Source organism: Camellia sinensis, unplaced genomic scaffold (genome assembly GCF_055761805.1).
Source record: "Camellia sinensis isolate YWXY unplaced genomic scaffold, ASM5576180v1 Unanchor13, whole genome shotgun sequence".
Classification (NCBI taxonomy): Eukaryota; Viridiplantae; Streptophyta; class Magnoliopsida; order Ericales; family Theaceae; genus Camellia; species Camellia sinensis.
The window spans coordinates 748850-893028 of record NW_028129009.1 but is presented as its reverse complement, the minus strand read 5'-3'; the positions used below and the strand labels follow the sequence as shown (position 1 = coordinate 893028).

The 144179-nt window shown below is 36.4% G+C and overlaps 7 protein-coding genes and 1 pseudogene across 12 annotated transcripts in view; 6 read left to right on the top strand and 2 right to left on the bottom strand.

The window, feature by feature from the left end:
- The window catches only part of LOC145814838 (putative 3,4-dihydroxy-2-butanone kinase), a 21403-nt gene extending 19715 nt beyond the window's left edge, over positions 1 to 1688 (top strand). The window contains exon 21 of the mRNA XM_082911827.1: positions 1275 to 1688. Within this exon, the coding sequence (XP_082767953.1) occupies positions 1275 to 1400 (126 nt within the window). The 3' untranslated portion in view covers positions 1401 to 1688. The remainder of the gene's footprint in view (positions 1 to 1274) is intronic.
- Positions 1689 to 20997: 19309 nt separating this feature from the next.
- LOC114280803 (uncharacterized) lies at positions 20998 to 24463 on the top strand. The gene is made up of 5 exons (XM_028223188.2): positions 20998 to 21224; positions 21434 to 21531; positions 21676 to 21775; positions 22627 to 22809; positions 24023 to 24463. Exons 1-5 carry the CDS (start codon positions 21168 to 21170, stop codon positions 24143 to 24145), a joined length of 561 nt encoding a protein of 186 aa, XP_028078989.2. The 5' UTR covers positions 20998 to 21167; the 3' UTR covers positions 24146 to 24463.
- Positions 24464 to 25425: 962 nt separating this feature from the next.
- Positions 25426 to 33660, bottom strand: LOC114280802 (uncharacterized). Its single transcript, XM_028223187.2, has 7 exons — positions 32698 to 33660; positions 30077 to 30115; positions 29911 to 29981; positions 27090 to 27154; positions 26909 to 26998; positions 26702 to 26794; positions 25426 to 26107 (listed from the first exon to the last, which is right to left on the bottom strand). The coding sequence occupies exons 1-7, from the start codon at positions 33120 to 33122 to the stop codon at positions 25703 to 25705; spliced, it is 1188 nt and encodes a 395-aa protein (XP_028078988.2). The 5' UTR covers positions 33123 to 33660; the 3' UTR covers positions 25426 to 25702.
- Positions 33661 to 65282: 31622 nt separating this feature from the next.
- Positions 65283 to 86969, top strand: LOC145814839 (annexin D5-like). Of its 4 annotated transcripts, none has more exons than XM_082911829.1 (7): positions 65364 to 65504; positions 82713 to 82823; positions 84474 to 84619; positions 84763 to 84981; positions 85644 to 85859; positions 85941 to 86030; positions 86511 to 86969. In XM_082911829.1, exons 1-7 carry the CDS (start codon positions 65429 to 65431, stop codon positions 86712 to 86714), a joined length of 1062 nt encoding a protein of 353 aa, XP_082767955.1. In that variant the 5' UTR covers positions 65364 to 65428; the 3' UTR covers positions 86715 to 86969. The 4 variants fall into 4 exon arrangements, with proteins under 4 accessions (XP_082767957.1, XP_082767955.1, XP_082767956.1 ...); XM_082911830.1 differs by lacking the exons at positions 65364 to 65504; positions 82713 to 82823 and adding exons at positions 77242 to 77473; positions 77649 to 77810; XM_082911831.1 differs by lacking the exon at positions 82713 to 82823 and having other exon boundaries at positions 65283 to 65504.
- Positions 74426 to 77292, bottom strand: LOC145814837 (uncharacterized). 2 transcript variants are annotated; one of them, XM_082911825.1, is made up of 3 exons: positions 77224 to 77292; positions 75289 to 76902; positions 74426 to 75200 (listed from the first exon to the last, which is right to left on the bottom strand). In XM_082911825.1, the coding sequence occupies exons 2-3, from the start codon at positions 76896 to 76898 to the stop codon at positions 74612 to 74614; spliced, it is 2199 nt and encodes a 732-aa protein (XP_082767951.1). In that variant the 5' UTR covers positions 76899 to 76902; positions 77224 to 77292; the 3' UTR covers positions 74426 to 74611. The 2 variants fall into 2 exon arrangements, with proteins under 2 accessions (XP_082767951.1, XP_082767952.1); XM_082911826.1 differs by lacking the exon at positions 77224 to 77292 and having other exon boundaries at positions 75289 to 76999.
- Positions 86970 to 96419: 9450 nt separating the features above from the next.
- LOC114280801 (annexin D5) lies at positions 96420 to 101400 on the top strand. Of its 2 annotated transcripts, none has more exons than XM_082911824.1 (6): positions 96420 to 96597; positions 99050 to 99195; positions 99468 to 99557; positions 100168 to 100383; positions 100466 to 100555; positions 100973 to 101400. In XM_082911824.1, the coding sequence occupies exons 1-6, from the start codon at positions 96522 to 96524 to the stop codon at positions 101174 to 101176; spliced, it is 822 nt and encodes a 273-aa protein (XP_082767950.1). In that variant the 5' UTR covers positions 96420 to 96521; the 3' UTR covers positions 101177 to 101400. The 2 variants fall into 2 exon arrangements, with proteins under 2 accessions (XP_082767950.1, XP_028078986.2); XM_028223185.2 differs by having other exon boundaries at positions 99339 to 99557.
- Positions 101401 to 122348: 20948 nt separating this feature from the next.
- On the top strand, positions 122349 to 124851 carry LOC114305501 (NAC transcription factor 29 pseudogene; annotated as a pseudogene).
- Positions 124852 to 127895: 3044 nt separating this feature from the next.
- On the top strand, positions 127896 to 138169 carry LOC145814836 (protein THYLAKOID ASSEMBLY 8-like, chloroplastic). The gene is made up of 3 exons (XM_082911823.1): positions 127896 to 128456; positions 129392 to 129782; positions 137673 to 138169. The coding sequence occupies exons 1-2, from the start codon at positions 128025 to 128027 to the stop codon at positions 129779 to 129781; spliced, it is 822 nt and encodes a 273-aa protein (XP_082767949.1). The 5' UTR covers positions 127896 to 128024; the 3' UTR covers position 129782; positions 137673 to 138169.
- Positions 138170 to 144179: the final 6010 nt, after the last annotated feature.

The window sequence follows — 144179 nt, the reverse complement described above, 5'->3', positions numbered from 1 at the left end:
GTTTCTACAAGGATCCAGCAAGACTCCGTAAACTGTCACAACATTGTCTGCTACAACGGTCCAACATGACCCCATAAACTGTCTTCTACATCGGTCTGACACCGCCATCCAGTGTCCTCTACACCGTTATGACACCACCATACAGTGTCCTCTACAACGTTATGACACCCCCATACAGTGTCCTCTACAACGTTATGACACCACCATCCAGTGTCTTCACCAATGGTCTGACACGACCATACAGTGTCTCCTATCCTCTTTTATTTTTATGTATTTTCTTGTTTTGTTACTCTCTCCAAACTCAAGTTGGTTAGTTCCTATCCCCCTTGAGTTTGCGGGGGTTGTTAAAATCTACCTACTCCACTAAACCTTCACCCACTTAAACCTACTCCACTAAACCTAACCCACTACACCACTACCACCTCACCTACTCCACTAAACCTAACCCACTACATCACTACCACCTCCACTTCACCTACTCCTTACCTACTACACACTCACCCTCTTCTATATATAGGAATCATGAATCATTGTAATGTACATCAATATATATCAATCAATAATACAATTCTCTCTATTTCTCTATACATAATTAATTCTCTCTATTTCTCTTTATACATTAAATTTCTACATGTTGTATAGTATCTCTTAGGAACTTTTATATGCTCTCCGTTGTATATCATTATCATTCAATCCTTTAAAGAAAAATTATCAAGACACATCTATTACTTGAGGGAAATCAGCAGGTTGAGTTCAGAAATTCTCTAGTCTCAAAGACCGTCCCTCTGAATTTGTTGTGTGAAGTCCACTATAAGTAAATCGATAAACACTACATTTCACTGCATTGATTGACAAGTGTAGAAACAGTGAATCACTTTTACGGCCTTTCTTATCCTTCTATGCATCATTATTGAATCATGTGCAATTTAACTTAAATACAATTGCTCCTTTTAGGCACTTGATTTTGATTATTGTTAAAATTGTATTGGTTGTTTCTGCCCACCAATGAATCTTGCAGTGATCAATATTTCTCGTAACAAACATGAAAAAGAAATAAGGAAACATGTATGCAGGAAGAATTATCATGGACCGGAAATCTCAGCTATATGCATTATTAGCTTTGTCAGTTTAATGCTGATCGGTTTGTACCTCGTGCAGTGCATTGCAGATTTTTGTTTGTCTATTAAACTAATTTTTCTGAATAATGTCATTGTTCAAAGTTAATGCACTTGTTTACATGTTATACATGGAGGTCTGATCAGTTGGCTTTGTAGGCTGGGCGTTCGGCATATGTCTCTGGAGATATTCTTGCGTCAGTTCCAGACCCGGGTGCCATGGCTGCAGCTTCGTGGTATAGAGCGGCAGCCTTAGCTGTGAAGGACAAGTACCAGTCTTCATAAGCATATATATGGGCTCCAAACTACCAACCAAGTAAAAACATGTTCATAACATATACCTTTCTAACCATTCTAGAGCTTTCCGCTTATGCGCTATGCACAATGCTGAGAGAGTGAGGTTCATCAATACATGTCGAAATTTCATTTTAGTGGAGTGCAACACATCTAAAAATCTATGCGCTTTCTGTCGTCGTAATTTTTGTTATAAATTTGATTCTTGAGGACTTGTGTTGAATCATATGCGGATAAAAATCATGGTGATACAATATAGTCGAGAGTAATGTTTATTTATTTCTCAAATCTTTTTTTTTTGGAGTAAATAGTTATAGAGGATTATGCTCCTTTGCACATAGTCCTTTTTTTTACTCCTCTTTTGCATTGGTGCACATCTCTATGTGAGGGGTTATGGATATAGTATTGGGGTCACCCTGTTGCATTAGTGGACCTCAACCCAATAATAGTATGGCATGAAAAAATATTAGATAGTATTGGACATCATTTACATGGTATTTTTGATAAATGAAAAATTACAAAACATGAGACCTTGGCTTTATTGGGTTTTTTTTTTTTTTAAAAAAAACTCTTTTACCCAAAAAATTGGTTGTTAAACGGTGTCAAAATCACAAAAGATTGACACTAGGGAGAGAATTTGCACCATTACTAATATTAGAGAGATTTAAAATTTTTCAATAACATAATCGGAATTGGATCTTAGTTGAGTCTTAAATGAATTAGTAAAAGTATTTTAGGGATTTAAAATCCCATTGAGCATAGACTAAGATGAGATTATATCCAATTACCTTTTGACGTACAACTTCCATTGACAAAAATCTCTAGTTTGATTTTGGTAGCGTAAAGTATCATCTTGTCAATTGGCTCGATTTTAGAAGTTAGTGTGCTTGTTTGGTAGAGTTTTTTTTCAATTTATTTTAGCTTTTAGCTTAATTTAAATTATTTTATTGTGTTTGGTATATCTTAATAATATAGATTATAATTTTTTGTAAGTCAAAAATTAACTTTTTCTTGAAGTGGCTATGGGGGTGTTTCAGAGATTCAACTTAAGTGGTAAGCTGGGAAGGGAGGGACAAAATTACTTAAAACCCCCTCATCAACTTCAACTACTACCAAAAATCCACATATAAAAGAGCTATACTGAACACTGTTCACTTCTTCAGAGAGAGAACTTGAGAGGTGATTTTCGGCATGATTTTCGGCGGCAATTTCCAATGCCGTGAACCAGAACTAGCTCTCTTTCTCTCTCTCTTACGATCTCTTCTTTCACTCATTTACGAACCAATCATAACTCTACTTTCATCAAAAACCCTAATTTCCCAAACCCAATTCAATTATCGTTCAACAGATACACCCATTCTAATCACCCAATCAATGACCAAGAAGAAGAATCAAAGAATGATGGAACCATAAATGAGTTCTTGTCTCGATTCGTGTGGATAATGCGTGGTAAACTCTCTGAAATCTACACTGACTGTGACAAAAAGACAATTGATGGAATGCTTTTAATCATTGTTGGGAAGGCTGTATCAGAAATGGAAAAGGGTGGCTTGAACAAATGCTTGGATCAGTTGTGGCAACCCCATCCCATGATGATTTCAGTGAGGATCTTTAGAAAACAGTTTGGGAGATTAGCAATGAGGTATTGGATGACATGAACAAGGTTAGGAAGAAGGTGAAAATGAAAAGGTTTCTTCAATTTGAGGAAGTTAAGGAAATGTGTAGATTTGCAGGTGAAGTGGGTATTCGTGGGGGTTGACCTTCCGCTATCTCGATCTTAATCCCTCATCGTGATCGATCTGTGCCTTCATCGTCGTGTCTCATCTCCCATCGCGATCGATGGAGAAGTGATCTCGGTAAAGCTCTTTTTTCGGTGAACCAGAGCGCTCTCTCTCTCTCTCACCGGCGTTGTTCCGTGTCTGCGATGGAACGACGGCAAGGGATGAGAGGAGAAAAATGGGTTGCCGGAGCATTTGCCTTTGTTGGAGAACAACGGCGGCTAGGGTTTTTAGTGTTTCTCTAATAATAATAATAATAATAATAATAATAATAATAAAGCATTTTAAGCCATTAATGAAATAAATTTTATAGTAATTGATACTAATTAATAATTTTAGTATTAATTGATACTAATTAAGCCATTAATTGATAATAAATAAAAATGAATATAAAAAAATAATATGTTATGAAATCACAACATTAATATAAATACATGAATATAATTAATGTGTAAGAAGAGAAGAACAAAAAAGAAAATAAAATAAAATGAAGAAAAAGAAGAAAAAAAAATTAAGAGAATAAAAGAAAAATAAAGAAATAACTTGCACAATTTATTTCACAATTAATATTGATATAAATTGCACAATTGCACAATTTATTTCAATTAATATTGATATAAATTTATTTCAATTAAATAACTTCTATTAAAAGAATAACAATTGCTATATTATTAATTGTAATGAAAAAAAAATTAATAAAAACATAATCACAATTTTTTTAAAAAAAATTAAAATTGAAGAAAAAATGAAGAATGTACCAAATTAAGTACTAATTATATCAACTTTCATTAATGAAATAATTTTTTCAAAATTTAAAGCGAAGAAAATGACAAAATTACAATTTTTTTGTTCATAAGGGCAAAAATGACAATTATACAGTAAACAACTATTTTACAGCTTATTTACCAAACACTACTCTGCTGCTTAAATTCATAATCCTATGGCTGCATCAAACAAGTTACCAACTTATGTCATAATCTATAATCACTTTTCTCCATCTCTATCAAAAGGGCTAGTGTTGGTTAAAAAAAATTATTTTTAATTGATTTGGTAAATTAATTTCTCATCAAAAAGTTTAATTCAATCGTTTTAAAAAGCTATTAAAAAGTAAGAAAAAAAATAGGAATGTACCAAACAAAAACATTTTTAAGTAATAGTTTTTTTGTAATTTTATTTTCAGTCAATAAATAAGGTTCTCAGCTAAGCTGCAATTGAAATTAAAACCAGTATCGGAGTAATTTTCCATCAATGAAGGTTTTGGGCGAAAGGATCAGAATGCCTTTTTAAATGGGCTCTGGTCCAAAACCGAAGACCCAATTGGTTTATAAATTATGAAAAACAAAATGAGAGCTAGTTTTTTTTTTTTATATATATTTTATAATTTGTTATTAAAAATTTATTTTAATAGACGACAGGATAATATCCCTGTGTGATTTTAGTTTTAAATTGAAAATTAATTTGACACAATTAAATATTAAAATATTTTTTCAATTTTTAGGAATTGCTTTTGCCTTAAAAAAATGTGAAAAAAAATTAAGATAACGTTTGGTTTACTTTTCAAAACTCAATGTTGTTTTTAAATCATAATTTGGGTTAAAAATTATAACCAAATAAAATTTTTAAACACACTCAAAATTACTTTCAAAACTCATATCTTCTCTTTTCTTTTTTATTTTATTTTATTATTATTAAAGAGTGGTGCTATTAGCACTACATGAATTATTTTAGACCCCTCATTTCTTTGGACCTCCATTTATAAATTTTGAAACCCTTAAAATTTATTTTCCTTCTCCAAGCAATATCAAAATTATCCTTGTGAAAATATTTCACACATTGAATGCACACCCCCCACACCCTAAAGAAATCCTACTTCCAAAAAAATCCTAAAATGCCCACAAAGAAGAAAAAGAAGAGGCAATGTGATTACTGTTTCTACTGCCTCATCCACTATTGTCACAGTTGGTATGCTCTCTCTCTCTCTCTCTCTATATATATATATTTATATATATATATACACACATATAATTTCTTAGTTTTCTCATAATAATTTCTTTTCTTGTAGAAAAAAAAATTATAATAATTGGTTTAGTTTTTTTAGTAAAACAGGTCTAAACCTAATGTTCGGTTACCGGTTCTCGAACAAATAAATAATATTCGGGCCTGTGTTCCCGAATTTTGATCATATGTTTGGGAGTTCAGTAAAAAAAAAAATAATGAACATATTTTATTATTTTTGTCATTTTTTTCAAGAAATTTACCCTTACAAGACTAATCTTCTCTAAGTTAAGAAGAACATCAAAGTTATGAACCTCCTCTAAGCTTTTATTGTTATGCTCCTCTCGTCTTATAGAGTTGTAGTTGCTAGATAAACTTTCACTCTTTGTCATTGCCGAAGAAGTGTATGTAATCAAATGGTTGTCACCGTTATCGTCAAAATATTGCCGCCAAAGGGTTTTCAAGGTTTTGAGGATGGGTAGGTTTTGAAGGTGGGATTTGGGAAAGATGGATGAGGGGTGATGGAGGTGGGTGCTCTCATAAATCTTAATTCATGATGTAGTAGGTGTGGGGATATATTTTCTGAGTACCAACACGTGGCTAAGGTGACGCCGACGTGTCAACTGAAGTGCCACGTGTCCAGATCATGACGCCGAGGTGATCTTGGTTAAGCCGAGGTTATCTCCGAGGATATCGGAGTCTGAGAAAAGCAGATAAGGGACAAGAGTCCTAGAATAAAGAAGAGACTTAGCCAAGATAAGGATAAAACTCTTAGAGAGTTTATCTTTATCTCTGAAGGAGTCCAAAGTAAGTACTGAACAGGAATCCATAGAAGTCAAGCTTCTATTGAGATTAGGATTGAGGTAACTATAAAAGAGAGGCACCCCCGTGGGTCTAAGGTACGCAATTTTATGCTTTTGATACTCAAGCTTGTGAGTTTAGCACTTGATTTATCTTTGAGAGATATACTGACTTGATCGTCGGAGTGCCCCTGGGTGGACGAACCACTGTCGGAATCTTCTCTTTCTGTTGCAGGTCAGCCAGGTGTCATCTATTCTGTCGGTGCTCTCCAGCTGGTTACTAAGCAGGCAGTGTGGTCAGAAAATCACTCACACAATTTGGCGCCGTCTGTGGGAAAGAAAGTAGAATAGATGGCCAGTAACGGACAGAAGGAAAAGATTGGGGACGACACTCCTACTGAGAGTGGGCGACCTATTGACCTTGATGGCGAAGGAGAAAGGTCAAACGCAGAAACTCATGAACAAACTCATGGAGTAAAAGACGTCGGCCAGACTGGCGATGCACCAAAGAAACCTGATCAAAACAGGTATTACAACGAAAACGACCTCCAAATTTGGAAGGATAGGTGCCTACGGAGGGACGAAGAGGTAAAAGAGATGACAAACAAATTGGCAGACCTGCAGTCGGTCGTCAATTTCATGATGCAAAATAACGTCATGCAGCCACCGTTCCCGCTGTAGGACACGCTGATTCCAGCGGCCAATACCCAGAAGGGAGGACAGAAAACAATCCCCGTAGCCTCTCAGCACAACAGAAACGAGAGATACTCTCACCGACCTTCTAGGGAGGACGGACGAAGAGAATCAAGAAGAGAAGAATCACAGAGGACACATCGCACAAAGGAGGCAGACCCCAAAGGACATCGGCATGTTCAGGGACAGCCACTGTGCTTCGACACAACTCATGGAGAAGGATCGAAAAGGGCTCACCACGAGGCCGAGAGTAGTATACCAAAAGGACTGAAGTCGAAAGATAGCCGAGCTCCTGGGCGGAGCAAAGAAGACTTAAGAGATTACCTCAAGAGGAAGCAACAGAATGCCGAAGCCGAGGTAACCTCTCTAGATAATCCGAGGACACCATTCTCGGTGGAATTTGACAGGTTTGAGGCGCCGAAGAGATTCAGTATGCCGAGGTTTCAAATATACGATGGTAAGTCAGACCCCAACTTCCACGTTGGACTTTATTTGAACTTAATGGCATTGTATAGTGGGAACGAGCCGTTGCTCTGCAAAGTGTTCCCCTCATCCTTCGGGGATTGCGTCAGATTGGTTCCACAAACTACCGAAGGGAAGCGTGAAGACTTGGGAAGGCCTAGCCGAGATGTTTGTGGCCAGGTTTATGACAAACAAGCTACAGCCATTAAGGGTGGACGCATTGATGGCTCTAAAGATCAGCAAGGATGAAGGCCTTAGGGCCTATGCAAAAAGATACTATGAGGTGTTCAATCGAATACCCGAATGTAATCAAGAGGTGGCAGTCATATCTTTCAAGAACGGCTTGAAAGACAACTGTCCACTACGAAAGTCTTTGGCAAAGACATTGCCAAAAAGTATGAAGAAGCTCATGGCGAGAATCGAGAAGTATGCCAGAGCCGAAGAATACACGTCGGGAACTAGGGAAATAAAACAAGAGAAAGAAAACGGCTCGCCGAAGCGAGGCCGAGGTAACAATGGAACGAGCAGGCAAGAGACAGATCTGAGAGCCACACAAGCAGTAACAACTGTGTTTCGAATCCCAATTCCCAAAGTCCTTGATCAAATTCGAAACCAGCCCTATTTCAGAACGCCAGAAAGGACTTCAAGAGAGTTCATAGGAAGAAACATTGGTAGGCATTGTGCCTACCACAATGAAAATGGGCATACAACTCAGGGTTGTAGAGCCCTGAAAACATATTTGGAAGACCTGGTGAGACAAGGACATCTGAGAGACCTTGTCGATGAGACCAGGACAAGGGAAGAACAGGCAAGGTTGCCTTAGGCACCAGCAGCCCAACCTCCCCCAGCATAACAGCCACAGGCAGGAGGACCTCGGATAATCAACGTAATCCACTCGAAGGTCAACGAAAACGAAATCCGAGGAGAGACCCAGAAAGTGAAGCACCTACAACATGTTTACCAAGTCGGGGAGAAAAGACATCGGGCAGAAGAGTGCCAGGGACCAATGATAACCTTTACTGAAGCCGACCTAGAGATGGTCCAGCATCTGCATAATGATGCCTTGGTAGTATCCCTCCAGGTTGGGGAGTGCCAAGTGAAATGCATCCTGATTGATCAAGGCAGCTCTTGCGACATCATGTACGTCCGATGTTACAAGGAGCTTGGCCTTCACCCAGATAATATGGAACAATCCAATGGCCCAATGGTCGGGTTCAATGGAACGCTGACATGGCCACTGGGAACAGTAAGCTTGGAGGTGCAGGCTGGCACCAAGAAGATCAAGACAGAATTCACCATCATCGACACACCCTCCCCTTACAACATCATCTTGGGAAGGCCATGGTTGCATGCAATGGGGGCAGTTCCCTCAACATTGCATCAACTATTGCGATTCCCAACAGAGCATGGGATAGAGGAAGTCAGAGGCGATCAGCTGTAGGCGAAGAATTGCTCCATGGCAGCAATGAAATCTACCTGCAGCGTACGAGAGCCAGAAAAGACAGAAATTGAATATGAGGACGTGGAAGTCCTAGAAGACGTCGGCAAGGAGCCAGCCGAGAAGAGCAAAGAGGCACTGAAGAAATTCCTCGTCCAGGATGGGGATGAAGAACGCTTCTTTCTTCTTGGTTCGAGCTTAGCCGAAGAAGAGGAAAAAAAGTTGGAAACTTTTTTGAGAGCAAATATTGAGGTGTTTGCTTGGACACTTTACAAAATGCCTGGCATTGACCCCGAGGTCACTTGCCACAACTGAATGTTGACAGGTCGGCCAAACCTGTAATTCAACTAGCCAGAAGACCGACGTTGATGCACGTCGAAGTAGTAGAGGAAGAAGTAGACAGACTTCTGGAGGCCAGGGCCATTAGAGAAGTACACTACCCAACACGGCTATCCAATACAGTGGTGATAAAGAAGAAGAGCGGTAAATGGAGGGTCTGCGTAGACTTCACCAGCCTCAACAAAGCCTGTCCCAAAGACAGCTTTCCTCTACCCAAGATTGACCAGCTAGTAGATGCCACTTCAGGGCATGGAAGAATGAGCTTCCTAGATGCCTACAAGGGGTACCACCAGATAGCCATGTACCCCCAGACGAAGAGAAGACAGCGTTCATCACCCCAAAAGGCCCGTACTGTTACAGAGTAATGCCTTTCGGGTTGAAAAACGCAGGAACAACTTACCAAAGGCTGGTAACCAAAATGTTCAAACACCTGATCGGCCAAACAGTAGAAGTCTACATCGACAACATGGTCGTTAAGACCAAGGAGCCCGAAGGTCATCTCGCCGATCTAAAAACAGTCTTTGAAATCCTTAAAACATATCGGCTCCGACTCAATGCATCGAAGTGTGCATTTGGAGTTGGATCTGGTAAGTTTTTAGGATACCTGGTGACTAGAAGGGGGCATCGAGGCCAGCCCAGATCAAATCAAGGCCATTCTATAGTTGAAAAGCCCGACGTCGGCAAAACAGGTGCAGATGCTAACTGGAAGGGCCGCAACCCTAAGCAGATTCATCAGCAGAAGCTCAGATAAGTGCAGACCTTTCTTCAACTTGGTGAAGAAGGCCACAAACTTCTTGTGAACAGAAGAATGCGAAGCCACTTTAGCCGACCTGAAGAAGTACTTGACCACAGCTCCAGTTCTTTCAAATCCAGAACCTGGGGAGGAGCTGTTTCTGTACTTAGCCGTTTCAGAACATACGATAAGTGTAACGTCCTCAAAATAATACGTAAAACCCATTACTTTAGACATGCATTGACATAAAAGAAACCAACCATCTTTCCATTAATTAGAGTAGTTCTTACAAAAGTATTACATGTTAACAACAAAAGCAAGTGCCCTACGGGCTTACAGCTTTCCAAGTTAACACTTGGTTACAAAAAGAAGAGTGCTAACTCAATACATATAAAGCCCTTGGCTTGAATTTACATGTAATACATCAAAAGAAAGCAAACAACAAAAGCAATCTGTCCGCCTCTAGCCTCCCAAGCTATGTCCTTGGAGGTGGCATGCTACCTGTACCTGAAAACGATGTCCCATAAAGGGTGAGCCACAGCCCAGCAGAAATACACTAAACCAGCTATGAACAATGACTAAAAGATTAGCAGTTGATAGATGGTCAACACCGATACACTCGCTTATATCACATTTCAGTTTCATGACATTTAAGTCCATGTTACACTTCATTTCTCATTTCTTTTTCAACCTTGAGTTTGAAAACAAGGCTCAACACTTAGTCAAATAACTTAATGAGAATAAGACTCATCTTAAAAACACTTTCGAAATTCATGATGGATACACATTTTTATGCTGTATCAATAACACATAAACTACTCCCATACTATACGAACGATACACATTTTGGTGTTGTATCACATAACATAGAAACAATTCTATACTTCACAATTGATAACGATATACATTTTAGTTCTATATCAAATCAATTTAAACACTTCCATAATCAACACTTGATACACATTGTAGTGCTGTATCAATGTCACACACAACCCGACTTAGAGGTCCATCCCCTATCTTCCCCTAAACCGTTGAGTACATCCCTTATCTCCTCCCACACACACAATGTATATAAACATAGATCATATACATAAACAATCAATACATAAAGTCGATGTATTATTCCAACCGCTATATTCGATAGCATACTCAATTGATTAGTTTTAGTTTGCCTAATCATCATGCATTGTCTACAACAATCAAGGCTATCCTCCACTGATAGCCCAAAGCAGTTATTTCTAAACAGGAAATAAATGCACCAAATGGATATATTATCAACATTCAACCTGGGTGGGCGATTAAATGAATCCAACTACACCCGTTAATCCCATAATCTTTTCAATTTGAATACTCTCAATTCAATTCTTCATTTCTCAAAATTAATTATACAAATTAATTTATCCAACTAATTAGGGCATTTTCCCATAATTAACATAACAACCCCAAGGTTCCACTTTTATCCATAGTTTATCATCTATATCATTTCTCTATGCCAAACATGCATATAGGTTTAATTATAAATAAAACCTCATCTTTTGTAAAATTACACAAAGACCCAAACTTTCTCAAAATTACCCAACAACCCCCAACATATCAAAATGCTAAAATTCAAAGACAAAGCTCATAAAGAGGAGTAGGGTATCCCTACCTCGAAGTTAGAGCTTTAACGGAGAAGGAGAAGAAAGTGAAAATGCTCCAAACACCACGATTCTCGGATCAAAACGAAACGCTTGACGATCAACACACTTTTTACAAAGGCCGGAGGATAGGGAGACACTCTAACTAGATCAAACCCTAGAGAGAAGGGAGATCCTAGAGAGAGGAGCTCTCAAAAGTGTTTTTAGAAAGTTAGAGAGAGAGAGAGAGAATGTAAAAAGTGATTTTAAAACGCCCAGCTGCCAACTGATATACGACACTCCCGCTCGAGCGTCAAGAACAGAAAACTGATTCCGCTCGAGCGCAAGAATTCTCGCTCGAGCGCCAAGACACAAAGACAAACACGCCTGCTCAAGTGCAAAAGACCAGCTCGCTCGAGCGTAGATTTTCATCTCCCAGAACTTTCACCAACGAGGTACTACCTGCTCGAGCGCAAACAAGCCCGCTCGAGCGCAACCTGCTCGAGCGCAAGAAACCCGCTTGAGCGTAGAAAACACACCTGCAGAAGTTTTGCAGGGACTCAGAATGCTGGAAGGGTGTAAACCCCGCTCGAGCGCAAGATGACCTGCTCGAGCGGACCACTCAAAAAGTGAGCAACAACAATGGGAGCCAAAGCTCTACCAACCTATAACAACCAAGCCCAACACATCCTAAAACTCAAACAAATGGATTTAAAGGACGACAACAAGATAGATACAACTACCAATTCCACGGAACCGAGTCCAGAATACAACTGAACAGTAAAGGGACAACCGGGATCGCTATAATAAGTGCAGTACTAATCCGAGAAGAAAAAGAGGAGCAAAGGGCTGTTTACTATGTAAGCAAAACCCTAACCGATGCAGAAACGAGGTATCTACCCTTAGAGAAATTGGCACTAGCTTTAGTAATGGCTTCAAAGAAGTTGAACCATTACTTCCAGGTCCATAAAATTGTGGTGCTAACAGAACACCCCTTGAAGTCCTTACTGCAATAAGGAGACCTGACAGGAAGAATAGCCAGATGGGCAGTCACCCTAGGCCAGTATGACCTGGAGTACAGGCCAAGCACAGCAATCAAAGGCCAGGTTCTGGCTGACTTCGTGGCTGAGTTCACACCAGAATCCATCGAACATCGGGCTCCGTTGAGCTAGGATGAGCGATGTCCAACCGAGCAAGGAGAAGCATAGCCAAAGGCAAAAGAACAAAGGAAAGAGGACAAACTCAGACCCTGCAGCATTTACATCGGCTACTCCTTTCGACTGTTTGTTGATGGGAGTTCAAACCGACAAGGAGCGAGGGCAGGAGTAGTATTAATATCCCCATATGGGCAGGTACTAGAACAGTCAATTCGTTTGGGGTTCAAGGCCTCAAACAATGAAGCAGAGTACGAAACACTCATTGCAAGACTAAAGTTGGCAGCAACAGTGCAAGCAGATGAGGTAATAGTTTTTTGTGATTCACAACTGATAGTTAACTAGACAATAGGCGAGTTTGCAGCCCGAGATGAACGAATGTCGGCCTACGCAAAGGAAGTCATCAGACTGTCAGCCTTATTTCAGAACTGCCGACTACTTCAGGTAAGCCGAGATGATAACAGCCACGCCGATGCGTTGGCCAACCTAGCTAGTGCAGTATAACCTGAAAAAGCAAGGACAATAATGATTGATTACCTGTCGGGCCCGAGCATTGAACCAGTAACAACGGAGCATGAAGCAATGTGCGTAGACATGGGACCAAGTTGGATGGACGCAATTATTGCGTTCCTAAAGGAAGGAAAGCTACCAGATGATCGCAAGGAAGCACACAAGATCAGATTGAAGTCGGCAAGATTCAGTCTGACAGCAGAAGGACATCTCTACAGAAGGTCCTTCACTGGACCCCTTTTAAGGTGCGTACACCCTTTGCAGGTTAAAGATTTTTTATATGAAATCCATGAAAGAATTTGTGGAAGCCACGCTGGGGGTAGATCACTAGCTCACAGGGCCATTACCCAGGGGTATTGGTGGCCTTACATGTAAAAAGATGCAGAAGCCTACGTGAAGAAGTGTGAACAATGCCAAAGGTTTGCACCTTTGATACACCAGCCAGCTGCTGACCTGAACCCTGTATCCAGTCCTTGGCCATTTGCCCAATGAGGCATGGATCTCATTGAGCAATTACCCCAAGCAACTGAACAAAGAAAGTACTTGCTGGTAGCAACAGATTACTTCACAAAATGGATAGAAGCAGAACCTCTTGCCAAGATCCGAGATTTGGATGTCAAGAACTTCATATGGAGAAACATCATCACTAGATTTGGGATTCCGAGAGCAATTGTTGCAAACAATGGAACTCAATTTGACAGCAAGCTAATTAAGAACTTCTGTACAAAGTTCAAGATCAAGAACTACTTTTCGACCCCAAGCTTTCCACAAAGCAATGGACAAGCAGAAGCATCAAACAAAGTAATTTTGGATGGAACAAAGAAGAGGCTACAGGCAACAAAAGGCAAGTGGGTTGACGAATTACCCAATGTACTCTGGGCATATCGGACTACACCGAGAAGATTAACAGGAGAATCCCCCTTCGCCATGGCTTATGGCACAGAAGTAGTCATTCCGCTAGAGATCGGCATCCCAGGAATCAGAACCCAGGGAGTAGAAAACGGAACTAATGATGTACTCTTAGCCCGAGATCTGGATCTTTTAGAAGAAAGAAGAGAGAAAGCTGCAATCCAGCTTGCAGCATACCAGCAGCAACTTGCAAAAGCTTATAACAAGAAGGTCAATCCAAGAGAGTTTCAAGTCGGCGACCTAGTCCTGAGGAAAGTCGTTGGCAATAAGAAGGATCCCAGAGAGGGTAAGCTTGGCCCAAATTGGGAAGGACCCTACAGAATCATCTCAGTACTGGGTAATGGGGATATCGGCTTGAAGATAATGAGGGCAAATAGTTGCCAAGACCTTGGAACACTTGTAATTTGAAATTTTTCTATCATTAGAATTTCTTTGTTCCTTTGCCATTTGCCGAAGTAAATAAATAAAGATTCAGTTCTCTTTTCAAGATACTTGACATTGTCTCTAGAACACATGCATAATGAGAACCCAAGTAGAACTCAGGTTCACATTAGGGGGCAGAGAGAAGAAGAATATGTTTAACACTTGTTTAAATTTGTGGACAATTTACTAGTTAAGTTAAACCGAAATCATTGTTTAACACTTGTTGAAATTTGTGGACAATTTACAAGTTGAAGTTAAGCCGAAGTCATTGTTTAACACTTGTTGAAATTTGTGGACAATTTACAAGTTAAGTTAAACCGAAATCATTTGTTTAACACTTGTTGAAATTTGTGGATAATTTACAAGTTAAGTTAAACCGAAATCATTGTTTAACACTTGTTGAAATTTATGGACAATTTACAAGTTAAGTTAAACCGAAATCATTTGTTTAACACTTGTTGAAATTTGTGGACAATTTACAAGTTGAAGTTAAGCCGAAGTCATTGTTTAACACTTGTTGAAATTTGTGGACAATTTACAAGTTGAAGTTAAACCAGTATGATGCTCAACACTTGTTAAAAGTTTACAAGTTAAGATTAAAACCAAGAAGTTTGTCTATCCGAGGCGTGTCACCCCGAAAAAGATTGTATAAAGAAGGAAGAGTATGTGAAAGACATACAGAATATTCTAAGTATAGAATCACACAAAAGCAGTCAAAAGAAGACAGTGGTACATGCAAAAGTTTTATTAGCATTCAACAAAGAGAAAGAACATCGGCCATACGGAGGGCTTACATTGTTTCAAAAATAAAGAAAAACAAAGTACAAAAGAAAAGGACATGGAAATTAAGACTCCTCAGCATCTGCAACAGACTCGGTTTGGACCTCGGAAGGCTGCTAAGAAGCCACCTCGACCGCCTTTTCTACCTCAAGCTCGGTATCAATTTCTTGCAAAGTTTCCTCAAGACTCTTCTCGGCAATGGTCACATCGGCTGATGTCTTCACGGAAGTTGCATCTTTGCGAACCTCCTCATCCTCCTCATCTTGAGTCAAGTCCAGGACTTGCTCATTCTGAGGAGGAGACTTGGCCCTAACAGCATCTTTGGACTTCCTTACCAAAACTTCCTCATCGGCCTCATCCTTAGAATCAGATTCATCACCAGACTGAACAGGAGTTGGAGTTGGGGCTGAAGGGAATGGAAGAGGAATGAGGTCGGCATTTCTGAAGGGCGAGTCCTCAGGGACATTAAGCTTCTTTAGAAGAGACATCCAACCAAGGGTGAAACCCTTGTTGCATGCCTGCTTCACTTGAAGTTCATAAGCCTCCGTGACATCGGCCATGCCTTGAACGTATGCCTTTTCGTCGGCGTCCTTAATTTCAGCCTCTTTGGCGGCCAAGGCTTCTTGAAGCTCTTTTTCTGCTTGGGCCATCTTCTCCTCGGCCTCTTTTCTTTGGGCCTCAAAGACCTTCCTGATGGCCTCGGCAGATTCAGCCTTTTCCTTGGCATCAGTTTGAGCTTTGATGGCGGCCTCAGCTTGGTCTTCCAGTTTCTTCATTTTTGACTGTAAACCTTTATTGGTCTTTTGAAGAGAAGAGAACTCCCTCTTCATCTCGGCCAACTTCTCCCTATTTTCAAAAGACTAAATTGAAAAGGAATGAGCATGCTGAATGGCCTGAAAGTTAACAAAACGAAAGTTATTAGAAAATTTCTAAGTATGAAAAAGAAGGAAAAAAGTGTCAGATGAAAGACACTTACTTGGACAGAACGCTGAAGCATCAAGGCATAGTTCTCGTACTCGCTGAACCCGGCGTTTCGCTCCAGATCGCCTGGTAGAAGCAGAGCAGTACTAAGCGCAATGCCGACATTGATATCCTCGGCGCTATCATTGGCCATGACTGGCTTATCTTCCAAGGTTATTTCAGGGGCCCAAGGGGCAGCAGGCCTCTTAGACCCCGAAGTCGTTGCAGAAGATGATCTCGGCTTCTTCGATTTTGGCAATTCGGATGGTTGGACCTCAGAGCACCTCTTCCCAGCAGAGGGTTGAGATTTGTCACTCTTAGCCAACTTGGATATTGGCAAAGCATCCTCAGACTCAACTTGAGTAACTTTAGCCTTTGGCTGAGCTTTTTTTATTCTTTTCGGCTTCGGTGGAGGAAGGGTTTGAGTTGGTTGTGCATCAACATCAGAAGGGATGGTGGCCAACAAATCTTTTGCAATTGGTTTTGGGCGACCCATCTCGGCAGTAGAAACTGTTCGGCGTCGACGGCGACGTTGGGATATTGGAATCAAGTATGGAGCTGAAGTTGACGGTTGCTCGGCTGGATCAGAGGTTGACCCATTGGTCTGTCCGAGATGTGGATGCGGTCTGTGGCGTTGTGGTAGAGGGTGGAGAAAGGCTTTTCTTCTTCCTCCTAAGAACGTCGGGCAAAGCTGACTTGTACGTTGGAATAAAATTAAGAAGCAGAGGCGCCGTTCGTTTATGAACTGGCAGGTCCAAGAGTCTCTTCAAATCCTTGCTGGGGACGAAGGATTGACAAAAGTTCTTTGGTGGCTTAGGAATAGCTACAAGAAAAGCAAACACTAAGGGTGTGTTTGGTAACGTTTACGTTTTCAGTTTATATTTACAAAAATTTTATAAACTGGTTTTTGTTTATTTTTTGTTTATTTTTTGAAAAACATAAACTACAAACGCGTTTGGTAATTGACAAAATGTTTAAAAAAAATTTAAAATATAAAAAAGAGTGAGAAATGACGAGTGGTGGCAAGTGGCGGCGGAAGACGGTGGTGGAAAGTGGTGACAATGGGTGGTGGGTAGATGGCGGTGGGTGGTGGCAGTGGGTGACGGTGGTGGTGGTGGTGGTGGGCGGGCGGGTGGGTGGATGGGTGATGGTGGCGGGTGGTAGCGGTGGTGGTGGTGGTGGCGGGTAGTGGGTAGTGGTGGCAGGTGGGTGGTGGTGGCGGGTGGTGGTGATGGTGAGTGAATGGGTGACGGTGGCGGGTGGTGGATGGTAGCGAGTGGGTGGTGGTGGCAAGTGGGTGGTGGTAGGTGGTGGCGGGTGGTGATGATGGGTGGGTGGGTGGGTGACGGTCGCGGGTGGTGGATGGTAGTGGCAGGTGGGTGACGGATGGCGGATGGCGGGTGGTAGTGGGTGGTGATGGTGGATGGGTGGGTGACGGTGGTGGTGGTGGTGGCGGCGGGTGGTGGATGGTGGCGGGTGGTGGCAAGTGTGTGGTGACAAGTGGGTGGCGGATGGCGGGTGGTGGTGGGTGGTGGCGGGTAAGTGGCGGATGGTGGGTGAGTGGGTGGGTGACGGTGGCAGGTGGTAGGTGGTAACGAGTGGGTAGTGGTGGTGGTGGTGGCGGGTGGTGGTGGCAGATGGATGGGTAGTGGGTGATGGTGGTGGTGGTGGTGGTAGTGGGTGGTGGGTGGTGGTGGCGGGTGAGTGGCAGGTGACTGGTGGTGGTGGGTGGCTGGTGGTGGTGGTGGTAGGTGCGTGGTGAGTGGTGGTGGCAAGTAGGTGGAGGTGGCAGGCGGTGGATGGTAATGGCAAGTGGTGGGTGGTGGCGGGTGGATGGCAGGTAGGTGGTGGGTAGTGGTGGTGGTGGTGGTGGTGGTGGTGGTGGGGGTGAGTGGTGGGTGGTGGTGACGGAAGACGGTGGTGGAAAATGGTAGCGGGTGGTGGCTAGTGTTGGGTGGTAAAAAAAAAAAAAAAACTGAAAACTCAAAATGGAAACACATTTTTTGTGTTTTCATTTTTTGGCCAAATTTATAAACTGAGACCACTGATTTATAAATCAAAAATTTTACCAAACAAGTTTTTATTTGAGTTTTTAAAATTTTTGTAAATATAAACAGAAAACTGAAAACGTAAGTGTTACCAAACGGCACCTAAGAAATAGATAAAGTACGCAAGACTTTAAAAAAAAATATAGGTATGAATGCAGGGCTCTTACCATTACCCTCTACAAAGACTGATGGAAGGAGAGGGAAGAGATGGAGGTCTTCATCTGGAGCGAACTCCCAGTTCCCCGAAGTAATGAAATAATCATCCCCAGCTCCCTTGTTGGAGTCAGGGAGGTCGGCGACAATTTTGTATTCAGTGGACCTCGGCTTGAGGTAGTAAACGTAGTCGGTGTCTTTTTTGAGGCCACACATAGTGTAGTAATACTGGATATCGACTAATGTGATCCTAGCGTTCTCTTGTTTTGCTAAGGCTATGATACCATTGATGGTTCGATAGGAGTTGATGGAAAGTTGCATTGGGTTCAACTTATAATAATGAAGTATTTCACGAAAAAGGATGTTGAGTGGGAACCGAAGTCCACACTCAATGAAGGCTACCACAGGGAAGGGCATGGAATGATCAGTAGGCATGATGGAGTCATTATCCCCAGCCAACCTCAGATGGACGTCGGCTGGGATTTCAAACTCTTGTCTAAAGAATTCCAGTTTAGATGGGGTGTTTACTCTATGTTTCCACATGCCCATGATGTCGGCTTAAGTGGAGATATCAGATTTCAGGAAGAAGTATTTTTGGAAGGTTTAAAGGACCTCGGCTAAAAACCTAAAAGTACACTTTGATAAAGGTTTGTATGGATCTAAAGGAAGTTCGTTTCAGTTTTTTCCTAAATTATGGGTTCTACAGACAAATCCCAAAACCTAAGTCTATGGAATCGAAGACTGAAGGCACGAATCTGGAAAAGACACAAAAAACAGAAACAAGAACGGAGTTTCAGAATCAAGAACAGAGATGGTCTATCAAGAGCATAAAGAATACAAGAAGTATAGGGCCAGGATCAGTGGCAAAAATACAGGGAAGTGGTGAAACAGTGCGTGTGTTCAAGATATGGGCAAGGGCCAAATCATGGAATAAACGCATTCAGATTCACAAATTGAACATTCGAATGAAGTAGTAATAACAACAAGTTCCAGAAAAACAAATTAAGAAACTGGAATAAGAAGGAATAAGTGTATTACCAGAGGAAGAACGAAGCTGGTGTTGAGTATTTCCGAGGACAGAAGACGGCGGCGGACGGGAGAATCAGCACAAACTTAGTCGAAAAAAATGAACGACGATGGTTGCAGAGCTTTGGAAAGCTTGAGCAATGGAGGATTTCGAAGGGTAAAACAAGAAAGAGAGAGAAAAAGCTTCAGACGAGAAAGAGTAAAGTGAAAAGATAAGGGAAAGAAAAAGTTTTGATTAAACTTGAAACGGCGGCAAAAAGGAAATCAATGACTCTAGAAAAACGAATCCGTCAGGCGGCGCATACAAGCACAAAAACGATCTACAGGCGCGTCCGGAATACGATCCAGTAAGAAGAAGACGCGTGGCTGAAACAGTTGAGTTGTTTGTGCACGACAGCTCACAAACAAAGAAGGGCACTTAGAAGTCTTGATCTTTAAAGAAGGCATGTCAGCCTTTAAATGATGATCTCGGCTAGAGCTGTTACGTCGACAAACTGAAAGGAAGCACAGATATAGGTTCCATCACCTCAGAATGCCGAGGTAATAGAATCTAGGGGGCAGTTGTGGGGATATATTTTCTGAGTACCAACATGTGGCTAAGGTGACGCCGACGTGTCAGTTGAGGTGCCACGTGTCCAGATCATGACGCCGAGGTGATCTTGGTTAAGCCGAGGTTATCTCCGAAGATATCGAAGTCCGAGAAAAGCGGATAAGAGACAAGAGTCCTAGAATAAAGAAGAGACTTAGCCAAGATAAGGATAAAGCTCTTAGAGAGTTTATCTTTATCTCTGAAGGAGTCTAAAGTAAGTACTGAACATGAATCCATAGAAGTTAGACTTCTATTGAGATTAGGATTGAGGTAACTATAAAAGAGAGGCACCCCGTGGGTCTAAGGTACGCAATTTTATGCTTTTGATACTCAAGCTTGTGAGTTTAGCACTTGATTTATCTTTGAGAGATATACTGACTTCATCGTCGGAGTGTCCCCGGGTGGACGAACCACTGCCGGAATCTTCTCTTTCTGTTGCAGGTCAGCCAGGTGCGATCTATTCTGCCGGTGCTCTCCAGCTGGTTACTAAGCGGGTAGTGTGGTCAGAAAATCACTCACACAGTATGTATGTAGATTTAATTGTAAGATGAGGTGTCCCAAAATTAATGATATATTTTGTAGTAATTTTATTTGATGTTATTATTGTAATAAAAAAAAGCTAAAAATTAGAGGTTCAGAATAATTTATGAGGTCCTAGCACTGTTATTATTATTAATCAATAAATTAATATATATTTTTTTCTCATCTCTCCTCTTACATTCTATATATTAATAAAAAAAAATTACAAATCATCTCAAAAATTATTTTCAAAATCCATAACTAAATAAATTTTTTCTTTTCAAATCAGGATTTAAAAATTCAAAATACAATTTCAAATTTAAATCATAATTTTAAAACTAAAACAAACTAACTTAATTTTTTTTTTCTTCCATAAACCATATTTTGAAAAAAAAAAAAAAAAAACTGATTTAAAAATTCAAAATACAATTTCAAATTTAAATCATAATTTTAAGAATAATGCTTGGGACCCCCTTTTGGGGGTCACCCCCTCACCCCCTTTTGCCACGTGGCAGGGGGTGATTGGAGGAGCGGGAAAAAAAAGAAAAAGAAAAAGAAAAGGTAACCAATGAGAGAGAGAGAGGGGGTCAAAGGGGGTGGGGAAAAAAGGGAGATGAATCATTACTCTAATTTTAAAACTAAAACAAACGAACTTAATTTTTTTTTTTTCTTCCATAAACCATATTTTGAAAAAAAAAAAAAAAAAAAAAAAAAAAAAAAACTGCAAAAACAACAGGAAATTTGCAAGGAAGGAAGAAAGAAGGAAAGGGGCGTTTTGAGTTAGCAGCAGCAGCGTAGTCCACAAAAATCTATCCTAAATTCCACTCTCTTCTATGGCTCCGGTTGCTCCCAGATCTGGCGACGCCATTTTTGCCAATGTTGAGCGCGTGGTACCATAACTCTCTCTCTCTCTCTCTCTGTTTGTTTCCCGGGAATTATACGAAAATGAAAATAAACGATATTCTTTCCGGTCCATTTGTATTTTTTAACATGGCCGTTCTCGAATTTTTCTTTCTTGCTATTTTCCTAGGAAACGAATCCGCCATATGTATCTATTTGAAAACGTTGACTAGGTCATGTCAAATTTGATTGATTACAGAACGCCGAGCTCTTCACCCTAACCTATGGAGCCATCGTGCGTCAACTCCTTACGGATCTGGAGGAGGTTGAGGAAGTCAACAAACAGCTTGATCAAATGTATATATATCTCTCTCTCTATATATATATTTATATAAACCACTATTGACATTCCTGTTAGAATTTTTAGTTGATTTTGTTTGTTTGAAGATCGTTTGAATAATAGTTTGATAATGTGCAATTGGATGCCTAATTCTTTTGCAGGGGTTATAATATTGGAATTCGATTAATTGATGAGTTCTTGGCAAAATCCAATGTCTCCAGATGCGTTGACTTCAAGGAAACAGCTGAAGTAATCGCAAAGGTCCATTATTATCCCCCATTGTTGTTTCCTACCCAATAATATATATATATATATATAATTGTTACTACTGTTGTCTGCTTTAATATTGACATGGTAGATTAGTTAGAAATGGGAAACAGTATATCACTTTTGCTTCTAAATTGTGAAACAGAGTCCATTGTATACACTAGTTTTAGGTTTTCTGTTAGCTCTTTAAATCAGAAAAAACTTTTTAAAAAAATAAAATAAAATCGTACAATGGTAATCTACGTGTTTCTGTTAAGTAGGTAGAAGAGCGAGGTGGCAATGACTAATTTACCTTTCAGAATGTGGCCTTGTAGTTTGTGCTCTCTAGTTTAGGTTTGGTTTTGTGTTGTGAGATGCTGTTTTGTTTGGATTAGTCTCTTGGGCTGTGAGGGTTTCATCTTCTTTTCTAGGCTAGGTCTTTTGGATTGCTTACCCTTGAGGGTTTTGCCGGTTCACCTTCATGGGAAGTGTTTTCAGTTTCATTTATGTATTTTATTTTGGGTAATAGACCCTTTCTTACCAAAAAGGGGTGAGTGGATAATAGGAATTTTGTAGTTCTTTTGAAAAGGATTCAATATGAAGATTCTGCTGTGTGGAGATGTGAGAAAGCATGGTGATTAATAAAAGAGGAGTCAGAGACAACTTGAGATGGTTACCTTGAGGATTGAACTAAATAAGTAAAGATAAATTTGTTATAAAGATACTAGATAAATAGAAAAAATAAAAAGATGTTATGATATACTTCAGACTTGTCATATCATTTCATCTTACCGTCATAGTATTTTTGGTGTCTATCTTCAAATATTTGGTTTTTTCATTCATTAGCTAGCAATACTTGCAAACAGGTTGGTTTCAAAATGTTCTTGGGGGTCACTGCATCAGTGACCAATGTGGATGCTGATGGAACCTGTTGCAGTCTTATTTTGGAGGATAACCCACTAGTAGACTTTGTTGAGCTTCCTGATACATGCCAAGGTCTATATTATTGCAACATCTTAAGTGGAATTATTAGAGGAGCACTGGAGATGGTAAGCTTTTCCCTTGTATCAAACTATTTCAGATCTCCCATTTCTAGTTTCTTTATGTTATGACATTTTTTTCTTTTGCTTTGGATGATTGACCTGATTTTAGTTTTCTGCACATTGCATCTTTTGAATTTTGCATTTTTTTATGTGAAATATTTATAAATTTTCTTACGGCGCAGTGGCTTGTGCTAGGATAGGATTCCTATGTACTTGCGGCAGTGACTACATCGCCTGTGATGAAGTTGCTTAACTCACTACAGGAACATGATTGCTCAAACATGACTTAGGAAAACCATATGTCCCGTCTTTGACTACAATATTATTACATATAATGAAATGTCAATGGAGGGCAGGAATAACATGATTGTTATCTATTTTTCTTTTTTCATGGTATTAAAGGCATTGTCATCTTTTATCTGTAAGAAGCACCATTTCACGCCTTGCTTCCTCGAACTGCCTTATTTTCTTTTAATGCATGTCTTTTTTTCTTTTTTCATGGTATTAAAGGCATTGTCATCTTTTATCTGTAAGAAGCACCATTTCACGCCTTGCTTCCTCGAACTGCCTTATTTTCTTTTAATGCATGTCTTTTGTCATTTTGAAATTTAATTGTTATTAAAATTAATTCTTAAGGATTCCATCATTCCCTGTAGTTTTTGCAATTCTGGTTTCTAGAAATCTTGTCTAGTCCTGTTTCTATTTCCCAGAAGACAACATTTTGACTATGATATTGGTTTTTTTGTGAAATTGTCAAGGGATGGAAGATAAAAATTGATTGCTTTGAGAGTGCTTGAGCTCTTTAGAATGTTTTCTTTCATATTAAGACATCTCAAATGCTCATTGCACAAATTACCAATGACGATGTCAAAAACAGGTATAAGAAGGGAAGACAATTTCATGTTGTGGACATCTCAGAGAAAACAATAGAATGAGAGAGAGCTAGGACCATGAAAGGAAGCATAAATAACAAAAATAAAAGAAAAAGGAGAAGAAAGAAAAAATAAATAAAGACCAAAAAAGGGCAGATATAATGAAGGGAAGCGGAAATACTTTTAATTACACAAACGATGTTAATAAAATTGAATCTAAAAAGAAAGGGCATCGAGGCCTTCTGCTATCTTTGGTGAGTATTGCATGTCCAATGCTCGATTGGGTCAAGAACGGATCATTGCTCTTTATAAAGATGCTCAGTACTGATTTTGTTCCCCATGCTCAGGTGTCAATGAAAACTGAAGTCACGTGGCTCCGTGATATGCTTAGAGGGGATGATGCATTTGAGTTGCAGGTCAAACTTTTGAAGCTAGTTCCTGAGGAGTATCCATACAAAGATGATGAGTAAACATGCTAGGCTACGCAGACTCTCATATATTGTATATAAAATTTATGGTTTTCATGTCATCCCTATTACCTCTAACAACAGATTTTCATCTGCTGTTTTTATTTTAGAATTTACAATTGCTTTATCTTAAAACTCTTATGGGAATTTTGATTAGATTTTGGAGATTTCACATCTGTTTTTTGTAATTTCTGAAAATACTTAACAGGAAGTGCATCCTGTCGAAAGTTATTTCTTGGAAACTTTCACCAATTTTTATTATATGCTCAGACTCAGAGCATGAATTTAGAATTTGTGGAAGCCACAGCATTTGATAGCTTATTCTATGCATAAACTGAAATTGTTATGATGAACTTTCTTATTCTTCCATGTGTTATGTCAACTGGAGGTTCAAGCCCAAGTGGTTACAATAATATTTCCTTTTTATACATTATCCTGAATGCCATTGTTGATTGATAATGTAAAGCAACACTAACAAATACAAGTTTTGTATAGTGGTCTCTAGTCATGGCCTGCTGTATTTTTGAATATGAGCCTGATAATAGAAACTCATCTTTATTTTACCCCCTATTTTGATATATGCCCGACACTCCAAAAATCATCTAGCAGGTCTAGAACATTATGTGTTCATTTTCTCATCCAATAATAATTTATATTTTGTCCAGCCGGCCTTTATTTTAGGGCCATATATCTAGTCCGCTGGCTTAACTCACTCGGGTGTGTCATCCATGCATGTACCCCTTTTTTTTTTTTTTGGAGAAACAACAAAACAAAGATATATTAAGTTGAAAAGTTGTTTACAGAACGAGCTAGAGTATTAGTGACTATATTTATATGAATTCTTGAAAATAAATTAATATTCATGGACACTTGGACAAGGGGGTGTGATGTGTTTGATGCTTTTTATCTGGTACTTCTTATATATTTGTATTTAACATTATTATTATATAAATTTATTATTGTACAATTACTATAAAAAAAAATTATAATGTCTTTTTGAGACTGTTTGTTATGTATAATACCATTTCATCTTACATAATATATTAAAAATAAAAAATAAAAGATAAATGATAAAAATAAAAGATAAATGATAATGTTTTCTTGAGTTCGTGTACTCTTAAATTTGATATTTGTAAAGTTTGACCTCTAACCCGAATCCATGTAAACACAAGGCAAGAATACTGGTAGGCTTCAAAGTTGTAGTCAAACCTCATAAAACCTAAATGAATACAATGAAGGATAGCCACAATAGCAGGTACCCCAAGCAGCAACTTGAGCAAAGGTAAAAAAGACTGATCAGATTAAGAAGAGAGAAAATTTGGAAAATAATACACTTACACACAGAATCATCATACAAATATAGATGGTGCTGCGTCGTGTCAAAGTTTCAGCAAAAAATTATCATACTTTATTCATACAGATACAAGTCGCTAGCAAAGCTTCAAAAAGTGGTCATTAGCCCAAAATTGAACTTGCTAATGCTACCCCAATTGGTGGTTGGCGTCTCTCTCTCTCTCTCTCCCCACATGAGCACAGTCGAGCACGACTCAGCCAATAACCTTAATAGACTCTACAATTCAACCAATCAATAATGGTTTCCACGATCATTTCTCGTTCGGGTTCAAATAGTAGATCATGCAAGCATCCTTGAAGCAGTTTGATGGTTTTGTCAGTTGAGGAGGCTTCTTCATATAGTTTTTTAGAAGCCTCCGGGTCAGTAATCGTGTCAGTGGTACCATGGAGAACTAGAAATGGCACTTTCAATCTTCTCAGATTCTGCTGCAAGTATGTCGTGATTCGGAGAATCTCATAACCAGTCCTTATCCTGATGGATCCGGTATAAACCAGTGGATCCGAATACTTTGCCACCAGTGCTTCTGGATCCCGACAAACCACCATTCCCTGCTTGTTTGCAGCTCTTAATTGCAATCTTGGAAACAACCAGGAGAAAACTGGGGCAAGTACCTGCATCATGCCATCATTCATCAAGGACGTGATTAGGAGAGATATTCAAGTAAGGGTCGTCATTTGGCCTCAAGGCTCAAAGTACAACCTACACCTGCCTGGCCCAAGCCCGTACCCTAAGCATTTTGAGCTTGCCTGAATAATGCTTGGATTGGAGCTGGGCTGGGCTGGGCCTACGTGTTGAGGCCGAACTTGTGAGAGATAGTTTGCTGGTCTGGCCTCGGAGCTTGGTAGAAAATATAAAAGTATAAGAAAAAATATGAAAGAAATAAATAAAAGCCTGAAGGATGTCCCAATCTTGCCCTATTGGGCTAGACCCATGGCCTGTCCGCTAGCCCACTTGATGCAAGCCCATTTGGACAAGCCTTAGGCCTAAAGTTTTTGCCCCGGCTTGGCCTAACCGGAACAAGCTTGCTGGGCTTAACCCACAGGCAGGCTTGGGCCCCAATTTTGTGGGCTGGTCCGGCCCAGCCTGATGCCGACTCTCATATTCAAGACTACTTAGTTTTTTGGATTCATAATTTCAAAAGCCATAACAAATGATAAGGAAAATGGGAAATATGATTAAAAGAAAAAATAAAAAGTTACTCTTACTGTAAAAATTGGATGGGATGGTTGAACTCCTACTGCAGGGGAAGTGAGCACAACACCAGCAATGCAGGCTTCAATATTTGGGTCCAGTACTGCCTACAATTATTTATGTGAAACAATACAAACTTAAAACATTCCTAGACTCACAAGCTTATATATATATATATATATCAATATCAAAAATCAACAAACATGTCAAACCAACCTCACCTTAAGGATTATGGCTCCACCAGTGGAATGCCCAAAGCAAAAACATGGAAGTCCAGGATTTTCAGCTACAACTTTTCCAATAAATGATTTCTACGTGCACGAAAGCAGACGAATTAATGATACATCCCATTTTAAATGTAATCTTATATATGCATCTTTTAAAGGGAGTCTCAACGCATACCATGTCCGCAACAGCTTCATCAAGAGAGTGAACATATGCATGCAGCCCATCACTTCCACCGTGTCCTAAAACAAGATGAGTTTGAATCAATTATTGAAAATATTGAAGTACATAAACAGAATAACACGTGAGAAAGAGAACAATAAGAAGAAGAAACTAGAACTGAGATTTGCTCAAGCAAATAACCCAGTCAATGATGTCCTATATTTCAACACACCCCCTCCCCGAAAAAAAAAAAAAAAATGAAAGAACTGAACAAAGCCAAGAGAAAAGAAAAGGTTAATGTTCATCATGCACGCGCACACGTGCGCACGCAAGAGCAAATTGAACACCACATATCAATTTCAAAAACTGCACTAAAAAGGGGGTTAAATGATGAAGAAACTGATATGCCATTTAGCTTATTCTATGAGCATAGTAACTATCATGGAAAGTATAGTTCTCTGATTATGTTTTAATTCAAATATGAATTGTCAGCCCTTCTATGACCTAATTTACAGAGACCATGTGAGCTTACTTAACCACAAGCCTTTTTCCAGTGGCCAGCGTTAGAATTAACCTATAAACAAGTTCGGTCTAAAATTTTGACAGCATATAAAAAATTCAACTCCATAAAGAATCAATAGAATGCTTTAATTTGGCATGAAGCAGGGGGGAAAAAAGTTTATAGAAAAGCACACTAGCACTAGATTTATGTTACTGCACTCTCTCAAGGCTTCAAATTTCCTTAACTAGCATGCCTCAAATGCAAAGACTCAAATAATAAGCTTACTTAATAACTGGAGCTTCACAATTTACTTTTTCGCACCAATGGCATCCAAATTGGTTTACACTCATCCCTGCAACATCCAAATATAGATATGCATAGTTGAAGAATCGTGTTCTCTAGACTTCAAAACATAAATTAAGAATAATAAGGCTACTTCTTTTGAATGATTACCAAAAGGATGCATGGAAAGAGTGGATGCTATGTTTGAAAAAGAGGAAAAATGAGCTTGAAACTTCATGCTCGTTACTCCTGACAGATCAAGTATTTCAGCCTCAGAAAATAACATGGGGGTGTTTGGCAAGTTGGGTTTGGGCTTTTTTTTGGCTAAAATCTACAAAAAATAGCCAATAAGACAAAATATCACATCAAACCCATAATCATTTCACTTTTTCTCTCACAAACATCACATCCAACTACAAAATAATCCCACCCTCTTCCCAAACACAACTAAAATAGTCAACTTCCCAAACGAGGGTCATAGCATTTATACCATTGAACACTAATCATTTTAGTTTTTGTGCCCTAGTGTGGAATTTGACAATTCTATCCAAGAGGAAACACTGTTCTGAAATAGAAGATGATGAATGCGTGCACAACTAATAATATTATTCCCACTGGCCTTTACTAACTGTGTTTTTTTTTATCACCACCTACTCCGATACTCGTGATTGGTTTCTAATTTAGTATTATAATCATTAAGAAAATAGCAAAGATGGATGATGTCTCACTTACCATTTACCTGGTGATATAAAATGATGAAAAATAGTGGACTTGTCTTACCTCAACATGTTAGCTAAAGCAAGTGCACCAGGTATGCAGGGAACAAATACTCTCAAATTCAATGGCTAGAAGAAATGTTCAAGATCCTAACTCAAGAGACAGAGGTCTTGAGTTTGAGAAATTACCCTTAAGACCATCCTAAGGGATTTATCTCAATGATTACCTGGTGTATATGGGACGGGTAAAATGTACTGTTCATTCCTAGGAGTCAGGAAGGTGGAAAGAGAAAACCTCTCTCTCTCAAAATTATTTTTTCTTCAGTAATATGATCTCTCTTAATATCTATTTACAAGAAAGAATTGAACCACCCAAAATTATTGTGGTTGCACTTGCACACAAACAACGTCAAAAAACGTGAAGAGTGTTTTATCTTTTCTGGTCCTTAAGATTCAAAAGTCTGCTGCTGCTCCTTTATGCTGGGAGAATAGGGAAGCCATTGACCACACATTTCAAACTTAATTCTCACAACATTCATGCCGAACTTGAAAACAAAGGTTCATTAATTCCATTAAAACAGAAAAGAAGGGAATTAAACAATTTCCAAATACAGGCATCATCAAGTAATGACTTGAAACGATTTGTGGCATGCCACAAGGTAATGAGATTATGAATGAGATTGCAGTCATCGTGAAACTGATGCACACAATTTAGGCTCACTCACTAATATCTTATGACAGATTCACCAGCTCCAAGGAGTATCAGAGGGGGACTATTCAATCCTTGCGGAAGGAAAATAAAAATCCATCAAACTCAAAGTTGAATCATCTGTCAAATGTTTTCCCACAGCTAGAAGTTGCTAGCTGCAGGTGTGAAACCAAGGAATACTGACAACTAAGGCCCCGTTCAATTGTCAGGAAAAGAAAGTAAACTATAGGAAAATCACCTTTTCCATAACTTTTTCCATGTTCAGTTAGCAAGAAAGTTATCTTTAACTTTCCCACTAGGATAAGTTTTCCCTCAAAACATGTCCCGCAAAAACACAAGATTTTGCAGGAGTCTCAGCAATACACTTTTCTTTTCCCGACAAATGAATACACATGGAAAACAAATTTCATATTCCCTCGCTTCACTACACTTTTCCTGGGAACAACTTTCTCACACAAAATTCCTGACAACTGAATGAAGCCTAAAAGAAAACCTCAGGAAAACAAAAGAGGTGGACTATCTGGTAAGAATGAAAAACAATTGCAAAATCATGATCTATATCATATTTTTGGCAAAGGCACTTAAAGGTCAACAACAGTCTGCCAAGTGAAATGATTTTGAGCTTACCAGTCCAATCCATTGCGTAGACCTTGAATCCATTTGCATTCAGCTCCTTTGCGAACTCACCATACCTGTCACTGTTATAAAAGTTGCATATGTCTTAACCAATGATACAAGTTACAGAACCAACTAAAGTTCATTATATATCCAAGAGGAAAGGAAGATTACACACCCGTGTTCATTCAGGCCGTGCAAAACAACCACAAGTCCCCTGCACAGGACAGATTGATTATCGTCATCAACTTTTTTAATCTAGTGGTTCAAACAGTAAAGTGCAGTAAATATCAAGGCCTGTACAAAACAAAAAACGTCCGTTCAAGCTTTACAAGAAATAATTTATAGATACTTTATTTTCATGCATTCCATACTTGCAAGATACCACTGTGAATGATGAACTAACCCATTTACTTAATAATCCAATTCTGTTATTATTTTTATGTTTCTATTTTCTTTTCGTAAGTAGATGACCCAACTCATTTAAATTGTTACAAAATAAAAAGAAGAAATAAACTGTTACAAAATGGAAAAAGAAACATATTTGGTACTGAATTAAAAATATGCTTTACAGAAAAGTGATTTTTCTTAAAAACAGCCCACTTTCCAACATTGTTAGAAATTAGTTTTCAGGTTTTCATTTTGACTTATTAATTAATAAACAAAAAATAAATAAAGAGTGACACGTCCCCCAAATTTTGGTTTATCAGGAATTTGAAGTGAGACAGGTTAGGCGATGTCATGAGAAGCTTAGGCTTAGTTGCAGCATCTTTGTTCATAACAAAAACTAACCATTCACTTGATCTAAGCATAATCCATTTGAACAGTGGCCTAAGTTCCCACCCCGGTTGGTTACCTCTCCTATCTTATTTGTACAATTCAAGTCAAAAGATAATTCACCAAGCTGCTAACCCTACATCTTTAAATTCTGAAACCTCTTACACCAAAGCATGACAAAATCTAGGGTTGCATTGTAATAAGTATCAGAGTAAATGGCTTTAGGGCATGGATCATCTGTCCCGCTCTTTATACTATTGTCTGTCTCATACTCTTTTAACCACTTATTTTGATGATATGACAATATGTAAGGGATATGAGACAGATGATCCAAATTATGTACTCTTTGTCTTCAGTGTTATTAATTAATTTCAGAAAACATAATATGCTGGAATCTAAATTTTGGAAATGGATAATCCAAAATATAGAATCATGGACCATACTTTCAAATTTCAAATTTCCTCAAAGATGTTTATGAATAGTTCTTTCATCTTCTTCCTAGCAAGAGGCCATATAATGATTGTTAAAAGCCATACTTTTGGTATCCCCACAAGTCAGATTCTTTTTTTCATAACACTGACTAGCTAAAATTGTGTGCCAACTGAAGAGACTGACAACAACAAAACTAAAGCACTTCCAACATTATCACATTGCAAGAGTAAGAAGCTTTCTCTCTCTCTCTCTTAGTGGCATGAAATCAAAGAGCAGGGTAACAAAACAAAGAAGTCATTTTCATCAAAGAGATACTTGGGTCGTGGAATCCTTGGGCTGCAGACCTGGTACAGGGAATTACACCAGTGATAAAAAGCATACAACAATAATATTCTATTTAGATATGATTGAGAGAATCATATAAATATTATATAGTTTTTAATGGTAGGCCACAAACAAAACAGATGGTGCTGAAGTTGATGTGTGAGAACATCAATTACTATTACTATGAAGCCTCATTGAACTGTAGCATTCAAATTTACAGTCTCCATGAAAACAAGAAGAATAAGCAGGTGGATTTTCTGGCCATTCCTATTACCAGACTGAACGGATTGAAATGTCCCAGCAATGCCATTACCAAATCAGTATACAACAAATGCATATGCATTTGATATGAACGTTTCTGAAGCTTTGTCACACTTATTTATTTTATTTTATTATTTGGTAAGAATGCCCATAAATTGTTAACTTCTCACACTTTTTTTTCAAAACAATAATTTGGTTAATTTTAAACTCTGCATATCGTAAATAACTACTAAATGGTTTTTTAAATTCAACCCATCTTTCTCACTCGTCAAACAGCACAAAAATTTAGATGTAAAATTGGAAACGCATTGGGTTTACAACCACCACTAGCATATATCTAAACCAAATCAAAATAAACTAAACCTATTAATCCCATTCATACTAAAACTAGTATGAATGAATATAACTAAATCATTAAACAAAGAAAAAAATTCAACAGACCCACAAAATAAAAACATCAAATTTTTGTTGAAAAATCCAAACCCAATTCCATCAAGTATGATTATCTCAGCCATGAGATCATCAACAAGAAGCTTCATCACGAAGCAATGAAACCAGAAGCTTGCAGATTGATCAACAAGTCGGAAGTAACTCCATGGAAGCTTCATGGAAGCTCCATGGTCAAAATCTTAACAAAGAAGAAAATGAGAAAAATGTGAGAATAGAGTTGGAAATAGCTCACCACCATCAGGTATTCACACCTGAGGATTTGCCTATAAATAGATTACATTAGTTGTTGTATTTAAGTCAATTCAATGAGATAGAAAAATAAGAGATACTATATGTGTCTACAATAATTCAAGAAATAAAATAGTTTGTTCTTCCATTCTCAAAGGATCCCATTCCCATATCTCACCAAGTGAAATTTAATTTTTCCATCAATTTTAATCCTTGTAACAGAAATTGAAAGATACAAAACTCTCAAGAAATTGCACTGAGAAATTGAAACAAGAATAAAATAAAGCAAAATTCAGCTAATTTGAAAGAAAAATATTAGTACTCTACCTGATTTGTTTAGAAACAAGGGTCCACGATTGAGTAAACATGGTCTCCCCTCTGGATGTAACGAACAGAGAAAATTCCCTAAGCGAGTTTTCATGATTGGCCTGCATCACCCTCCGAATCGCGAGCGCTCTCCTGGCAGCCACGTCCTGGTCGACCACGGAGCTGCTCTTCCACGGAACATTGGGCGGCACTCGCAGCAGCACCGGCGGCAACTTCCTCTGATCCTGTTTGTCATCCTGCAACAATGCAGCGGTTGAAACGGAACGCTTTCGACCACGGAATGGTAAGAGGAAGAGCATGACGATCGCATTGATCAGAATTAACAAACTATTCACAACTCGCATCGAAAACAACGCATTCACTCGTCCGCTAGCTCCCGATGTAAGCATTACAGCCGCTACTGCTGCTGAATCGCCTTTTTCCATCGTTCTTCTTTGATTGATTCCCTTTGATTGATTCCCAAAATCCAATTGTCTATTTCGATTTTCTCACAAAATTATTCAATTCAATTTACGAAATTCACAAATAGCAATGGAGGAGCTTGTTGAATTCAATTCGATTGCATGTAATGGCTGGCTGGTAGAGAGAGAGATAGTTTTTGAATGAATTAGCGGAGGATTGACGCAATTTCTTCTTCCAAACTTTTTTTTCCTTTTTTCTCTCTTCTGTGATTTTCCTATCCTTTCTCTCGCTCTCGCTCTCTCCGCGAAGAAAATTGGAACACGTGTCAAATTTGTTGGGTTGAGATTCATTTTCCAAATATGCGGCTACCCGTTTATTGCTCCTTTCCTTTTCTTTTTCTTTTTTTTTTTATGTTGTTTAAGGTGGTCAATTCACAACCTCTTTTATGATTACACGTGTCATGTCGTAATAGGCAATTCAACGACTTCTTTACTATTCTGTTAACACGTGTAAAGGATGATTTATGGATTTATGGATTTATGATAGACAAAAGGCTTGTTTTGATAACATTATTAAAATCAGTTTTTTTATTTTTTTAGTTTTTTTTATTTATTATCATATCTCTTCTTTATTTTTTTTAACTTTTTTAAAAAATAAATAAATTAATTTAAAACTTTTAATTTACTTCTTAAAACAAGTCAAAGATCCCCTTCATACTTAAAAAATCAAACAATCAACAAATTTTTAACTTATAAAAAAAGAATTTATAAAACTGGCTTCAGATTAAGGTATATTCTTACGAATTTTCGACTCATGAAAAAAGAATCTACATTTAGGTGAAGTTATTCCATAGGTCTAAAATTTCATTTAATCAGCATTCTCCGCCAATGGAAACAATACATGGAGCCTAGAGGACAAAGTCCCTCGCTAATATATAGAGTAATTTTAGAAACTTTGTTAGTAATTATCACACTCTTTAAAGTTTCATTAATTGAGTACATTACATTAGTATGATGATGTAGTATACCCGATTTATTGAATAATTTTTTCACATTTAGAAATGAGATATCTTTCCTTTGAGTTTTTTGCCTTACAAATTTATAAAATGGCTTCTCTTAGAATTTTTTTGATTTTGGAGTATCTCCATTCAAACTTTTTAAAATTTTGTGTGCCAAATTTCTTTAAAGGCTTAGGTAGCAAATTGGTGTATATCAGTTTAACATAGAAACTATTCATCTAATATGTCAAATCTATTATTTTATTATTTTTAAAAATAAAATTATTTTATTGAGTAGACTCAACATCTAACATCAATATGAAACATAAAAAATTTGGCATGTTAAGTTCATGCCAAATGTCAAACTTAACATTTAACATATTGGGTGGACTTTATTCTTTACGTTAAAATTAAAATATTGGGCCCTTTTGTGAAACTAGCTAAAAGTTAGTTTTTAACTTTTAATTCATTTTAGTCACATCATTACTCACATTTTTTACATATAAAAAATTAAAAAAAAAAATCAACTTCTCAAATAATCCCATTGTTGTGTCACATAAGAATTGACAATTCAATTTGAGTTGCTCTCAGCCTTCAAAATTTTGAAAATGGGCCTGAGGTTAAGGCATTGATACTGTCTCGGCCCAGGCCCAGGCCCACATATAAATTGATCGCAGCGAGCCAACTTTACACCTATTGGCTTTAATATTGAGACAAATTCCTGACCGTGAAATGTCAGCGGAGGTCCACGTGAATATGTCTCTTAATTTAGGTTTGGTTTAGGATGTGAGTTATTTTTTAAAATTTTAATTATTTTAGTTTAGATTAAAAAGTTTGTAATAGGTTTTGTTATCCAAAAGACAATTTAAGAGGGGGATAAATTAAGTTTTTACAAATAATAATTATAACACCTTAATAAAAATTATGACTAGTACAAAAGATAAAAATAAAAATAATTAAAACAAGTATTCTAGCAATTATATTAGTTAATGAATTTAGAACAGTAAAAATGTGAGATATAGTTATAAAGTTAAGCAGAATAAAAAGATAAGGGAGAGAGAGAGAACAAACAGATTTATATGGGTTAGACTTCAACCAAGTCTACATTCACTCCTCAAGCTTCACTTTAGATTTTTCAGTATACTCTAGCTTCACAGGGTGTTAGCAACCTTTTCACAGATGGAACAATCCTCCACAGATTTTACATAGACTTTCTAAGCCAAGAATACTGAGTGTACTATACTCTTACAAGGTTGAAAAGAAGGTGTTTTTGCTTTCATAGAAAGCTACAATAATTATTTCTTAAATATAGATATATAAAATGAAACTCTGGTTTTTTTATAAATCTCACACAAAAAAAGATGAGCTTAATGCTATAAGGCTCAGTGTATAATTTCAGAGAGAAAGATGTAAACAAAATTGAAGAACACTTCTCAGAGAATTTTTCAGAGAATAGATGAGAGTGATTATAGATCAAAGAATAATTTTTGGTTTCTGCTTCTTGTTTGTAGTTGCTGTCACTTGTTTACATCAGATGTTTTGATATATATAATAAAATTTATAACCGTTGTATTCATTTGAATATAAATCATTCCATCATTGCTAATTTGAACTTGTGGGAGACAAGGCTTGGTTTGGAACAACTTTAATTGGAATACTAGCCGTTGTAGTTCAGTGCTGTTAAGAGCAGAATTCGAAACGAAGCAAAACTGGGCAAAAATAGCCTGGCCGGTCGTCTGGTTGGATGACCGGCCAAATGTCCACCCGGACGTCCGGAGCTTTGACTTTTCTGAACCTTTGAACTGCTACTGTGCTAGACTGTTTGAACCTTTGTTTTGGGCTGTTTGAACATCTGTTTTGGACTGTTTAAACCTCTGTTTTTAGTTTGTTTGAATTCCTGATTTAAGCAAATATTAAATACATTCTAACAACATTTAGGATAAAAGCTTATGTGAGAAATAATGGGACAAAATAAATTTTGATTCTATTTTTCTCTTTCAAACAAATTAAAACATAATAAAATAAATCATCAAAATAAATGTTGATTCTATTTTTCTCTTTCAAATAAATCATCAAAATAAATTTTGATTCTATTTTTCTCTTCCAAATAAATTAAAACATAATTAAACAAATTATCAAAATAAATAAGTCTAACAGGTTTTTTGGTTTTTTAAACTTTTGTGAGAGAAAAAATAAAATAATTATGATTGGATGTGTCGTTTTATCTTATTAACTTTTTAGTCTATTTTGTATTTTTATAACTAAAATAGCCAAAAAATCAAAAAGTTTGATAGACTAAACGAAGGATTAATGATAATATTCCACAGGTCCTATTTATAAAGTTGAAAACTCATTTAATTCTAAAATAAAATACTTGCATCAATTAATTTTATATATTTTAAATTATTATTATTATTATTATTATTATTATTATTATTTTTTAAATTTAAGGATGCTACACACATCTCATCATCGTCGAAGCTTTGTTAGACAGTTATCGACAACTTGTTGGAATGTTCAACATTGCTGGAAAGTCGCTAGAAATTCGTCGATCTATCGCTGAAATGTTTTGAATGTCACCAAAAATCACCTAAATGTCCATAACATTGCTGGACTTAAAAAATATTACCAGATACTCACTGAGATTTTCAAAACATTTTTGAAAAAAAATTATAAATAGAGAAATTAAAACAAAAAAAAAACATAGCAAAATTTGTTAATATTGACAAACTAAATTTAAAATTAAAAAAAAAAAGCCACAACAAAAAACAACAATAATGGGAAAAAAGCACAAGTTTTTTAATTTTGTAGGGTTTAAGCAAATAATGTCTTATATTGATCAAACTGAAAAGTTTGTTTTGAAATTTTTAAAGTATGATTCTGTGGGGATATATTTTCTGAGTACCAACACGTGGCAAGGTGACGCCGATGTGTCAGCCAAGGTGCCACGTGTCCTGGTCGTGACGCGCGAGGTGATTTCGGCAAGGCCGAGGTTATCTCCGAAAATATCGGAATCCAAGATAAGTGGATAAGGGATAAGAGTCCTAGAATGAAAAGGGAACTCAACCTAGATGAGGGACAAGAGTCCTAGAATGAGAGAAAACTTCAGTTTGTATTAAGATAAGACTCTTAAATAGTTTATCCTAATCTTACTGGGAGTCCAAGATTAGCAGTAATCCTGAGTCCATAGAAGTTAGGCTTCTATTGGGACTAGGTTTATGTTGGCTATAAAAGAGAGGCACCCCCATGGGTCTAAGGTATGTTTTTTAGGCTCAAGCTTGTGAGTTGAATAATTGATTATCTTTGAGAGATATACTGACTTGATCGTCGGAGTGCCCCCGGGTGGACGACCCACCGCGGGATTCTTATATTTCTGTTGCAGGTCAGTCAGGTATCATCTATTCTGCCAGTGCTCTCCAGTTGAATTACTGAGTTGGCAGTGTGGTCGGAAAATTTTCCATACAATTTGGCGCCGTCTGTGGGAAAGAAAGAAGAATAGATGGCCAATAAAAGAAAAAAGAATAGATGGCCAATGACGGACAGAAGGATCAGACTGGAGACAACGCTCCTGTTGGGAATGGGAGATCTATCAACCTCGACGTTGAAGGGGACAACAGCAACACAGAAACTTATGACCAGAGTCATGGAGTGAAAGACACTGGCCAGGAAGGTGACGCACCAAAGACAACAGATCGAAGCGGATACTACAACGAAGATGACCTCTAGGTATGGAAGGATAGATACCTGCAGAGGAACGAAGACCCTTCTAGAAGGGATGCAAAGACAGGGGGCATGAGCGCTCCCAAGGAGATAACATTCAAGTATAGAAGAACTCATCCTGAGTGAGCAGATCTTGGATTCCAGATCTTGGATCCCGGATCCGAGAAGACATGATCTCAGCCTAGACAAGTAGGCCCGAGAAGACGAGAGCTCAACCTAAGTGAGCAGATCCCGAATTCCAGATCCCGGATCCTAGAAGACATGATCTCGGCCTAGATGAGTAGGTCCGAGAAGAGAAGAGCTCAACCTGAGTGAGCAGATCCAAGATTCTAGCAGACAAGATCTCGGCACTTAAGCCGAAAAGAGAAGAGCTCAGTGAGCAAATCTCAGATCCTAGAAGATAAAAAAGAAAACACACAAGGTTGGACTGCAGTTAGCCAGGTTGAAGACCTTTTATAAGGTTCGCAAAGAAGTATGTGGAAGCCATGCAGAGGGCAGATAGAAGAAGAATATGTTTACCACTTGTTGAAATTTGTAGCAATTTACAAGTTGGTTAAACCGAGATGATGTTTACCACTTGTTGAAATTTATAGCAATTTACAAGTTGGTTAAACCGAGATGATGTTTACCACTTGTTGAAATTTGTAGCAATTTACAAGTTGGTTAAACCGATATGATGTTTACCACTTGTTGAAATTTGTAGCAATTTGCAGGTTGGTTAAACCGATATGATGTTTACCACTTGTTGAAATTTGTAGCAATTTACAAATTGGTTAAACCGAGATGATATTTAACACTTGTTGAAATTCTGTGTGAATTTACAAGTTGAAGTTAAACCGAGGTCATATTTAACACTTGTTAAAATTCTGTGTGAATTTACAAGTTGAAGTTAAACTGATGTGATATTTAACACTTGTTGAAATTCTGTGTGAATTTACAAGTTGAAGTTAAACCGAGATGATATTTAACACTTGTTGAAATTCTGTGTGAATTTACAAGTTGAAGTTAAACCGAGATCATATTTAACACTTGTTGAAATTCTGTGTGAATTTACAAGTTGAAGTTAAACCGATGTCATATTTAACACTTATTGAAATTCTGTGTGAATTTACAAGTTGAAGTTAAACCAAGATGATGTTTAACACTTGTTGAAATTCTGTGTGAATTTACAAGTTGAAGTTAAACCGATGTGATATTTAAACACTTGTTGAAATTCTGTGTGAATTTACAAGTTGAAGTTAAACCGAGATAATGTTTAACACTTATTGAAATTCTGTGTGAATTTACAAGTTGAAGTTAAACCGAGGTCATGTTTAACACTTGTTGAAATTCTGTGTGAATTTACAAGTTGAAGTTAAATCGAGGTCGTATCGGAAGAAGATTGGTTTAAACCCTTGTTGAAATTCTGTGTGAATTTACAAGTTATAGTTAAACCGAGATTATGATAAAAGAAGATGGTTTAATACTTGTTGAAATTTTGAGAAAAATTTACAAGCTGAAGTTAAACCGAGGTTATGATAAAGGAAGATGGTTTAACACTTATTGAAATTTTGAGAAAAATTTACAAGCTGAAGTTAAGCCGAGGTTATGATAAAGGATGATGATTAAACACTTGTTGAAATTTTTGAGAAAAATTTACAAGTTAAAGTCAAGTTCAAACAATATCTGCGTACTTGCCGAGACTACCAGGTTGTCAAAACTTGAAATATGGAAAACTGAAGTCTTGATAGAAGATATTGAGAAAGTGACAAGTCCTAAGCAACACTTGTGAAAATATTTGTTACAATATTTTCAAGTGTTAGGACAAGGCTGAGATGAGCAAGATTAGAAGTTGTGACAGAGGTATTTTACCCGAAGAGATTGCACAGTCAAGGTGTACTTTGAAGACATGCAAATTATTCTTAGTATAGAATCATACAAGAGCAGAAAAAAGAAGACATACATTCAAAGAAGAAATCAGATAAATGCATTTAAAGAAGAAAGAAGGCACTTCGGCCTGAATATTGAAAAATAAATTATTTAGACTACAAAAATGGTACGTCAGTCGGATTAAAAGCATACAAAGACGGACAAAGTACAAAGTACAAGGTACAAGGTACAAGGAGTAAAAGAAGGAAACAAAACTACTCGGCATCAATGGCAGGATATAGAAGACAGTTGGGAAGACTTCTCAGCAGCCTTCTCGGCCTCGAGCTCAGCATCGATCTCCCGAAGAGTTTGATCAAGGCTCTTCTCGGCGATTGGCACCTCGGAGTTTGAAGGCAAGGATTGAAAGCAAGAATCTGGAAAAAGACACAGAAAACAGAAACAAGAATGTAATTCGTAATCAAGAATGGTGATTGTACGGGGAGCAAATATTCCGGCAAGCCCGTACTCCTTTCTTCCGAGCTCCGTCGATGTCCGATCACCTGCGAGCAAGTAACGGTGAGCTACCCGGCGGTGTGTGGCCGGAAAAACCCTCCGACGATCAAGTTAGCACACACCTTAGGATGGATAGAGAGAAGGGAGAGAGTGTTTAAGTGTAAGAATCCCTTACAGAGATGTTCGTGTGTCGCGTATGGGGGGCGCAGACGTGCTTATATACCTTCTGAGCCCCATATCCACTCCCAGTCATCTCCTGACACGTGGCTCTGTTATCCCATCTATCAGCATAAACCATGTCATTCATCACCTAACCTCAACTGCCTGTCATCACAGCTGGAGCTCGGTAGCCGAGCTGCCCTATCCGTTGTTGTGCCATGCCGTGCTCCATACCCTAGCACTTCACTGGCCAAGACTGAGGAGGACCGGGCTAGGCGGCATCTCGGCAAAGCCTAGCCCGAGGTGCCTCCACTGGCCAAGACTGAGGAGGACCGGGCTAGGCGGCATCTCGGCAAAGCCTAGCCCGAGGTGCCTCCTGGGGTCGGCCTTTCTGCCGGTCAGATAACTTCCTCGGATGTCCGCGCCTTCCCGAGCGCCGGTCACTCGGCCTATCTGGCTTCGGCCATCCTCGGACCGAGCATCATGGTCCGACCGAGCACTGCCTTGCCGAGCAGTTTCTGTCCGGTCCGGGGTGGCACACAGCCCGAACTCTGCCCGGCCCAAGTTCTGGCAGCCCTTCTCTGGGCGAACAGTCGATCATCTCGGCCCAATGCACTGTTGGGCTTTCAACCTGCTCGGTCGATATCTCGGCCCAACTCCAGATCATAAATCACCCTCCCAATTGCCCCTTAATTCCGTCCGCGAAAGCGTGACTGGGATTACTCACTTCGACCGAGATAACATTTCTCCGGTCTTCAAGACGCCGAACCTCGTCCAGGCTAGTTAACATAATTGTCTGCAAACTTGCCCGGTTATATTCCCCGGCTGACATCTTTTCTCCAAAAGTAGCTCGGCTGGCTCTTCGATTCTTCAACCCGTCGCTTCAGTCCTGACGTCACCATAAATAGGGACACGTGGCGGGCTGCCATTGGTCATCGAGGAGCCCACCCGCCGTCTGTGTCAGAATTTGAATTTGGGCGGTCTCATGCTTACATATACACGACCCCCACCATTTCATTTCTTCCTACTGCTGCTTCCATTTCAGACGATTCTGAAGCTCAAGCCTTCTCCTCAAACTCGACTGCCATTATTCGTGTTCAAGGGACACGACCCTGTCCTTCACTAGTAAGTCATTCCACCCTCATTTTGTTGCTATTTTCCTTCATATTGCACACATTAGGGCACAAAAACGTAGTCCTTAGGGCATAGGCCATAGAAAACGTCTCAAACCTCCTACTGTTCTTGGTGTTCTTCGTCTTCCTGAAGAACACTGAAGAACTGGGGCGAATCGGGCTCTCGGTCTTATTTTGATCCAAAAAACCAATCAAACCGGGCAAACAACATGTTTGTCGCAACCCCGGCACAAACCGAGATACCAAAAGGACTTTGTCGCTCAACCGGGCTAACATCTGGTCTGCTTGGGCGACCGGGCTCCTTAGATAGAGTAGACAACCGAGGTGGTTTGGCACTCTTAATGACCGAGCTAAAATCCAGCTCCTTTTGCGCGACCGCGCTCACACTTAAACTTGCCATCCTTTTCCTGCAGAGTCCAAGGGGACCACTGTCGTTCCTGAGTCTCTCAGAACCGAGCAGCAACCAATTATCACAGTGCCAAACCACTCAACCGGGCTATACCAAGCCGGCCAGAAATGAGGAAATTCCGCTTCCTAGTGGATACTCCGGCTGCGCTGGCTGCGTTCAGGGAGGAGTACGGCGTCCCGGCCGATGTCCATTTGGATCTCGCAGAAGAGGAGACCACGCCTCGGGGTAGGGAGGAGTGCCCCTTCACCGTGCTGTCCATTGTCGAGGGGGGCCTCCGTTTCCCGCTCAACCCTCTTATAACCGAGTTCCTCCGCCGCACCGGGCTGGCACCCACACAGGTGTCGACTAACACTTATAGAATAATCAACGGCGTTCACGAATTGAACAATCGGCTAGGCATCAACTTAGGTCTAGCCGAGATATTGAGGCAATACACAATGGGCCACACCGGTGACGGCCTAGCTTACTACTTGAAAATAAGACCGGGCAAGGAAAAAATCGTAACCGGCACCCCAGATAAAGATATGCACGACGACGATTTTTTCTGGGTGTCCGGCAATTACAAAACAGCCGAGGTGCCGGGCTGGTTTATAAACAAAGGCTTCGGTTCTTCATGTAAGCCGCTCAAACTTGCCCGGTTAGTCTAACTCTTTACTTTGCCACTAACCGGTTTTCCTGTTTCCTTTGCAGCAATCCAAGCCTTACAAGCCAACTACCAATTTCCAAACGTTGAGGCAATTTGGACCGTGCTTCGGTATCCCCACCGAGATTGCAACGACTTACTTGGCTACACCCCGACTTACAGATATTCTGCTCCGCGCCGGAGTAGAGTAACTGACTTCCTCAGAGCTCCTTCGCCACCTCCAGATCCAACCCTACCCGACGTCCCGTTAATCCGGTTAACAGACGAGCAAGAAATGGCCAAAAGATCTCGGATCAAAAACCTTCTGACTGCGACCTCAGCCGAGATACCAAGTGTCGTCGCTCGCTCCCCGGCTGCCGGTCAATCGAGCGCCGCCGTGGTTGCTCTTGCTTCTCCAGCTGCCGTGCAATCAGGCCAAGAAACACGCCGGGCGGGCAAAAGACCAAGGGCCGATCCTTCTGCCGAGCTCATCACCGAGCTGGCAACCGAGCAACCGGTCGACAGGGTCAGCTCCATCCCGGCATGGCGGCCACAGCTGAAGCACCGGGGAAAAGAGATCCCGGCAAATGCTTCGATCAAGGGAGACAATGAGCACTTACTCGCCTTCGATCTCTCCAAGGCTTTGCTGCTTCCCAGCGATGTGGTTGGAAGTGACCATGTCCCTGACACCCGGCTGGTCAAATCCGCCGTGAAGTCCATGACCAGGGTAAGAAGTTCAATCTGTTTCAATTTTCGTAAGTGTTTGCACGGTTTCTTCTCTAATCAAATTCTAATTATGTAGGCCATCCAAAAGCAGCACCTGGTCATGGAGCGCATCCACAGACTCCGACAGAAGGCCAACGACACAGTCAGCCAGGTGGAGAGCCTTCAGGCCGAGCTAGGCCGGGCTAAGTCATCCCTTGAGATGGCCAACGCCGACAATAACAGACTGCTCGGTCAGCTGGAGGCGGCCGACAAAAAACAAAATGAGCTCCAGACCGAGGTGGACGCCTTGAAGAAGTCGAAGAAGAGGGCTTGCCGGGCTGCCAACAACGCCGGTTTTAACGAGGCCGAGCAAAATTACAAGAAGCAGGTCTTTGCAACACAAGACATCTACTTCAAGGCCGGTTGGAAGTCAGTCTGCGAACACCTCGGCCAGGGCTCTGACACCGACGTGTTTGCCAACCCTCCTCCAGCTTCACTACCGGTCTACCTCGTGCCTTATGCAAACGACGTCTTCAGCGCTTTGCAGGCTGAGGCCGAGGAAGGACTTGAAGAGGGAGGCGGCGAGACAGATTCCAAGGCGGAGGAGGCCGAGGTGCAGGAGCAGCCCGGCAATGAGGAGCCCGGCGCCCAAGAAGCAAGTCCAGCCATCAACCTGGATGCCGGCGAGGATGAATTCACCAACCTATCCCCATTGGTTTAGTTTTCTTTTTTGTATTTTTGCCTTCAACGCTTTTTGATGTAACCGGGCTATGTCCCCACCTTTTGTATTCATCTTCTTATCAATGAAAAAGCCAAATTTTGCCAAGTGTTTGCGCGGTTGCAATCAATTCCGTTTTTAGCAGGGCATCTCGGTGTAAGTCATTGTTTGAACAAGACACCTCGTCGACCGGGATTACTACCTCGGTTGAAGTACAAGCAGAACAAAACAAATGCATAAACCGAAATAACCATCGCGGTAGGTGGTAACAGTTTGAACAAATCATCAACTCTTCCAACCGGAGTGCATCATCTCGGTTGGGAGTCCGAAGTTGGACAAAACACCAACTCTTCCAATCCGGAGTACATCATCTCGGTTGGGAGTCCGAAGTTGGACAAAACACCAACTCTTCCAACCGGAGTACATCATCTCGGTTGGGAGTCCGAAGTTGGACAAAACACCAACTCTTCCAACCGGAGTACATCATCTCGGTTGGGAGTCCAAAGTTGGACAAAACACCAACTCTTCCAACCGGAGTACATCATCTCGGTTGGGAGTCCGAAGTTGGACAAAACACCAACTCTTCCAACCGGAGTGCATCATCTCGGTTGATAATCCGAAGTTGGACAAAACACCAACTCTTCCAACCGGAGTACATCATCTCGGTTGGGAGTCCGAAGTTGGACAAAACACCAACTCTTCCAACCGGAGTGCATCATCTCGGTTGATAATCCGAAGTTGGACAAAACACCAACTCTTCCAACTGGAGTACATCATCTCGGTTGGGAATCCAAAGTTGGACAAGACACCAACTCTTCCAACCGGAGTACATCATCTCGGTCCGTAACATTAAAACAACAATCCAAGTGCTAAAGCAAAATTACTTCTATAAATTGACAAAAAGAATTACATGCTGTGGTGCAAGCCAAAAAATTTCTTTGCACAAGAAAAGAAAGCAGAAGCTTAAAAATAATACAGTTTCAAGTTGGCCGCATTCCATGGCCGGGGTATTGCTCTTCCCTCTAAATCCTCCAAGTGGTAAGCCCCCTTGCCCGCCAGACAAGTGATCTTGTAGGGTCCTTCCCAATTTGCCCCTAGTTTGCCTTCTCCTGGCACCAGGGTGTTGCCCATAATCTTCCTCAAAACCCAATCTCCAACTTTGAACGGTCTGGGGTGCACTGTCTTGTTATACTTCTTGGAGAGCTCTTGTTGGTAGGCGGCCACATGGATGAGGGCTTTCTCCCGGCGCTCTTCCGCTAGGTCCAGCTCCAAGGCAATAGCCTCGGCATTTAGCTCGGGCTCAAAACTCTCGGTTCTGAGGGTGGGCATTTCAACTTCCAAGGGTATGACCGCCTCCATGCCGTAAGCCAAAGCAAATGGAGTTTCCCCGGTTAAACGTCGCGGGGTTGTTCGGTATGCCAAAAGGACGCTGGGTAATTCCTCAGCCCATTTGCCCTTGGCCTTTTCCAGCCGTTTCTTCAACCCATCCATTATAGTCTTGTTCGATGCTTCGGCTTGACCATTGGACTGCGGGTAAGCCGGGGTGGAGTTGTAGAATTCTATCTTCAAATCTTCACAAAATCCTCTGAATAGGCGACCGTCAAACTGGGTGCCGTTGTCAGAGATCAAAATCTTGGGGACGCCAAACCGCGTGACCACGTTCTGCCAGACAAATCGCTTCACGTCTTTCTATTTGATGGTTGCCAAGGGCTCAGCTTCAACCCACTTTGTGAAGTAATCTGTGGCCGCGATGAAGAATTTCCGGTTGCCCGGTGCTGTTGGCAGTGGTCCCACTATATCTAGCCCCCACATGGCGAAAGGCCAAGGATTGGTGAGGAGAAGAAGTTCCCTGGCAGGCTGGTGGATCTGATGGGTGAATTTCTGGCATTTTTCGCACTTGCGGACATACTTTTGTGCGTCGGCCTGCATGCACGGCCACCAGTATCCCTGCGAAATAGCTCGGTAGGCCAAGGACCTGCCCCCTACGTGGCTGCCACAAATGCCCTCGTGAATTTCGTACAAGAAGGCCTCCACACTATTCGGGTGCACGCATTTTAAATAAGGCCCAGTGAAGGACTTCTTATACAACGCGCCCGATGGAGAGAGCCAAAACCGCTCTGATTTCACCCGGATTTTGTGTGCTGCTTTCTTGTCCGTTGGAAGAGTTCGGTCTTTGAGGAATAAGATCAAGGGGTCCATCCAGGAAGGACCTAGCCCGGCGCAGAGTACATCCGTCTGCCCGGCGTCTTCAATGCTCGGCCGCGGAAGAAAGTCTATCAACAGGGGGTTTGGAGACGTACTATCTACCATGGAAGCGAGGCTGGCTAGTTCATCAGCTCGGCTATTTTCTTCCCGGCCAATCTGTTGGACTCTGATTGCCTCAAACTGCTTGATGTGTTCCCTGACCAGAGCTTGGTACTTCGCCATCCTGTCATCCTTTGCTTCATAAATCCCAGAAACTTGGTTAACCACAAGCTGGGAATCACTGTACACAAGGAGCTCGGCAGCCTTCATTTGAATTGCGCTCTTGAGCCCGGCGAGAAGTGCCTCGTACTCAGCCTCGTTGTTAGACGCCGGGAAGCCAAGCGTGATAGAATGTTCAATGGTTAGGCCATCCGGGGATATAAGAACAATACCTAGGCCGGCACCATGGCGGTTGGATGCTCCATCAACAAAAAGCTTCCACATGTCCCCCACAAAAAGCTTCCAGCAGTCAGATGGGTCCTGAGAGTTGCGAAGGGCAATGGGATCACAACTGCTCGGCTGTGCGGTGTTGAGTTCGGTGTTGACCGGTTCGAATTCAGTGCCCCTTGGTGATTCGACACCGGACTCAACAAGTTGTTCTGTAATGCTCAAGTCCGTGGGCGAATCATCAGGTTACGGTGTGAAGCCGGCCGCAGGTTCTGAGCTGTGTGGAGCCATTCCTTCCCCCCTTGATGATTCGGCATCGGACTCAGTAAGTTGGTTCGGAATACCCAAGTCCGTAGGCGAATCATCAAGTTCTGAGCGGTGTGGCTCAATTTTTTCCCCCCTTGGTGATGCGGTACCGGACAGAGTGGATGGGTTGGTGATACACAACTCCGTCATCGCATCACCGGGTGGTATGACCGTGCGAGCTGAGGGAACTTCGATGGTGTGCGCTAACTCCGCGGCGCTACCTCCTTCAACTGGTTGTTCCTCGGTTGGCATTGCGTGCATCTTATCATCTGCCTCGGCAATATCGACCGGGCATACCGGATGAGTGCCAGGTGAGAATTCGGCGACAAAATCTGCCAAGGTTTGGGCTTTGATTGCGGTGCGCGGCTGGAACTTCACATCGAACTGTCCCAACTCGACCGCCCATTTTAGAATTCGGCCTGAAAAGTCCGCACGTTCAAACAAAGCCTTGAGGGGAAACTCGGTCAATACGATGATGGTATGGGCGTGAAAATAATGCGCCAATTTTCTTGAAGCCATCATCAAGGCCAGGGCAAGCTTCTCCAATGGCAAGTACCTTGATTCTGCCGGTAACAAAGTTTTGCTGACATAAAAAATTGGGAGGTGCTTGATTCCTTCAGCCCGGACTAACACCGCACTTACTGCGTGCTGGGAGACGGCAAGGTAAAGGTAGAGTTCCTCACCCGGCTCTGGTGTAACCAACAGCGGCGGAGAAGACAAATAATCCTTGAGCTCGGCCAAAGCTCGGTCACACTCGTCATCCCATGAGAACTTTGACTTCAATGCTTGAAAGAAAGGGCGGCAGCTATCTGACGACCGGCTTATAAATCGATTAAGCGCGGCGGCCATCCCGGCCAGATGCTGCACGTCCTTAGCCGAGCTGGGCTGCTTCAACTCTTGCATGGCTCTGATCTGAGTAGGGTCTGCTTCGATGCCTCGGTTCGTGACTAAGAATCCCAAAAATTTTCCGGATCCCACGCCAAAGGCACACTTTGAGGCGTTCAAGCGCAGCTTGTGCTTCTTCAGAATGACAAACATCTCGGCTAAGTCGGACAAATGGTTTGCCTCATGTCGGCTCTTTACCACCATATCATCGATGTAAGCCTCCATTGTCCGGCCGAGCAAAGGAGCAAACATTTTGGTCACCATCCTCTGAAAGGTTGCCCCGGCATTTTTCAAACCAAAGGGCATAACTCGATAACAGAAGAGTCCCCTTGGAGTCGTGAAAGAGGTGATCTCTCGGTCAGGCCCATGCATGGCGATCTGGTGATAGCCGCGGTACGCATCCAAGAAACTGAGCCTATTGTGTCCAGCCGTCAAGTCCACCAGCTGGTTAATGCGCGGCAAAGGGAAGCTGTCTTTGGGACAAGCTCGGTTGACTGTCTTGTAGTCGACACAAACTCGCCACTTCCCATTCTTCTTAGGCACCACTACTGTGTTGGAGATCCACCGGGGATAATGCACTTCTTGGATTGCTCGTGCCTCAAGCAGGTTCTTGACCTCCTCGGCAACTACCTCGGCGTGATGCAACGCCGATCTCCTTGTTCGCTAGATGACTGGCTTTGCTCCAAGGAAGACATTGAGGTGATGGCAGATAAAATTCGGGTCGAGGCCAGGCATGTCGTAAGGCGACCATGCAAAGACTTCGATATTCGCCATCAAAAACTCAATCATCTCGGTCCTCTCTATGGCCGTGAGACTTGAGCCCAGCAAGAGGAACTTGTCCGGCTGCTCGGTATCAATCCGCACTTCAACCAATTCCTCAACAGCCTTATCTTCGGCCTTGGTGCCTACATCATCCAAGACACCCTGGTCCTCCGGTCCCTCAATCATTTGAACGAATCCTTTGGCAACCCGGCTTCCGTTGACCGCCACGAAGCACTGTTTGGACATGACCTGATCGCCCCAAATCTCCTCGATTGCCCCCATAGCCGAGGGGAATCTCATTACTTGGTGAAAAGTTGATGCCACAGCTTGCATGGCGTGTAGCCATCCCCTTCCAAGGATAAGGTTGTACGCCAAAGGCACTTGCAGCACCCAAAACTCAACTTGCTTGACCACGGATCCCGCTTTGACCGGCAGGATTATCTTTCCCAAAGGCCACTCCGGTTGCGAGTTGAATCCAACCAATGGCGAAGTAGCCGGAGCCAAGTCCGTCTCACGGAGTTTAAGCTGTTTGAACGCATCATAATACATGATCTCGACCGAGCTTCCCTGATCGATCAAGATCCGTCTAACATCAAATTCTTTGACGCGTAGTGTTACTACAAGAGCATCGTTGTGCGGCGTCTGGATACGCTCTAAATCCCTTGAGGTGAAACTAATCACGTCTTTCTCTTCTGTCTTCCCCCTTTTGATGGCAGGCTGTACCGACAAAACTTCCCTCATATGCTCTGCCTTCTTGATCATGCCCCGGAGTTCGCAAACACGCTCCGGTTCCACGATGCCGTGGATGACATTAATAACTCCTTGTGGTGGTGCATCTCGGTCATCCTGTCCCCTGGGATCGACTGGAGCCTGATTCGGTTTCACGCCGCCATCAATGTAAAGGTCCAGATGCCCGGCCGCAACCAGTTCTTCCAAGTGTTGTCGCAAAGGCAAACAATCCTCAGTCCGGTGGCCTCTCTCCCGGTGGAACGTGCAACGATACCGCGGATTGTAGCCCTTTTGTCCATCGCCCAACTTAGCAGGAAACCGGACATACTCCTCGTCTCGGATTTCACTAAGTATGCGATAGATTGGAATCTTGAAGACCGTGGTTATGCCAGTCCTCGCCTTCATTCTTCTGTTTGCGTCCTCAACGTCATCTCGGGGGTAGTCATCCCGGTCATTCCGACGTCCTCTACCCCGATTTTTACGATTTGAACCCCGGTCTGGTTCCTCTGCTCGGTCACTTGAGCGGCTGGACTCTTGCCCAACTGCGTGCACTTTGCCTGCTGTCTTCTTGTCTGTTATGACCGGACTGGCTGTCACGGTAGAAGCCGACGCGTCATCCTCCACACGGATGTGCTCATTGATGCGCTGCATGAGCTGGCCCATGGAGGTCGGCTGGTGCATGGTAAGCGAGTCCCGCAGTCTATGTCCGACCGGGAGACCGCGCTTATACTGCGTGATTGCAAGGTTGATCGGGCAGTCTAAGATCTCGTTGAAGGTTTCCCAATACCTTGAATTGTACGCCTTCAGTGTGTCGCACGGTTCCATCTTGACACTTAGCAAGTGATCGACTTCCTTTGGTGTTTTTGTGTTGGTTTTAAAGCGCGTAACAAACGCCTCGGCCAACTGATGCCACCTTTGTATGCTCCCTTCCGGCAACCTCTCGAACCACTTTAAGCCCAGCTCGCCCAAACTTGACGGGAAGATTAGGCACATAAGTCCGTCATTCCGCCTATGTCCGGCCATAACTTGTCGGAAATGACTCACATGCATGTAAGGGTCGGTTTTTCCGTCATAGAGTGTGAACTTAGGTTGGTGGAAGCCTGCTGGAAGTGGTGTTGTCTCAATTTCCAGGGAAAAAGGAGTGGCACTCAGCCTGGCCAAGTCCATATCTTCGAAGAGTGGAACTACTATGCGGGGTGGAGGCATTCCGACCTCCTCACTGGCGTGAACCCCATAGGATAACCGCTGGAAAGCAGGTATCCTCTAAGCTTCGCGGCGGCGGGCCCGTTCCTTTAAGACCGCCCGTAAATCCTCTGACTGAGCGGAGTATGAGTACCTCGACGTCGTCGCCGGACGTGAGGGTTTGTAGGTGCTGTCTTGCGCGCTAGACTTTTCTGCATGCACGTCGGAATCACCAACCTGGTAACTTCTAGTGATGAAAATGGACTGAGTGCGTCGCTGACTCTGATCGCCTGACCGGCGGGATGGGGTGCGCTCACTGTGGTCTCCCACTCCAGCTACACCTTTCCCTTTGACATGCCGCTTAAGATCCTCCATCTCCGCCGCCATCTGCCTGATGACAGCGTCTTGGTCCCTCAACTTGTTTTCCAGTCGCCTGGCGTGCGAGTCTCTCCTCCGCCGGTGACCGTCTGTACTCCGTGAATGACCATGACTCCTTCCGCGCTTATCCCGCGCGTCTCCTGACTGTCATCCAGTGGGCGTCCCCAAGTCAGCCATTGGATGGACGGCAGGAGGTCCCTCTCTCCTTCGGGTATACTCCGGGGTGGCTCCGTCGATGGCGGACAACGGAAACTCGTCGTTGTTCGCCATGGACTGCGATCAGACGAGCCTGGAAGACAAGGTTTTGTCTGAAAACTTTCTTTCCCACAGACGGCGCCAATTGTACGGGGAGCAAATATTCCGGCAAGCCCGTACTCCTTTCTTCCGAGCTCCGTCGATGTCCGATCACCTGCGAGCAAGTAACGGTGAGCTACCCGGCGGTGTGTGGCCGGAAAAACCCTCCGACGATCAAGTTAGCACACACCTTAGGATGGATAGAGAGAAGGGAGAGAGTGTTTAAGTGTAAGAATCCCTTATAGAGATGTTCGTGTGTCGCGTATGGGGGGCGCAGACGTGCTTATATACCTTCTGAGCCCCATATCCACTCCCAGTCATCTCCTGACACGTGGCTCTGCTATCCCATCTGTCAGCATAAACCATGCCATTCATCACCTAACCTCAACTGCCTGTCATCACAGCTGGAGCTCGGCAGCCGAGCTGTCCTATCCGTTGTTGTGCTATGCCGTGCTCCATACCCTAGCACTTCACTGGCCAAGACTGAGGAGGACCGGGCTAGGCGGCATCTCGGCAAAGCCTAGCCCGAGGTGCCTCCACTGGCCAAGACTGAGGAGGACCGGGCTAGGCGGCATCTCGGCAAAGCCTAGCCCGAGGTGCCTCCTGGGGTCGGCCTTTCTGCCGGTCAGATAACTTCCTCGGATGTCCGCGCCTTCCCGGGCACCGGTCACTCGGCCTATCTGGCTTCGGCCATCCTCGGACCGAGCATCATGGTCCGACCGAGCACTGCCTTGCCGAGCAGTTTCTGTCCGGTCCGGGGTGGCACACAGCCCGAACTCTGCCCGGCCCAAGTTCTGGCAGCCCTTCTCTGGGCGAACAGTCGATCATCTCGGCCCAATGCACTGCTGGGCTTTCAACCTGCTTGGTCGATATCTCGGCCCAACTCCAGATCATAAATCACCCTCTCAGTGATGAAGCTATCAGGAAATCAAGACAAAAAGATTGCACAAGTGTGTCAAGCCAAGAACAGTGGCAGAAATCTACAGATGTGTGAATAGTGTGTATTCAAGAAGATGATTTGGAAACGACGGGTAAAACAACAATGGTGATTAACAATGAAGTAGAGCTTCTTGGAAAGCAACAATAAATAAAACCAGGAGGAACAGTGGCTTACCAGAAAGAGGGAAGTCGGAATAAGAATTGCCGAAGTCTGACGACAATGACAGAATGACGTAAGTTTCACCGGAGGAGAGGAACGAAGACAGTTGCAGAAGCTTGAAAGCTTGGAACAATGACGGATTTAAGCAAAAGAGCTAGAAAGAGAAAAAGCCAGAGGATTGAATGAAAAAAGAGAAAAATAGTCAAGAAGACGACAAAGTTCAAGAATAAAGCCAAGTGCATAGGCACTAAGTAAGTATGTGAAGAACAAGAAAGTAATGACCCAGACACGATGCTAGCAACAGAAAGCGGATATGACAAGAACAGTGCCAGGCATTCAAACAATTCAAAACTTGAAGACAGACGAAAATAGAAGGCAATAGATGACAAGTAAACAGATTCAGAAGAGTTATGAAAGATTGAGCTTAATAGCAAGTAAAGAGTTTATGAACCTACAAAGTGAAATGAACGCCGATATGAAAATCGCCGGAGTCAAATAGATGACTGGAAATCGGGAACTCACTAGAGAGTGTGAGTGGAGCAGTTGCAAAGCTCTTAGAGTTTACGAATTAATGGAACCAGAACCTCGGCTAGGAGGTGCGATTTCAAGCAGCTTGGAAAGCATGAAACTTGATTCTTGACACTAGTGGACAGTAAAGTCCAGGGAACTTTGAGGTCGGCGAGTTTGATCTCGGACAGAGGGGTACAGATGAACGAATAGTGTAGGTTCCATCACCTCAGAATGCCGAGGTAATTGAACCTAGGGGGCAGTTGTGGGGATATATTTTCTGAGTACCAACACGTGGCAAGGTGACGCCGATGTGTCAGCCAAGGTGCCACGTGTCCTGGTCGTGACGCCGAGGTGATCTCGGCAAGGCCGAGGTTATCTTCGAAAATATCGGAATCCGAGATAAGTGGATAAGGGACAAGAGTCCTAGAATGAAAAGGGAACTCAATCTGGATGAGGGACAAGAGTCCTAGAATGAGAGAAGACTTCAGTTTGTATTAAGATAAGACTCTTAGAGAGTTTATCCTAATCTTACTGGGAGTCCAAGATTAGCAGTAATCCTGAGTCCATAGAAGTTAGGCTTCTATTGGGACTAGGTTTATGTTGGCTATAAAAGAAAGGCACTCCCATGGGTCTAAGGTATGTTTTTTAGGCTCAAGCTTGTGAGTTGAATAATTGATTATCTTTGAGAGATATACTGACTGGATTGTCGAAGTGCCCCCGGGTGGACGAACCACCACGGGTGTCACGACCCAAACCCGCCCCTATGGGTTAAGGACATGACCGGCCAGTAATCCTATGATTACCTACGGCCTCAGACCGATACAGACGTAACTTGTCAGAGTAAAGAGGCCAAACAGAAGCAAAAATTTAAAAACTTTGTCCATAAAGCCGTGCTTATATGCACATCAAACAAACCATGCTCAGATATGTTAATAACCCACGTCAAAAATACAGTTTCACAAAATTCATTACAGACAGGATCATCTAAACTGAGTCAACCCATATCACAACTACATATCGATATACACAAGATCCTTGCCAACAAGACAAAATGGAAATACATAACAGAATGGCAAGGTTGAGTCTCGTGCGTGAGACACAAGGCTGACTCTCCAAACTCATGTTATTCCTGGCAGACTTCACTGGGGCTGGGTTTGAACTTCTCTTGGCTCACCTACAAAGACATGAATGAGCGTGAGCGATAGCCCAGTGAATAATATCAAATATGACAGTTACATCACAATATGTAGAACAACATGCTCCAAACGGCCTTGGGCCCAATTCATACTTCTAATTAGCAAATATATAAGACTATACGAAATGCAAATCAAGTAACTGTAGTTCCAACATTCTGGCCTTTGGCCCATTTGGGTTTCCATTCATGGCAAAATGGCCTTCGGCCCATTCACTTATGTCGAAACGGCCTTTGGCCCATTCATTTTTGTCAAAATGGCCTTCGACCAATTCATTTATGTCAAAACGGCCTTTGGCCCACTCGTTCATGTCAAAACGGCCTTCGGCCTACTCATTCATGTCAAAACGGCCTTCGGCCCACTCACATGTGTCAAAACGACCTTTGGTTCATTCATTTATATCAAGACGACCTTTGGTCCATTCATTTACATCAAAACGACCTTTGGTCCATTCATTCACATCAAAACGACCTTTGGTCCATTCATTCATTTCAAAACAACCTTTGGTCCATTCATGCAATTATATCAGACTTACGTCCACAATCCCAATTAGCAATTCATAAAGCTTAAAAGGGAGTAAACAATTGGACATTCGCAAGCATTCAAATATTGATATTACTCACAGTGATCGGCTTGTAGATTCGCCCTGGAGCTTGACCCTACACATTCCATGCACACAAAAGGGTCATTAACAATTCAATCCGTCCCTTAATTCACATATTCCTCTTTAGGTTTTATTCTTATCTCATTAACTCATTTATAATGTTTAACATACGCCTAAGAGTGATTACAAGTGAAAGAGAACGGAAAACGAAACACAGAACGCATGAACAAAATTCCAGAAATTAGGGTCCCCGCTCGAGCGTCAACTTACCCGCTCGAGCGGACCCTCAAGGCCTGCAAAAGTACTGGTTGCATGAAAAATACGCTCGAGCGTTAAATAGGGCGCTCGAGCGGAAGGCCTGTCAAAATAGCTCCCACGCTCGAGCGTCGACTTCCACGCTCGAGCGGCAACCATGTCTACAGAAAATGCTGGGAGCTCGATTTCTTCGCTCGAGCGTCACTTAACCCGCTCGAGCGGACATAAAAAATCTGGGTTTTCCCAGATTGAGTTCTTGAGCTTTATCTCGACATTCAAAGGCTCTAAATGCATGATTTCGGCCCAAACTTCACATAATCATATACTAACATGGTACAAACATAGAATTACAACACATTGAAGCTCAATTTCATAATTTATTTACATGCATGGCTCATTTTCCACCAACTCATTACCAATGTAACCCTTTCATGCATTCAAAGCTTATATCTTCTCAATTTGTATATGCATGTGATGGATTAGCCACATTCTCAACTTAGATAACACAAATGGTGATCAAGACATGAGTTTTCTTTAATATTTCACATGGGTTATACACATTTGTGCTCAAACATGCAAATTTCAAAGTATTTCTTACATGCATGCACATATTAAGCTTCAATTCAACAAACACAACTCAACTTCATTACAATCTTGTTCTTGATCACCAAGATAGCTTGGACATGCACAAAATTACAATTATAATCCAAGAATCACTCACCTAGGAGCTTGATCCTCACAATCTATGATCAAATCTTGAATTAGACTTCCAATCTCCAAGTTTCAAGACCAAAGTTGCATAATCCCTCTTTCTCCCTCCCTATAGTCGGCTCTCCCTTTCAAATTGAGTTCAAGAATCAGCCAAAATAAGCTAAGGGAGAGAAATAAGGTGTAGTGCTCAAATATATTAAGTCCCACTAAGTCAATATAATAATATAAAATAATGGGGTACTTAATTTATCATTTCAATCAGTTTAAATTGACCAGAATCAATTTTCAATTAAATTTCACCGTAGGCTCTAAAAATTATGCCAACTACAATGGCGTAATCGATTTCGGGTTCTGTGGCCGATAAGGCCCTCAATTAAATTTCCAAAGCTGATTATTCAAACAGATATTCCTACGGTGAACAGATAGAACTTCAAACCACATATTTTCACATAGTGGAACACAAAATCATATCAAAATACATAATCACATCATGTTAAGGACCAATTAACATATTACGGAACAGGGGTATTACAGCGGGATTCTTATATTTCTGTTGCAGGTCAGTCAGGTACCATCTATTCTGCCAGTGCTCTCCAGCTGAATTACTGAGTTGGCAGTGTGGTCGGAAAATTTCCTACACAGATTCTATCAATCATTTCTCTTTAATAATCAAATTGAAAAACATGTTATGAAATTGTAAAATTTTGTAATAAAAGTATGTTATAAAATTATAAAATTTTACAGTTTTAAAATATGATTTATTTTAGCACTTACAAAACTGAAATTTAACAATTTTACAAATTTCGCTGCATATAACTAAATTCGAAAAAAAAAATTATTCAAAATTTGAAAATTTTCTCTATTAAAAAAACAAAAAACAAGTGCGTAGCAGAGGGGGGAAAAAATGAGAGATAGAAGGAAAAAGAGACAAACATAGAGAGATGATTGTATTTCGACAACCATTTTTAATTTAGATCTGGTCAAATTTGATGTAGATTTATTCAAATTTACTATAAATTTGAACCTTCTAGTGATTTATCTTCTGATCTTGGCCAGATCTGAGTATATCTGAGTCGATCTATGTCAAAAATATCGTTGGAAACTCATCTTATTCACTGTCAGTGAAGGTAAAGCAAAGAGTCAGTGGTTGTTGGTAGATTCCAATCGATGATGGTTGCCAGTTGCTTATAAGTGTATATCAAAAAGAGAAAGAGAATAAGGAAGACGCTAAATGTATATTAGAAAGAGGAAGAGAAAAAAAAAGAAGAGTAAAAGGAAGAAGAAGAGAAAGCGGCGTTGGATTTTTGTGTAAACACACAAAATTGTAAGATTAAATAGAAGGGTTTGGCTCCTTTAAATGAGAGAGCGGTTGAACTTGGTAGGTTAATTTTTGGACCAATTTCGATTATCCGAACCGTTCACTGTTTAGGACTTGATGAGTAGAATATTCATATAAAAAGTCAAGATAATTGAATATCGATAGTTATATGTTTTAATCATACTTATTGTAAAAATATATATATATATATATAGACGACAAATATAATTTCAAAAATAGTCATTTATTTTTTATAATATTAATTTGATTCAAATATATTGTTACCGATATCCAATTTGTGACACCCCAAGATTTGAGGACAGATAATAAGGTTTAAAACTTAAAATCAATTTTCTTAATTAAGGATCCCCATCAATGTTGCCACCAAATTTACCATCATCCATTAATTAACAACACATAAACTAAAAGTTCTTAAATTACAACTCCAATCAAACTTAAAATTTTGTCTTAGTACATAAATATAAAAAAAAAAAAAACTAGAGAAAAACTAGGAAACTCAAAAAAATGGTTCATGAAATTTTGGCACGCTTCAAGCTAACTAGGGCTGAATGTTGCCTTCCAACACCTCGGTGTTTCCTTCAATTTCTTCGATACCTGGCATAAAACGCCAGGGCAATAAGCGACGAGCTCAACAAGATACTACAACCCGAAAATACCTACCTCGATAATAATATTCACAATTAATGAATATTGTGTAGTTAACAGAATAACAAGTAGCATTTAATAAGCATAACAGGAATGTTATCGGTTGAAATAATAACAATAATGGCAAACGGAAGCAGTATTTCATCATAAGGAAAAATGCCAACTTTTCTTTTAAATTCACATAGATTTAATTTATTAGATAAGTTTAAGTAACTCCCATCGGAGCACTATTTCCACTCAATCGCTAAACAATGGCCACGAGCAATTTTGACTCCCCCTTGGTCAAATATTTAAATGTTACTTACTGCAACTACCAATGATGCTCACGTACCAGGGTTACGTACCCGAGTCGTGACATCACAGTCTGCCCTAAGGGAACAGTCTATGTTGTGACATCCGCACCACCAACCTTATATCGCCTACACCAATAAGAGCCGAAATGCCTTCCCGTGCCATGTTAGGGTTCGCAACTCACTTGCATAAGATTCTAAACCGGGCTCACCCCATCACTTTTACATTTTAATGTATCATTGATTAAATTTCGTATTTTCTTACTTGTTGAGATATTCACAATAATTCAAAATTTAATTACCAATAATGTTATACTAACTCATTAAAATTCCCAACCTAAAATATTACACATGTCACACAATAATAAACAAATGTACAAAATTTAAATAATCAATTTATTTAAACCATGGTATGAAATAAATATATAGATACCAAGAAGAAGAAATAAATCATAGTTACACGCATGCATGGATTTTTAATCTACAATATTAGACTAGCACAATATTAAATTTTGGTCGAACTAAACAATTGAAGTGATAATTTTTTATTCCTCCTTAATCTGCCAAAATTTTTTAGAATGTATATCTCGCAATTAAAATTATAAATAAATTACTTATACAACTATAAAATTCATATAAATCTATAGAATACTTAATAAACATGTTATGGTCATTTTTCAGAAAGCATTTTCCAAAAATAAATTATAAATAATTCTGAAAAATTCAAAGAAAGTTTATGACGCAGGTTTATCACATTTTCTTAAATTAATTCCATACTTAAATTTATAAATCAATTCCATAATATAAAAATTTATTATGAAACTAGACTTCTCAAATTTCATTTTTTGTTTAGAAAGTATCAGATTTGGTTTAATATAGAATTTTTGATGAATTTTCAAACATATAGTAAATCTGTCTTACAGCTCTAGATTTAACTAAAAAATTGTATAAATTCGTACAAAACTCCATAATTGTTGAATTTTTCTTTTGGACGAACTAGATATCATTGTCAACAACTTTGTAGAATAAATCATCTCAAAATTTTGAGTATAAAATTGTAAAAAAATTCGTACAACTGATCAGCAGATTTAAGGGCCAAAAAGAAATCTTCAATCCTTCTTTTAATGGTATAAACTACATATGAAAGCCTATTTCCGCAATAATACCATGATTTTAAGACTATCAATATTTTCAAATATTTGATATACACATCAAAAATTTTATATACCAATATAAATAAATTTTTATCTATAATTATTGCTAGGATCACAGTCTAAAATTTTAACCTTAAAAAAAATGAATGGGTTGAGTGGGTTTTCTTACTTAATAATAGGGTGATGAAATGGTAGAGAATTTTGACTTCCTTAATCTCCTACTCTTCTTCTTCTCCTACTACTAAGCTTAGTCGCTTCAGAATTTCCATTCGATTTTGAGTATTAAATATATGCACGGTTGTAGGCATATTAATAGCCCCCTCTCACCTAAGGCTTGCTCTCCTTCTCTCTTTCTTTTTCTTTATCTTTCTCTTCATTCTAAGTACTCACTTTTCCTCAATTCCAAGAGCATAATGAGCTCTTATTCCCTATATTAACATACAAACAAACATGTGGCAATGTTGCCACCAAAATTTGTAAAAGTCTTTATTTTATTATATATATATATATATATCTATAATTGTGTGGGTTGCTTAAAATTGATACACTAAGATTTTTAACTAAGGTATTTAGTAAGAATAATTATCATGAATCCTAATTAAAATAATTTATAAATAATAAATATTGAATAACCACAAAATTATTATTCTTAATAATGTGTGATTGAATTGGGTTAATTTAAAACTAACTTTTACACTAATATACATTTTAGATAGATTTTGGATAAAATTAATTAATTAATTTATTTTCTTTTAAGAATAATTAGATACGGGTTTTCACACGATCATTTTATTTTTTTACATGAATATTCTATCGAACGAATTTTAAAAAGTAAACAATTTAAATTATCAAATCTAAATATTATTTTATGTTGAGATGACCAATATGAAAGAATTCCAATCCTAGGGGTTGTTTGGGATGACTTAAATAAGTGTACTTTTTGTCTTTTTATAAAAAAATATGTAAAAAAGTAGAAAGGTAATGTGATAAAAAAAAGATAAAAAAATAAAAAAATAAATTATTTTTAAGTTGCCAAACTTGACCTAAATAAAACTAGCGTTTTGAAACAAGATTTATAGATAATTACTTTATTTTTTATTTTTTTGGTTTTTGGTCTTCTTATAGTTTACTGTATGACGATAATATCTAGGTCCCTGCATCGAATGAAAAGAAGAGGAGCTAACAACTACGTTGACTCAATTCCCACACGCAAAGACGTGTTATTATCATTAGTATTATTATTATTTAATTTTATTACTGTGTTCTTAAGAATTGAGAAAAAATAGAAATGCTATATATATCATCCATTATTTATTTTTATATTAATATTTATGATTATTGTCTTAGTTGGTAATAATTATTACAAAATTAATAAAATGAAATAGTATATTCTCATTAATATAATGATATAAACTGATAAGTAAAACAAGTAATATATAATCATTCTAACAAGTAAGGGTGTGTAAAATACCGTTCAATTTGTTAAAATTGTACTAATTCGCATATATCTGTACTGCTCTATCCGCTAATCGCGGATTAAACTTTAAATTTTATAATCCGCCTTCGAAATCGGTCCACTCCGCTATAGTTAATACATATATATATTTTTTAACCTCTAATAAAATATCAAAATAAAAGTGAGTGTGAGAGAGATTTAAGATGTAAAATTTGTCACAAGTTATATATATGAAAAATATTATATAAATTAGTGTTATATATTATGCAAATGTTTGATAATTGGTTAGAATATTCTTCAATCTGTCAATTCGTTTAAAACCGCCCAAATTGCAATTTATCAATACATCAATTTTTCATTCAATTTATAATTTTACTCTCAAACCATTCGAACTATACTGCACCTACGCCTACAAACAAGAGTGGAGCTAGAGAGAATTGGTTAAAGAATAATTTATTCAGCAAAACATCAACTGAAGCTATGTTTGATAATTGGTTAAAAAATAGTAAAAAAATCAATACAAAAAATTTAAATTATTCTTTATACTTTTTTATACATATTTTGTGTAAAAAAATTAAAAATCATTTAAAAAAGTTAATTCTCAAATCAATCCCAAAGTTTAATTAATGAGAATCTGAAAACACATATCTAAAAATTAAAACTAGAAGTACACCAATAATATGGCCTCTTTTGACATCTAAAAAAACTAATTTATTAATTTATTTAAATTATATCAACTTTCTATTTTTTTAACCTTATAATCATTATATAAAGAAGAAAATAGAAAAATTAGTTAATGTTTTTTAAAATTTCTACATTTTAAGAGCGTCACATAATTTAGTTGTAAATGAATTAAGACATTGGGCAGTTTGACAACAAGCTAAAAAAGTTAGTTTTTTAGTTTTTTTAACTAAAAAGGTCAATTTTTTTTTATCAAAAACGTCACTAAAAAAGTCAAAATATTAATTTTTTACCAACTTTTCAAAATATCACGTAAAGACATACAACACTTGGACCTATCAGATGTGTCACATGAAATGATATAATAAATATAATATAAAAACAAGATAAATATAGGGGTGTTTTGCAAAGGAAAAATGCTTGAGACCCTCATTTTTTGAAGACCCCCACAATTTCCTTTGAATCTCCACTATTGATATATGTATGAGACCTACTCATGTATGTGTGGAGTTCACATTATCAATGGTGGAGATCCAAAGAGAGTTGTTGAGGTCTCTAAAAAATGGGAGCCTCAATCATTGTTGTTTGAAAAGTTGGTCAAAAGTCAATTTTTTAGTTTTTTTAGTTTTTTTTTTTAATCTTTTTATGGACAAGTTATGTAAAAGGTGATATGACCTAAAATGGGTTATAAGCTACAAGCTGACTTTTAACTAACTTCTCAAAAGAGGCCATAATATTATTGATAAATTTTGTATGAAAAATGATATATAAATTTATTTTTTAAATTTATTTTATAGATCTAATGATATGTAAATGAGATAATTAATTAATAATTAAAAAACATATGAAAGAGAGTGTTATTTTTAATATTCTAATTAATTATTACATTACTCAACTTATTAAATCTAATTTTAGGCCTCGTTTAGAAATATGTTATTTAGTAATTTTTTAAATTTTTATAAAAAGATATGTACAAAAATAAAAAGAGCGGCGTGATAATTTATAATTATTTTTTAACTTTTTAATTAATTAGCATTACTCAGTGCCATTTTGGGAACATAGCAAAAAATCACGTTTTTGAACAAAATGTCCAAAAACGCAAGTGCCAAAAACGCCAGAAAATTGGTTTGGCAAGTGCTAAAAACGCAGGTGTAAAATTACAAATTAGGGCCTATGAAAAAAAATAAAAAAATAAATTTCTTATGTTGGGTAAGGGTATTTTGGTCATTTTAATTTGATTTGACACTATAAATAAATATTAAACTAAAAAACAAAAAGCCAACTTTTTATCAACTTCCCAAATCAATTTCCAAAAAACTAAAAAGCTTGTTAAAAAATCAAAAGTCAACTTTTAACCAACTTCCCAAAACACCTCACTTTATATTTGTGAATATTTTTTTATTTTCAAAAAGTAATTTCGTACCACGCGGAACCGCGTATTTCGCAGGTGGGGTTTGTTTGGGCTTTGTTTGTGAAGTCACTTGGGTGTGTTTGACAACGTTTACGTTTTCAGTTTATATTTATAAAAAATTTATAAATTGATTTTTGTTTATTTTTAGAAAAACATAAACTACAAACATGTTTGGTAATTGACAAAATGTTTAAAAAATTTTAAAAATATAAAAAAGAGTGAAAAATGACAAGTGGTGGCAAGTGGCGGTAGAAGACGGTAGTGGAAAGTGATGACGGTGGGTGGTGGGTAGCTGGTGGTGGCGAGTGGGTGGTGGTGGTGGGTGGGTGGGTGACGGTGGCGGGTGGTAGCGTGTGGGTGGTGGTGGTGGTGGCGGTGGCGGGTGGTGGTCGCAGGTGGGTGGTGGATGGCGGGTGGGGTGGTAGTGGTGGGTGATGGTGGTGGGTGGTAGCGAGTGTGTGGTGGTGGCGGGTGGCGGGTGGTGGTGGCAGGTGGGTGGCGGATGGCAGGTGGTGGTGGGTGGTGGTGGTGGTGGGTGGGTGGGTGACTGTGGCGGGTGGTAGATGGGAGCGAGTGGGTGGTGGTGGCAGGTGGGGTGGCGGGTGGTGGTGGTGGGTGGTGGTGGTGGTGGTGGTAGTAGGTGGTGGTAGGTGGGTGGTGAGTGGTGGTGGTGAGTGGTGGTGGCAAGTAGGTGGCGGGTGGTGGTGGCAGGCGGTAGATGGTAGTGGGTGGTGGCGTGTGGATGACAGGTGGGTGGTGGTGGCGGCGGTGGCGATGGTGGTGGTGAGGGGTGGGTGGTGGCGAGTGGGTGGTGGTGGCGGGTAGGTGGTGAGTGGTGGTGGGGAAGGGTGGGTGGTGGTGGCGGAAGACGGTGGTGGAAAATGGTGGCGGGTGGTGGCTAGTGTTGGGTGGTAAAAAAAAAAAAAAAACTAAAAACTCAAAATAGAAATACATTGTTTGTGTTTTCATTGTTTGGCCAAATTTATAAATTGAGACCACTGATTTATAACCCAAAAATTTTACCAAACAAGTTTTTATTTGAATTTTTAAAATTTTTGTAAATATAAACAGAAAACTGAAAACGTAAGTGTTTCCAAACGACACCTTATATTTTGAAATGTGGTCAAGTATGTTTTTACGATCACCACCTTAAAAAAAATATAAAAATAAATTAAAAATATATTAATTAGTTTTAAAATTATTTACATAGAGACCTTTAAATTGTTGAAAAGTATCATTTTAAACACTTGAATTATAAAATCCTTTAAATAAACCTCTTAAGTTATTGAAAAATATTGATTTGCACCATAAACTATAAAAGTATACAAATAAATTTATTAAATTATTGACGTATTTCACTTTGACTTCTTTTATCAGGGGTCTAATTGGTACATTTTTATAATTCAGAGGTCTATTTGTACGCTTTTATAATTTATCATATTTCAGAAATTATATCTCACTCATTGAGGTTTCTAATTACATAATACAAATAAGGGTAAATTACACTGACATCCCCTGAGATTTATGTTTATTACAGTTCCCTCCTCACATTTAGAAAATTACACTGACTCCCCTGTTTATTTAATTTTATGTATGATGATTATTACGGTGAGGGAAGAACTGTTATGCAACTTTAAACCTCAGGGAGCAATCTGTAATGAAACTTTAAACCTCAGGGAGGGGGATGTAATTTCCAAAAAGTGAGGGGGGAACTGTAATAAATATAAATCTCAGGGGGTGTCAATGTAATTTACCCTACAAATAAACTTCTTAAATTATTGATGTATTTCACTTTGATCCATTTTATCAAGGGTCAAATTGGTATGTTTTTATAATTTAAGAGTCTATTTGTATGCTTTTATAATTTATCATATTTCATTTATTATATCTCAATCATTGAGGTTTCTAATTACATAATACAAATAAACTTTTTAAATTATTGATGTATTACTTTGACCCCTTTTACCAGGGGTCTAATTGGTACGTTTTTATAATTTAAGAATTTATTTGTACACTTTTATAATTTATCATATTTCAGAAATTATATCTCACTCATTGAGGTTTCTAATTATACAATATATGGTCTTTTTCCTTAATCAACTATTAACCTTCATGTTAAACACTTTATTTATTTATTTATTTTTTGTTATTACATTTTATTTCTTATTTTCCCTCAACCAGTAATACTATTTGTCTATAATTGCATTGCCCTTTCCCTCCGGAAAATGCCACCATTATTATTGAATACAAGTATCTGATATGTCGTTGAATATGGTTGAAGATTTGTGATAAAATAAAGAGACAGATTGGGATGGGAGAACAAAAATGAGAATAATATAATAATTTTAAGGTTAAGTTTGACATCTATAAAAAAAAAAAAAAAGTTAAAAAGTCACTATTTTATTTAAGTCACATTATCTTATTTAAGTTACATTACCTTTTTATCACATCACTTCAAACTCAATTCATATTTCTTAAAAAGTAAAAAAGTGCATTTATTTAGAATATCCCAAACAAAGTATTAAAGGGCATTTGAGTGAATTTATTTTTTTATCAAATTAAAAAAAATCTTACAAGAAAATATTTCAAACATGAAAGAAAACTATTTGGTTGAGTTTTTAAAAATATATTTTTATTTTTTTTTAAAAATTACAAGTTAATTTGACAAAAACAAACACCAAAAAATTTATTTTAAATTTTTTAAAAATTAATTTGATTCCCACAGAAAAGAAAATAAATAATTTTCTATTTTTTTCACTAAGCTAATTTTAAAAAAAATTCAGAAAATTAAACCAAATAAATATTTTTGATAAATTTAATGAATTGTATTTGTAATTTATCATAGATGTTTAACGCAGTGGGCCATCCATCGAATTCAACGCGGCTGATACAATAAATCGCCATTGTATAAAAGGCAGTCAATTTGTCTTGGTCTTTAATTGTCCTTCTACACACAAGAGCAACACGAGAGAGAGAGAGAGAGAGAGATTATGTCGACTCTAACAGTTCCTCCTGTTCCTCCTTCCCCTCGGGATGATGCTGTCCAGCTCTACCGTGCTTTCAAAGGTATATATATATATATATATATATAATTAACCCCCAATCTCTCTCTCTCTCTCTCTCTCTCAATTTTATGATTTTTTTCATGGTGGATTTTCTGGGTCTAGTGCTTCTTTCAAATTATTTACACAGTTAGACTTCAATTTTTTTTTCCTTTTTTTTTTTTTGGGTTTTGAGTTGTGTCTTTGTTTAGTATATCATCACTTGATTCGTTGATATATACTTACATATATGTATAGATGTTCCTTTCTTTCTCCGTCATACTTCCATGTTTATGAGAATTCATAGAAGTAAGAAACTTATATGTGGGCCTTCTCTTGTCCCACTTGTAACCATCGATCTCAACCCTTAGTTTTTTTGTGGAAATGCTATGATTTATATTTTAGTGGTTTTCCCTAATCAATTGATTAGACTCATGTATATCTGTATTGCAATTTAATTTTATAATTTTTTAATCAATTGATAGGGGAGAATTTACAAATATCATGATAGTTATATCAAGAGAAAATTAGTGAAACATCTCTTTTCCAAGATGTTTTTTTTTTTTTATTAGCGAAAGGCCTTTGATGAAATTTCTTTGTGATTACACTAGAAAAATTTCTAAGTGAAAAGTAAAATTTCTTTGAGTTCGACGAAATTTCTCCATGAAAATGCTAAGAGATCTTAACTACTATGAAAATATTGTATGTTTTTTATCTTATAAAATCTTAATATCAGGACCTTAAAAAAAAGGAAAATTTGGCCATAACCCCCTCTTACCTTCTTTTCTTGTTAAAAGGACCAAAAAAAAAAAATTATACTTTCAAAACCCCTTCATAATTATAAAGTCTTGTATAAAGGAACAAAATTTTCAGATTTATATTTTGTGTGACAAATTTACCCCTTCATACACACACTCTCTATTTTTCTCCTCTTTCTCTCCATCAATTTGTCATCTCTCTCTCAGTTCCTTCTTTCTCTATCTCTTTCTAAGAGCTCTCTTCACCACCACCACCATCGGCTACCCTGACTACCATCGTTTCCACCACCTCCATTGTCTCCACCAATACCGTCTCAACCATCGATGTTGTTCGTCACCATCACCGCCACCACCGTTTCACCACTAGCATCTCAACCACTAGCGCCATTCGACGCCACCATCGTCCTCCTTAGCGTCCAAGACTTTATATCTGAGATTGATGACCTCAAATTTGAGATCTATCATCTCATATCTATATTTTCTCATTCTTTTTCTCTTTATCTCCTTATCATGCTCTGTTTTCCAGATAGTAAAATGTTACTCTGGTTTGAACCAAATTTAAGGCAATAAATGTGCTCTCTCTATCTCTCTATCTTTCTATTTCTCTATTTTTTTCTCTGGTATGCCCTCCGTATTTGTTTGACAGAATGAGAGTAAAATTTTACTCTTGTATGTGCTCTGATTTTGTTTGACAAAATGAGAGTAAAATTTTACTTTGGTACGTGCTCTGTTTTTGGTTGACAGAATGAGAGTAAAATTTTACTTTGGTATATGCTCTGTTTTTGCTTAATAAAATGAGAGTGAAATTTTACTCTGGTATGTATTCTATTTTTGTTTGATAAAATGAGAGTAAAATTTTACGTTTAAGGGAATATATGTGATTAATAATATAAAATTTTACTTTGAATCATAATAGGTTTTACTCTGATTTAGAGTAAAATTTTACTCTGAATCAAAGTAAAGTTTGCTAGGATTTAAAGTAAAATTTTACACTAAAATATACTGGGAGGATGACATTATAGGAGAGCTTATATATATATATATATATATATGAAGGTAGTATAGTAAAAGAAATAAGTTTTAAAATATTGGGGGTTTTGAAAGGATCTATATAATTATTGTCCTTTTGAATGACAAATTAGATAGTGAAGGTTTTATCACCAAGTACCCCTAAAAAAAATTCCTCTTATATAAAAAATAGACAATCATATCAAACCCAGGTAGACTACAACCAACCGGATGCCTTTGTATTATTGGAAAAAATGATTTTTTGATGACTTTAATGTGAAATTAAAGTAGGTCTCAACCATTGGTTGACGTGGGATTAAATGGGTTTAGATTCTTTGTAACAAGGCCTTTACCCCACAAAAAGAATGACATAAAATCATTAAGAATTGAATGAGAAATTGTCTTATAAAGTTGACCTCATGAAGAGGTATTGAAAAATGTGAATAACAACCAATCCTAAACTGATTGTAGAGGAAAGTTTTGATAGGTATTTGAATCTCAAGATTTTGATAAGGGTATGAGCCCTTTAAGAAATCCAAATTTTTTGAAGGAAGGAAGTTATGAATGTTTCAAGGATGGGCTTAGGCCAAGACTATGGTCCAAGTTGGTTATGGAAAAATTGCCATGTGCGCGCGCCGTTCCCCCGCTCTCTCGGACTGGGTCTAGGTCCGGGTCAGTGATCCGTGGATCTTGGGCTTGGGCTTAAGGCTTGAGGCTTGCTAAAATGAGTTAGGTTTGGGCTAGGCTGGATTGGTGATCCACCAACCTAATCTTTTTGGGCCAGGCTATGAAGTACGAACATGGACACGCGACACGACACGGACACGCGGACATGTAAATTTTAAAAAAATAGGGGACACGATACGCTGGGGACACGTTCAATATATATAATTAATTTTATTTATTATATGTCATAAAATTATAAAAAAATCATTAAAAGGTAATAAAATATACAAAATAACACTATTAAAATTATAAAAAATAAATATTTAATTAATTTAACGTTATATGTATCATTCACATTATATACTTTCACAATGGTTTGTTCTCATCAAAATTATCATCAAGTATATCATTAGAACTACCACCCGTAGCCATGGTTTCAGAATTAAAAATTGGTTCCTATAATAAAATTAATAAACATACATTATTAAAATTAACAAAACTAATAAAAAAAAAATTTTATGTACTCAAATAAAAACTAATAACTATAAAAGAAAATAATAACTGAGAGAAAAAAGAAAAAAAAGAAAAAAAAAAGAAATAGAGAGAGAGAGAGAGACGGATCAGTTTGTATAAAAGAAAATAATAACTATAACTCATTATATAACTCAAAAAATAAATGAAAACAAATCAGACAGAGGGTGAGAGAGGGTGCGAGAGAGAGAGAGAGAAAGAGACGACAACGACTGAGTAGATCGGAGAAAAGGAAGAATGAAGAAGAAGAAGAAGAAGAAGATCGACGACGAAGAAGAATAAAGAAGAGCAGTGTGTACCTTAACGACGGGCGACAACGAGACACGACCGACGACCGACGACCGACAAGAAGAGACGACTGACGAGGAGCGAAGACGAACGACGAGCAACCAGGTCCTCTCTTCCCTTTCTCTTATGTTCTCCCTTTCTATTTTGTGCTAATTGACGAGTTAGGGCACATATCTGTTTTACTTATTTACAAATCGCCTCCAAAAAGGTCTTGTAAATTGTAAAATTACCCACGAATGTGTCCCGAAAGTGTCAATAACGTGTCCGGATGTTAAAAATTTTTTTTTAAAAAAGGGACACTCTCTGCTACGTGTCGGACACGTGTCAACCGCGTGTCGGACGCGTGTCCATGTCCGACACTGGTACGGAGCCTTCGGAGAGGTGTCCGTGCTTCATAGGGGCCAGGTTTGCTGCAGATATGTGTTAAAATCCACCTACTCTCCACCTACTTTACCCACTTAAACCTACTCCACTAAACCTAACCCACTACACCACTACCACCTCACCTACTCCACTAAACCTAACCCACTACACCACTACCACCTCACCTACTCCACTAAACCTAACCCACTACACCACTACCACCTCCACTTCACCTACTCCTTACCTACTACACACTCACCCTCTTCTATATATAGGAATCATGAATCTTGTAATCTATCAATCAAGACATCAATCAATAATACATAAATTTTTACATGGTATCAGAGCAAGGTTAAGAATTTAATATTTTTTCGCTTCACCGGCGGGCGGCAACCTCGCCTTGGCCGCCCGCCGGACCTCAACCTAGTCCGCTAGAATTGTCTACTACATACCTACCTCCTCATCATATCTTCATAACATCTCATTCTCTCTCGGCATCATAGTAGCCGTGATACTGCTCATACTTCTGGACAGCGGAGAGAACATCGTCTTTCTCGATCTTTCCGCCGACGCCGGTGGCGAGATCCAAGGCTCCGGCTTTCGACATCACTCTCCCCAAATAGTCCATAGCAGCTTCTCCACCGGAAAGATACTCCTAACAGCAGCGGAAAAAAGGTGTTTCCCTCAGCCAAACAAGGCTCAATAGCTGTGGTCCTCATCAAAATACGTGTAATTGCTACTCCTGAACTTGGTTTCCCTATCCTTGCTAACAAGCTTCTCAAATGCTTCCGGGCCATGTTCTTCTATGTACTTCTCAGCAGCAGTTAGAATGTCATCTGGCTTACTGAAGATGTCCTTCTTCCTTGGGACATACTAGACGTTAACAGTCTGCTGTGGGTTAAGAAAGAAATGCCTCAAATAATGCTCATAAACATATGCAGCACCACTGATACTCTTTATGATGGTGGATATTTCAATGCCATTACAACACAGCACCTTGAAATTTATTTTATTTTATTTTCTTATCTCTCTTTCTGACCATTACAACACAGCACCAGCACACTTGTTCCCACCTTTCATCATGGTCTCCACTTTCTTTTTCTTTTTTTATATTTATTTTAATCCATCTTTTTGAAAACAAAACCAATATCACTTTTTTTAATTCCTTAATTTATTTTAATAACATGAGTGGCCTCTCTTTTCCACCATCTCCCTCTTTTTCTACACAATATTTTTGTACCACCGCCCACTCCATGATTTCCATATTAATATTATTATTATTATTATTATTATTATTATTTTCACAAAAAAAAAAAAAAAAAAAAAAAAAATTCATTCCAGTTGATTTTTCTGCCTTACCACACCTACCATTCGAGTTTGCCAAACACACTTATTTTATTCATGTCAGGATCAACCCCGATCATAATTTTACACGAGAGAAAAAAAAAAAAAAAAAAAAAAAAAAAAAAAAAAAAACCACCATAACACACCCAACACCTACAGTGGGATTTTTCTTCTCTACTCTGCTGCAGATCTCTTCTTCTTTCCTCCGTCCTGGGCGGCCCTTGACGGTGCTGCCTCCGTGTTTCCTACGCCGCCGAGCACGTTCACTCCTCCATACTCCTCCACTGCAGCATACGGCGGACCTCCAAATCGGAACATCACAGTGGCCTTCCGCTTCAGCTCCTTATTTTCTGCTTTCAGCACACTTATCTCTGCTCGCGCATCCTTATACATGCGTTGGAGCAGAGCCAGCTGGGAATTTAAATGCTGCACCTCATTTGTCCTACTCTGCAGCCGGTTCGACAAATTTGTGACCGCCGTCATGGTTTCCACGCATGACTTCAGAGTATACTGATTAGCCTCAATATCAGTTTGCACCGCCATTCTTTGCTCCACCGACCGCATCGGAAAGTTCAACGGAGCAAACTCCGGGGCGCTTGGTTGAGGTTCCAGTGCCACCGCACCAGTTCTCTCTCTTGTTGACTCGTTGAGGTCGGGAAAGAGGGTGAGCAGTCCACGGGAAGACGAAGACGAAGCCATTTTTTGGGCCACAGAGTGTTATACAGAATCTCTCTCAGAAATCTCTCTCAGAATATCTCTCACAGGTGTTTTTGCCTCAGCCTCAGCCTCTGTCTTATAGCCGAGGCAGCCACGCGCATCGCGCGCCTCTTACCGACAGACGACAAACGGGCGCGCAAGCCAAGGCGCCCACGTGCCTCGCCATCATCATGTCCGGCACACCTTTTTATGGATTGGACACGCCTTTTGATGGCACGCCTTTTGAAAAATTGGGCACACCTTTTGAGGGTGCATTTTTTAAGGGTCCGACAAGACTCTGTAAACTGTCCCGACATTAATTTCGGTTAGTTCCTTTATGGGTCCGACAAGACTCTGTAAACTGTCCCGACATTGATTCCGGTTAGCTCCTTTACGGGTCCGACAAGACTCTGTAAACTGTCCCGACATTGATTCCGGTTAGCTCCTTTATGGGTAAGACAAGACTCTGTAAACTGTCCCGACATAGATTCCGGTTAGTTTCTACAAGGGTCCGACAAGACTCTGTAAACTGTCCCGACATTGATTCCGGTTAGTTTCTACAAGGGTCCAGCAAGACTCCGTAAACTGTCACAACATTGTCTTCTACAAACGGTCCGACATGACCCCATAAACTGTCTTCTACAATGGTCCGACATGACCCCATAAACTGTCTTCTACATCGGTCTGACACCGCCATCCAGTGTCCTCTACACCGTTATGACACCACCATACAGTGTCCTCTACATGGTTATGACACCCCCATACAGTGTCCTCTACAACGTTATGACACCACCATCCAGTGTCTTCACCAATGGTCTGACACGACCATACAGTGTCTCTTATCCTCTTTTATTTTTATGTATTTTCTTATTTTGTTACTGTCTCCAAACTCAAGTTGGTTAGTTCCTATCCCCCTTGAGTTTGCGGGGGGCTGTTAAAATCCACCTACTCTCCACCTACTTTACCCACTTAAACCTACTCCACTAAACCTAACCCACTACACCACTACCACCTCACCTACTCCACTAAACCTAACCCACTACACCACTACCACCTCACCTACTCCACTAAACCTAACCCACTACACCACTACCACCTCCACTTCACCTACTCCTTACCTACTACACACTCACCCTCTTCTATATATAGGAATCATGAATCTTGTAATCTATCAATCAAGACATCAATCAATAATACATAAATTTTTACAATATGTATATACACACAGGCGTATAGCATGTGTAACTCACACATTGAATCCCCATCAATTGTGTGCATTAGTCCAGCAGTTTTGCAGGAGTAAAGGGTATTAGTTGCCAGTTTTCATGTCTAAAAGGTTACTCCTCTCTTCCCAATTGTGTATAAAAGAAGGCCCATCTCCCTTGGATTCAATACATAAATTTTGCTCTCAGATTATTGTCAAGTCAGTCTCCTCTTATAATTTTCTTCCTATGTTAAGAGAGTGCTGCCATTGTGGGTTCGCCAAAGATAACAGTAGGTGTTTCTGCGTTAGCTGGTCTAAATCGTCGTATCCTAAGAGACAGAAGTTGACGTTCCTCCAGCACCCACAGTGAGACAACTAATCTGTTTTAAGGACAATGTGGTATCACAGGTTTCGGGTTGCGCTTCTTTTCCTTATTTTTTGTTATATGTATTTCTATTCATTGAGTTGTATGGTGTAATGTCTTGAATTCTTTTCTTGTAAATCAATTTCATTTTATATGAATCTGTTGGTTTTTTTTTTTTTTTTTACACAATTTGTACAACAATCTTAAAACAGATTAATTATACTTTTCCATGAATCATGAAATTAGATGATTAGATTCATCTTTAATTCAAATTGCCCGTTTTAGTACCTGGGAAAATATCATATGTTTGGTTTATGATTTTTTGGGTGATGGCACTGTTTGTCTTATATACAGTTCATGATTTAATATATATGCATGTGATTTGCTTTGGTACAAATTCAATTTGCTTTATTTATCACCGGCATGCGTAGAATAAAACTATAATAATAATAATAATGTGCCCAGTTTTTTTTTGGTGTCCGTTTCTTGTATGCAGCATATGGGACCTGCCCAGAACTTATATGGACTTCTATTGGTAGTCTTGGTTGGAATATTATATTATTATAAGTTGCATGCTACTGTTTTTCCTTCTCATTGCCTACTGTTGCAATTCAATTTATTAAATAATTGTTTCAAGTTGATTGCTTCCAGGTTTATAATATGATTTGCATGTCTTTTCATGTTGTCATGTTCTGATTTAATCTGCATGCTCATGAGTGTGATAGTTTTACTTTTCTAGTTTAATTCCCTTGGTTATTAGATCCTACATTTGTAGGATTATTTGCATGGTTTAATTTTGCTAGAATTTAGTTGATTTTACAAGTTTTAGTTTTCAGGAATGTAATGTAATTTGCATGCGCCTTGTTTTCTAATTTCTGGCATTAGGTGTATGAATTAATTACATGTTTATTGTGTAGTAATTGCATATAATTCTTGTTGATTCATTTTAATTTAATTCTTAGAGTTATAGTTTTATTTTGTAACTCTTGCCAATTAAAAGTATTAATTGTATATTTATTTACGTGATTATTGTGTTATAATTTCATATAACTCTTGTTAATTAATTTTATTTAATTTTTAGAGTTATAAGGTTTATAATTTATTTGGGAGTTATAAGTTTAATTGTATAACATGTCTAGCATTTTAATTTTACTTAATTTTGCTATTTAATTAATTTATTGCTTTTACAGTTTCATTCAATTATTAGCTTTGTATTTTGTTGTGGTTTTCTACTAACTTCCTTTGCAGGCACACCTATGCAAAAGGGAATGAAAACAAAAATACAAATCCGAATGAATAGGATTTGGGATTGTAAAACAAAATTATGGACTACTAACCTTTTTGAACAGAAATACCTAAGCGAGGAAAGGAGTTTAGAGAATCGATAATCCAATTTGGATTGGTTTACATTTGTTGAGTGAAGCAATTTTTTGCTTGGGTTTCGTTGGTTTTTACCAATTGTGTAAAAGTAATTTTTATTTGCTTGTATTGTTAAAAGCTATGAAGCACGGGTGCGGGTGCGGGTGCGGGTGCGGGTGCGGGTGCGGGTATGAGTACGGTACGGGTACGAGTGCGGGTACGCCGATACGGCAAAATTCCAAAAAAGTAGGATACGGGTACGGCTGCGGTACGCCGATATTTTTTTATTTATTTTTATTTTTTATAATTATGGTTAGAAGATCCAACCTACAAATTGAAATTAAATATCAAAACTAAAAAGAGAATTATAAAACTAAAAGACAAATATTAATATATTTCAATTCAATACAACACAACCAACACCAATTCAGTCCATAATCCAAGCAATGGAAAAACAACCAACACCAAAAGAAAAACAAGGCCAATTCAGTTCATAACACAAGCAAATGAAAAAAAACAAAAGAAAGCCCTATATATCTAAACTTGACACTTCAAAGTTCACTTCCATCAACTTCATCATTGAATAAAATAGCTTCCATCTCTGGCTCATCAAGTGAAAGATTTGCAATTTCAAGGAAACCAGAACCCTCCAATGAATCAAATGCATCTCCCCCAACGTCCCATAACTTGGTCTCTCCTTCTGTGCATAGTTGACTCCTTCTTGATAAGAGGCGAATATTGGAGTGCACAAAAACCAAATCCTCGCACCGTTGTGGTGTCATTTTATTCCTCCTCATAGAGTGAATGAAAGAGTAGGTGCTCCAATTCCTTTCACAACATGATGAGGAACATGGTTGGCTAAGTAATTTCACTGCCAAAGATTGGAGCGTAGGTGCAGAAGAGCCATGTGCCAACCACCAAACCACTGGTTCCATTACGCCTCTATCACATATTGAGTCAGAGTCACCAAAACTTTCTAAACAACCTGAAAACTTCGCATACTCTGTATTAACAACTCTTCTCTCATCTGAATCAGGAAAGTATCTCTTAAAACACTTGATTCTCATCTCAGAAATTTCAACATCTTTGTGAGGAGGAACACGAATGGGATTTTCATGAAGCCACATCCCATTATAATACCTAGATTTCATAATTAGAAAAAAATAATAAGTAAATTATGCAATGAAAAAAATTAAAGTATAAACTATGACTCTAATGTGAATTATACCTTGGATTCAAAGAATGAGCAAGGCAATGAAGAGGTGTGCTACTTTTTGTCCACCTTTCCACTAATATTTGATGCACTATAGAGTAAAAGGATGACTCTTCATTTTCTGACTTCCCTTCACGTCTATAGATGGATGCCTTCACCCGTTCAATCATTGAATCCCACATCTCATAAACCAAATGTAGACATGGCTTATCTGTGTCACAAAATCTGAGCATCTCATAAATTGGCAATGTGAATGAGAGTATATATTCAATCTTATCCCACCAAACATCATTCAACAACTTTTCCTTTACAACACTTGCTTTCCCAACATCATCTTCCTTGTAAGAAGCCCATTTGTCACTTATCACCATTGTTTGGAGACCATGATATATAAGTTTAAACCTTTTTAACATAACAATTGCAGATGCAAAGCGTGTATCTGCAACAGAAAGTAGCTTCAAAGGTACAAACTCATTAAAAATAGCTAATCTCATAGAATGATTCATGATGAAATTTTTCACAAACATTACATCATCAATCACAGTAGTGATCCAATGGCACTCATCATAAGCATATGCAGCAACTCCAATTTCCTTCGCAGCACAAATGTTCTTAAGAGCAAGATTAAGAGTGTGCACTACACAAGGTGTCCAAAAGATCTTCGGATAATTACCTTGAATAATTGATCCAGCTGCACTACAAACTGGAGCATTATCAGTAATTACCTGAATTACATTAGTAGGACCCACTTCATCAATCACTTCACTAATTAATTTGGCAATATGATACTTGTCCTTGGTCTCACCCTCACAATTAACAGCTTTTATAAACATAGCTCCACCATTACATGCTGCCATAAAATTAATGAGAGGCCTCCTCTGTGCATCAGTCCATCCATCAGATACTATACTCAACCCCTTCTCATCCCATGATTTTTTAGTTGGTTCCAATAACCTTTCAATATTTGCCCTTTCTTTTTGAAGTAAGGTAGTCCTCAACAAATTATATCCAGGAGGGACATACCCAACAATTTGATTCTCAGCAGCATATTGAAAAGCATCCACAAAGTATGGATTCCTAGCCAAATGGAAAGGCAAACCGGCTGAATAGAACATACGAGCAATTAAAGAATGTAAGTGCTCTCTAACACTTTGATTGAATGCCTTATCTAAAGGACTACTCCCAATTGCCTTTCTCTTTCTTGGTGCATAACCTTCCATTCTAAATGTTCCAACATCTTCTACACTGCCGTGGCTAGCACTAATTTGAGAAGATGGTGGTGGTAAAGGAACATTTTTTGGCTTTGCCATTTTTTTCCGGTTCTCAGCTTCTTGATCTGCCTTTCGAATTTCAGAAAGAAGATCACTCTTGTTCTTCACAATTGCACACACTCTAATTCCATGGCCAGTAAGTAGCAACAAATGGGCTCTAACTCTAGAATATGACCCTTGGTACTCAATGTTACAAAAATTACACTTAAATTTTGTATTACCACTTCCTCCTTCTCCCCTTCTAACTAATTTTGTAACATAGCCCCAAAGAGGAGCATTTTCATCTCCAGATTGATCAATGGAAGGAGCAGAAGCACTTGCAGCAGATGAACCTAAACTGCTTGATGAACTCATTTTCCTATAAGCATAAAAAATAATATTTTTGATGATTAAAAATAATATTTGTGATTAATTATTAACAATGTTTGTGATCTAATTTTTTTTTTAACATCAGATTATAATTATTTGTGATCTAATTTTTTTTTAATATCAGATTATAATTATTAACACTTGCAGCAGATTAATTATTAACTTTTTTTTTTTTTTTTTTTTTTTCTAAATATGATTGGGTTCAATACCTCTCTAATTTTTTTTTCGTTCTACATCAGATTATACCTCTGAAGAAGAAACAAGAAACAAGAAAAAAAATCAAAAAAAATAGAGATGAAGAGATTCTGACCAGTTGCTTGGTTGCTAGGTGGCTGATATGCAGTGCAGGGGACGAATTGAAAATAGATGCTTGCTGATCTCTATATATAAAAAAAAAAAATGAGATGAAGAAGAAGAAACGAAGAAGATGAGAGAAGACGAGGGTGAAAGGAAGATTAAACAGAGAAGAAGAAGGCTAAGAAGAAGGTGAAGAAGAAGATGAAGACGAAGAAGAAGAAGACTCACCGGAACTCTTGCGTCGCCGTCGCCGGAAGGGAATGGTGGGTCGCCGTCACCTCTTCGTGCTGTGTCGCCTCACCTCTTTGCTCGACTGATGACAGATTAGGGCAAGAGTGATGACATTAGGGCAAAAGAAATTCATTCGTAATTTCGTAAATATCTTCTTTTTTTTTTTAATTTTTCTTAATATTGCTCTGGTGCCCCTCAATTCTCCAGAAAATTTGATTTCTGCCCCGCCATACCCAAAACGCACCAAAGGCGTACCCATGCCGTACCCGAGCCGTACCCATGGCGTACCCGACAGAGGCAGACGTACCCGACTACTTTTTGCCGTACCCGGTACGCGTGCAGCCGTACCGGTACGCGTACCCGCACCCGGTAAGTACCCGGTGCATGTACGGCACTATTTTTGGAGTACCCGTGCTTCATAGGTTAAAGCCATTTTATTTGCTTAATCATTGTTGTAGCATTTTTTTCATTACTTGTAATTTGGTTAGCAATTTTTAAATTGTTTGTAAGTTTGGAACTTGGTTTGGTTTTCTGTAATAGAAACCAAAGTGTTTAGCCTTGGCTAAAGAGTAGTCCTTATTTGTTTAGAAATGACAACTAAGACGGATATGGTTCCAAACCTTTAGGATTTGAGGAAGTCTTTGGGTTTAATCATTTTATTCTCAAAGTGTTGGAAAACTAAGTTGGAGAAAGTCTTTGGTTATAATCTGATGATTTCCAAAGTGTTTTGGTTTTATATCTGATTATTTTCAAAGTGTTTTGGTTTTAAGAAAAGAAACCAAATTTTAGCATTAGCTAAAACATTTCTGATTTTTATTCAGAAATCATGGACTTAGTTCCGGGTGTACCGGTTAACTTTTATGAGTGGTGTAATTATGGAAGCAAATTTTTTTTGTTTGGGAATTGGTTTGTTTTAACCTGGTTTATTCCTTGGAAAACTTAATTCTAAATTTGTTTCTCATGGATTAGGAGTCAACATATTCTTGAAAATTTTGTCTAAGGTTAACTGGGTATTAAGTGGGACCAGTGGGACCCCTCCAGCTTTGTTGGAAACTTTCCTGAGCATATTCGATTCTAGGGTAAGTGATGAGATCAGTTTTGAATTAAATTTCAAACTTTGGATTTTCTAGTGTTAAGTTTAGTGTCTGGAAAAAAAGAATAGTGAAATTCTGTTGTGATTTTTTTGAAATGACTTCAAGAGGTGACAATAGAAATGTTGTTCCACCTGCCAACTTTAAGCTTTGCGAGGTTCTTAAAAGAAGATCTAAAGTCTAATTAAAGGAAATCATAAGATTGTATAATAATATCTCTAAATTAATCAGAGGCAATTAGTATGTTATCCTTGTGTTAATTATAGCATATATGATTGCTATGTGACTTTGCTTGAAAGCAAAGATAAGACAACCAGTTAGGGTGGGTGAATATATTTTTGAATTTTTAAATTTCAAATATATTCTTAAATTGGTGGCTCCTAGTGAGTACAAGATCACTGATCACAGAGATAGAAAAGTGGTAGTTCCTAGGAGGTGTTAGACAACTATCTACACAGTTTCCTAGTGGAGAATAGATTACTGATCACATATCAAGGCATGATGGTTCCTAGTAGTGGAGAAGCTACTGATCATATGTCAAGACATGATGATTCCGAGTAATGAAAGTATCTATTGATCCTATGTCAAGACGTTGTGATTCCTAGCAGTAAAGTGACTACTGATCACAGGTTAAAATATTGTGATTTCCAGTAGTAGAAAGTCTACTGACCATGTTATGAAATTCCGAATAGTAGACTATTGAACAACTGGATTTGTGTTTCCTAATAATAAGACTTTTTGCTTCATAGTAATAGGTTGGACCAAATATGTTTGGGTGCCTAATCCGGTTGATGACATTCTGGGAATGTATTTACTGTGATATGATTTTGAGAGTTTCATAATCATTGTGACACAAGGAATTGTTTAAAGACCCTGTATGAATTTTTGAAAAAAGGCCAAAAGCCTTTGTATAAATTCTACAAATGTGGAGGTGTCATGCAAAAAGTGTTAGGATAAGCCTAAAAATCCGTTGATTTTGTATTCAACGGTTTTGTACAATATAGCAGTGCATATCGATTTCTTGTGTTTAAGTCTGCTATTCCAGATATACACAAGAATACTATCATGGAATTTAGAAATGCATCTTTCTTTGAAAATGTATTCCCTTGTCGCATCCAAGAAGGGGTTCCGAGTTCCATGAAAAAGGTTGAAGGTGACAATGATCACATAGATGATCAAGTTAAGGAAGTAGATGAGCCAAGAAGGAGAGAAAGGGCTAGGACCGCAAAGTCCTTTAGTCCGGACTTCTTGACTTATATGTTAGAGGGAGAATCTCGAACTTTTTATGAAGTTGTGACTTCATCTGAAAGTCTTTTGTGGAAAGAAGCAATTAAGAGTGAGATTGACTCCATCTTACAGAACCATACTTGGGAGTTGGTTGATCTACTCTCAGGCAGTAAGGCCTTGGAGAGCAAGTGGATCTTTAGAAGAAAGATGAAAGTCGATAGATCAATTGATAAGTATAAAGCTAGGCTAGTTATCAAAGGATACAGGCAATGAGAAGGTCTGGATTACTTTGATACGTATTCACCTGTGACAAAGATTATATTCATTTGCATGGTGATTGCGATAGCAGCTTTAAGTGGTCTGAAGATACATCAGATGGATGTAAAGACAACTTTCTTAAATGGAGATTTGAATGAAGAAATCTACATGTAGCAACCCGATGGGTTTTCAGCTCTAGGATAAAATAAGAAAGTCTATAAGCTTATCATAACATTGTATGGTTTGAAGTAAGCTCCTAAGCTATGACATAAGAAGTTTGACAACGCTATGTTGTCAAATGGATTTAGAATCAGTAAGTGTGACAAATGCATATATGTTAAAGACACTGATAGAGGTTATGTCATTTTGTTTCTATACGTTGATGACATACTTATTGTTAGTAGTAATGATGAAATGATTAGAACTACGAAGAGATTGTTAAACTCCAAGTTTGACATGAAAGATATGGGTCTTGTAGATATCATTTTAGGTATTAAGATTACCAGAACATCTAGTAGTATTATACTTTCTCAGTCTCACTATATTTAGAAGATACTTGAGAAATTTAGTAAATCAGATACAAGTGTGTCTAGGACACCGGTAGACGTGAGTATATTTGATCAAGAATAATGGTGAGAGTGTCTCTCAGTTAGAATATTTTCGGGTTATTGGAAGTTTGATATATCTGATGAGTTGTATAAGGCCGAATATAGCCTACTCTATTAGCAAGCTTAGTAGATACACGAGTAATCCGAATGTTACTCATTGGAGGGGTATGATTCGAGTGTTAGGTTATCTACACTAAACCTGGGATTATGGGCTGCATTATACCAGATATCCAACGGTACTAGAAGTGTATAGTGACGCTAATTGGATATCTGATATAAAGGACTCTAAATTCATTAGTGGTTATGTGTTTACCCTCGTAGGGGTAGCCGTGTCTTGGAAATCATCCAAGCAAACGTGTATATCGAGATCAACAATGGAATTCGAGTTTATTGCTTTGGATAAAGCAACTGAATAGCTTTCCTAATTCGTTGAGGATATTTCACATTGGCCGAAACATGTGCCTGCTATCTGTATTTATTGTGATAGCCAATCGGTAATTGGACGGGCACAGAGTCATATGTAAGTCTAGACATATCCGTCGTAGACATAATTCCATACGACAACTACTCTCTAATGGAGTTGCCTTTCTAGACTATGTAAAGTCTAAGGACAACGTTGTGGGTCCGCTAACCAAAGGGTTAACTCCAGAGTTAGTAGAAATGTTGTCAAGAAGAATCGGGTTAAGGCGTTTAGTAATGTTATCGGAAGGGAAAACCCAACCTAGTTGACTGGAGATTCCAAGATCTAGGTTCAAAGGGACAATCTAATTTCGTGTAACGGGTGAGTCATTGAAGAGATAAATCCTCTTATCTATTCCTTTGTACAGTGATACCTTATAGGGGTAGAAGGTTAAGCTAATACTTTTAATGACCTAAGTGATATGAATAATTAATCGTGGTATAACGGGAAATCTTATATAGGTCCCTTATGTGAGTTCAAAGTGGGGTCGCTTCTTTAAGAATTGTTAAGGCCGAATTCTTTAAAACAACTCATTGAACTAGGCTAGTGTTCCAAGGCCATACCGAACACACCAGTGAAAACAAGAACAATGGTTGAACTAACTTCTGTGTGAGGTCTATTGTCATGGTTTACACAAATGGCAGAACAGTTCAAGACCTTACGTTCATTGGTCAGCCAACAAATCCGATAAGCTTTCACTACGAAATGTTCAAGGCCAACAGCTACCTTTTCTGATGCAGGGTTAGTCTGCGTGTTCTCTCTCCTAGTCTTTGTTGTAAATGTTGTCCGTTTTCTTTATTCAGTCAATTTTTATTCATGTAGGGGATTGTTAGAAAAAATGATTTTTTGTGATTTTAATGTGAAATTAAAGTATGTCTCAACCATTGGTTGATGTGTGATTAAATGGGTTTAGATTCTTTGTAACAAGGCCTTTACACTACAAAAAGAATGACAAAAAATCATTAAGAATTGAGTGAGAAATTGTCTCATAAAATTGACCTCATGAAGAGGTATTGGGAATTGTGTATAACTACCAATCCCACATTGATCGTAGAGGAAAACTTTAATGGGTATTTAAATCTCAAAATTTTGATAAAGGCATGAGCTCTTTGGGGCATCCAAATTTTTCGAAGGAAGGGAGTTATGGATACTTCAAGGATGGGCTTGTGGTCCAAGTTGGTTATGGAAAAATTGCCACACCTGCGTGCGCCATCTGCCTGCCCGGTCTGGGTCGAGTCCGGGATTCGTGGGTCGTGGATCTTGGATCTTGGGCTTGGGCTTGTGGCTTGGGCTTGTGGCTTGTTGAAATGAGTTAGGTTTGGGCCGGGCCGGATTGGTGGTTTACCAACCTAATCTTTTTGGGCCAGGTCTGCTGCAGATATGTATATACACACAGGTGTATAGTGTGTGTAACTCACACATTGAATCCCCATCAATTGTGTGCATTATTCCAGTAGTTTTGCAGGAGTAATGGGCATTGGTTGCCAGCCTTCATGTCTGGAAGGTTACTCCTCTCGCCCCCATTGTGTATAGAAAGAGGCCCATCTTCTTTGGGTTCAACACAGAAATTTTGCTCTCAGATTATAGTCAAGTCAGTCTTCTCATATAATTTTCTTCTTGTGTTGAGAGAGTGCTGCCATTGTCGGTTCGCCAAAGCTAACAGAAGGTGTTTCTACGTTAGCCGGTTTAAACCGTTGTATCTTGAGAGACAGGAGTTGGCATTCCTCCAGCACCTACGGTGAGGCAGCTAATCTGTTTTAAGGACATTGTGGTATCATACAGGTTTCGGTTTGCATTTCTTTTCCTTATTTTTGTTATATATATTTCTGTTCATTGAGTTGTATGGTGTAATCTCATGATTTATTTTCTTGTAAATCAATTTAATTTCATATGAATCTGTTTGTTTTTTTTTTACACAATTTGTACAACATGTATCACATACAATAATAATTGGAGTGACCATTGCTTTACACGTAATCAAGATGATTCGAATGAAACTTGTTTTTTGCTTAATTAAACTTGTATCCACCCCCATTAAATCTTAATTCTACTGGACCGTGTCATCTTGAACTTGGTTGGTTGATATTTTGAACTTCGAATATTTCCCTAATGCAATGCAACAGCCACCTTCATTGAAATTCTTCATCCTACATAAAATTTGACATCAAAGCCAATGTTCTTTCTTGGAAAACCAATTGTTGTAGCCCCTAAGTGGGTTGAGAGGAGAGTTCCGAGCTAAAAGACGCGTAAAGAGATGATTGATAATAGCCATCGATGATCAAATAATAGATTCCATTGAAGAAGTAACAAAACCTAGAACAAGATGGAGCTGCAAAAAGCACAACAATTGAATTGGATAGTATGTATTGGGAAAACAAGTTGTAGGAGCAAATGCTGAAACCCCGTTTCATTGTCAAGCTCAACTATTACTGACTTTGGACTTTAGAACCAATGTTTTAAAAGGTGTGCTTAGGCACACACCTAAGCGCGAGGCGCAACCTTGCGCTGCAAACAAGTTGTGGTGAGGTGCAATATGCAAGGCGCAGCTTAGGCGCTGAGGTGAGGGCTTTTTTTGGAGACGCAAGGCGTGGGCTTCGTGGATTTCATGGGCTTTATCTATTTTTCTACTCCTACTGTGCTTTTTATATCTTTTTTGAATTGCAAACTAGACACTTAATTGTTTTGAATTTTATTTGGATGATTTTAAAACTTGAGGTTTTTGGTGGATGTGAATGTGAGACTATATCTTTAGTTAGATATTATATTTCTAATTTTTAGAAGAATGAATGTTATGTTTATCAATTATTTGCAATGGTGAAACGTGCTTTACTATTTTCGGAATTCTATATATATTTGTTATGTTGAAAAATTTGCCTATTTTATAATTTTACTTTTCTTCTACTACTTGCGCCTTGGTGCGCTTAGAGCCTTTTAAAACACTGTTTAGAACCAAAATATGATCTTTCTTAATTGAAGATGTGATTGTACAACAGTTGAAGTATAGGTCTGCTGCATATTTAGATTGTAGACTATCTAGCATTGTATACACCTTAGAACCATAGAAAGCCTGCAAACATAATAACTCTAGTACTTAGCTTATAGAAACCATATATTGTAATAAGTTAATAACATCTGGATTATACAATGTTTTTCTTTGTAGAATTGCATATTTCATAAAAAATAAAAATAACTTCACGCTCTTAATGAAAAGGTTTGTTTGTCAAGTATTTTCTCTTCACCCCACATGTAAAAGAGGTTTATTACATATATTTTAGAATTTGGATGTTCTTAATTATCTACATTTTTTGGGGAGGCTTTTTTTTTTTTTTTTTTTTAATTTTTTATTTCTATTATTTTATTTTTAAATCTTTATCTTTTTAATCTTTAGGATTTGGTTGTGATACTGAAGCTGTGATCAATATTGTTGCCCATCGTGATTCAACACAACGTGCTCTGATCCAACATGAGTACAAAGCTATGTATTCTGAGGACCTTCTTAAACGATTGACTTCAGAACTTCATGGAAAATTGGAGGTATTAATTCCCCCTTTCCCTGGCACTACCCTTGAAATTTAAAAGCTTTCCCTCTCATGCTTCTTGTTTTAGTTAAACACATAGAGACTGATTTCTCCCCCTTCCTCAAGTTTGCATCTTGTAAAATCTCTTCTATGTGTCAGACAGCGGTTTTGCGTTGGATGCATGATCCAGCAGGACGTGATGCAATTATATTAAAGCAAGCATTAAGTAGTGGCTCCACTAATCTTGAAGCTGTCACTGAAGTACTATGCTCTCGGACACCATCCCAGCTTTACACCTTGAAGCAAATCTATTATTCAATGTTTGGGGTTTACCTTGAGAATGATATTGAACAGCTAACCTCAGGTGATCATAAGAAGGTAGTCCCTCTCTCTGCTGTGTGTTTGTGATTATTGGATTTAGCATTATCATAAACAATGTGCTAGAAACATACAGCATAATTGCCCATTTCAGTAACTTACAGGGATTTTATTGCTAGCCTTCTTGACAAAAAAAATAAAAATAAATAAATAAATAAAATTGGGTATTTCATCCATGTTTTGTTGTTTTGGTTCACAGGCTTGTGTTTAATTTTTTTTGTGGGATAATATATATATTGGCAAATAAGAAGCAGAATAAATATTTATACCTCAACTACTACTACTTGTATATATATTTATTTTAAATTTATTTCTTTGTTGAAAAGGAGTTAGAAATCTATTGCTAATCTCGTTGTTCACCTGCACATGTATTTGCTAAATGAAATCAATTAAACTCGAACATCGAACTGGATCTCTTTGGTTATCATAGCAGCATCTCTGATTTCTCCTCAGGTCTTTGAGACTACAAATATTCTTCTCCTGCCAATTATAGCTTTTCATCACATGGAAAGCAGAGTTTTATGTACCTATATATAGATATATGTTTATACATATGTGTACACATGAACACATATATTTCCAGTGTTACAGATTTCCCCCCTTTTTTCTTTCAAGGGAGGAAATTGAGAGTCTGACTTCTTGATGTGAAATACTCGTTGCAGCTTTTGCTGGCTTACGTAACCACACCACGCTCTGAAGGCTTCGAAGTTGATAGAGAGATGGTTGAAAGGGATGCTAAGGCTCTCTTTAAAGCAGGGGAGAAAAAATTGGGAACTGATGAGAAAACTTTTATACGCATTTTTAGTGAACGAAGCAGGGCACATTTGGCTGCTATAGATTCTTCTTATCATAACATGTATGGGAACTCACTGAAAAAGGTAATTTGTTCTTAATGTCGTCACCGTCCCTTTGTATCTGAAATTCTTGTTATGATTTTTGACAAATTGAGATAATTACAGGCTGTAAAGAGTGAAACTTCAGGGCAATTTGAGCTTGCCCTTTTGACAATCCTACAGTGTGCACATAATCCTGCAAAGTACTTTGCAAAGGTATTTATCCAGTCTTTAAGTTTTTTTTTTCTTATTAATTTAATTAGGACTTCTTAGGATGCGTACATATATGGCTTTATGTAATAGTTTTAGGGACTAGACTATCATTTGAGTCTTGAACAACTGGTTTTTGAGATATTGACTTGGGATTGTGACTTCCCAAATTTTTCGTTCTTCAACAATACTTCTATGCAACGCCACTAGTGCATAATATTTTCTCAATTTCATTTTTGGTCAAGGCAATATGCAATATATCTTTACTTTTTGTGATGGGATTGTAGTTCTCACAACATATGGAGTACAGAATTTTCTTTTTAACATATAAAGGCTCTTTTGTTTTGATTGCTGTGTTTGTGTTTGTGTTTTTTTTTTTAAATTTTTATTTTCCTTCCATATATATATATATATATATATTAACTAATATGATCCATCATGGGGATTCAAGTTCAATCCATTGATAACTACTCTGGAACATTACAGGTATTACATAAGGCGATGAAAGGATTGGGAACCGATGACACAACACTTATAAGAGTTATCGTGACAAGAACCGAGATTGATATGCAATACATTAAAGCCGAATACCAGAAGAAATACAGGAAGTCATTGAATGATGCGGTTCACTCAGAAACATCTGGTCACTACAGGAGCTTTCTTCTTTCTCTGCTGGGTCCAAACCATTAGGCTTGTGATGGTTGTGTTTATAAATAAAGCACTTTAAAATATATATATACACATTTGCATGTGTAATATGTATACTATGTTTGGAGTGTTGAACTTAATGGTTTTAGATTTGCAGTTTCTTTAGTTGTGTGATGGGTGAGGCATATTAGGGTTGTGTACGGATTGGATTGGATTGGATTGTCTATTTGGAGAAAATATCACTCGTACTACTCTTGGTAAATCGAGAAATTTCTAATTAAGAATTTATTATTCCAACAGGTTAGTGGAAAGTAACTCATAATTTCACTTTGATAGTGTTTGATTTATTAGAATTAAGATAAAATGAAATGATCATTTCATGAGAATGTTCATTCTCAAATTTGATTTACTAAAAAAAATAATGAAAATATATTGCAGATTAATTTATTTATTTTCGAATCCATTCCTACTGCCTTGTACTACTTTTCAATCCAAGATATTAATTTGGCAAGTTATGGTATTGCAGAACACTGTCTAGTGCGAGTGTTATTCCAACAAGAAATATTGTTTGTAGGTTGTTGTAATGGGATTAAAGAAAATTGAGTTTAGTGCTTGTTTATAGAGTACTCAAGTCTTTTAATTGAGCGATCTTTTTAACTTGAATATTGTTTTTTATTGTTATCATTCTGTTGGTGAAAATTATCAATTTGAAGTTTTTTCTATCAACCATTGAAAAGAGGAATTTATGTTTATTTATATTTGATTTCTTGAATTACTTAGAAGAGTATTCCAAAATATAAGTACACATTTTCGAAGTTCATAATGTTCTTTGGCACAAGTCTCTTTAATGAATTAGTTTCAATACTTGTAAGAGTCCCGACAACCTTTAGCCAGAATCTGTACAACTATGGAAAAGCTTACAAATATATCAATGTGTCAAAAAAATTTATCAAGAAAATTTTCCAAAAAAATAAGTCAATGAACTGCAATCATAGTGCGTACATCTCAATAATTTTAAATTTATAACATACATTCCAAGCTCGGGTAAGTTTCATGGTATGTTTTTATGGTCTTTGACATTTTTTATGCAAAAAGAAGAGCACACAAATCATGTTAGTGTTGATTTTTAGATTAAAGAATTGTTTGAGAATAGATTATTTTAATAATTTTATGAAAAAATATACAGAAAAATAAAAAAATAATGTGATTCAAAAAAGATAAAATAACAATAAATATATTATTTTAGTAGGTTGCCCTAAAAGACTTCCAAAGAAGATATTGCATAAGAAACGTACAGTGTGAGAAATAAAATGAAGTTGTTTCTCAACTATTCAATCTGATTCCACACGGTTGAGGACTTATTGGGCAATATAATAAATAAACTATTTATTAATTTATTTAGATTATATTATTTTTTTATTTTTTTAACATATCTTTTCGTAATAAGTAAAAAAAAAATCAACTTATAAACTATACCCCAAAATAACCCTGGGTCTAAACTTGAAACTCCCCTTTAAATTCTACGTCTGAAATTTGAACTGAGAGTATTGTAATATGCTTGAAACAAAATATAAACGGAGCCTAATGATATAATATATAATAAATCATATTTAATTATTTCAAACACAACAAAAAAAATGAAAAGTCTACAGATCCACCCTTATCAATCAAGAAAATTCTAAATAGGTGATTGTATAGTGAAAATTAATTTGTGTATTATAAGGTCCATGTAGAATGTGGTAGAGATTAATTTTTGAATAATTTGTGAATTGATAAAGATAAGTTTGTACTATTATTCAAAAAAAAAAAAAAAAAATGAAGAAAAAAAAGTATACCTTCTACATATACTTCTTCCATGTCCTTGAAGCAATGAGATATCAAGTCAGTTGTACTTCACTAATGGAAAATAGATTGGGAGAATTACACTCACACGATGTTAGCGAAAAATAATTACAAATAAATGAAAATATTATTAATATTTATAATTATAATTATAATTTTTTTAAAATTTTTTGGCAAATAACTTTTCATGCCCCCACTGTTGGATAGAGAGAAAAAATTATAAAAATATAGCGTGCAAGTCATTTTGTGATGGAATGTAAGTAAAAAACTAAAGCTATGTTTGTGTTTTTTTTTTTTTGGTTCCACTTTGTAATAATTTCTCTATTTTTTTATGAGTAATATGCGAAGTTATCATTATCAATCCATAAATTATTTAGAATTTTTATCTTGTGAATTATATTTACTTTACGTATGGACGGTATACTACACAAATAATCTCTATCATGCAATCACTCGCTCAATTTTCTGAGTAGATTACTTTAAATCAGTAACTTTGCTCTCTTTTTATTAATGTGGGATCCAAATAATAAGAAAATTGCTTCTATTTCTCTAGTTTAGGGGAAATTATTCCGTCTCAGCTAAGTTGTAATCAATTTGATTGATTATTTTATGTAATTTATAAGAGAGAAAATAAGAAATATTGGATATATAATTAATAGAATTGTAAGGATACATTATGTAAGATACGAAACGAATCTATGTAATAATTTTTCTTAATTTAGGTACTAAAGTCTCATTTGAAAATTAGTTATTTTAGTTAACCTTTTAAAATTTTATAAAAAAATATATAAAAAAATAAAAATTATATAATAATTTATAATAATTTTATGACTTTTTAACTAGTCTCCAAACGCTGTCTTTGACATGAAGATAAGACTTATGTCATATTCCAATCAGACTTTTTTTTCTAATTTGGCGTACTTTAATTGGTTCGTTCTACCAAATCTGATTGTTGACCTTGTACTCTTGTTTTTAGAGCCGGAGACCTTGTACTCTAAGAATAATTTTCCCGAACTAACTACTACGCTGACTGACTCAGCTTGTATATGCGAACACGTGTTATTATTATTATTATTATTATTATTATTCTTATTATTTTAATATCTTAAATTTTATTGAGTATATTCCAGTACTTGCAGCCAAAAAACATAAGAAAATTTTAAATTTATCTATTTTAATTTTTTATAAATTATTTAACCTAATCAAATGTGTGTATATATATATATATATATATTTGTCAATTTACTTTTAAACATTTTCATTTTCATTTTTCTTCCTAATTAAACAAACCGTATAAGTTTTCAATAATGTTTACATTTTAATATATTATTTTACGACAATGCTCCATACACCCAGTGGGGGTGGCGCCCCCAGTGACGTGGCGCACCCCCACTGGTCCAAAATCAAAAAAAAAAGAAAAAAAAAGAAAAACTGTTTTTTTTCTTCCAACCCCCAGCTGACACCTCACTGGGTGTCACCCCCAGCTGGGGGTAGGAAGCATTTTTGATTATTTTATAGAACAATGCTTGGGACCCCCTTTTGGGGGTCACCCCCTCACCCCCCTTTGCCACGTGGCGGGTGGTGATTGGAGGAGCAGGAAAAAAAAAGAAAAAGAAAAAGAAAAAGAAAATGTAACCAATGAGAGAGAGAGGGGGTCAAAGGGGGTGGGAGGAAAAGGGGAGATAAATCATTGTTGTATTTTATATTGCTTTAGGGGACAAAATTCATGTAATGCTCCAATTTGAATTTGATTAGATAAAATAGTGAATTTCACTAGTTTTGTGTGTCTTCTTTGAAGAGATATATCTTAAATGGTGTGGTGGAATAATACTTGAGGATTGCTAAATAATTTATCTATAATTATAATCATTAGATATTAATGCAACTTATGTGTTACTCATTAGATTAATGGTTGTAATTGTTTTACATAACTAGATATCAATTATTTTTAAATATTTATGTATTCTATAACAAATCACTTATAATTATTTAAAATAATTTTGAAATTTTCACACATTCAAATTTTCATATAGTTTAATAGCCATAAGTAAATTTGGATAAAGATATGGCAACATCAGCAGAATCATGAGATTTTTAACCCTTTGATTCTTTGCTTGTTAATTATTTTCCAAAAATTAAAATTAAAATCTCAAAATTTAACTGCATTAACAAATCAAATCTTAACATTTTAATTATTTAAATTTAAACTCTAAAATTTTAAAATAGTATCAAGTCCAAACTAATGAAAAAATATCAATTTAGATAATTTAATCACTTTTCCTCCCTTTATTACTATTTACAATGACCTCACTCGCAACTAGGGGTGGAACTTGGGCGGACTCAACCCGAGCAACCTGAACATAGCCCGAATTTTTTTAGAACTTGAACAAGATATTTTCAAATTTGGTACGGCCTTAGGCAAAAATTCAGAAGTCCGAATTAAATTTGGACAGGCTTGGGCAAAGATATCAAACAACCCGAGCAACCCGAAGCCTCAATTGTACATATATAGATATATAAAAATATCAAATATATATATATATATATATAAATTATTAGCCATTACATGATATTAAAGTAATTTAGATTATTAAATCATATTGAATATATATTATATATACAAATAACATAAAATCTTACTCTTTTATTTATTTATTTTTATTTTCACTCATAAATTGTAAAGACTACTATAGCAGTATCTCTCTTGCAGTATATAAATTATCTGTTTTGATGGTATTAATGATTTTTTATATATATATATATAAAAAATGTAAATAGAGTCAAATTTTAATAATTTAGTAATGTAACTGCAAAAAAAAAAAAAAATACAATTCGGGCAACTTGAGTTTAACTCGGGTCGATCTTTGGTAGACAGTCTCGGGTTACAATTCAGGCTTGGGTAGATCTTAACACAACTTAGGCTGGACTTGGACAACCTTCTAATCCGACTAAATTCGCTCGAGTTGCACCCCTACTTGTAGCATTGTCTATCATTAGCTATTATCTTCCCCAATAATGATAGATAGCTCTAATTTTGAAGCTCTAAAAAGAGTTTTAATGATGTGGCAAGTGACAAAAAAAAAAAAAAAATAGGCACACAGATCACATCACATATGGACTCCACTCCTTGTCATATCACTAGAGTTCTCTTTAGTGTTCTAAAATTAAAACTTCTATCTTTATTTTTATCTTCCCAAACCCACTATTATTGATCCATCATTTTTTTCATTTAGTATTATTCATTTTCTTTTTTAACTCACTACCACTTCTTTTATTTATTTCTTAGTCCATAATCAATACGATTGTTTAATATAATTGACAAAAGTTAATTAAATTATCTAAATTTCTCCGATTTGCTAAGGAATAGTTAGGATTGATTCCATTTAAAAAATTACGATTTTGAACTAAAACAATTACAAAAATTAGAGTGTGATTTGTTTTAAAAAAAATTATTTTTGTAATGTTCGGATTATTTTTCTTATTTTCAAAAAATAATATCGTACACGCGGAACCGTATATCTCCCCGCAGAGCCTCGTGCGTGCTCAGGTGGGACCTGTTGGTCATTTGGTGGTGGAATAAGTCTTTTTATTTTATTTTATATTTTATGATCATTACTTTCAAAAAAGAATAAGTTATAAATATATTTTTAAAATTTATTTAAAATATAAATTACTTATTTGATAAATTATAAATATTTTTTTATCAGAATTTTTTATTTAAAAATGAAAATTTTAACTGATTTCTTGTACAATAATAAAATTACATAAATTATTAATTACAATAAAATTTTAATATCATTAAAAACTGATAATTGATTTGATAATCTATTGATAAATGGATCATTTATTATAAAATTATAAAAATAAAATAAAATATTCAAAATTATAAAAAAATTATATTTTAAATAAATCTTAAGAGATATATTTATAATTTATGACTTGAAAAAATGATGGGCCATTCAAAGAATACAACCCGAATATATCTTGTTTGGGGTGTATTAATAAGTACACATTTTTTTATTTTTTTTAAGTCATATCACTATTATATTTTCTTACATATCTTTTTGTAAAAAATCAAAAAATATACTTATTTAGATCATTTCAAATCAACAGAAAGAATTATCTTGTCTTTTAAAAATTTTTATTTTTGTAATGTTCGGATTATTTTTCTCATTTTAAAAAAATAATATATCGTACACGCGGAACCGTATATCTCACCGCAGAGCCTTGTGTCGTGCGTGCTCAGGTGCACCAAGGATCCTCTAGAGTGAAATTTTTCTAAAGTTTCATAGAGTGTTACATTGTGTGGTTGAGATTTACTGGCAAGTCACATCAATTTTTCTGATGTGACTTGCCAGTAAATCTCAACCACACAATGTAGCACTCTAGGAAACTTTAGAGAAAAATCACTTTAGAGAATCCTTGCTCGCTCAGGTGGGACCTGTTGGTCATTTGGTGGTGGAATCAGTCTTTTTATTTTATTTTATTTTATATTTTATGATCATTACTTTTAAAAATAATAAATTATAAATTTATTTTTAAAATTTATTTAAAATACAGATTACCTCTTAAATTTTAAAAAATTATAAATAATTTTTTATCAGAATTTTTTTATTTAAAATTAACTTAAAAAATGAAAATTTTAACTGATTTCCTATAAATAATAAAATTACTTGAATTATTAATTAAAATAAAATTTTAATATCATTAAAAATTTATAATTAATTTGACAATCTATTAATAAATGGATAATTTATTATGAAATTAAAAAAATAAAATATAATTTTTAAAATTATAAAAAATTATACTTTAAATAAATCTTAAGAGATATATTTATAATTTATGACTTTAAAAAATGATGGGCCATTCAAAGAATTCAACTGGAATATCTTGTTTGCAAAAATGCTTTAGAGCTCTAATATAGGAACTCTAATAGCTCTAATGGGAATGTGGGACCCACTCTTATAGGATATTTGTGCCTTGCCTTGTTTTTTTTTTTTTTTTTTTTTGTACTTGGACACATCACTAGAGCTCAAATTAGAGCTCTAGATTTAGAGCTCTCTAGTATTTCCCATCTTGTTTGGGGTACTAATAAGTACCCACTTTATATTTTTTTATTTTTTTAGGTGATAAATTTTGGAAGAGCAGAGGCAACAAGAAGAACCAATTCCAGTCAAATTTGTCGAATTCAACGCTGCTATACAATAAAATCAAATTGCTATCTATTTATATCTATATTATATATTAAGCAAAAGGAAGTTTTTAATCTCAAACTTTGTGAGAGCTCTAATCTTTCAATCTAAATTTTTTGATTTTTTGATTTAAAAAAAAATCTTAGCATTTATTAACTTCTCCCAACTCCCAAGTCTTACCCTCATAATAACACTTTAATGCATTAAGAACAAGCATAAAAAAAATTCTTTGAAATCCAACACATATGAATTCCTTGAAAAGTCCAAACACATATGCTTATTATCCCTCATAATAACATTTTAATGCATTAAGAACAAGCATAATTTTTTTTTTCCAAAAGTCCAACACATATGATTATTACCAAAATATTAAACTTTAATATAATATAATAAATAAAAAAAGACATTTACTTCCTTAAAAAGTCCAACACATATGATTATTATCAAAATATTAAACTTTAATATAATATAAAAAAAAGAAGACATTTAAAAAAAAAAATTAAAAATTATAGTTCACATCTAGATAATTGTAAACACAATCCGTGCATAGCACGGGTGATATACTAGTTATATATTAAAGTAAAAGGGGGGTTTTTAACTCTAAATTTTATAAAAACTTCAATCTTCCAATCTAAATTTTTTAATTTTTTGATTTAAAAAAAAAAAACTTAGCATTTATTAACTTCTCTCAACCCTCAAGTCTTACCCTCATAATAACACTTTAATGTATTAAGAACAAGTGTAAAAAAAATTCTTTGAAATCCAACACATGAATTCCTTAAAAAGTCCCAACACATATGATTATTATCCCTCATAATAACACTTTAATGCATTAAGAACAAGCATAAAAAATTTTTCTTGAAAAGTCCAACACATATGATTATTATCAAAATATTAAGCTTTAATATAATATAAAAAAGGAAAAAAAAAAGACATTTAAAGAAAAAAAAAAAGACATTTAAAAATCGCAATTCACATATATAAATAATATATTTATACTATATATTAAGCAAAATGGGGTTTTTAACCCCAAGCCTTGTGGGAGCTCTAAGAGCATCTCCAATGCACTAGGCATATAATACTTGTTAGTTAAAATGCCTAGTGTGATTCACTTTTTTCAATTCCAACGCACTAGGCATATGATTAGGCATTTTGGCTCAACTCATATTCACTAGCTACATGTAGCTAGCCTTCAACGCTAGGCAAAATGTATTCAATCATTAGGATCATTTCCCTCCATCTTTGTTGTTGACGTGGCATTCTATAAAATTAATAGTATTTGGATTAATAGCAAAGAGCATGGTTGGAGTAAAAACATAAAACAGTTGATAGGCAAAATAAAATATATACTTTATAGTAATATTTAGATAGGTAAAATGCCTACTACCGTTGGAGATGCTCTAATCTCCCAATCTAAATTTCTTGATTTAAAAAAAAAAAAAAAAAACCTTAGCACTTATTAACTTCTCCCAACCCCCAAGTTTTACCCTCATAATAATACTTTAATGCATTAAGAACAAGCCTAAAAAAAATTCTTTGAAATCCAACACATATGAATTTTTTGAAAAGTCTCAACACATATAGTTATTATCCCTCATAATAACACTCTAATTCATTAAGAACAAGCATAAAAAATATTTCTCGAAAAGTCCAACACATATGATTATTATCAAAATATTAAAATTTAATATAATATAATAAAAAAAAGAAGACATTTAATTCCCTAAAAAATCCAACACATATGATTATTATCAAAATATTAAACTTTAATATAATATAAAAAAGGAAAAAAAGAAGACATTAAAAAAAAAAAAGACATTTAAAAATCACAATTCACATATATAGATAATTGTAAATATATTAAGAAAAAAAGGGTTTCTAAACCCCAAGCCTTATGAAAGTTTCAATCTCTCAATCTTAATTTTCTAAATTTTTGATTTAAAAAAAAGGGTCTAGCTTTAGTCCAGTCCACCATCGAATTGGACCGTGTTGTTGGGCTCATGGGGGCCTACCACGGGTCCCGTTTTAAAAATTTGAACCGTGTAATCTGTAAAACTCTTCGAGTACTATATGTCTGTAAAAAATCACGTTGATCGGATATCGATAGCTATGTGATCAAATCATTTTTGTATAAAAAAAAATGGACGGTGAATAAATTAACGGTTGACAAAAAACTGATTTGATCACATAGTTATCGATATCCAATCAACGTGATTTTTTACAGGCATATAGTACTAAAAGAGTTCTACACATTGAATGGTTTAGATTTTCAAAATGGGACCATTGGTGGGCTCCCACGGGCCCAACAGCATGGTCCAGTCCGAAGGTGGATTGGACCAAAGCCAAGCCCTAAAAAAAAACCTCAGTATTTATTGATTTGATAAAAATTTCCTGATCAGAATTTATTAACTTTTTTCAATTCACATACCTGCATTTATTGATTTAGTCAAAATCTCTGATTAGCATTTAAAATCTACTCATACAAATAATTATAGATACAGTCCATACATAGTTACTGCAGTAGTTTTTTTAATTTCTCCTGTATATTATGGTTAGTGATAAGATTATTAAATTATTTTTATAAAAAAATTTAAAAAATATAATTTATATATTAAAAAAAATTAAAATAAATATAAATATTTATAATTATTCCGAACGGGTGATTGGCTTAGTTATTATAATAATATAAAGGGGGGAGGAGCATTAGGCAACAAGAAGAACCAATTCCACTCAAATTTTTCTTGGTCCTTGACATTGTCCTTCTACACACACAAGAACCACACGAGAGAGAGAGAGAGAGAGAGAGAGAGAGATAATGTCGACTCTAACAGGTCCTCCTGTTCCTCCTTCCCCTCGGGATGATGCTGTCCAACTCCACCGTGCTTTCAAAGGTAGGTATATATATATATATATATAATTAACCCCCAGTCACTCTCTAAATTTTATGATTTTTGATGATGGCTTTTTTGGTTCTAGTGCTTCATTCAACTGATTTACACATTTGACTTTAATTTTTTTTATAATTTATAATTTTGGTTTTGAGTTGTCTCTTTGTTAGTATATGATTATATCATCACTTGATTTGTTGATATTTACTTGTAGAATTCTCCTATTTACTTACATATGTTCCTTTCTCTCTGTCATGCCTCCATGTTTTATGATGAATTCATGGAAGAAAGAAACTTTTGTAGCTTGCCCCACTTGTAACCATCGATCTCAACCCTTAGTTTTTTTGTGGCAATGCTAATCAATTCACTAGACTCATGTCCTGTGGCGGAATTAGGAAATTAAATTAGAGGGGGACTTATTAACTACAACATTAAAAATTTTTACGAGAATATTTCACATAAATTTTTACATTTGACTTCAAAATAATGTTATTTATATCTAGTGTATCATAGACAGTACAAAAAAAAGGTCATGGATATAAGTTTTAAAATAAATTATATAATGATAAAGTAATTTTTTTTACAAAATTTGAGTAAAAATTCAATATAATAGGCATATCAGGTTATCTTTGACATGTGATATTACCAACAAATAGTAAAAAACACATGGAGGATGAACCTCATATGTTAAATCCAATAAATTACATATTTTTATAGTGAGATTAATTATATTTATATGTCAATAATGATAGACATCATCATCACATTGAAATTTTTTCATAAAATTTTCATAGATAATAATATGGTTTATCACAATATCTTCATTTTCAATCAAAACAGCCATTATTGTTCTCAAAATTTTAAAAATATCATTGAAATTTTACTCAAAATAATATTTTTGTAAATTTTTTTATTTAAAATATTTTCTTTGTGTTTGCAAAAGAAAATTTAAAAAAATCCAAAACCTAGGGGGCACGTGAGCCCTTCGTCCCTGCTCATGTATATATGTATTGCAATTTAATTTAATTTAATTATATATATTTTTATAGTTTTTTAATCAATTGATAGGAGAGAATTTACAACTATCATGATAATTATATCAAAAAGAGACATTCGTAACAAACCGAGGTAATGTATCACATTTGTAACTAGGGCAATAATCATTGGAGTGACTGTCACTTTACACGGAATCAGGATGATTCAAATGAAACTCGTTTTTTTGCTTTAATTAAACTTGTATCCATCTTGATTATATCTTAATTCAACTTGACCGGGTCATCTTGAACTTGGTTGATATTTTGAACTTTGAATATTTCCCTAATGCAATGCAACAGCCACCTTCATTGAAATTCCTCATCCTACATAAAATTTGGTATCAAAGTCAATGTTCTTTCTTGGAAAACCAATTGTTGTAGCCCCTAAGTAGATTGAGAGGAGAGTACCAAGCTAAAAGACCGAGAGATGATTGATAATAGCCACAATGATAAAATAATAGATCCCATTGAAGAAGTAACAAAACCTAGAACAAGATGGAGCTGCAAAAAGCACAACAATGGAATTGGATAGTCCATATTGGAAAAACAAGTTGTAGGAGCAAATGCTGAAACCCCATTTCATTGGCAAGCTCAACTATTGGTGACTTTGGACTTTAGAACCGAAAGATGATCTTTCGTAATAGAAGATATGATTGTACTGCTATTATGCCCATGTGGATGTTTCCCCTTTTCCTATTTTTTGAAGCATAAGTCTGCTGCATATTTAGATTGTTGACTATCTAGCCAAGTACTCAACTTAGAACCATACAAAGCCTGCAAACATTTGTTTCGTTACACTTGTCATAATCTAATTTTAAACGTGGTTTCATTTGTCTTTACTGAATTTTTTTTTTAATATTGTAGTCAAATTTTTTTATTTTGTAGATGTATCTAAAAAGTAAAAAAAAAGTTTAACTAAAATATGAAAAAAATGTCACTAAAAACAAACAAAAACCCAAACAAAAATGTAAATAGTTTTGTGTTCGAATTTTCATCAATTTTAGTCAATTTATTTTAATTTTTAGACGCATCTTGATTAGGTGTATCTAAAAAGCACAAATAAGTGATTAAAATATTTTAAAAAATTTACTAAAAATAAATGAAAACTCATCTATAAACAAATTTTGAAATCAAACCAAACAGCTTGACTTAGCTTATAGAAATCATATATTGTAATAAGTTAATAACATCTGGATTATACAATGTTTTTCTTTGTAGAATTGCATTTCATAAAAAATAAAAATTAACTTCAAAAGGCCTGTTTGTTAAGTATTTTCTCTTCACCCCCATATAAAAGAGGTTTATTACATATATTCTACAATTTGGATGTTCCTGATTATCTCAATTTTTTGGGGAGTTTTTTTTTTTTAATTTTTATTTCTATTATTTTATTTTAAAATCTTTATCTTTATTATCTTTAGGATTTGGTTGTGATAATGAAGCTGTGATCAATATTATTGCCCATCGCGATGCAACACAACGTGCTCTGATCCAACATGAGTACAAATATATGTATTCTGAGGACCTTTTTAAACGACTTGCTTCAGAACTTCATGGAAAATTGGAGGTATTAATTCCCCCTTTCCTTGGCACTACCCTCGAAATTTAAAAGCTTTTCCTCTCATGCTTCTTGTTTTAGTTAAAAACATAAGAGACTGATTTCTCCCCTTCGTCAAATTTGCATCTTGTAAAATCTGTTCGATGTGTCAGATAGCGGTTTTGTGCTGGATGCATGATCCGGCAGGACGTGATGCAACTATATTACAGCAAGGATTAAGTAGTTACACTGTTAATCTTCAATCTGTCACTGAAGTACTATGCTCTCGTACACCATCCCAGATTTATACCTTGAAGCAAATCTACCATTCCATGTTTGGGGTTTACCTTGAGAATGATATTGAACAGCAAACCTTAGGCAATCATAAGAAGGTAGTCCCTCTCTCTGCTGTGTGCTTGTGTTTATTGGATTTAGCATTATAATAAACAATGTGCTAGAAACATACAGCATATTAATTACCCATTTCAGTAACTTACTGAGATTCTGTTGCTAGCCCTCTTCACAAAAAAAAAAAAAAAATTGAAATAAACAAATAGGGTATTTCATCCATGTTTTGTTGTTCTGGTTCACAAGCTTATGTTTTTTTTTGGGATAAATATATATATATATATATATTGGCAAATAAGAAGCAGAATAAATATTTATACCTCTACTACTACTACTTGTATATATTTATTTTATTTTAGATTTATTTCTTTGTTGAAAAGAAGTTAGAAATCTATCGCTAATCTTGTTGTTCACCTGCACATATATCAGCATCTCTGATTTCTCCTTGGGTCCTTGAGACTACAATTATTCTTCTCCTGCCAATCGTAGCTTTTCATCACATGGAAAACAGAGTTTTATGTACATAAATATACATATATGTTTATACATGTGTACACATGAACACATATTTCCAGTGTTTTGGATTTCCCCGTTTTTTACATTCATGGGAGGAAATTGAGGGTCTGACTTCTTGATATGAAATACTGGTTGCAGATTTTGCTTGCTTACGTAACCACACCACGCTCTGAAGGCTTTGAAGTTGATAGAGAGCTGGTTGAAAGGGATGCTAAGGCTCTCTTTAAAGCAGGCGAGAAAAAATTGGGAACTGATGAGAAAACTTTTATCCGCATTTTTAGTGAACGAAGCAGGGCACATTTGGTTGCTATAGATTCTTCTTATCGTAACATGTATGGTAACTCACTTAAAAAGGTAATTTATTCTTAATGTCATCACTGTCTCTTTGTAGCTGAAATTCTTGTTATGATTCTTTAACAAATTTAGATAATTACAGGCTGTAAAGAGTGAAACTTCAGGGAAATTTGAGCTCGCCCTTTTGACAATCCTACAGTGTGCGCATAATCCTGCAAAGTACTTTGCAAAGGTATTTATCCAGTCTTAAGTTTTTCTTTTCTGATTAATTTAATTAGGACTTCTTAGCATGCATATATATATGGTTTTGTGTAATAGTTTTCGGGACTAGACTATCATTTGAGTATTGAACAACTGGTTTTGAGATATTGACTTGGGATTGTGACTTCCCAATTTCGTTGTTCTTTAACAATACTTTTATGCAACGCCACTAGTGCATAATGTTTTCTCAATTTCATTTTTGGTCAAGACAATAGGCAATATTATCTTTACCTTTTGTGATGGGATTATAGTTCTCACAATATTGCTGTGTTTGTTTTTTTATTTTTATTTTTATTTTCCTTCCATATATATATATATATATTAACTAATATGATCCATCATGGGGATTCAAGTTCAATGCATTGATAACTACTCTGGAATGTTACAGGTATTACATAAGGCGATGACAGGATTGGGAACCGACGACACAACACTTATAAGGGTTATTGTGACAAGAACTGAGATTGATATGCAATACATTAAAGCTGAATACCAGAAGAAATACAGGAAGTCATTGAACGATGCGGTTCACTCAGAAACATCTGGTCACTACAGGAGCTTTCTTCTTTCTCTGCTGGGTCCAAACCGTTAGGATTTTGATGGTTGTGTGTTTATGAATAAATATACATTTGCATGTGAATACGTGTAATGTATACCTTATGTTTGGATTGTTGTTGAACTTAATGGTTTTAGGTTTGCAGTTTCTTTAGTTGTGTGATGGGTGATGGCATAGGGGTGTGTACGGATTGGATTAATTGTCTTGTTGAGAAAATATCAATTGCATTACTCGTGGCAAATTGAGAAATTTCTAAGTAAGATTTTATTCTTCCAACGGGTTAATTAAACATCATTAAACTTCAGTTTTTGTAGGTTGGGCGGATTGAAAATATAGAATGGGAAAGAACATCATTGAACACACATTTTTCCTCATGATTTTCACAAAATATATTATTTATTCCAAATCACAACATAAAATTATATATTAATCAAATGCATAATGTTATTTAAATGATTTTTTTACAAAATATACAAATAATCAAGTTATGAAAAAAAATGTGACGAAAACGAGGGGTGAGTATCATCATTAATCAAAGTTAAAATTGGGAAGAGATTTGTGTGAGCAAGTGCAATGATGTAATTTGCATATATATATATATATATAGGGAAATTATATTGTTTTGTAAATTTTAAAAGATTTGATTAATTTTAAATCACATACGAGTTGATCGATCAATTTTTAACAATTAATCTGTCTAACTCAAGTCACTCGTTTTCAAGACTTATGGATGATTTGACTCAAATTGACATAAAAAATAAATTAAAGAGACTATTTTTTTTTAAAAAAAAAAAAACATGAAAAAGCAGGGCTTTTTCCCAAAATAAGCCTATTTTGCATTGTATTTCCCAAACTAGGCCAACTTCTGAGGAAATTCCCAAAATAAGCTGAAGCGCTATTCCCATTCGCGCTTTTACTGTGAGGAGGTTGAAATTGGATGAACAGTGTAATCGCTATTCCAATTAGCGAGTTTGATTAAGAAAACGCTATTGCAAATAGCGCTTCTAAACAAAACACTATTCTGAATATAGCTTCATTTCGGAATGCAGGTTTGTGAAGAAAACGCTATTACAAATAGCGCCTTCACTGTATATGTGCCGAAAACGCTATTACAAATAGCGCCTTTACTGTTGACAAAAACGCTATTCGGAATAGTGCCTTTAGTTCTGAAGAAAACGCCATTTCCAATAGCGTTTACACTGTACACCCAGCTCCCATTTCTTTCCTCATTAGCAGATTATTTTTTTATTTTTTATTTTTTTTGTCTGTTGTCATTGTTTTGGTGATAATATGATTCATAAAATTGAAATTGGCTTTAGTAAAGCTATTGTCATGTTAAAATATGTTTTTTTTTTCTTTTGTTTTTGAATGCAGGTTTACAATAAATTTTACATAATATGAGAAAAATCTGTTTTCATATATTAATTTTACATACTATTTTTCATATATATAATTTTAAAATCATATTCATTTAGATATTATTAAGCCAATCATATTCATTTAGATATTATTAAGCCAATCATGTTCATTTATTTGGCTTTACTGAAGCCATTCTCATGTTAAATTTTTTATTTTTTCTTTTGTCTTTGTTTTGATTTAGAAAATGTAATTAATAATTTTTTTCGTCTTACTGAAGTTGTTTTCATGTAAATTTTTTTTTTGTTTATTGTTTTGTATTTGTTTTGGGTTAGAAAGTGATAATGTAATTAATAATTTTTTTTTGGCTTTACTAAAGTCGTTTTCATGTAAATTTTTTTTTTCTTTTGTCTTTGTTTTGGGTTAGAAGGTGTTATTTAGAAAATTATTTTGGCTTTACGAAAGCCGTTTTCATTTAAACATATACATATATTTATTCTTTTGTCTTTGTTTTGGGTTAGAAGGTGAGAATGCAATTTAGAAAACCAGTTTAGTAAAGTAGTTTAGTAAAGTCGTTTTGTACCCGTTTTCATTTAGAAAATTTATTTTTTTGTTTCGTCTTTGTTATGGGTTAGAATGTGATATGCATGCTCTACAGTCCGAAGCACACCCACAAACTGTGCAGCTCGACGAGCAACGACGAAGGGTGAGACGCGAAGACCACCGCAGAGTAGGCCAAGAAAACGAAGGCCACAGCGAGAGCTCCTAAAATAAATTTTGCCAACAATTTTGTAATAATACTTAATACATAATATACGAAGTCACTAATTTACTAAATACTCATACAGGTATGAAAACAACATAACTGAAGTTGCAAATGTAATAGTTTCCAGTTACATAGGTAGTACAGACATAATTCTCCCACAAAAAGACATTCTGGACACCATGAACTGAACACACATTACATATATCCTGGACATCCTGAACTGAACACACAATACATAAACATAACAGTTAGACAGACAAACACCTAATTCATGACCTAATATTGCATATTAATAGCCGTAACATTTGACAGACACAATACATAAACATAAACTTAAACATAAGCATAACATAACATAACAGTTATACTTACTCTAACACAGACATTACATATTAATGCAAGTTGTTATATTGCCGAAGTGTAGACATTAACACCTAATTCGCGCTTAAATCGGCAGGTGGCTCAGAGTCTGAACAATCCGAAAGCTCAGCATCAGAGACAAGCTGAGGATCCTCTATGATACCCTTGATAGCCGCATCATTTGGTTCTGTTTTGTTCTTCTGGGCATCTTTCTTAACTATGTATAGCTGCATATCGCGGGCTAACCTACGGTTCATTTGAGAAATCTCACGTTGTAGTCTTTCACATAGTCGATCAACATTATCAGGATCTTCCTTTTGGATCTCAACAGAACGTGCTTTTGGCACCTTCAGTCGATTTTCCCGACATAATCTTTCCATTTGCACTCGCTCTATAAATAGTGCAGGCCACTTCAGAAGTCTAGCGTTTGCTAAACCATATCCTGTTTGATTATCTGATGGATCCTCCACCAAACCACATGGATCTCGATAGTATTTGGGCATGACAAAATGTCGCTTCCCAAACCTATCATGATAAGCACAAGAGGGATCTAACAAACGAAATGGTGTTTCATCTTCAGCATTGCCACTTCCCCTTCCCCCTCCTCGTCGTGAACTGTCACCCCTTTGCAAGTTCCTACCACCTCTGCGATTCCCACTCCCTCCCACGAACGATGTAGCCATGCTAATTTTTTAAAACAAATAAATGACAATTTTGTAGAGCGAAATGAGTTGTAAGGTTGTGTCTTCACCTTTAGCCGTTTATATAGTTGGTTATGAATGGCTTTACAAAGATGCCTCTGCATTACAATCCCACATATATGAACAAGGTATGAGTGTCACTAGACTGAAAAAATAGAGAAAAGAAAATACTGTGTACGAAGTCACGTGACTTGACAATCCATCTGCATATACGGACACAATAAAGGCATGCTGACTGTAAGGTAAATCAGTGAATTCACTGTTGCCATGTGACTTACTGAATTGAGAATCACACATATATCAATAAGAGATGAGTTGTCACTGTAATAAAAAAATACATGACTTGACAATCCATCTGCATATACGGACAAAAAAAGGGCATGCTCACTATAAGGTAAAACAGTGAATTCACTGTTGCCATGTGACTTTCTGAATTGAGAATCCCAAATATATCAAGTAGAGATGAGTTGTCACTGTAATAAAAAAATCGAGCAAAAAATCGAGAAAACGAAAGCCCGTGCACCAAGTCACATGACTTGACAATCCATCTGTATATACAGACAAAATAAGGACATGGTCACTGTAAGGTAAATCAGTGAATTCACTGTTGCCATGTGACTTTCTGAATTGAGAGTCCCACATATATTAAGTAAAGATGAGTTGTCACTGTAATAAAAAAATACATGACTTGACAATCCATCTGCATATACGGACAAAATAAGGGCGTGCTCACTATAAGGTAAAGCAGTGAATTCATTGTTGCCATGTGACTTTCTGAATTGAGAATCGTAAATATATCAAGTAGAGATGAGTTGTGACTGTAATAAAAAAATCGAGCAAAAAATTGAGAAAACGAAAGCCTGTGCACCAAGTCACATGACTTGATAATCCATCTGCATATACAGACAAAATAAGGGCATGCTCACTGTAAGGTAAATTAGTGAATTCACTGTTGTCGTGTGACTTTCTGAATTGAGAATCCCACATATATCAAGTAGAGATGAGTTGTCACTGTAATAAAAAAATCGATCAAAATATCGAGAAAACCAAAGCCTGTGCACCAGGTCACATGACTTCACAAACTTAGTCCCCCAACTGGACCAACCACTTGGGTTTGAGCTTGTTTGTCCAGCTCCCGAAGTTTAGTTTTCTGTCAACCCCCCATTCCTTACCAGAGTCGTCATTTTTACTGGACTTCCAAGAATTGGAATGCGACTCTTTCTTCTTTCGTGATGGAGATTGAAATTCTTTACGTTGAGGATCCCTATTTGACGAGGCCCAGTTACGAGAAGCTTTTCACCGACCTACCTGTTATGTTTTATGTGTTATTGAAGGCGGTAGTTCGTTTCACCGAGTTTAGTTTTTTGTCAACCCCGTCATTCATTACCGGAGTCATCATTTGTACTGGACTTTTAGGAATTGGAAGGTGACTCTTTATTCTTTCCTAATGGAGATTGAAATTCTTGGTAATTAATCCCTATTTCACCAGCCCCAGTTAAGGGAAGCTTTTGACCGAGCTACCTGTTATGTTTTATGTGTTTTAAGTATTCACATAATTGAACATACATTAATCCATTTATTAATCCAGAACATTCATTAACTCATTGCAATTCAATAAAGAAAGTCATGAAGTTCAGGTTCATAAAACAAATACTTGAAATACATCCGTACGTTAGATTAACAACAACATTGTCTTACACTCTAGTAACGAACATATGACACAACATACATACAAACATATATGGAAGATAACGGTGTTTGATTTCTTATTCCTCATCTGACATGTAGTAGTCAGAGAAATATTTTTCATTATTTAAGACATTATTTCGCTCAGTCATTGTCAAATCTCGGTTGCTTGCTTCTGCCATTTCGGTGGCTAGCTGAAGCATGAAATGTCAACATCTCCGCATCAACATTCTGTTGTTCTCCTTTTTAATTCTGGTAACTGCTATTTCATAGTCACTCACATTTCGTCTAGCCATGGTCAATGAACGACGATGAGGTACCGGTGCCCCAAAGTTACGTAGATCATTATACAATCCTTCTTGCTCCGTTACCCTGAACACCCATTCTGCTCGGATACCAGCATAATAATCCTTCGGACTTGAGTACTTTTCGCTCTTGTAGTCATACGTAAATGGAGGTAGCAGCCACACTTTCGGATTTCTTTGCCGGCGTGAACTTCCTGCACCTCTTGAAGACATTGTTCAAAAAATAAAAAAGTTAATAATAATAGTAATTGTAGATATGTTACTATTGTTATGACTTCAACAAACATCATACTGGGGTATTTATAGACATCATAGTGGGGGTTAACTAGAGGTGATCTGGTGATGATAATGCGTCCTGGGGCACTATGGAATATGTGATACACGTGATATTATTTTATGTTATTCATTTCATGCAATTTTGAGTACCCGTGACTTTGTGTACCTGTGATGTAGTTACGGACGTGGTTGTCAGATAAAACAAAATGCAGTGAGTTGTCAAATAAATAAAATGCAGTGACTTGTCACATCGCCACATGAAACTATTATCTCATGCTATATTTTATCTCATTTTCATGATTGGAACTTTGCAGCCTATATTTTATCTTATTTTCACTTAATGAATTTCACAGTCATCCCATTTTCATTGTTATTACACAATCGTTCATGATATTTTTTTACCAATATAATAGCATTTTCTACTTTTTTTCATAGTCGTATTAATGTGACTTACATGAATTCTTAAATGCATTACTGCATCACTGTATAAAGTCACATGCTCTGATATAATGTGAGGAAAAACGTCACAACGTATACAAGCATGGCAAAGTCAGAAAGTCACATGTATCACTGTATCACTGCATAAAGTGACATGCATCACTGCATCACTGCATCACTACACAAAGTCACATGCATCACCGTGTCACTGCACAAATTAATAAAAAATAACAAATTAATAAATACATAAAAGTAAAAAATATTGTAGAAAAAGTGGTTTGCACAATGGGTAGAAAAATATATTGTACCTATGATGTAGTCACGGACGTGGTTGTCAGATAAAACTGCTCGGATTGTAGGCCAGAGAATCACAATGCAATCCCTTCATATTCGAGCAGTGAGTTGTCAAATAAAACTAAATGCAGTGAGTTGTCACATCGCCACATAAAACTATTTTGGCATGCTTACTTTTGTAATACAGTAAGTAGTCACTTGGAATTAACGTTTTCAGTACATATAGGTGTTTCAAAAAAATTATAAATTAAATCAAAAATAAAAACAACGGCTTTAAAGTAATATTGTTCATAAACAATTATGAAACAGAGTGCAAGTAAACACACAACCGTCCAACTCAGTTAGACCTATAAAACTATCGTTATTTTTTGCACCAAACTAATAAAATGGTCACCTCATATGTAAACACGATTGGAACTTTGCAGCCTATATTTTATCTTATTTACAGTTAATGAACTTCACAGTCATCCCATTTTCATTGTTGTTATACAACCATCCATCATGTTTTTTTTCACCAACATAATAGCATTTTCTGCGTCTTTTCACAGTCGTTTTAATGTGACTTAGATGACTTCTGAAATGTGACGAAAAAACAAAGCATGTAAGTTGCGCTGCAGAAAAGTCACATGCATCACGTAATCTGAGAAAGCATCGCAAAGTCAGAAAGTCACATGCATTACTGCATTACTACATAAAGTGACATGCATCACTGCATCACTGCACAAAGTCACATGCATTACCGTGTCACTGCACAAAGTCAGATGCATCACTGCACAAAGCCACATACCTACCTACTGTGCCCATTGGAATTATGCAATTCATACAAATTTTGAGGGGGTGTCAGAACAAAATAACAATAAATTAATAACCATTACAATACACCTAAAAAGTAAAAAAATTTGTTAAAAAATAAAAAATTAATAAATACATAAAAGTAAAAAATATTGTAGAAAAAGTGGTTTGCACAATGGTTATAAAAATATAGTGTAGAAAAAGATTATAATGTGAGGAAAAAATACACTTATTTTGATCATCCCAAACAATCTCTTAATTTTCAACTTCCATTTGAAGGTAAAGTTACATTTTTACAGTAGCCAGGTTGACACCATCTGCGGCACAATAGCCAATGTTACAGGCCCACCTCAAAGTTCATAACTTGACAAAAGTGGAGTCCTGCCAGCCGAATGCACTGTATAAGGTCAGTGGCATGCATGCAATTCATAAAAGTCGAAGTGACAACTCCTATCAAGTTGATGCATAGTTGTTCAGGTCATCAAAGTTGACGTGACAACTCTGATGCATAGTTGTCATAGTTGTTTACAATAATTTCATACATACAGCTACCATGTGTATATATGATATAAATATCGCATCATACCACAACAAAAGTTTTACAGCTATTTCCAGCGATATTATCATGACATATACGGTGGTTGATCTATACTCAGCAATGGGTCGCTATTGGGTTGCAGATGGAGATGAATTTCAATACCCATTAAATCCAAATTTGCGTTACTCACGTGGCACCGTCAATACCATGAGAGCTGAGTGGGAATTTCGCATAACTCGAGCAAATGTTCTCGTTGAGTTATGTCGTGAAGTTAATATTAAATTTCCTCGCCGGTTAGCCATGCGTATGCCAACTGACACTCCACAGTTGTTGCAAAGGGCATTGCATCGTATCCGCGACGAAGTTAATCGCATGACCCAACGTTTGCAAAGGTCCTCACTAATGAAGACCGCAAATGAGCGTGCTGAAGATGGGTTAATGGATGATGCACGCCAGTACTACGCGTGGAGCATAGATGTTATGTATGAATCTGATATTGAGATGTCAGATGATGATGATAATGAATGAAATTGTTTGGATGAATGACCAAACCATTTATGTTGTAATGAATTTGTAATGCTTATCCACGACTTATCAATGAAGGGAGATTTTTCAATTGTTTTTAGTCTTGAACAATTGTAATTTATGATTTTCTAAAAATAAACAAAAATCAGTTTTTAATTTTTTTGTAAACATAAACCAAAAACGTAAACGTTACCAAACGCTACCTTATTTATTTTTATTTTAGGGTTTAGGATTTATAATTTAATTCTTCAAATTTATTTAAACATCAATTCCATAAATGGTTGTCTCAATTTGTAAAATTGAGGAAAAATCGTAAATTACTATAAATAATGCACAGACTACGGATAATGATAGAGAGGTAGAGATGTGAAAGAGATTTGTGTGATTCATCAATATAAGAAAAAAATATTGTGAAATTATAATTGCGAGTAAATAAGGAAGACACATTTACATCAGCTGTACAAGTTTGATTTACAAAAACTATAACAATTACCAAAAAAAAAAAAAAAAAACTATACAGTCCATATCACAACCGCTAATGCCCTAACCTGCCCCCAGTCCCACAACCCCAACCGTGGACCTCCCTCCTCGGTCTCCTGCGGTAGACTCTCTGAATATCTGGCACTCCCTCCCCTGCATATGGCCCTCCAGTGACTGCCTGTGGCGCCTGTGCGTGTGACCCCCCCTCTCATGCATCTGCTGCCCCTGATGCTGTCTGTGTCTGCAGATCGGACACTGCTGTGAGCTGTGAAACTCCCTCATCTGGTGCAATTGTGTCACGATCTGCAGCTCGACCTCGACCTCTGCCTCTGCCCGCACCCCGACCTCGGCCGCGACGTCCCCCACAACCATAACCTCGGCCTCTCCCTCGCGCTCTGGGGGAGGGCTCAATATCGGCCTCATCATCAACGTGGGAGATGTCAGTGAGAACTGCATCATATGTACTCATGGGCGCAGTCGAAATAGTCCCCAGAAAAGCAGGTGGTAACTGGGTGGGTGGGGTAACAACATCATGCATGAATCAGGGCGCAGTCGAAGTACTCCCCAAAAAAGCAGGTCGTAACTGGGTGGGTGGGGTAACAACATCATGCATGAACCGGGGCGGTGTCCAATCAGGGTCAGGGTCAAGGTCAGCATGCTGTGTAAGATGTACGTGTGAGGAATCTGGAGAAATGTATGGGGTATAATGCAGTGGGGTCACTGAAGTCCAATGACCTGCTGTGGCTGGCGCTGAAGTGGGAGGCACTGACGTGGACGGGACTGATGTGTCTGGAGCAGCTGCTGCACTGTGTACACCGTACTCCCCAAAATGCAGACGATCTACCCGATGGGCATGCTGGATCCCCTCGTACAACAACTCTCGGATCTCTGCAAGGGCCTGCAGACCAAGCTGTCCATCACGTCTGAAAAGGGCGTCCTCAGCCAAGTGATATGACCTCCCAACTCGACCCACCTGAACAAAAAATCAGATATATTAGGCTATAGTTGACTGAAAACAATGAATTATGATATTAACAATTATCTGACATATACTATGATACTCACCAATGCCTCGAGAGAAGGCCCAACTCCCTGATATCCGGCCTCAGACAGGTGGCTCGGATTACCGACAAGTAGGTGTGTATGTCGCCGATACCACAATATGTAAGGGTCGGGAGAGGGGAGGACCCCATTGCTCCACTCAGCTTGTACAATAGTGTCACGACGGGCATCCCACAACTGTATGTATCCCATATGATGCACACTCCAGTCAGTGCTGGCTCGGCCACGTCTGTCAGTCGCATGCAACTGCCACTCGGTGTCACACCAATCCGGTACGGACTGGACCCGACCAAACTGTCGGAGGACACGATCAGGGAGATGCCACTCAACCACGTCAAAACAAATGAGTGGCACTCTCACCATCCATATCTCCTCACCCAGTCGGCAATAGTCTGGGAGCGTATCGAGGACCTCAGCATAAGGCTCCCAGATAAACTACAATAACGACAAGTCTATTAAAAATCACTCATGAACATATACACTCCATATGACAATTAAAATTTAGGTATTTAAATTTGATACCTCGCCGTCTATCATCCGGTCAAGCTGGTCTCTATACACGACGACTACGTGGGTCGACACGACCTCGTGGCCCATGTCAACCCTCTACCGGCTACCTCGAGGTCCGGCCGGCAACTGCATGTCTCTCTCGCCGATGGGAACCTCACCAGGAGCAACCAGTTGCCGCCTAGACGGCGCAATGTGAATCAATCTCTCCCACGCCCAAATCTGCAATAGTTCGAACGCAATTACAATACTAATATATGCCATACAATATGAATTGACATGTAATAAAATTCTTACTAACCTGTAGCAATACAAGGGGTCCTCCAATCTGATTCGCACCCACCTGAGCTGCTCGACATAGCATCCTATACAAGCATGCCAAAGCCGCGGCGCCCCAGCTGTACTGGCCGATCACGTCAATGTCTCTCAATAGTGGCAAGTACATCAGCTTGAGCAGGTTCTGTGACTTATCAGGGAGAAGTACCCCCCCAATAAGCCACATAATATATGCTCGGGCATGCTGATGTACTAACTCATCTGGAGCATGATTTGGAAGATGGCCCTGAAACTGCTCGGACAGCCACCTCACCCTCACTCTACCTGCCTGTAAGTCTGCAGGTGTAGGTGCTACTCCCAATAACTCAGCACATAGGGCTATCCACTGCTCCCTCGTCAATGATGGGTCAGGTCCAGTAACTGCTCGGCCATCAATCCGTAGACCGTATAGGACAGATACGTCCTGCAATGTGACGGTGGCCTCACCGGTCGGGAAATGAAATGTATGAGTCTCTGTGCGCCACCTCTCGATGAGAGCAGTAATGAGTGGGTGGTCCAGTCTGATGTGGCCTATACGATATACACCATAGAATCCCGCGCGTAGTAAACACTGCAAGACTCTATGGTCCAATGGATGGTCCCACAGGCCGGAATCTCCCCGCCGGCATGCTACCACGGCGCGTGCCTGCTCCTGCATAACAGAATAAGTAGTTTAAATTATAGCATTATCACGTAATATAAAACAAAATGCAGGATATTTTCATTGTAAGCGTAAAGTCTAACAAACGTTATTGCATACCGGGTCCTCCCATATACTGTCAGCCCGATGTGGATGACTAAAAAGTGGGACCTCATCAGGTAGATGTGCCATGAAGCCTATACAGTTGAAAAACAAATACATTTTTAAAAACTGTATTCGTGAGCATGTAATTTAACTATAACAATTAAACAATTAATTATTCAGTACATGACGACTTGAAAAAGTATCAAATTTGTGTGGTCGATTATTTTAAAAGTATCAATTTGTGTGTCATTAACATGGAAGCAATTCACTAAAATCTAAAGTTTGCATATTATGTGCCATTAAATATGATAACCAATTCAACAGAACCTATCGTTATGTACGCTATAACTAATATAGAAATCATTTACAAAATCATTTTACGGTCTCAGTTACATAAGCTTAATAACGACCAGTAACATGTCGATAGTTTTCGTACATAAATAATTGCGAACAACAAGAATGAGAATTTTTTTTTCAAACCTTCATTATTGATTTTGGCATATTTGACAAAACTTCATTACATTTATGGCATATTTGACAAAACTTCATTACATTTATGGCATATTTGACAAAACTTCATTACATTTATGGCATATTTGACAAAACTTCATTATTGATTTTGTAAGGTTTTTTTTTCCAATAAAGTATACAATTTGTAAATTACGTACATCTAGTTCAGAAATTGTAAATGTACAAAATGCTCGCATCAGTCAAACTATTAAAATCTTCAAATGGTAGAAGAACTATGTGATTTTAACTAAATTTTTGTAATAGAAATTTTCAATCAAGTAGAGAATAAAAAACATAGGCCTATGTGGTATCCTTAAATGTTTTTGCATTGTCATTTAGTTTAATTTATTTGTTTAGTATGTTAGTTGTAAATTTTGGAGGGCCTATCAAACAATTACAATATATAAAGAATTACAAAATAGAAATGATCTATTACAAATAAAAAATTATCTATTTAAATGTACGACCCTGTTTACAAATAATGAATTACAAAAGAAAAGAAAAGAAAATTATCTATTACAAATAAAGAATTAAGAAATGATCTATTACAATATGTAAGTCATACATAGTCTTCATCGACCAACTCGTGCCGGACATGTTCGCCTGTCATGACCTGTCTGCTGGCACTGACTGCAACGAGCGGTGAAACGCCTATCTGATATGTCCATCTCATTCGGAATACGAGACATAGATGCACGACCCCGTTTAACTTCTCGCAGACGCAGTACATTAGGCATTAAGGTCCACTGCGAATCAGCCCAATAATCTTGATGCGGTATTGGATTGAATTTAGTTTCCCAAACCCTCATATATACAGGAAGCCTATATACTAGATCAACGTACTCGAATGGATTGTCACCGCATTCAGACATTACAGCGAGCATATGAGAACATGGATAGTGTCGTATCTCATATTTCCCACAACTGCACGTTGGTTGATTCATCCGTACAATTTGTGTATTGCGACCTCGTCCATGGCGAAAAGATGTTTGCACCTCAAACACGCGGCGTGGCCTATCAGAAAATTGTAATAGAAATTAATCAAGTTCATGTTTTTAGGTGTACTTAACTTGACAACATAATAACAACAATTTAGTTTATATTACAAACTAACCTGTCATATGATATCAACCTAAAAGTATTTGCCCTTGCGATGCCATCCTCAATAGTTTTTTGCATATCTCTAGGGTATTGAAACTCATTTCGTACATCTATTTCAGCTTGGGCTCCCATCTCGTCAAAATATTTTACGAGCCGCCGAAATGTAAATTCAACCATAGCTGAGATAGGTAAGTTCCTTGCACCTTTCAAGACGCTATTGAAGCACTCTGCATCATTGCTGGTCAATACCCCCCACCGATGTCCACCGTCATACGAAAGGGCCAACTCCTCAGGATTCATCTTGTAAACCCAATTGATGGCTTCTTGGTCAATAGCCTGTATTTGTTGTAAGTAACCATTACACTTCCGTCGTTGATGAGCACTCCCTGCTTTCCATAGAAGTTGTTTGAGCTCCTTATTTTTGAACTTAGTGTTGAAGTTACTACAAACATGTCGAAGGCAGTGCCGATGATATCCAACAAATTGGAGCGAGGGATTCAGCCAATGCCGCCTCACAGCAGCTAAAATACTCTCAGCTCGATCAGATATCAAAGTCACTCCCTGTCGATCCATGACAATATGTTCCTTGATATTTGCAATGAAGAACGACCAAGACTCCAAACTCTCCCTGTCGACAACAGCGAATGCAAGCGGTAATATTTTGCCATTGGCAGTGACAATCGTTGCTACAAGCAACACACCAGTGTATTTCCCGTATAAGAATGTACCATCTATGGTTATAACAGGCCTACAATGTCTGAATCCATCGATGACGGGTTTGAAAGACCAGAAAACAAAGTGGAAGACGGGCATAATGGTTGTACTTCCGGTATATTTGTGCTTCCATTGCACGATGGTGCCAGGATTAGATGTTTGTAATGCATACATGAATTTAGGCAACATCCTATATGATTCATCCCAATCCCCGAATACCATTCTAATTGCCTTTGTCCTTGCATGCCACGCCTTCTTGTATGATATACTATAGTTCATGGTCTTTTTTATATCTTCGATGACATTCTTAATGGGCATATCAGGTTCATTCTGCATACGACAAACAAATTATTTTGGTGTGAACACTTTAAACAAACAAATATGCATATAAATGTAAACATTTATTTTGTATACTCACCGCAACTTGTCCCAAAAGATGAGAAGCAATGTAACTGAAGCTAATATTTGTGTGGTCCTTGTTCATTCGTGGGTATAAACAATGGTGAGGACCCCTATACTGCTTTATTTCAAAAAGACCATGTTTCCTACTAAGAGATGCACGCAACCACCATCTACAATCGTGTTTGCAAGCACACACCCAAACGTCTCGCTTGGAGGTTACGACTTTATACTCTCGATTATTTGTTGCATGGTACAATTTCACAGCATGTATCAGTTGCTTCTTATCAACAAAAACCATCCCTTTGTCCAGCTCTGGATTTTCAGCATTCCAGATTCGGTTACGGGGAACGACATCGCGGTTACTAATGTCAAAATCACAACCAATGTGAATGTTTTCATAGAAAGTGATTTCAGGTCTAGGTGGAATGGGGGCATTCTGAATATTAACGGGAGCGTCGGCATCATCTTCTTCATCATCATCATCATCTGATCCACCCAATAAATTTTCTTCATCACACATTTCATTCTCATCATTGTCTAGGGCGACATCAGGACCGTACATGTCACTGTCAGCAAACTGCACAGAATTAACCGTTTCAGCCATATTACCAGCAACTTCAACTGGAGTGGTATGATGACTGTAGGTGGGCACATCTTCGGTGTTATTGTGAAATTCAGTCTCGTATCCACCACGTGAACTTGATTCTCCACCATGGCCATGAAATGTCTGTTGTGTGTAGCCAGCTGCATAACATTCATTCGATTCATACATATGAGACTGAAACGCTGTCGTGTCAATCCCATGTGTCAGCAATGTAGTGAACGGATGAGAATCCATCTGTGTTATATTCGGAAGATTTTGTACAACCTGTTTCTCAATGTACACTTCCAAACAATTTGGTGGTTGGAAACTTCCACCGATAGTTAATACGGTGTTCAACGCCTCATCGTCATTGATCGGTAATATTTTGTATTTGCTGGTTGCTTGCCACTGGCGATAAGGATATCTGCATTTGAAGATCAATCGGACTGTTTCCCCGTAACTTGCCATCTTGGACATAAACATCTCCTCCAAATTGCTAAGTGTGGTGCCAAGTTGCACCCCATATATCCCTTTCGGCTCAGCATCATATGATGCACCTTCATCGGGATCCCGAATTATGTTTCCCCCCCAGTAGAAGATAATTGGAACAGTTGCCATATACTTGTTTCAATGAAACAGTAAACATTAAAATATGAGCAATATACATATATCGAAACAATGTCCATAGAACCACAAGCATTATTATCAGCATAATAAAACAACCTTACCATTACGGCAAGGGTCTCCCTATTACAATATGATCAATTTTTAAAAGGCATTCACTGAAAATAAATAAATAAATAAATAATAATAACTCTATAGAACCGTTAATTTACGCAACGATTTAATCGTACTTTGTATTCATCGGGATCCCAAATTAGTGCTTTGTATTCATAAAAGATGTGAGTCTAGGTATAGGGCTTGTAAAATGTTTACCTTAAAAAAGGTTCATGTTTCTTTAATGGTAAATGAAAAACATTTAAAAACTTAAGAGATGAATATGATAGTGTAGATGAAACCAAAGAATATAGGTTTATCGTTGACTAAGGGAGTTTGAGGTGGAATTTGCACTGAAGAAGATGAAATCAGGTAATTTATTAGGATAAGATTGTTTCCCTATTGAGGGTTTGGCAATGTTTAGATAAGGAGGAGTTTGTCTTGATTGAAAAAATTCTTTAATAAGATTCTAATGAGTACAAAAATGTTTGATGAGTGGAGAAAAAGTATTTTAGTACTTTATTTATAAAAATAATGGAGAGTTGAGTTCATACCCTTATTTGCCTTCGTCATGGATGAGTTCATACATGGGAGAATATCTCATGGTGTGGGTTATTCATTGATGATATTGTTCTACTTAATGAAACTAAGGAAGGAATCAACAAAAATGTAATAATGACTTATAATTATATAAATCAAAATAAAAATTATAAAAACATAATGTTCAGATTTTCCTTTTCAATGGTGGCGGACAGTCACAAAGCGGAAGTGGCGATAAACCACTTCGTCTAATACCCATTTCAAAAACTTTTTCTAATTTTCTTAAGTTTTGTGAGGAAATTTTAATTTCTACTATAATGCTATTATATGTATTACAAATTCAGCTCATTAAATTTTTTAAAATTTCTATGACAAGATTATAAAATTAAATGTTAGTATTTTATGATGAAATTTCTTCAAATTATTCTAATATCAAAGTTAATATTTTTTATAAAAATTACTAATTTTATTGAATGTGTATTAAAGATAATACATGATATAGAGGTTTGGTTTTATTTTTTTAATTATTTTTTGATTTTTTTGAAAAAATATAAATAAATTTGACAAAAATAAATTTTTGGTTTGATTTGCAAATGGTTGTGAAAGAATGTGGCACCTCCTAAAATTACATTTTTTTGGTTGGTTAGCTTGGAGGGGCAGAGTGCAAAATGATCTTACATACAATTTACAAGTGAGTATGTGCTTATATGCAGACACCTGCAATAAGCTATGTCCTAAAGTATGGATTTCGATAGTTAACAACTAAGTGGAAACCTTTAGCTAAACCCAAATGAAAATAAATTCTAAAAATTTGTAATCATATTCTGGGTGTCTGACCCCAAATATAGTGAAATAAACCAAACGAAACTATACCAAAATATTATTATTTGAATAAAATAGAGTCAAAATTAAATATTTTGAGAGAACATGATATTTTCATTTATTATTTTGAAGTCAATAAAAATATTTATTTTTTAATAAACTAGAGTCAAAATTAAATGTTTTGAGAGAACATGATCTTTTCATTTATTATTTTGAAGTCAATAAAAAAATGTTTTATTTAATAAAATAGAGTCAAAATTAAATATTTGAGAGAACATAATATGAATTTGAATGAGGAAAAATTCCAATTCATGAGTAACATAATATGAATTATCGGTTTATGAGTAACATAACTAATAGTTTGTTTGATATTTTTTTAATGAGGAAAAATTATTAGGTACTCTTGGAAAGTCATGCGTTTATGTTTTTCAGTAATCATCCATTGCCTTTAAGTAAAAATTGACTTATTGACCTCTTAATTTATAAATAATATGACTAAAAACTTGTTTGATATTATTTTTTTAATGATTTCTTTGACTTTTTTATAAGTTAAAAAAGTTAATATGAAATTGGGTTGCTTTTTATTTTTTATTTTTAACGGGTGATAAACATAATTTTTTTTTATCAATTTTAATTTTTTAAAAATCAATTTTCACAAAATAATGTTTTGTTGGGTGAATACAAAATAAGGTAATATTCCTTATAGTGTACCATAATATCTATACAAGTGATTGGACTTACAGATTTTCGTAAGTCAGTTTTATTTGGGTGAGTGGCAAATCGAAAATAAAATTTACCTACTTAGTTCTAGATTATGCCAACCAAATGATGTACAAACTGAATAAAAAATTCAATATACAACCATAAAGTGAACAATTCATGCTATGTATATTAGTAATTATGTGTAACAAATAAAGAATACTCTAACTGTATATATGATTAAAGCAAATTGACTTTAACACATCAACTTCATATATAACATATACAAAATGAAAAACATTATACAAATTCATAAATTTTATAAATTATTCTTAATAATTGATATATCATGTACTAATTGGTGAACAGTCCACACTTGGTGAACAGTCCACACTCATGGGGCCATATGTTATTTGGTTCATGAAAAATTCCAAATTCCAATTCAAACAAACTCTTAGTTATGTTACTCATAAATATCTGAATTCATGAATTTCATAAAATGATTTCAATTTTCAAGTCTCAATTATATGAATTTCATAATATGACATTAACAATTATCAATTATATGAATTTCAATTTTTTTAATTTTATTCTTAGTTAAAAAAAATTACTTTTAAAACCCTAATTTCAAAACCTAATTTCCTTTTAATTCCTCTTAACAAGCAACAAATAAAATTTTCATTTCAACAAATATAGGTTGATAAATTTTTTAGTTTATGTGGGGTTAAAATTTCCTCTTAACCTAATTTCCTCTTAACCCCATATTTTTTAAAATTTCCCCATATTTCCTCTTAACCTAATTTCCTCTTAACCCCATATGTTTTAAAATTTTGAAATGTTAAAATTTCCATTTCAACAAATCAAAACCTAATTTCCTCTTAACCCCATATTTTTTAGTTTATGTTTTTAAATTTTTTAAAACATTTTGTTCAAACCGTTTATAATTTATGTTTTTTTAAAAATAAACAAAATTTTTGTAAACATAAACAAAAAACGTAAACGTTATCAAACGCTATGTTAGTTTTCTACAAACCAAAAAAAATGACTACAAACTATGTTCCCAAAAGAGGCCAAAGAGTGGAGTTGAACATTGTGAAAAAACACAAGATCACAAGAGTAGGCAAATAGTGGAGTTGAACATTGTGAAAAAAAACAAAAATGAAAAAGTTCTCTTCTTTTCATCCTTTAAAAAATAGAAGAAACAAACAGATACTGTAGATCAAGAATTTGCATAGATTTGAACATTCACAAAAAAGAAATCAAAAAGTAATATTATTTTCATCCTTTTAAAAAAATAAAAAAATATACGAAACAGAGATTGTGGATCAAAGCATGCATGAAAAAGTTAAAGATTTTTAACCCCACCACCCACCACACCATGTGCTTGGGCAAACATAATGACAATCTCCACATTATACTACCTCAAACAGAACCCACATGGCTCCTTCATTAGTTTAATCTAATATTTGCATACTATAGTTTAAACTATACTTCATTTTTGGTTTTACTTTGATCTAACTTGTTTTTGTGAACAATTCATATTGATGTACAAACTGAATAAAAAATTCAATATACAACCATAAAGTGAACAATTCATGCTATGTATATTAGTAATTATGTGTAACAAATAAAGAATACTCTAACTGTATATATGATTAAAGCAAATTGACTTTAACACATCAACTTCATATATAACATATACAAAATGAAAAACATTATACAAATTCATAAATTTTATAAATTATTCTTAATAATTGATATATCATGTACTAATAAAATTTTTAAAATTAAAGCATGAATTATGTCAATGATGTAATAGGTGTTATACTAGTAGTTAATTTTTTTTTTTTATAATACAAATTTATTAATTTATATAACATTATCAATTCAAAATAGGGATAATTGGTGAACAGTCCACACTTGGTGAACAGTCCACACTCATGGGGCCATATGTTATTTGGTTCATGAAAAATTCCAAATTTCAATTCAAACAAACTCTTAGTTATGTTACTCATAAATATCTGAATTCATGAATTTCATAAAATGATTTTCAATTTTTAATTCTCAACTATATGAATTTCATAATATGACATTAACGATTATCAATTATATGAATTTCAAATTTTTTAATTTTATTCTTAGTTAAAAAAAATTACTTTTAAAACCCTAATTTCAAAACCTAATTTCCTTTTAATTCCTCTTAACAAGCAACAAATAAAATTTTCATTTCAACAAATATAGGTTGATAAATTTTTTAGTTTATGTGGGGTTAAAATTTCCTCTTAACCTAATTTCCACTTAACCCCATATTTTTTAAAATTTCATTCCTCTTAACCTAATTTTTTTAAAATTCTAACAACAAATAAAAAATATGGGGTTAAAATTTCCATTTCAACAAATATACACAATTCAAAATTCCAAAAAAAATATAGACATTTTGATTCACAAGCATAATTTCAAAATTCCAATTTCTGCTTTCAAATATCAAAATATAGACATTTCATAATTCCAATTCAACAAATATAGGTGAAGAAGATGATTTTGTGTATAGATCAAATATAGACATTTAGCTCAAAATGTTTATATTCCAATTCAACAAGTATGGCATCTAGCTCAAATATAGGTGAACAAATATTGGTGAAGAAGATGTCTATATTTTCTTCAAAAGATGATTTCGAAATATAGACATTTCAAATTATTCACAAACATAATTTCTGATTTCTGATTCAGAAGCAAAATTCCAAACCCTAACATTTTCACAACACTGATAAAAAACCCTAACACATTACAACCAACACATTTAATAATTGACATTTAAAACCCTAACATTCACATTTTCACAAACATACATTCACAAACACAATAAATAAATACATAAAATTCAGAAAAAAAGATAGAGCCATACCACGGAGACAGAGACAGAGACAGAGAGTGAGAGCAGCGGGAGAGCGAGAGCGACAGTGAGAGTTGAGCAGAGGGCGATCGAGAGAGCGAGAGAGTGAGAGAGATCGAGAGCTGAGGGTGAGAGAGCAGAGGGAGATCGAGAGCTGAGTGTGAGGAGTGTAAAAAACGTGGCTTGGGTGTGTTTTATTGTGTCTGAAAGCGTTATTAGAAATCGCGATTTTGTAAGTGCACAGTGAAGGCGCTATTCGGAATAGCGTTTTCTTCACAAACCAAAATTTGCAACAGTGAAGGCGCTATTCGGAATAGCGTTTTCTTCACAAACCAACTGAAGCGCTATTTGCAACAGTGAAGACGCTATTCGGAATAGCGTTTTCTTCACAAACAAATGAAAGCGCGAATGGGAATAGCGTTTTCTTAATCAAACTCGCGAATTGGAATAGCGATTACACTGTTCATCAAATTTCGACCTCCTCACAGTAAAAGCGCGAATGGGAATGGCGCTTCAGCTTATTTTGGGAATTTCCTCAGAAGTTGGCCTAGTTTGGGAAATACAATGCAAAATAGGCTTATTTTGGGAAAAATCTTGAAAAAGCAGCTATCTATATAATAAAACAGGACGGATTTTGAAATATATAAAATGTATCAGAGATACACTTTATTTCAAAGGCTCAGATCAATTGTGATACACATCAATGGTTGAGATTTTGCTTCGATTCCCGCCCAAACACTCGGAGCTCTCTCCCACCTACCCACGTCTCCTCCCCCGTTCATCTTTATCTCTTCTCTATTGCACATCTCCTCCCATTCCCTCCTTATCTCTATCTCCCTCTTTGTTTCTCTTCTTTATCAGAGACGCTACCTCTCTCCTTCTCTCTCACCCGATCTCTGCCTCTCGCCCCACCCTCCCACTCGCTGCCTCTCCCCCTCTCCCTCCTTTCGCAGAGTGCCTCTCCCCGTCTCCCCAATCGGGGTTCAGAAAGGTATCGCGGTTCTTAATCGGAGCTACTTCAGAGCCAATATCAAGAGCCCAGAAACGCTTCTTACTCTATTTGAAATTTCCACCCGAAACAATGGGCTTTCGCAGAGTGCCTCTCCCCGTCTCCCCAATCAGGGTTCAGAAAGGTATCGCGGTTCTTAATCGGAGCTACTTCAGAGCCAATATCAAGAGCCCAGAAACGCTTCTTACTCTCTTCAGAGCCCAGAAACGCTTCTTACTCTCTTAATCGGTGCTGGATTCATCGATCCTTCTCCTCTGTTTTCTCACTTACTCAGGTTCGATTCTTTTTTTTTTTCTTCACATGATATTATTTTACAATTTTCTGCCTGGTGCTAAAAATGGAGATCTGTAGTTTTTTATTTTTTATTTTTTTGCCCTTTTTAATTTTGTTTTTGTTGATTTTGCTACAAGGTTTGTTTGTAATTTGTGCATTTTTTCATCGGTGATGTCGAAAGATTCTACTTTTGATTCGTCTTTTGGAAACCCCACCTGCAAATGGTATTTTGATGTTTTGGGCATTGATGTTTATTTTTTTTCTTTTACACTGTTCATGTTATATATATATATATATTTTTTTTTTAATATGATGCATTGATGCTAAAACTTGCAGATGGCACTTTTCTTCTGTTAATATTTTGGTCCTTTTAGTTTATTTTGTTTGTTTTTTCAAACCTTTACCTTTGGTTTTCCTTAAAATTTTCCTACTTAATTTGAAATGAATTATTTATTCAAGGTTTAATTTGATGACAATTTTTTTACTTTTTCATTATTCCGGCAAGGATTCTACTATTATAACTGTATGTATATCAATTGGTAAGGAAAAGCTAAGGGTAATTGCTAGCTTCTTCTACTGTAACCTCATTGCAGGGAGTGCAATTTATCTGTATTGATTTTGCAGTTGTTTGGAACCAGTTTTGTTTTAGTTAGAAAATGATGGTTCAGAAGAGTGCAGAGAGAGGAAAATTACTAAAAACATTGAAGTTTTAAGAAGTTATTAGTGAGTTAGTTGTGCACTGTGGCAAGGGACCTTTAATTTTCTGAATTTTTATGGCAAATGTGTTCACATCCATGTTACTAGAAAATACTAATATTCTAGCGAATTACTTATTAGTATGCATGTTCCGAAACATGGTACACTTTCGTTCCAAAATTATAAATTTTGTGGTCCAAAGCGATTCCAAAAGTTTCTGTAAATGTATTTCCTTAAATGTTTTCTTAGGAGGAAAAAAATCAAATATAATGAACTAAAATCAAAAGTGGACTGTTCTTAATTTCTGGTTGATTTCGGCCAGAATTTATTTATGCAATTTTTATTTCAATTTTATACATTACATAGGTATGGTAATTCTTTTTAGGTAACAAAAATGCTGTTTGGATAGATTTGTAGTTTTTAAGTAGACAATCAGTTTGTTTTCCTGTTATATTGTCTTAGGACATTTGATCACAGGCATGGTTTTTATTTGTAAAAATGTAAGGAGATCTGAGACATGTGAAGGTTCTGAGTTCTGGTTCTTAATCCGCACGGGACTTAGTTTTCAAAAAGTGGACTGTTCTTAATTTTCTGGTTGATTTCGGCCAGAATTTATTTATGCAATTTTTATTTCAATTTTATACATTACATAGGTATGGTAATTCTTTTTAGGTAACAAACAATGCTGTTTGGATAGATATGTAGTTTTTTAAGTAGACAATCAGTTTGTTTTCCTGTTATATTGTCTGAGGACATTTGATCACAGACATGTTTTTTATTTGTGAAAATGTAAGGATCAAGGTTTCCATGAACCGTCTCCGCCACTTTAACAACCTCCTATTTTTCTACTATTTTCTGTCACTTTCTCGCAATTTCTTGGGCTATCTACTGTTAATTTCTGAGTTCGTTTATCAAATCCCTATTTTTCTACTATTTTCTGTCACTTTCTCGCGATTTCTTGGGCTGTTTTGCGTTCTCTCTATCGGGTTTGTCTCTATGGTTTAAATTGATGTTGGCTGCTATGATATACCTAATGGGTTCTTCCAGATTTGATTGTCCCAATATTGCATTAGTTTTGTTACTCATATTGAAATTTTGGAATCATATGTAATGTTACTCATTTTGATTTCTTTTTATTTCTTCCTTTGATGTATGCATATTCATTCTTTGGTTTATGAATTGTATATTCTAACATTCGATGAAGTTTTAAGGAATGAGGGCCAGCGAATAGTCTAACATGTTCAATGAGTTTTATTTATATTATGTCTGGTCTTAATTAACAGAAAATTACAAGCCATATGAAGAGAAGGAATGGTATTTCTTTACACCAAGAGATCGCAAGTATAAGAATGGGAAGCAGCCAAATCAAGCTGCAGATAATGGATACTGGAAGGTTACCGGTACTAATAAGACTCTGAGATTTATGGGTGCCGATGTTGGTTTTAGAACCGCATTAGTATTCTACAAACGAATACCTCCCAAAGGCGAAAAAACCAACTGGATTATGCATGAATATCGATTACCAAACAATCATCCCAAGGCTCCAACTGTTGGAAATGAAATGAGGGCAGGTTACTTGATATGGGTTTGTAGAGTCATACCTTAAGTTGGTGAGATACATGACCTGTGAAATTTTGACTGTACCATATGAAATTGATGTCTGTGGTGGTGACCATTGTTTTTTACCGGGGTTAGAGAAATAGACGTTTTGATGCACTTTAATCTTAATATTATTTATTGCATTTTAATCTTAATATTATTTACACCGTGCCTTTAGGCACGGGCATATGCTAGTATTAAAATAAAACAAACAACATATAACTAAGGGTTAATTACACTAATAGTCCCCATAGTTTGGGGCTTGTGTCACTTTGGTTCCTAACTTTTCAATTGTGACACATTTGACCCTAAATTTTAAATCTTGTTTGAAATAAGGACAATTGAATATATCATTAGATTTTTCAAGGGTAAAATCTTCAATTTGATAAAATATAAACTAATTTGACAAAAATAAATGTCAAAAAAATATTTTTAAGTTTTTAAAAATTATTTTTACCCACCAATGATAAAATTATGTAAAATTAATAAAAATTACATGATTAATTTTTTTAAATTAATTTTACATGATCATCATCCAAACACATAATAAAAATTAATTTGGTAAAATAAATAAATAAATGTCTAACAGATTTATTAATTTTACATAATTTTTTTTAGTGGGTAGAAATAATTTTTAAAAATTCAAAAATATTTGTTTGACATTTATTTTTGTCAAATTAGTTTATATTTTATCAAATTGACAATTTTACCCTTAAAAATTCTAATGATATTTTCAATTGTCCTTATTTGGAACAAGGCTCAAAATTCATGGTCAAATGTGTCACAATTGAAAAGTCGGAACCAAAGTGATACAAGTCCCAAACTATAGAGACTATTTGTGTAATTTGCCCTACAACTAAAGAAAAACAAGAAGATCTTAAAAGGGTTAAATAAACAATCATACAACAAAAAACGACAAATTTGTCAAAAAAAATCAACTACGATTTAGGAAAAATCACCGATTTCCTCATATATATAGTTTGGATAGTTAGATCTGCATCATCAACACCCATTGTCGTCTCCATTACTGCAGCCCAACTCCACCTCCACTGTCGCCATATTTTAGACACCGCCAGTAGTGAGAGTTAAAGGGAAGAACACAAGAAGACATGAGAGAAAAAAGAACTATTGTGGGTGTTAAAAATTTAAAAATTTACAACTAGGGGAGAAACAGTCAAGTCTCTATTCCAAACATAAAAGTCTAGATATACAATCTAGAAGTGTAGATTTACTCTAGGAGTGTAGATTCATACTTTAAAAGTGTAAAAGAGGTTGTCAAAACATTATCAGAGTATCATTGGAAATAAGTGAAGCAGAGTAAAAACTTATTTAAACTCAAATAATTTAAATTTTTTATAATGTATATAATTGAGTTAATTCGAATAATAAATTATTTAAGTTTTGACTTGAATTTTAAGATGGGATTAAAAACTTAACTTATGCACCTAAGAACATGTGAAGAAGTATTTGGGTATATAAGATGCATATTACATGTATGTATTTGTGTAAATTCTTCCAAATATATATAAATTATTTTATAAAATTGTGAATTTTTTTATAAATATACGTAAATTAACTCATAAAATTGCATAATTTTTTATAAATATCATAAATTAAGTCATAAAAATTTAAAAAATCACAGCTTATATATAGTTATTAGAAGTTATGCAAGTGTGTATGTACGAGAAAAAAATAAACCTTCTCGTATAATCGTGTTGATCAAGTATGTGCTCCTCTGTACGTCGTCGTTTTATCACCTGAAAACACAAACGTGAGCTAGCCGGTGGGTGTGTGCCGAAAACTTCTCCGATGCCTAAGTCAGTAAGCTTGACCAATAGACAAAAGCTCTGTGTATTCAGAAAGCAAAGTTGTGTGTTACCTCTCCAAAGGTGATGTTTGTGAGCTTTTATAGGTTTTGCGTGGCACAATCCTAGTAGGACTTCTACCCCTCCATGCAGAGTCCTCCTAGGATTCATACTCCTGAAAGATAATGCTTATCCTTCAACACCCCCCTCACTGCTTAAACCAAGTGAGATGGTTTTTACCATGGCTGAACTCCAATATGACCGAAGTAATCATGGTTATGCTGAGCCGCAGAGTAGGCCGAACTATCCTTAGTTCGGTTCTTCCTTTCGCTACATCTTATCTCGGTTTTCCCATGTACAAACCACGGTGTGATCAGACCGAGCTACCGAATAGTAAGGTTCTGACCGTTCTAACCACGATACGCCATGACCGGGCTAACTCCGAGACCGGACTAACTTCAAAGTGTTTTTAGACCGGACAAACTTCAAGTCTCCTCCGGGCCGGACTAGCTTTGGGGCTCTTGGACCGGACTAACTTTAAAGCCTTTTTAGTCAGCCCTTTGTATTGCGGCCCATGACGGCCCATTACCCAGCCCGGCCCAATTTTCATATAAATTGCCCTCTCAGTGTATTTCCACACTTAGGGTTCGTTTGAGAAGTAGATTGGTTTTTTAACTTTTTTAACTATTTTATCATGGGTTAAAAATTCTCGTTTAGGAAGAACTTTTGATTTTTTTGTGAGAGAAAAAATATAATGATTATGAATTGAATGTAATATTTTATCTTATTAAATTAAAAAATTTATTTTATTTTTTATGACTATTTTAATAAATTAAAAAAAAAGCCCAAACCCTCCATTTCAAAACGAGCCCTTAAGAGCATCTCCAATGGAGGCTCTATATCCTCAAATATAGAGGATCTTTTGAAAAAATTCATTCCAACCCAGCCTCCATATCGTCTTCCATTTGGGAGGATGGATGTTTCATCCTTCAAATTTGAAGGGAGTATGAAAAATGAAAGATCATCTCTATAATACTATTCATTCTATATTTTTTATTATATTACAAATAACTTTTAATATATAAATTTAATTTTTATAAAATTGACATTATTAAAAAATGTGAAATTATACCTTTAAAATGAGTATAATATTAAATATATTTTACAAAAATTTTAAAATTAAATTTTTTTTAATGAACAAAAATTACTTTTTTAATGAAAGGAAGGCTCTTTCTTGGGCGGTTTGGTTGAGGATCCGGTTCGACCGCATCTCCCGGGATTTAAATGGTTAAACCAAACCCTGTTTTCGTTTCTCCCTTCAAATCAAACCCCAACCAACGATCGATCTTCCGATGCCCAGCAGCACTTGTCTAGAATGTCATTTGGAGGCATTATTACCAGAACCAAAACTCCACTGTTTGCTTTATCACTATTCCGTGGTGATCCTCACCTACTCAGACTAGTATCCATCATCATCACCGAACACTCTTCTTCTTCTTCTTCTTCTTCTTCTTCTTCAAAGCCCTATGTTACAGTTACAAATTCCATTTCACGCGAAGCGGCCTTGACGAGTGGTCTGAGACGCTGTTACTACCATGATGGGAGGCCAAGAGGACCCCTCTGGAGGGGCAAGAAATTGATTGGCAAAGAAGCCCTTTTCGTCATCTCGGGTTTGAAGAGATTCAAAGATGATGAAGAGAAGCTTTCTCAATTCATCAAAACCCACGTCTCCAGGCTCTTGAAGATGGACTTGATTTCCGTCCTCAATGAACTCGGACGCCAACAGGAGGTCACTTTAGCTCTCAAGGTATTTCTCTATTCCAATTTTATCTCTTCTTCTTCTTCGTCTTCTTCAGCTCAAGTGTGTTTGACATATTATGTGATCGATAAATACCAACAAAAATTGAAAAGAAAATTTTATAGAACAGCTATAACACCAACAATGCGGGATAGAATGTTGGGCAACTAAGAAACTCGTGCCTACAACGGTGTCCCTGAAATGAGCATGCTTAGATGCATGTGTAAGACTAGAAAAGATATAATTAGAAATGAGTATATTTTGCGAAATGGAATGTTAAAGATGGTTTGATCTTGTACAACGAAAACCTATATATGCAATGGTAAAGAAGAGTAATAGGATCACCACAAGTGGAGATGCTAGGAGGAGGGGAAGACCTAAGCTAACATGAGATGCGGTAGTGAAAAGAAATATGAATTTATTTAATTTAACTTAGCATATTTTCCTTGATAGATTTTAATGGAGAAAAAAAGATTCATGTAGTTGGCCCTACTTGATTGGGCTATAAGGCTTGGTTTGGTTTGGTTTCTCCCTCTTTTAACCAGCAACCAAATGTGCCATACAATTGCTGCAAAATTTTCTGTTGCTAATAATACCTCACTTCTTGTCTTTGCTTAACTCATACTTTTTCCTTACGATTTTGGATCTAGTCAAGATACAAAGGTTGGAGGGGGTTAGGGAAGGAAGGGTTGGTTCAGACCAATTATTGTTCATTTGCAATTTCACCTATAATAATTATGTTGATGTTATCCTGAACAAATTGTATGTCAAATGTATATCTGGGTTTTATATTATTGTGCCTAGTATTTTATTGTTCTTACTTACTGTCAAAATCCTTGTGTTTTGCTTAGGTTTTTTGATACTTTTGCTAACAAACTCCATCTGTCTTAAGCCCTTATTACCCTGAAATGTGCTTTGCGCTTACAACCAACTTGGACTGTCAGATCTTTAGGGTAATTCAAAAGGAAGACTGGTATAAGCCTGATGTCTTCCTCTATAAGGACCTGATTATTGCATTAGCAACATGTAAGAAAATGGATGATGTGATGCAATTGTGGGAAAGTATGAGAAATGAAGATTTATTTCCTGATTCTCAAACATATACCGAAGTTATTCGGGGCTTCTTGAGGTGTGGGTCTCCTGCAGATGCCATGAATATTTATGAGGACATGAAGAAGTCTCCAGATCCACCGGAGGAGTTACCATTTAGAATATTGTTGAAGGGACTTTTGCCACATCCCCTCTTGAGAAACAGAGTAAAACAAGACTTTGAGGAGATTTTTCCTGACAACCATGTTTATGATCCTCCGGAAGAGATATTTGGACTACGCTAAGGTATGTATTTCGTGCTCTGGCTGCATTTTTATATACTGGTCTAATTAGTTGTATTAGTTCTTGCATGTAGCATGTTATGAAGATGAGTGATGGCTTTTCTAGGGATGATGTATCGAATTCCTTAAGAAGCAATGTTGTGTCTGGAGTATGGATTTGTATAGGGATTTGGAAAGGAAAAGGAAAAGGTGTGGGAAATGTGAATGAAATTTAAACAAAGTTTTTTGTTCATTTCCCTTGCCTTTTCCTTTCTCTTTTCCAATTCCTATCCAAATCCATGATCATCCAAACACAGCGTTAGGTTTCATTAATATGGAAACAATGGCTTTGGGGCTGATGTAGGCAAAAGCATTACATCACTGAGTTATTTAGCTGCCTCTAGTTCATTAGTACCTCTAGAATCAACTTTGGGTTGTCCTGGAACTAGATGATGTAATTAGGGGTGGGCGCGGATCGGTTGCGGCCACGAAACCTCTAATCCGTCATCCATCCGCCAAATTGGCGGATTGGTGAAAATCAATCCGCATCCGTCCGCCAATCCGGCGGATGCGGATTTGGCGGATGGATGCGAATCGGTTTGGCGGTTTGAAATTTTACAAATTTTCAACATACAAAAAAAAAAAACCCAAGAAAAAATTCAATTAATATCACTGAAATAAAAAAAACAAAGGAAAAAATTCAATTAACAAACATCACTGATATACCCCACTTTTTTGTGTGTATATTGAATATTCAATATCATATTCAGTGGTAGATAGATTAGATAGATACGCTGTGCTTTGAGTTTGAGTGGCAGTGTTCTTTTAACAAAATTTTAAAATGAATGGGCAGACTGCTTTAACAAAATTTTATTTTTTGACAAAATTTCTATGGGCCTTAATTAATTATTTATAGACTATTACTAAAGCTCTCATAAAAAAAAGTGAATTGTGTGGGCCTATAACACTCTGTAATGTTAAAGTGACACGTTATCTTTTTCACTATTCAAATTGATTTGGTTTAAATTTGAACATCATTTTCCTTAAAACAAATAACCTCAAAACCTTTTAGCAATCCACACACAAATCAATTTCCAAAGGACTGTTTTCCTTGAGCCAAAAACAATATGCATCAAATCTGCCATTCATCTTCTTCACATGTGATGTGAGACCAGAAAACATTGCACAAACATACATAAATTTGATAGGTCTAAAACTGTCAATTGAATCTTGAAAAAGAAGAAGATATCCAATACCATTCACTAAATAATAAGCAGAGGGTAATATTATTGAACTCCACATTTATTTTATTTTATATGTCATCTTGCCAGTGTAACATATAACAGTTAACACAAGTGCTCTCCAATTCTCTCCCACCTACAATATCTAATGTTGCTTCTTTTTCTTCTCCAAATAAAAGTGATTCTATTGGAAATTCAAGATTGCCCAAACCAAGTGCCAAAAACCAATCTCTGGCCAAAGTGCATATATTATCTAAGAAAATTATTCTCAAATGCACCAAAAAAAGAAGGGAAAAAAAAAATTTATTTATCTTTTCACAAGAGATGTCAATAACAGAACATGAGTAAAACAAAAATCCCTTGCTCACAAAAATAAAACCATAGGCACAAAGAAAACTTCAACAATTCCAAAAAAGCATCAACTTAACAAACCTCATAAGACATGACATGTTATCAATTTCCATTATCTTCTCCTGGGCATCCAAAGTTCAACGTTCTAGTGGGCAATGCAAAAACATAATTCATTACAGTCATCCAAAGTTGAAGTTGAAAATCATCCAAAGTTTAAAAAAAAAAAAAAAATAATACAGTCATCCAAATAATAATACAGTCATCCAAAAAGAAGCAAAAAGTCGTTAATTTCCTTGAGCCAAACCATGAAATGAACCATCTAAACCTGCATAACAAAAAAAATGAAATTATTTAATAAGGAAAACACTAAAAAGCCTTAAACTTAAAACAAATAAACATATATTAACAACATTTAGCAAAGGGGAGGGGTATTTTACCATGATATTAAACTTCAATAAAATTAGGTTCCGGACTTGGGCTTGAACAAGAACTTGATTCTGAAACAACTACACATAAAACATAACACAAGAAAAACATGTAAAGTGAAAATAATGAATTTTGAATAATACAAAATCAATGAAATTTAAAACAAAATAAATCATTGAATGTATTACCCGAATCATATTGTTGTTCAAATTCTTCAATATCATTCATTGCTTGTCTAAGGCATATTGGAATGTTACTTCGAAGCCAATTTTGTGCACAAACAAGAACCTCCACCATCTTGGGAGCAAGTGAACTACGAAATGGATCAAGTATACGACCTCCTGTACTAAAAGCTGACTCAAAAGCAACAGTGGAAATAGGCATCGCCAACACATCTCGTGCTATAAGTGATAATACTCTATACTTTGTTGCATTATCCTTCCACCACTCCAAGATATCAAATTGAGAATTATTTTCACCTTTCTCAATATCACCCAAGTACTTGTCCAATTCCGACATACTCCCATTACTACAAAATTGCCCCTCCAAAAACGAGTTAAATTGAGAGTTCACAATAGAGTGTGGGTCATTTTCATCTATCACAATATCTACTCTTTCATTTACATTGGAGGCATGCACATTTGTTGGCTCAAGTGTGGCATAATGATCATACAATTTGCCCAAACAATTTTTGACCTTGTCTAACATTTCTTTCACTTTCACCATATCTCCACCAAAAATTGTTGAGAAACAAAATTGCAAGTTTGTCATTTTTCTTCTAGGATCAAGCACAACCGCAATATACAAAAGTAGATTGATTTTATCCCCATTTCTCCAATACTTGTCAAACTTCTCTTTCATTTTCTTTGCCATTGAAGACAAAATAGGATCATTGTCTTTGATTAATTGTCCAATCATATTTTCAATGACAAAAATTTCAGTGTAGAATGTGTTTGAAGTAACAAATAAAGACTCAGAAAATCTCTTTGTGGCATTGTAGAACATTCTAAGAAATTTCAAAAACACCTACAATTATCCCAATTCTCGGCTGTAGGCATCTCTCTCCTCTCACCCCCTTCATTATCCAAAAAGTAGTGTTTGTAATTGTAGTCCTCCTCACCCATTCTTTGAAAAGCACTCTCAAATTTTTCTGCTGCCTCTAACATAAGATATGTTGAATTCCACCATGTTGGCACATCTAGGCACAAGAGGCTCTTACTCTCAATTTTCAAACTTTTCACATACTTTTTAAAAGTGTCAAGGCGGTTTGGAGAAGACCTCACATACCTCACTGCATGCCTCACATTCGCTATACAAGACTCAAGATCCTTCAATCCATCACTAACAATAAGATTTAGAATATGCGCACAACAACGCATGTGTAAAAATTCATGGCCCAAGATAGTTCCCTTCCACAATTTTGTTGTTCGTTTCAAGAATCTAATGGTTAGATCATTGGAACTCACATTATCCACAGTTAAGGTAAAAAGGCCATCAATTTCCCACTCCTTTAAAAGTGCCTCAATTTTTTTATCAAGAGTTTCTCCTTTGTGGTCTTCAACTTGACAAAAATTTATGATCCTCTTTTGTAACTTCCAATCATCATCAATGAAATGTGCAGTTAGACACATATAACACAAATTTTGTATGGAAGTCCATGTGTCCGTGGTAAAACAAATTCTGCGCCCCTTCACAATTTTTTTCAACCTCTCCCTTTCATTGGTGTATATGTCTAGAATGTCCCTAGCAACGGTATATCGAGATGGAATCTTGAACTTGGGTTGCATGACATTACAAAACCTCTTAAAACCAACCCTGCCAACAAATCTAAAGGGCAATTCATCTATTACTATCATCTCCGCAAGATGCCTTCTAGCAATTTCTACAGAAAATGGCGTAGCCACAACATCAACAACATCCTCCCCACCAACTTCTCTAGGTTTAAATCCCAATGATTGTTGCCCATGAGTATCCCTATATGGATACTTTGTACAATTTTTCAAATGACTTAACAAATTACTTGTTCCATGACTCTTAGAGCCTGCCATATATTCTTTCTTACAATACTTGCACATAGCCCTATCTTTCCCATCAATGCCCTTAATCTTTTCAAAATGATCCCAAGCCTTTGATGTTGTTCTCCCACTACTACTAGTTTTGGCCAAGGGTGGTCTACGAGGGGGAGCATTAGATTGGGTAGAGGGGTCAATAGAAGATGATTCAGGCTCAACATTAGGACTCACAAAAAAAGTTTCTTCACTTGGAGGATCCATGGCCAAAAGATTATCAAATAAACTACCAACAACCAATAAAAAATCATTCAAAATATGTTTTTCAAATCCATGCTCTTTTTGAAAACCTAAGAGATTAGTTTAAACTAAGAAGGATATTAAATGGACAGAGTTTAATGTTCACTGGACAGAGTTAAATGGACAAAGTTTAAATCCATGATGTAGTTGATCAATCAGAATAAGTGTAAATTAGTCAGAATAATGTGTAGTTAAATGGACAGAGTTTGAAGATTATCATTTTGATCAACTCTTTTTTTTGATGATAAGTGTAGTTGATCAATCAGAATAATGTGACACCAGATGCTGTAGTTAACAATCATGCTCACATCATGATGATGTATGTAGTTACCAGATGATGTAGTTAAATGAGTACATATTCTGTTATTCACACAAAATATAAAGAGAAATGAGAAACATTATTCAAATAGAAAGAGAAATAAAATCCAAAATAATTTTGTAAATGAGAAACAAATCATTATTCTGATGATAAGTTATTCAAACAGTTAACCAAATAATTTAACCAATTCTGATGATAAGTTATTCAAACAGTTAACCAAAATAATTTTTTAACAGTTAACCAAATCAAAACATTGTAAATGAGAAACAAATCATTCAATAGAAAGAGAAATAAAATCCAACTACAAAAAAAAGTCAATATTCTGATGATAAGTTAACTGTTAAAATAATTTTGATCACATTACACATTACACATCATTCTGATTGATGGAATATGTGTAGTTAAATGATAAAAAAAAAAAGAGCATTACACAAAATAATGTGTGAATATGTGTTGTAGTTGATCAATCAGAATAATGTGACACCAGATGTGCCAACAATAAAAAGTCATTGAGAACAACTTGCTACACTAATTTTGAAAAGTCACTGGGTTCATCATGCTTCTTCCTTATTAGGATTCTCTACCCACAATCTCTTATTTACAGAACAACTTGCTACACTAATTTTGAAAAGAAAAATGTTGTACAAAATTAAAAAAGGAAATTACAGTCAATGATAGTGTAGTAGACAAAACAGATTGTTCAAAAAAATAAAATAATAAGTAAGAATAAAAGCTGAATAAAAGTTCAAATTAGAAGTAAGAATAAAATAAAAGCTGATTAACAAACAGATTATTCAAAAAAATAAACCAAACCTCTCTGTGGTTCTCTCTGTATCAATCAATCTAACCACGTCTCTTGTTTTAGAACTGGAACAAAACAAAATAATAATAATAGATTAGAATCTAAACGATTAGAAGATTAGAATCTAAACGATTAGAAGTTTAGAACTAGAACCAAAAAATAAAAATAAAAATAAAACCAGTTAAGATTCAGAAGAAGAGAAAAAGAAGAAGAAGAAGAAGAAGAAGGAGAGAGAGAGAGAGAGAGAGGTACCTCAGTTACAGTCAATGACAGTGTAGTAGACTGTATATCGATCAATCTAACCATCTATTTCGTTTTAGAACTGGAATTAAAAAAAAAAAAAAAAAAAAACAGATTAGACTCAGATCAGAAGAAGAGAAGAAAAGAGAAGAAGAGGAAAGCAGAGAGAGAGAGAGAGAGATACAGTCAGTAGTGTATCGATCGGCGACGCCGTGTAGATCGTCCGACGATGGGTAGGGTAGAGAGAGAGAGAGAGAGAGAGAGAGTGAGAATGTCTGTCTGTCTCTATCGAAAATTAGGGCAAAATGACAAGAGGCGGATAGATGGCAGAAAGGAAAAGGGGGGAAAATGAGGATATCAGCCAAAAATAAATAAAAAAATAGCCAATGTGGTCGGGTCGGGTCTGGTGACTAAAATGGCGGATTACCCGCCACCTGACCTGAACCCGAAATTTGCCATAAACCAGGCCCGCATCCGCCCGCCACGTGGCACACATCCATCCATTGGGGGTCGGGTCGGGTCGGTCGGGTGTGGTGGGTCGGTGGATCCGCTGCATAGCCCTAGATGTAATCATATTCATACTCTGTTACCTAATCACATGACTTGATAATCAAATTATTTTCCATCGATACTTAATGAAGTTCAATAAATTTCTACTTCACTTCTATTTTTGTTGTTTAAAATAGTTGTTAAAAATTATAGATGACATGCTCCCTCTAAGGATTAAGCTTAAAGCTGATGGAAAAAAAAATAAACTTAAGATTGTAGACTATGCTGTTGGTAATTTCCTGTAGGTCATTTTGTTTTCCTGACCCATAGTAAATATCTCAAGTTAAAACTCTTTTCAAACTAGTGTTATCAAAAAATGCAAACACTGATCTCATAAATTTTTAGGAGCTTTTTGGCTATATTTGAACGATAGGAGGGTAAAGTGCTTTGACCTCAAACCATGAGGGGTAAAATGAATTTTTCCATAAATTTTATTTTATTATTATTATTTTAATGTTTTTCATTAAAAGTTCTTAATAGAGTAAAAGTCAAATATAATGCTTGAAGTGGAGTTATGGATTGACAATGAAAAACAATGGGCAATAATGCTTGTAGAACTATGTTGTTAAGCGATTAATTTGAAGAAAATACTCGTTCCCGTTCTCCGTACCAAAATGATTTGCGTTCTCTGTAACATACTTTCAAACATTTAACTCTTTTCTATGCCTCCACTTTCTTGGGGATACTACCCCTTTTAAGGTTGTTTGGCTCAAATTGTGTTCGGTGATGACGTTACAAACAAGTGAATATATAGTTTGATTGAGTGGTAAACAAGATGATGCCTTTATCTTCACATGAAGTAGTGACATCATGTTTCTCAATTTCCTTTCTCCAAGAGAATTTGGAAGACTTGTGCTCCTCTTAAGGTGAAGGTGTTTATGTGGGCCTTGGTTCATGGTGGCATTTGGACAAATGATACATTGCAGCAACGGAGACCTAATCGATTTTTAAATCCTCAGTGGTGCATGATGTGTTGTAAGAATAGGAAATCCGTGGATCATTTATTTTTGCATTGCCCAATAGTTTTGTTTCTATGGCACAAGTTATTTCTGTTGGAGAATGTTATGTGGGTAGCTCCGCAAAGGAGTGCACATATGCTCGAAGTTGACTTTCGCATTCTTGGAGGATCGAAGAGAGCCAAATTGCTTTGGTCTTGTGCGGTCTTTGTAACCTTTTGGGTTCTATGGTTGGAAAGAAATGCGAGGGTGTTTGAAGATAAATCTCGAGGGATAGATTGTTTGTGGGATTGCGTTTGCCATTTAACTTCTTTTTGCATTTTAGGGAATCCTCTTTTTAAGGGGGTCCCTCTTTTTTTGTTAGCTACAGATTGGTTGGCTTTTGCAGTGTGTGATATGTAGGCTTTTGCATTTGTGTTTTCTTGTTTAGGCCTTTGTTTTGTGTTTTCCCTTTTCTTTGTAAGAGGATGCCTCATCCTCGTTTACTTTCCTTTTTGATTTATCAATAAAGTTCTTGTTGCTAAAAAAAAAAAGAAAAAAAGAAAAAAAACATCATGTTCATATGTTGAAGAAACAGGATGAATTGCTTTTTGAAGCTAGATATCTTCATGCGGATGTCGTTTTTTTCCCTCCTCTATTTGTTCTTTCTACCTCCATGATTTTAGCTCTCACCTTATTTCGTGTTGTGGATTTCATTACCTGCTACCATTTCACTTCATCAGATGAGAGAAGTTGGAAGCATTGAGACCAAGTTGGAATTCTATGCTGAAGAGTAGAGAGATGGGAAATGAGAGTGCGCCACAAGGGAACACAGCCAGATTAAAGCTTAACAATGTAGGTTTTTTCCCCCTCTTCTTTTTGGTAGGTTGAAAAAAAAAAACTCTTATATCATTGGAGGAGTCATTGTCCAATAACTGCTGATAATTTATGGCTTGCCTTTCAATCTGCTTTAGTTTCAGAAAATGTGATGGAAAGTTGAAATCTTGCTTTGTCTAATTTGCATTTCTCATTTTTCGTTTGTTCTGGTTGCCCCACTCTATTAGGCATTCACAGAGTCTCCTGTCATAGGGCAACCATTTTATGACTTTAGGAGATTGGGAAATACTTCTTGTGTTTATTATTGCTACTAGTTTGAAAGATGTTGAGAAAATCTGTTGTATGCTATTGAATTCAACTTGTTCCTATGTCCATCTTAATAAATAGAACCCAACATTAACAATGCTGAGTGAAAAGTTGGAATGAAGTGATTTCAGGAGTTCCTACTAATCCTACTGCAATCTGTTGTGGATTTGGTTTCTATTTTCTTTAATGGCTTGCATTGGTTTTGTTTGTTTCATATGCCACCTAGATGATGCCTAGAGAATTATTTTTGTAAATGATGTGGCAGGTTGTTAAACAACTTCTTCTACTTCTTCTGTGTATATATATATATATATTTTTTTCCCCCTCTCGTTCGGGTGAGACCTAAGTGTGTTTTTTTATTTTTTATTTTTCGTTTGAGGACCAAAGTAAAACATGCTAAGGGGTGAAGTGTAATTTATTATATTTTCATAGATTGTTCCTGAATATGGGTCTGGACTGGGTCAATCTGTGCTCTACATAGGGGCCCAACTCGAATGGCTTCAACTTGAGAAATCTGACCATGGCACAATTTTTTTTTTCTTTTTTTTTTGGGGTTTTGGTTGGGGGGGGGGGGGGGGTGGAGATTTGGTCAACATGTTTTTGAACTTAGTGCATGCTTGAGTAGCAATTTGGAAGTGCAAATTGAATTTGGGTTTGGCCTTAGCAGATACACTAGACAATCCCAAATCAAATTTGAATGTATTTGTGAAATATTGGCTATTCGATGATTTCTAAAGTTATCTACACGGTTAGATTGACTTGAGTATATGTATTATATCTCACATACACTGTTATGTTATCGTTGCAGATTACTTGTTTTGATAATACTTGTGATTTTGTTAGGAAAAATGTGAAAGGAACCAACTTTATTGGGGGGGAAAAAAACCCTCAATTCAAATTTGTGGGTAATTGGTGCCTAGGTTGGGTTCAATTTATTGAGTTTGGGGTAGACCACACCTTGGTTGGGAATCGAGTTTGAGCAACTCTCAACATAACATGACTTAGGTTTGGATAATTTCTCAATTTGTTCAAATTGCACTCGGAGTGTCATATGACATTTTCCATTACAAAATCGTAACAGTTAGAATTTGAATCAAAACTGGAAGAATTTGATAACTTAATCAAAATAAAATAAACTTTTATTTAGAAACTAAAAATTTTCATGTTTTAGGGAATGGGTGTAGTTTACCCCATTTGTACAATGATATTTATGCAATTGGAGAATTTTACCATATGCATTTCCATCGTATGTATCTTTAATTATGTCATTTTCTTTTTTAGTTATGATTAATTTTTTTCTTTAGTTATGACTCTTGAGATTTTTGGTTATATCTAATGTGGTGTTTGGTTATGATTGTTTTTTTATTGTTTTTTATTTTTTATTATTATTTTTAAGTTAGGACTCAGGAAGTATAAAATTATATTATTTTCTTCTTTATTTATAAAGTGCATGTGATACAAACTTTTTGAGGAGTGTGTACCACGGCCTTTCCCTATCCAAGTAGAACTGAAATGAAACCTTGGAGTTTGGAGTATCCATTTCCCTTTCGAGTTTAATAAGATCTTTCGAGTTTAATGAGATTGTTTGTCAGTTCAAAATGATCTTGTGGCATTTGCTTATAACAGTGTTTGCACTGTAAATAAATTTTTTTGTCAATTATAATCTATCGATTGTAACTAAATCTAATCTTATTGACTACAACTTATCGATTATGACTAAATTCAATCTTGTTAATTGTGACTTGTAAATTATAATCTGTTGATTTAAACCCTAAACGGTCTCTAAAAAGTAATTATAGCCATATTAATTGTTATAAACGTGATTGAGACCTCCAGTTTTTTCCACCCACAGTTTTTTCCACCCACACACACGTAGGGGTTGGTTATTGGAAGAAGAAAAAAAAAAAAATTTTTTTTTTTTGGCCAATCCCCAGTGGGGGTCTGAAACATTATGCTAATTGTTATTATTATTTGTTTTATTGTGGCACTTGTGGCAACACTTTATTTACTTGGAAGTTAATAGAAGTTACACAAGAAAGTGTCGTCACATTTGAAGCAACCTCATCTTGTTTGGCATGACGCATGGATGGGAAAGAAATACTGCTAGTTTTTTAAACTCTGAGTGAAGCGATTAAATAGGCAAAGAGGAGATGAGCATGGAATCAATCAATCAACACATCAAATATATCATAGGCTTTATCTTAACTTTTTGGAGTAGAACAATATTAGAGGGTGTTTAGAATAATTTAAATAAGTATATTTTATATTTTTTTTATAAAAAAATGTGTAAAAAAATAAAAAGTGATGTGATCTAAAAAAATAAAAAGATAAAAATATGTTTTTTTAGGTCATGCCAAATAGCCTCTAAGTTTGTTATCGACATAATTTTCACACTTTTTGAATATTAATGAAGTTATCTTTTGTTATTATTTAGTTTTTTTTTTTTTTTGTTTCTCTTCCTTCAATCGTTTCTTTTGAATCATTTGTTGGAATTTATTTTTGTTATTGGCGAAGTTTATAGTCAAATTGTTTGCCGATTGTGACTTTACAAAATTTTCTAGCAAACAATTAATGATTTTTTTTTTTTTTTATAGAGATGACATGTCGACTCACCTTTGTTAGGTGATTAAGAAATAAGTGGCGATCTACTTAGTGTGTTACAGTTTTTCACTAGTTAAGAATTTTACAAAGTAGTGTTTGGTTTATAGAGAATGGAGTGAAATGAAATTACCATTCTTCACGTCTCAAAGGAGCTCCTCAATTCCTTTCAGATGGAACATTTGTTGTTCTATGGATAAACTCATCTTCAAAAGTGAAAAATAAGAAAAAGTTTCTTGAGAGAACGGCTAATCTTAAACTTGCTTAAGAGGTTAGTCTCTCTATTAAGCCTAAGAAATCAAATTGTAAGACTCTTATGAAATCGCAGGCTTGTCCGTTGATTATTACTTAGCTTAACTTTTGGATTTTCTTTATATGTTAATGTACTGGTAAGATTTTTATATAGAAGTTAGGCATGTTTTTTTCCTCCTCGAAGGGTGTGTTATCTTTGAGTGTGTAATGAACCTCATTGTAATATCTATTTTTTTGGTATAGAATTCATGACTTACCTACCAAAAAAAAAAAAAAACCATTCAATCAAAATATCTATTCTTATATTTAATTGACTTAAAAAAAAACAACAAAAAATATATTATAAATGAATCATCATTTTCTGAAAATAATAATCATTCCATAAAAATAAAAAAATAAAAAAAATTCTATTAATTTAATCTCATTGCAATGAAGTGAACAGAGAAGCATAAATTGCAGGAATATCCCAAGGGGCGAGGGCAGGGGCGGGGGCGGCTTATCGTTAGGACAGTGGAGGTATAGATCCGATGAAGGTACAGATCCGATGAGCATATTCGCATGACACATACTCTGATCAGTCTCTCTGTTTCCCAAGCAAATAGAAGTGTTTTGGAAAGATGATTAAAGATTGATTTTTTTAATTTTTTTGATTTTTTTTTTAAAAACGTATAAAAAATATAAGAGATGATATGATTCAAAACGAGTTAAAAGTTGAAAAGTAATTTTTAACTTACTTTTCAAAAAAGGCCATAACATCCCACCACCACGCAAAATTAATCACTTTTTACAAAAAGATAAAATCACCTTTTAAAAAAAAGATGCAAAAAAAAAAAATGAAAAATCTAAAAAGATAAAAAAAATAAAAAAATATTGCTAATATAAGGATACCAAATAGTACCTAAGTCTGTCGGATATGAAAATTGGACGGTTTGTTCTCACTCCTCACGTATTCAGGGAAATTCTCTCTCTCTCTCTCTCTCTCTCTCTCTCTCTGTCTCTCTCTCTCTCTCTGTGTTAGATAATTATTATGCATAACATAATTTTTGGATAGTATTCTATTTCACATCACGTTATACAAGTCACATGGATGATGAATAGTTTGATTTTTTTTTTCCGTCCTCATCTGAAGTAGAAGGATTTAAACCATTGGATGGAAATTCTGTATCAAAATTTCTATTTATAAAGGTGTAAGGGGATTACTTACCTAGCACTTTAAATTAATCGTGTAATGAAAATTTTTATAATTTGGATTTTGAGCACGGAGACTCGTTTTTGTAGGTAGTTATGAGCTAAAAGAATAATTCACTTTAGTTTTTTTCCTGTAATTTTATCATTAGTCAAGAATAACATGTAGATAATATTATATGATATTATGAGAGTATCTAACAAATTTTAATTGTGGACTAATTTTTTAAGCAAAATATTAGTCTTGTAGAATTATTTGTCAAAATAATGTGAATGACATTTTTTATATTAAGAAGCGTTTTGATAGAATTTTTTTGTTTTGTTTTGTCAATTGATAAGTAATTAATCATAAATTTGCGAGGAATTAGATAACGATCACAACAATTAGCCTAATAAATAACCCATAATACGAAGGAATAAACAACACACTAAGGCCCTGTTTGTTTTCAGAGGTAGAATGGAGGAGATTAATAGTGAGGGGATCAATAGTGAGGAGATTGTTAGTGAGGGGATTGATAGTGAGGAGATTAAGTAAAATTGTGTTTGTTTTGATGATAGTTGTTAGTGTAGGAATTGTTAAATTATTTTTATATAAAATAATAAAACAATTAAAAAAATATAAAAAATTAAACATTAATATTTAAAAAAAATTCCCAATATATAAAAAATAAAAAAATTTCTAATTCCCTCACTATTTTTCTAATACCATCTCCACCTCCTCCATCTCAATCCTCCTTCCAACCTCCATCTATATCACCTCCTCTATCCTAATCTCCTCCCTAACTCTACAAATAAACACAACACTAAATAACTTTACCTCCATGCTAATCTCCTCCCATCTATTTAACCCCAAAACAAACTGGGCCTAACTTCTATAATATGGGAGAAATAGTCAATTTTTGTCTTCAGCAATAATTGATCCTCCAACTTCCCATTTGTACAAGAATGACTATATGAGTTAGATTTTTTTTTTTTCTTTCATAGTGATACATGCTCACAATTCTAAATATTATTTTTTTTCTGTTTGTATATCATTATTTATATATATTATGTTTTGCACTTTTCTCTCTCCTGCTTTAAATATTTGTTGATTGAAAGGCAGGTCACATTTCACATATTTTTTTTTTTTTTTTTTTATTTTTCTTTCTAAATTTATGAACCAAGCACATCATTAAGATTGAAAAAAAAAAAAAGAAAAAAAAGAAAAAAGAGGGAGATTCAGCATACTATATATAGTTGAGCTCCTGGTTGTTTCTTCCATTCCTTTGCTCAGCTCTACTCTATTTTTTTTTTTTTTGATCGGCAAAACAAAGAGACTTCATTGATGTAAGAAAGAGTACAAAGTACAAGACAAAATACATCAATAAAGCAAGGAAAGTGCGAAAGCATCACAGTGGACTGAATCATCCAACTAGGTTGGCACGAAACAGCCCATCCTATCCTTTGCTAGCACCCCCAGAGTTGGTGAGCAACCAACCAAAAAACAGAAAAGAAACAATAACCAGCCACCAACAATACCAGAACACCAACTATACCAGAACCAACAATTCTAATGCCCCAACAGTGCAGACTCAACAAGGCCTCAGACCAAATGCCCCAGTCCAGGTCTAACATCCATTACAACAATTCAAAATGCTGCTGCATAACCAATTCACAATGCTGCATAACCAGCAGAGCAACCAACAGCACCAAACCAGCAGCAGTACTCCAACATCAGGTTGAGCTCACATAAACAAACCCTGAAATAGGACAGATACAACAGAGCAGATTCACCAGCAGAGCAGAGCAGATTCACCCCCCAGATAGAACATCAACACCAGCAGAGCAGATTCACCCCCCAAACATTAGTGCAGCAGTGCAGAATGAAGCAAGACCATTCCACATTCAAAACAGCCACCAACAAGACCAATCCTCAATCAAAATCAGTGAAACAAAAAGGCCTCAGTCCAAATGCCCCAAACCATAAGCCAACATCAGAAATGCACTGCAGCTATGCCCACAGAACAACCCACAGAACAGACTTTATGCATCCAACAACAGAGCATCCACACCAGAACTCCACATCAGAAATG

Bases quoted from the DNA above. Each gene is read 5' to 3' on its own strand.
- LOC114280803 (XM_028223188.2), top strand. From the start codon at position 21,168: ATGGCTCCGGTTGCTCCCAGATCTGGCGACGCCATTTTTGCCAATGTT. The intron at 21,776-22,626 runs GTCCATTATTAT...ACTTGCAAACAG, and splicing joins CAGCTGAAGTAATCGCAAAG to GTTGGTTTCAAAATGTTCTT. The intron at 22,810-24,022 runs GTAAGCTTTTCC...CCCCATGCTCAG, and splicing joins TTAGAGGAGCACTGGAGATG to GTGTCAATGAAAACTGAAGT.
- LOC114280802 (XM_028223187.2), bottom strand. From the start codon at position 33,122: ATGGAAAAAGGCGATTCAGCAGCAGTAGCGGCTGTAATGCTTACATCG. The intron at 30,116-32,697 runs GTAGAGTACTAA...TGTCCTGTGCAG, and splicing joins CTTGTTTCTAAACAAATCAG to GGGACTTGTGGTTGTTTTGC. The intron at 26,108-26,701 runs GTAAGAGTAACT...GGCATGATGCAG, and splicing joins CATCCCATCCAATTTTTACA to GTACTTGCCCCAGTTTTCTC.
- LOC145814837 (XM_082911825.1), bottom strand. From the start codon at position 76,898: ATGAGTTCATCAAGCAGTTTAGGTTCATCTGCTGCAAGTGCTTCTGCT. The intron at 75,201-75,288 runs GTATAATTCACA...TATGAAATCTAG, and splicing joins GCTCATTCTTTGAATCCAAG to GTATTATAATGGGATGTGGC.
- LOC145814839 (XM_082911828.1), top strand. From the start codon at position 77,549: ATGACATTAGGGCAAAAGAAATTCATTCGTAATTTCGTAAATATCTTC. The intron at 77,811-84,473 runs GTAAGTACCCGG...TTTAATCTTTAG, and splicing joins GGTACGCGTACCCGCACCCG to GATTTGGTTGTGATACTGAA. The intron at 85,860-85,940 runs GTAATTTGTTCT...AGATAATTACAG, and splicing joins ATGGGAACTCACTGAAAAAG to GCTGTAAAGAGTGAAACTTC.
- LOC114280801 (XM_028223185.2), top strand. From the start codon at position 96,522: ATGTCGACTCTAACAGGTCCTCCTGTTCCTCCTTCCCCTCGGGATGAT. The intron at 99,196-99,338 runs GTATTAATTCCC...TCGATGTGTCAG, and splicing joins AACTTCATGGAAAATTGGAG to ATAGCGGTTTTGTGCTGGAT. The intron at 99,558-100,167 runs GTAGTCCCTCTC...TACTGGTTGCAG, and splicing joins CCTTAGGCAATCATAAGAAG to ATTTTGCTTGCTTACGTAAC.
- LOC145814836 (XM_082911823.1), top strand. From the start codon at position 128,025: ATGTCATTTGGAGGCATTATTACCAGAACCAAAACTCCACTGTTTGCT. The intron at 128,457-129,391 runs GTATTTCTCTAT...TTGGACTGTCAG, and splicing joins AGGTCACTTTAGCTCTCAAG to ATCTTTAGGGTAATTCAAAA.